Source organism: Leucopleurus acutus (assembly GCF_964270905.1).
Source record: "Leucopleurus acutus genome assembly, chromosome: 15".
NCBI classification, from domain to species: domain Eukaryota; kingdom Metazoa; phylum Chordata; class Mammalia; order Artiodactyla; family Delphinidae; genus Leucopleurus; species Leucopleurus acutus.
In genome coordinates this window covers 88,338,060-88,482,238 of record NC_139157.1, presented here as the reverse complement: position 1 = coordinate 88,482,238, position 144,179 = coordinate 88,338,060, and the positions used below count along the sequence as shown (strand labels likewise).

Below are 144,179 nucleotides of genomic sequence, written 5' to 3'. Positions count from 1 at the left end.
CACACGGAACCTGCCCTTTAATGTGTACTTTGTTTTTTTGTGCTTCTGGATTGTCCTTGATACTATTTAAACCAGATTTCATCTTCACTCGTAACTACGGATGGGCAAGTATTAGGCAGAGGAGAGATATGATGTGCTTTGTCTCAGGCACCATACCCCACCACCGAGAGCCATGCTTGTAGCCATGGCTTGTAGCATGCTGGTATCAGGCGGAGTGTACAGAGCCAGTCTGTACACTCCGCCTGATACCAGGTTCTTGGCCTTCCCCAGTCAATAGAAGCTGATCAGAGGCCAGACAAGAAATTCAGGCTAGGCTTTATTGGGGCCCCTGCTGCAGCAGAGGGGAGGGAGAACAAGCAACAGGTTCCCTTGCTGGGTCCCTGAGGGGGCGAGAGCTGCTTCCCTATATGGGGTGAGTATGAGGGTGGGTCCAGGGGTCGGGCTGGAGGCGTGGCTTAGGTGGTCTGCCCACCCCTTAGGTCGTGTAGTGTGCAGGGGGCATGGGCAGTACCCTGCTTTTTCTCCCGACACCCTGTATTTGCTTCTCGCTCTTCAGAAGTGGTAGTTGGGGTTTTCTGGGGGGTCTTTCTGCATCTTTTTGAAGTTGGTCCATAATTTACCCCAACTCACATGCACGCAGTTTTATTTATTTTTAATATTTTAATTTTATTGGAGTGTAATTGATTTACAATGTTGTGTTAGTTTCTGGTGTACAGCAAAGAGATTCAGTTACCCATATATTCATTTTTTTTTTAGATTCTTTTCTCACATAGGTTGTCACAGAATATTGAGTAGAGTTCCCTGTGCTATACAGTAAGTCCCTGTGGGTGCATACAGTTATCTTTAGTCCCTTATAGTTTCTTTGTATTTTGTTGCTCCAGGAGATGTTTGTCCAGGTGCAAGCACTGCAGCAAAGGGTCCCAGGTCCCAGGTCCCAGCCTGTCTCACACACACCCCTCTCTAGTCCTATTTGAAAACAGCTGAGAGTAATGAGTTTTATTTTGACAGAGATCCTTACAAACCCTAGCAGTCATTTTGCAGCCTATGTATACGATATTCCTACTTTATGGCACACATACTATAGACAAATCACAACATATACATAGAACTTTACAGTTAACAAACAAGTATAAATTAGAAATTTCATTTTTTCATTTGCTTCCAAATATTCTTACATTTTCAGAAATACTACATAATGAAATAATGAGAATAGCTCTTGGGACCATTTTTAGCTTCCTTTTTATTTTTTATTTTAAATTATAAAACACTTCATATGTATCAAAAGTATACAAGTAAAACGTCATCTGTAAAGTTAACATCTGACCACATCAGCACCCCTCCCTCCTCTCTTTCTCTCAAAATAAATTATGGGTGCAATTTAAAATTTATCCCCATGTTTCTTCCCTCCCTTCCCAGGTCTGCCATATGATACTGCACAGATTGTGTAAACATTGTAGTTTACATAAACGGTGCCTCAGAGGGTCGTGCAAAACAGGACACAATTATCCATACCAGCCCCAGAATTACTGTACTGAAATTAGTGGTTTTCATTGATTCTCAGTTTTACATTTTCACTACAAATAAGGATTATATATAAATGTTCCTCATATGCTGATCTTTACATTTTTACATAGATGCTATTGTAATATAATTATTGTGTAGTTTGCTTTTTTACTTACCCCATCCATGTTAATAAATGTGCATCTAAATAATTAATTATTCCTGCTCTATAGTATTCCTTTTTTTTAAAATAAACCACAGTTTATCCATTCTTCTATGAGAGTTAATTTTTCCCCATTGTTCTCTCTGTTAACATCATTGCTGCAATGAACATTCTTGAACAGTTATCCCTGTTCACATAACCGTGAGTTTCTTTAGGGATTAAATATACCTAGAAACAGAGTTGCTGGCAAATAGGGGATGTGAATATTATATATCGCCAAATGCATGTCTAGGGTAGACTGGGTTGCAGTAACAAACAGACCCCGAAATATAGCACTTCAATTCAATAGCAGTTTACTTTTCATTCACCTAAAAGCCCAGAACAGCATGTGCTCACACCTTCACAGTTACCTGAACAAACACTAGGTAACTTGCAGAGTTGGGTGAGTGAGACTGCCCCACGCAGCTACTCAGGTAATGATGCTGTCAGGGATTCTGCCATTTTTAACCTGTGGCTTCCACGTTTCCCTGAGCATCTATTTCATTCCTAGGTGGCCAGAAGGGAGTGTGCATTCAATCGCTCCCCACCGGTAACAGTTACAGGGCCACATCTAACCCCAAGAGAACCCGAGTTGCTGGTCTGGCTGTGTGTCCGGGAAGAGAACAGATCTGCTAAAGACTTAGCAGTCCATGCCTGCTCCATTTTCTCTCCAGGAATATGCAAGAATTTCTATTCATTCACACCTTACTAATACGTGATATTGTCAAACCTTTCCTTTTTCTTAACATAACAGGTATGTAATAGCCTAGCAAGTGCTTTTAATTTGCATTTCTTTGATCTAAGATTAACTGCCATCCATTTTTCCTCTTCTTTTTAAATCAATTGCGCCATCCGCCCCCTCCTCTAGCTTCTCCTTATTGATCTGGATATAAATTCTATTTACTTGTTATACCTATTTTGGCTATATGAATTGTAAGATTCTTCTAGTTTGTGCATGTCTTCTCACTTTGTTTACTGTACTTTTTGTCATACTAAGTTTCAAAGTTTATTGTAACCCAGTTGATCAGTTTTCCTTTATGGATTGTGCTGTTTGTGCCTTATTTAAGAATTCCTTCATTGCCAAGATGTAATGAAGCTATTTTACTCTGCTTACTTTTGAAAGTTTTATAATTTCATTTTCTGCCTTCATTATCTATTCCATCTGAATTTGGGGGCGGATAATAAAAATTTTTGGTCCCCATATGGAGAGCCAGTTGTGCCGGTATCATTTATCGAATAGTCTACTCTTTCCCCCCTGATTTGTAATACCACCTCTGTCGTAAATCAAAATCCATGTATGTGTGGGTCTGCTTCTAGAGTCACATCTCTTTTAAGTGGACTATTTGATTATCTATTTGATTGTAATAAGCACATGTTTTTATTAGTATAGATTTATTGTAAGACTTGATAACTGGTAAGAATAATCCTCCTTCTTCAAAATTCCTGGCTCTTCTTGGCACTTTCCATTTGCGTTTTAGAATGCGTTTTTCAGATTCCATGAAAATTCTGTTGGTAGTACAATAAGAATTGCAATACCTTCACAGGTTGATTTGGAAGAATTGTCATCTCTGTGATAAGAAGATCTTGGTATTGGTTTGAACATCTTTCTAATGACTTTATTGCATCTTTTTATCATGACATGGGGTTAAGAAGTTAAGCTACACATTTGCCAAAGTCCATAGAACTGTACAGAACAAAACATGGACTCTAATGTAAACCATGGACTTCAGGTAATAATAATGTATGAATATTTTTTCATCAGTTATAACAAACATACCACCCTAAGGCCAAGAGTTAATAAAAGCAGAAACTGTGATCCAGGCCATGAGGAGGTAAGTGGGAATTCTCTGTATTATCTGCTCAATTTTCTGTAAACCTAAAACTTCTGAAAAAGATAAAATCTATTATTTAAGGGAAAAAAGGAAACCTTAAGCTATGATATTCAACCCTTAGTAGTTGTGGGACTTTGGACAACGTTTTGTGTGGAATTTTTTTGTGTATGTGTTTTTTTGTTTGTTTTTCTTTTACTTATTTTCCTTGTCTGTATCATAGGAGTTATGATAGTACGTATGACAGTGCTTCACTGAAAGGGTTACTGTAAGGATTATATGATATGTGTAAAGTGCTTATCACAGCTGTTGGCAAATGAGAAGAGCTTAATAGTGGTAGCTACAATTATAATTTGGGTCCAATTATTCTTCTCTTCTGATAGACTAACACCCCAGCTTTAGATTTATCCTCTGATTTAGTCCTTAGCTGCCGAATTCATTCACTGGAAAATATTTATTCTGCCCCAAATATTGTGTTAGACACTATAAAGACATAAGTTTTCTTCCCTCAAATAATTTGTAGTCTAGTGGTGGAGAGAGAGAAGTAAACAGACAATTATGGTATGGTTCCATAGTGCCATGGAAAGCAATGCCTGACATTCCTTCCATGTTCAGTTTCCAGGATTTTCCTAACCTCTTAATCTACCTGGACTTGGGACCCAACCTTCCCTGGTTTATTCTGCCAAGCCACTGAATGAACCAATGTTCTGAAAGAACAGCGAGTTTCGAAAAGTCACAGGCCCCAGTTACTCTGTATAAACCCATCACTATGAGCTGTTGGTGTTCGTGGTTGACTGGCTGCTTTACTGTCAGGAAAAATACACCTGTTGTAGTAGCATGCATTAATACATTTCTCAGAAATTAACATCTTCCGCCATGACTTTTAGAAGCCAAGTCTTGCCAGACACACGGCTTCTGTTTCCCTAATCAGGACACTCATTTCACACAAATATGTTGCCACCAAACACCAAGCAATATTGCCCAGAATGACAAGCGCTCCACCTTTCAGAGTCACCGAAATCCTTTGTGCCAGCTCCTGCAGAAATGTAACCGAGCAGGACTTTATGGGGCCTTCCCAGAACAGAACCCTACTCCCCTTGTCCTCTGCCTGCCTCTTGTCTGTAGAAAAACCTTAGCCTCCTAGGCCTTCCCCGAGTTCCAAAGAGTAAATTTAATCAGAGAAGTGAGAAAATGCTGAAGGAAAGGAAAACAGGCAAGCAAGACAAAATAATAATAGTATAGCCACTAAACAAAGTCAAGGACCTTTAGTTCCTCCTCGAGGGCCGAAGATAATATTCTGAGCCATGTCCTTTGAACAGTTTTGCAGATACTGAAACCCCCAGCAAGTGGAAGAAGTTAACTGTATGCTGCCCACAAGCATGTAGATCCCAGACCATTTGGATCCAGAAGACTGATGATGTTGACTCCCCATTACCCCACCACCAATGAATCAGAAGAAGGTCCACGAGCTGATCACACACCACACACCCTCCTCCCTCACCCTGTCTTTAAAAACCTTTTGTTGAAAGCCTTCGGAGATTTCAGGTCTTTTTTTGCACTAGCTGCCTGGACTCCTTGCTTGGCGTCTGCAGTAAACTCTGCACTTTCCTTCACCACAACCAGGGTCAGTAGATTGGCTTTACCGTGTGCAGGCAACTGGATCCAAGTTTGGTTCAGTAACAGAATCCCCACAACTCCTCTTGCTCAGTTCCTACTCTGTCCATAACAATTCATGAGCTGGGAGCTCAGAAAACTTCTCCCAAAGACAGTGACTCCTCAAACAGGCCAAAGAATTCATCATAATGTCTGCCAAAAGATCTCTGGTTCCAGTGGTCCTCTGGAAAGTTTTGCTTTGTGGCTTTCATTCCCTTTTGGTATTACACCATACCATGACTTGTTTCTCATGAAGGAAAGATATTTTCCATTCTGACCATATCTGAGAAGAAAATTAAATGGGTTAGTGCCTTAGTGGCTGTTTATCCATAATCACACTCTGTCTTTTTATAAACTAAACTAAGCTTGTTTCCAAACTTAAATCATGGCTTGAGCAGATTCTGCCAGAGGCTTCTTTTTCCTTATAATAATATTATAGCTCAATAATTAGTGAATATTTTTTATACTAGAAATGTGGAAAACTCAGTAGATGATAAGTGTCTTGAAAGAAGCATCTTTGTTTTATTCATCTTATTATCTTTAGTGATATTCAGAGCCTTACACACAGTAGACCCACAGAAATGTGTGTTGAATTAATTTGAGAATCTTTTTCTACTGGTCCCCCTCAGAATGACAGGGAGCTTCACTGAGAGGTACTCTAAAACCCCAAGGATCGTGTTCCTGGAACCAGATAGACACAGTTTCTCAGATGGTAGTGAGGTTAGGAAAAGCCTTTATCTTGCTGCCACGATAACGAGCATGTGCACTAACTGGCTGACTAACTGTGGCACGTGTGCTACTTAGAGGAGCGCTTTGCAAGCCGTATACAGGGGACGTGTTATTCTCTATCAGCACTTCAGAATCTTAACCCACTGCCTAACTTTGAGAAATTTCCCACTTTCAGGGTCTTGGTGGAGGTTAGAGCCTGTATTCCTCTAGAAAGTTGGAAGAGGCCCAAACCTTCCTCCCCAGGCACCATGTAAGTAGAGGTATCTTTCCTGACTCTGACCTTGGAGCTGGTGGCACAAGAAGCGAGGAGAATGGAGCATCCTAGTTGGCTGCAGGGACAATTGTAACAAGTATTTAGCTTCTCTTCTTTCCTGGGTCCAAATTTTAAACCTAGTCTTGGAAAATCTGTCTTCAGAGGTATTAAGGAGGTCTCTGTTTGGTCCTTTCGTGTCTGGAATATACCTTCGAATAATGTTGATACAGTAAAGGCAGTTATACCTTCATGTTTAGAGGTTAGAAAAATTATTAGAAACTTGAGATTTCAACATTTTTGTGGGAATACCTGAAAACGAGCTCAATGTTTTTTTGAGTTGTGGCTCAAGGGTAAAGTATATTTTCCAAATATCCGTCCCTTAGCTGAGTTATTATTTGTGCTGCCAAGAATTAGTAACCATTTAAAATGCACTTATTTATTTGTTATGGTGTTGGTAGAAAAAGGCCATTGGAAAACTTCTTGGTGTTGGTAGAAAAAGGCCATTGGAAAACTTCTAACTCTAATTAGATGTGAAGAAAAGCTGAGATGAAAATAATTCAAAAAGTAAAGAAAAGGATAATTGAAGTAAGGCAGATTGGATGTAATCTTAAGGCCAATGCCCACAGTTATCCCAGGAATATCTAAAAGAATCTGAGTGATAAGCTCAACTTCAATTCATTAGACATTTTTGTTTTAATCTTAATAGCCATAATGTACTAAGTTCTCCTTACCTAATAAGTTAACTTTTATACTGCAATATAAGTTTACATTAAAAACTGATGAATTTGTAATAGAAATATGCTATAACTTTGTTATCACTTTAGACTTGATTTAACTTAATCATATAAAATATAGGCGTTATAAGGAGAAAATGTACTTCCCAACCCTAGAAGTGATCTCTTTTGTACTAAGGTAATGCCAAAGGTATTTAGATTGTTGAGATCATGACACCAGGTAGAACAACAATTCATTTACACATTTACTCATGTAAAACCTGACATTTGGTTTACTGTAGTGTCATGACTGTTAAGCAGAAGTTAATTACTCTAGAACACATTATGAGTTCTGAATGTCTTTTTTTTTTTTCTATAAAAACTGTTGCCATGTTTCCTGCTGCTTCTTGTTCACTGGGTTTCAGTATCACCCACAAATGTTCTCCTGGTTTCTTGCTAACATAAGAAGCAATCAATAACAACTATGTGCACATTCTGAAGAAATAAACTTGATTAAATAAAGCTAGTCTTTGCTTGTGTGTTAAGGAATTATTGGAAGCCTGCCGTAGAATTTGAAAATTGAATAAAATTTGAATAAAGATCAAAGCAAAGCATTTTCTAAGGTGCAACTGTTTCCAATATGTGCCTCTGTGTAAATATATATATATTTTTTTCAAATATGATTTTCTAAAGCTGGTAAGAATGTTTATTTATTTTGAACCCATGGAAGTTATTTGCCCAAAATATTGGTGTTTTTAAGTGCATGAAGCATAAAATGACTTTGACTTAACATTTATTAAGTTTTGTCTTACTGCATATGTAGTTCATTACTTTTAAAAATTGTAAATATTTCCCTGTGTTATCACCAAACTGAAATTCTAGAGTGATAAATGTAAGGGGAATTAGGTAAGAGAATTTTCCTTGTTGGAGTTTGAACAGCCATTAGCTGCTGTACAATATTACAGCATTTATTAGTTATCCTACACTAATTTATAAAACTTTTGTCTTATATAGCTTTCCACTTAAACTTCAACTGACATCACAGAGAATGAAAACAATGATGTAATAAATACAAAATGAAAGTATTTAATTAAGGGATTCTTTCCATTGTACTTTTTAGCATCTGGGAAACATTTTGTTACATTCTTAAAAAAAAAGAAAGAAAGTAGGAAGAAAAGGGAAAATAAAAGAAACCTGATATGGCACATTATTTCTAAGTAATAATATTAGAAAAATGAGTAAAACCTGAATCTAACCCCTTTGGAACTCGTCTACTAAGGGAGTGAGCTAAATCTTCACAATAAAAAGTGCTGAATGTGTTTTCTGCTGTCATGGTAACCATAGATTTGGAGCCCAACCTCCAGAGAAAATTCAGGAGAACACCCTTAACTTCTGACCTCCAAATTTTGGAATCTTTATTCCAGGTGAGCAGGGGGAAACACTTTGATAAGTCTCAGCAATGTTCTCAATTTCTAAGATGTAATGCTTTTGAACATTTAGTTTCCACTCAGTATTTTTCAATTGTATGCACACTTTCTAAAATCTTCTCATGTCCACTAAAACAGGTAGTAGATCTGAATGTAGTCAATATTTAAGTGTGTATTAAGATAATTAACAAAGACAAGTTTCTTTTTTTTTTTTTTTTTTTTTTTTTGTGGTACGCGGGCCTCTCACTGTTGTGGCCTCTCCCTTTGCGGAGCACAGGCTCCGGACGTGCAGGCTCAGCGGCCATGGCTCACAGGCCTAGCCGCTCCACGGCATGTGGGATCTTCCCGGACTGGGGCACGAACCCGTGTCCCCTGCATCGGCAGGCGGACTCTCAACCACTGTGCCACCAGGGAAGCCCAAGTTTCTTTTTTTTTTTAATTGAAGTATACTTGGTTCACAATATTGTGTTACTTCCAGTTGTATAGCATAGTGATTAGTTTTTGTTTGTTTGTTCTGCAGATTATATTCCATTATACAGTATTACAGATACTGAGTATAGTTCCCTGTGCAATACAGTAAATCCTTGTTTCTTATCTATTTTATGTATAGTAGCTGTATCTGTTAATTTCGAACTCTTAATTTGTCCCTCCCCACCTCTTTCCCCTTTGGTAACTATAAATTTGTTTTCTGTACCCATGAGTCTGTTTCTCATTTGTATACAGATTCATTTGTATTATATTTTAGATTCCACATATAAATGATATCATGTAGTGTTTGTCTTTGTCTGACTAAGCATAGTATTCTCTAGGTAGGTCCATCCATGTTGCTACAAATGGCATTATTTCATTCTTTTTTATGACTAATATTCCACTGTGTATATATATATATCACATTTTCTTCAGCCAGTTATCTGTTGATGGGCAATTGGGTTGTTTCCACGTCTTGGCTATCGTAAATTGTGCTGTTATTAACACTGGGGTGCATGTATCTTATTGAATTAGTGTTTTAATTTTTTCTGGATATATACCAGGAGTGGAATTGCTGGATCATATGGTAACTCTATTTTTAGTTTTTTAAGGAACTTACATACTGTTTTCCACAGTGGTTGTGCCGACTTACATTCCCACCAACAGTGTAAAGGATTTCCTTTTCTCCACACCCTCTCCAGAACTTATTATTTCTAGATTTGTTTGATGATAGCCATTCTTAACAGTGTGCGGTGATACCTTTTTGTAGTTTTGATTTGCATTTCTCTACTAATCAGCAATGTTGAACATCTTTTTATGTGCCATTGTCCACCTGTATGTCGTCTTTGGAAAAATATAAATTTAAGTCATCTGCCCATTTTTTATTTGGGTTGTTTGTTCTTTTGATATTGAGTTGTATGAGCTGTTTGTATATTTTGGATATTAACCCCTTGTCAGTCACATCATTTGCAAATATTTTCTCCTATTCCATAGGTTGTCTTTTCATTTTGATTATGGTTTCCTTTGCTGTGCAAAAGCTTGTAAGTTTGATTAAGTCCCATTTATTTACTTTTGTTTTTATTTATTTTGCTTTGGGAGACTGATCTAAAAAATATTGCTACAATTTATGAAAAGAATCTTTGCTTGTGTTCTCTTCTAGAGGTTTTATGGTATCACGTCTTATATTTAGGTCTTTAATCCATTTTGAGGTTATTTTTGTATATGATGTGAGAGAATGTTCTAGTTTCATTGACTTACATGTAGCTGTCCAGCTTTCCCAACACAACTTGTTGAAGAGACTATCTTTTCTCCGTTGTATATTCTTGCCTTCTTTGTCATAGATTAATTGGCTGTAGGTGTGTGGGTTTATTTCTGGGCTCTCTATCCTGTTCCATTGATCTATGTGTCTGGTTTTGTGCCAGTACCATGCTGTCTGTTTTGTACTATAGTCTGAAGTCTGGAAGAGATATATCAATACCTCCAGCTTTGTTCTTTTTTTTTCAGGGTTGCTTTGGCAATTCTGAGTCTTTATTGGTTTCATATAAATTTTAGGATTATTTGTTCTAGTTCTGTGAAAGATGTCCTGGGTATTTTGATAAGGATTGCATTAAATCTGTAGACTTCTTTGGGTAGTATGACCATTTTAGCAATATTAATTCTTCTGATACAAAAGCTTGGGATAGCTTTCATTTCTTTAAGTCACCTTCAATTTCCTTTATCAATGTTTTATAGTTTTCAGTGTATAGGTCTCTCACCTCCTTGGTTAAGTTTATTCCTAGGATTTTATTTTTTTGATGTGATTTTAAACAGGATTTCAAAAAAACTTTCTCTTTATGCTATTTCATTATTAGTATAAAGAAATGCAACATATTTCTGTATGTTAATCTTGTATCCTGCTACCTTGCTCAATTCATTTATTAGTTTTAATCGTTTTTGGGTGGAGACTTTAGGGTTTCTATGTAGAGTATCATGTCATCTGCAAATAATGACAGTTTTATCTCTTCCCTTCCAGTCTGAACACTTTTTATTTGTTTTCCTTGTCTGATTGCTGTGGTTAGTACTTCCAGTATTATGTTGAATAGAAATGGTGAGAATGGGCATCCCTGTCTTGTTCCTGAATTTAGCAGAAGGGCTTTCACCTTTTCACCATTGAGTATTATGTTGGCTGTGAGTTCTTCATAAATGGCCTTTATTATATTGAGATAAGTTCCCTCTATACCCACCTTGGTGAGAATTTTTATCATGAATGGATGTTGAATTTTGTCAAATGCTTTTTCTGCATCTATTGTGATGAACATGGGGTTTTTGTTTTTCCTTTCATTAATGTAGTGTATCACATGGATTGACTTGCATATGTTGAACCATCTTTGTGACCCTGGAATGAATCCAACTTCAACATGGTGTATGATTTTTTTCTGTATTGTTGAATTCTGTTTGTTAATATTTTGTTGAGGATTTTTGCATCTATATTCATCAAAGGTATTGGCCTTAATTTTCTTTTTCTTGTAGTGTCTTTCTTTCTTTGTGGTGTCTAGTTTTGGTATCAGGGTGATAGTGGCCTCAGAATAAATTTGGTAGTGTTCTCTCCTCTTCAACTTTTTGGAAGAATTTGAGAAGGATAGATGTTAGTTCTTCTTTATGTGTTTGGTAGGATTCCCCTTGAAGTTATCTGGTCCTGGACTTTTTTTGGTAGGGAGATTTTTAAATTACAGATTCTGTTTCACTTCTAGTGATGGGTCTGTTCAAATTATGTTTCTTCTTGACTCAGTCTTGGCAAGCTGTATGTTTCTAGAAACTTGTCTATTTCTTCTAGGTTGTCCAATTTTTTGTTATAACTGTTCTTAGTTTTGTCTTATGATTTTTTTGTATTCCTGTGGTATTGGTTGTTAATTGTGGCAAGTTTTTTTTAAGTCAAAGATTCTTTAATTGTTCCCTCTTTTGGTGTAATTATCCTAAGCTGACATTGCAAAATACTTTCTGTGACTATAACTTATCAAATCTCAAACAAGACATTGATGCAGTTAATTTGCACTATCTTTTGCAGAATTTCTCTTCTAAATATATGGCATGTACCTGATTTTAGACTCATGAGGACTTGCATTTAGAACCTTGCTCTATCACTAACAAACTGTTTGACCTAGAAGATTATTAACCACTGTGAATCTTAGTGTTCTCATCTGTAAAATAGGAATAATAGTAACTGCTTGTGCTTATTCTAGGACCTGAGTTATAGAAAGTACTGAATAAATTACTACAACTTCATGGTCCTTTCCTTAAGGCACATCCATAATTAAGTAGTCAAAGCAATGGTGTTTGTGCCTTGAGAACCTGGAAAGTGATTGGTAAAACAGAAATTATAATCCTTGTGCTACCTACTTAAAGTCAGGGTCTGGAATTTTATTTTATCCTTCCTACAAACTAACAAGTTAGTATGCTACTGTTTTGTGAATACTGGCCAAACACACACCACTGATGGGCAGAGACAAAGGACTTTATTACTCATAGCACAATAAGCAGCATGGCCCAGGTAAGGAGCAGTAAGAGCTTTGCATCTTTGACATACCTAGCAAGAATATGCAGGGATGTTCAGGGCCCATGGTGAATTGCCTCAACTCCTACCTACCTCATCAGTGACACTGGTACTGAATATAGAATGAAAAGTGCTTTTTGAGCTTTTTGGGAAAAATTAGTAAATGTGACAACTCCTAGAATTTAGCCTAATGCCTAACACTGTCAGGGTTTAATAAATGAGAAATATGCCAACAAACAATCTAATTAGTATGTTTATTAAGTTGTTTTTGTCATAATTTTATTTCAAAGTGAAATTATTGTATTTTATAAAACCAGGAGATAACCTGAGTCCCTAGTAGGAAATGTAGAGATACATGTCTGAGAGAGGTTAATAGAAATAAAGAAGAGGACTTGGGCATTGAAACAGGTAAGTATCCAGAATTGACAATACAAAAGTAAACACATCCATAATTATTGAATTTTCCTGTCTTCAACTATTCAAGTTGTAATTTAGAGAGAGGAGTAAATACAATGAGTAAGTGACTGACTGTGCTGTGTTTAACCTCAAGACCCACAGGACTACTCACTAATCAATGTTGCTCTGCAGAATTGCCTTATCCGGATCTGCTCTTTGGCCTTCACACAACACTACCTCCTTTTATCCTTTCAAAGCCAACTTTCTATATCATAAGGTAGCTGCTTGATTAACCTCAGTATATTCATTGGGCAATAATTTCTTAACACATACTGATCATTTTCAATTCTGCCTTCCTATCACGTGCAGAATGTGAAGGGTGTGCTCAAGAGCTGCCGTCACCCTAAGCAGAGCAGGGTGTGAATTAAGGAAGCCACACTGTCAGAGCAGACAATACCCTGCTCAGAATCCACTGTTACAATTTCCAAAATCCCCTGAAATATTGAACTGCCACTAATTACACCATAAAATATGAAAACTTTAACCACATTTGGAAGATAGAGAAAATTGAGCCTTAACAGAAAGAAAATCTTACAGATGAATGATCAAAACCCACAGAGAGAAGGTTTCCTACCACCGGACCACTCTGAGTTTTCTGCAGACAGGTCCTTTGTCTCCCTCTCTCTTCTTCTCCCTTAAGATCCTAGTATGCTTCTTCATCCACCTCTCCCCTCCCATCCTCTCCGCATACTTCCTTTTCCTCACTCTGTCTGAGCTTCTGAATCTGACTAACTGCCTGAACTAGAGGATGAGAGAGGAAGTGGGGACAGGAGGTTAGGGAGAAGACTGCAGGCTCTCAGGTTTACACATAAGGGAGGAGAAGAGAGGAAACTGATTACCCGATTCAGTCTCAAGGTCAAAACCACCAGGACAACAAACCTTTATTTTAATATTGAATGTAGTGTGTAATTTTGCTGAAGAGTATTATATATTTTTCTACATCTCCTTCTTTATCCTGGGTTGGGTGAGCTACATCCGCAGCAGAGTTGTGGGTAACTGTCCAGTCCCAGAAAAGTATTGGGGGGAAGTGCGGTCTCAACAAGAATACATGGTTACTTTTACATATTTTTGGTTCACTAGCAACATCACATAATATTTCCTTATCTCCTGAGCCCTATTTGTCAACCCCAGTGATAAGCCTACATCTTAGCTTGCTTCCTGCTTGTCATGGAGCACACCATACTAACAATTGCTAAATTGCTCTATTTTTATTACATCCCTTACTTTTGTTCTGTACCAAACTTTTATCATGTGACGGTACTTACCAAATTCTATCATATACAAAAATTATTTATATTTGCATCCATTATATTCTCTGCTAGACTGTAAACTATCTAAGAACAAGTTGCATTTCCAATTTTTTATAAGCTTAGCACTTAACACCTGATACATATTAAGGACATATAGATGCTCAATACATATGGGTTGAATAAGAGTATAAATAACTATTCTCTTCTGCAACTCTGTGATTTTGTTTGGCTCTGCTTTTGTTTGGCATCTTTAACTCTTTGGTAGTTTTACTACATAGCTCTCACTAAAATGTTTCCATCACATTTACTTTCTCAGGCCATTAGATATTGCCTCTCCACACTACTTCTATAGGTGTTGCGATATGGTGACACATTTTAATAGATTTGTAATGTGTTTTCGAATGTCATCTTTTATGAGTATGAGATGAACTCTATGCAGCTACATGGCAGATGAGGCACTTTCAACCAGAATGAGCTCAGACCACTTTCTCCATTTGGAGGCTATTCTCTGCAATCTTCCTAAGTATGAACATACTAATATCTAAAATTGAAAGGAAGCTATCTTTCAGCTAAGAGAATTTTATTAAGTGTGACTGAGTGGGAAGTTTGGGAGAAAGTGATAAGTTTATATTTTTAAAAATATTATGCACATATTAAATAAATTACTATAAAGTGTGGTTTAAAATGGAAAGTAAAATGAGAAGTACTCTGCTGCTCTGCCTTCAGTCTTTCTAGTAATTGCCTTCAGAGCTCTGGAGTTCTAAATAGCTTATATTTCTAGATTCATCAATTTTATTGAATATATACTACATATTGACCCCTAATACAAATTGTTTTTAATACTGCCTAATTTTTCATCCACACCTTCCTCCAATTAAATAGTTGTTTTTTATTTCCATTTGTGATCCACCATTACTAGGTATGTGAACTTGGGCAACTTACTTAACCCTCTGTGATTCGGTTTTTCTGTCTCTCAAATGGAGAAAATCTGAGTACTTCACAGGATTGTCGTGAAGGTTAAATGAGTTAATATATTTAAGGAACTGTGCCCAGCACATAGTAAATATTATGTAAGTGATGACTATTATTATTGTTGTTGTTCTCTTCAAATTTACATTTAAAAATTAACATTATATTCTTAAATTTAATTTCTCCTTCCATCAACTTAGAACATATATATTGGCTCCCTTCTGTTAAGCTACGCTTGCATTTTCCTTCATCTGTCCTTCCGATTTATGGAAATTAAATAATAATTTAATTTATTAATTTAATTCAATAATTAATTCAGTTTTGTAACCAAAATTAAAGTTTCTACAACGAGGACCTACTGTATAGCACAGGGAACTATACTCAATATTTTGTAATAACCTATAAGGGAAAAGAATCTGAAAAAGATTCAATTATACATATATAACTGAATCTAACTTTGCTGTACACCTGAAACTAACACAACATTGTAACTCAACTATAATTAAAAAAAAAGTTTCTGTGTTTTAAATAGAATAGTCTTGAAAATTAAAACTCCCCACCAAAAAGATAGCATTTACATTATGACAATGTAAATATTATTTGCTATACAGTGAAGATGATATGATTATTCTTCATTATATGTCTAACATCAAAAACTAATGTTTCAAACATTGATAAAAGCTTTTCTCACATTCAATCAACTATTCAAATCATTCCCTATTTTAGTTTGCTGTATTTAAATCATTGTTTCTTATAAAGCTTTTATTTTTCACAGGTATTTCTAATTACTTTTCTTTTGCCTTGCTGGTAAAAGAAGCATAGCCCTTTAAAATATGCTGAAGGTTACCTGTCTTGTACCTATTGATCTCTGCTGCAGTACTACTGCAGATTCCCCTGGTTTCCTGCTTCCATCTGGACAAAGTTGGTCCTGACTTTCCTCTGGCTCAGCTTCATTGTTTTCATACTTGATCCTCATTTTCCATTTTATTCCTTGTTTTGCTAAACTATATATTCAAATAATGTTCTCAGAAAAGATGATTGGGAGGCAAACTTTGTGAATTCTTGCATGTCTAAAAATGTATTTCTTTCCCTTCTGATTTCTTATAATTGCCTGATAATTTAACTGAACGTAAACTACTGAGTTGAAAATCATTTCCCTTAGAAGTTTATAAACATGTTTCATTATTTGCTCATATCCAGTGTTGCTAATTAGAAGACAGATGCCAGCTGTATTCTCATTACTGTGAAAGTGAAAATAGATTTTCTTTATGGAAGCTTTTAGGATTTTATCTTTATCCTTGGCAATTTGAAATATAATGAGGACATGTATACATGTAATATTTTATTATAATTTTTTATATAGCTTATTTGATTCTTCATAGGTATTTTTGGTTTAAAAACGTTATGTTTTCTCAGTCCCCCCAAATTTCTTTTCTCTAATAATTTCCTCTCCTCTAGTTCTTCAATTCTCTTTTCCTAAAATACATTGTTAGTCAAGTGTTGGCATTCCAGGACTGAGCCACTACATACTATCTGTCCATCTCTATCTTTTTCCTCTCCATTCTGGGAGACTTCCTTGCAACCCTATTGAGTTTTTTGTTTGTTTGTTTGGGGGGGTTTTTTTGTTTGTTTTTTGCGGTACGCGGGCCTCTCACTGTTGTGGCCTCTCCCGTTGCGGAGCACAGGCTCCGGACGCGCAGGCTCAGCGGCCATGGCTCACGGGTCCAGCTGCTCCGCGGCATGCGGGGTCCTCCCGGACCGGAGCACAAACCCGTGTCCCCTGCATCGGCAGGAGAACTCTCAACCACTGCGCCACCAGGGAAGCCCTGATTTTTTTTTAACAGTGACTTTTTTGTTTCCCTAACCTCTTCGTGTCTTCTGACTGTTTACTTTTCATAGTATCCAGCATAGTTTTATGAAAAAAAAAACCCTCCCCTCAAACAGCTTGCATTCTAGTTGCTGCTTGATTGGGACAGAAGTTAGACTAGTGCGTGGTGACTGGGTTCGGGAAAGCAAGTGGAACCCGATGATAAATGTCTATATATGTGTATAGAAATAGTGAGAAGGATACACATTACACGGAGTGAAATTTGGTGGTGATGGTGGGTATTAGGGGATTGAAGAATTTTTACTTTATAATTGCTATTGGGTTTTTAAAAAAATCAATGGACATGTGTTACTTTTATAAGAAAATTATTGGTCCTTTTTTTAAGCTTGTCTGTGAAGGGAAGGAGAGGGGACATAAGAGCATGATTACTTTCTGAAGAGAAAGGGTCAGAAGGCGTTAGGAGGGAAACAAGCCGGAGAGGAAAGGGAGCGACCAGTGAAGCAAGGTCTCTGTGCACCTGGGGAGGAGGGTGTGCAAACACACATGGAAATATTAGCACTGGGCAGGGGAAAGAGTCTCTCCTATGTTAAGACAAGAAGGAAAAAGAGAAGGTTGAATGGAGAAGATATGTCTGAATACAGTTTGAAGCAAGTTTGACCAAAGGAGAAAGTTTTAAGGAAAGAGCATAGCCTAGGAGGTAAAAGACCGAGGTCCAAATCCTCGCTCATGACTTCCTGGCTGGAACACAGGGCCAGTCACCTAATTTTTCGTCTCTTCCAAATGAGGCTAACAGTCGTGTGAGGCTGTTGAGGCAATTAAACGTGATAGAGTGTGGACAGTGTTTGGCAATCATTCTCAGCAAATGCTACTTGTTTTCTCTATTATCTCTCTGCCTGGCTGCCTGGACAGAACATTTGTAGGAGTAGAATTCCAGAGCTGTTATTTCACAGCCCAACATGGCCAGTCCTGCTGTTGCTTCAGCTCTGACCTTGGCCTCAGGCCCCAGTGCATGAGTCTGTCTAAACTTCCATTCCAAGTTGTTGGTGGGCTATCCCACACACCACCCCTCCCCAGGACCAGGGTCCAACCCACTCACCTGCCCTTCCAGTGACTGCTTCCCGCTTGGATCCTTGGTCCTACTGTGGCTGGAGTATGTGCCATTTCATCCATGATCATACTTCCTAATACTTGTTGCCAGAATTCCAAATTTCTGCCCTTATTGCCTTTTTGCCATCATGCAAATTGACTAAGGAATCTGTGGCCATGCTCCAAAATTCAGACACCTAGCCTTCATCTAATTGCGTGGGTCTGGCTGAGTTGCACATACTGATCTCATAAATACTTCAGAACATAACTGGGTTTACTGATGCCCCGGCATTGGAATTTGTTGGGTCACTCTAACCACACCACTTAAGAAAATTCATATTTTATAGTGAGAGGAGGTATTCTCAACTACCTACTTTATTGTAGATTCATCTCTTCTCTCCCAGTATAAGTTGCACAGGCTACACTGTCCTCCATTCCCCTTTGTAGTCCAGCCTCTGCCCTGGTTACGAGCTCATATATTCAGTTTTACTTTGGTTTTGGCCTTTTCTTTGGAAGCTCGAAGAGCTGAATACCTTTTTCAGAATCATTCTGGGCATCCCTGAACTTTGTATATGATCAGTGATTCTATGAGCACACAGATTATTATCATAAGCAATAAGTCTGACAACCTACTAAAAAAACTAAGCATGTCATTTGGATCTATTACTGATATCTGAATATGCACCTTAAAATATAGGTAAGCTTCCTAGAAGTAGAGTAAGCATGTCTTAATGTGCTTTATATTTTGAAGTTTATCAATTACTTGAAGTATAAATATACATTTTTATTATTACAAGAATAAACAATGCATTGTAAAAGCTGTTAATTTTATGTATTGAAACAATTTCTGAGAACTTTCAAATGATCAAATACATAAGGCAGTATATTTTATAATTAATATCAATGTTAAGAGAAATATTTGCTAGATAACTTTAAGAAGAACATTATATCCATCTTGAGCCAACAAATGTTTATAAAAATTTAAATAATAATAAAATAATAATAACAGATTAGATTTTATCATCATCATAGTTGCAATTTTTGTAAAACTTTCATAGAACTGTTTGGTGTACTAGAATTCATAGCAACAAACAAAATAATCTTTAAGAGGTATATTTCATTGTTAGCTATTTAATTTCATTTATATTTTAAAGTCTTTGAAGAAAAAAATTCCTTTCAGGATTGTTTTACTTCTGTGAGGAGGAATTATAAATAGAATATTAATTTCTTCAACTCAGATATTTGAGTTTCTTGCTCACATTCTTATACAAATTGTTCAAGAGAGGTAAGATATCTGCTATTACATATACCAAAGGCTGATAGAACAAAAGATAATAAACAAAGATAGAACAAAGTATAATAAAAGCCTTTTTATTATACTTTGAAGATTACAAAACTAGCATAATAGGATTTACTAATAACCAATATTTGCCTGTAAAAGAAGTTCATTTGCTGCTAAAGAAGTAAATCGATGTGCCTGGAGAAGGAAGTATTTCTCACATGACACCTGCCATAAAGTCCTTCCTGTCACTCACCTCCAAGGAAGATTTTGCTATTGGTATGCATGTAATGAAAACTGAGAAGAAGATGGGAATTCAGTGGTGATTTTATTTTCCTTAAAGCCAAATCCATGTTCCACTGTCACATTTTTAGATCTAAAGCTTAAGGAAGAGAATGTTTGTGTAAAGGAAGTAGTTCATGAAAATATATTAAAATAAATGTGTTTATTAAAAGCAAGAATTTTAAAAGTTCACTTTCTATTGTGAAAGTTTTCAAATCTATGCAAGAGACCCTCTTGTACCCATCACCTAGCACCTACAATTATCAGCATTCTATTATCTGGTCTCAATTCATTACTTTTAAATTTTATTTGTATTTTCTGGAGTCTTTTTAACTTAAATTCCAGATATAGTTCACCCATATGAATTTCCATATGTCTTATCTAAAAGATAAGGATTCTTTAAAAATAACATAATTAGTTTTAATCAGCTCATGGTTCCATAGTTACCAAGAGCCAGATCCAGGATTGAACTTAGGCTTCCTGGTTTCCAAGTTTGAGCTCTTAATCCCTCACATGTACTATGTATGATTCCTTCTAAATTTCCACTATAAACATTGGTTTTTAAAAATGCCTAACAGAGGAGCTGAGAGACAAGATGATGGGGTAGAAAGACTTGAGCTCACCTCCTCTCATAAAAACACCAAAAAAAAAACCCCCTAACTGCTGAACCGGCACTGACAAAAAAGGCTGGAACCTACCAAAAAATATATTCTACATCCAAAGACAAAGAAGAAGCCATAACGGGATGGTAGGAGAGGCGTATATGTGATACAATCAAATCCCATACCCACCAGGTGGGTGACCCACAAACTGGAAAATAATTATATTGCAGAGATTCTCCCACAGGAGTGAGAGTTCTGAGCCCCACATCAGGCTCCCCTGTCAGGGGGTCTGGCATCAGGAGGCGGAGCCCCAGAGCACTTGGCTTTGAAAGCCATCAGGGCTTGATCACAGGAACTCCACGGACTGGGGGAAACAGAAACTCCACTCTTGGAGGATGCACACAAGGTCTTGTGTGTACTGGGACCCAGGGAAATAACAGTGACTTCATAGGATCCTGGCCAGACCTACCTGTAGGTCTTGGAGGGTCACCTGGCAAGGCAGGGGGTGGCTGTGGCTCACTGTGGGGACCAGAACACTGGTGGCAGAGGTACTGGAGAATATGCATTGGTATGAGCTCTCCTGGAGACCACAATTTTGACACCAAGAGCTGGCACCACCCAAGAGCCTGTTGGCTTCAGTGCTGGGATGCCTCAGGACAAACAACCAAAAGGGCAGGAACATATCCCCATCCATCAGCAGACAGGCTGCCTAAAGCCTTCCTGAGCCCACAGCTGCCTCTAAACACACCCCTTGACACACCCCTGCCCACCAGAGGGACAAGACCCAGCTCTACCCATCAGGAAACCTGCACAAGCCTGTTAGACCATGGGTGTCACCCACCAGGGGGAAGACACCAGAAGCAAGAAGTACTACTATCCTGCAACCTGCACAACAGAAACCGCAAACAAAAAGAAAATGAGACTTTGGGACAACATTAAATGCACCAATATTCACATTATAGGATTCTCAGAAGGAGAAGAGACAGAGAAAGGGCCTGCAAAAATATTTGAAGAGATAATAGCTGGAAACTTCCCTACACCAGTCCAAGAAGTGTGGAGAGTGCCATACAGTATTAACCCACAGAGGAATACACCATGACACACTATAATCAAAATGATAAGAATTAAAGACGAAGAGAAAATATTAAAAGCAACAAGGGAAAAGCAACAAATAATATACAAGGGAATCCCCATAAGGTTATCAGCTGATTTTTCAGCAGAAACTGCAGGCCTCAAAGGAGTGGCATGATATATTTAAAGTAATGAAAGGAAAAAACCTACAACCAAGAATACTCTACCCAGCAAGGCTCTCATTCAGATCCAGTGGAGAAATCAAAAGCTTTACAGAAAAGTAAATGCTAAGAGAATTCAGCACCACCATATCAGTTTTACAACAAGTGCTAAAGGAACTTATCTAGGAGGAAAAGAAAAGGCCACAACTAGAAACGAGAAAATCACGAATGAGAAAGCTCACCAGTAAAAGCAAATAAACAGTATAGGTAGGAAATAATCCACACACAAATATGATATGAAAACTAGCAATCATGAGAAAAGGAGAGTACAAATACAGAATACTGGAAATGCATTTAAAATTAAGAGACCGGCAACTTGAAACAATCTTGTGTGTGTGTGTGTCCGTGTGTGTGTGTGTATATATGTATATATATATATATATATATATATATAGAGAGAGAGAGAGAGAGAGAGAGAGAGACTGCTGTAGCAAAACCTCATGGTAAGTGCAAACGAATATACACACAAAAAAGAAAAAGGAATCCAAACACAACACTAAAGAGAGTCATCAATCACATGAGAAGAGAAGAAAAAAGACTTAAAAAAACAAATCCAAAACAATTAACAAAATGGCAAAAAGGACGTACATATCTATAATTACCTTCAAAGTAAATGGATTAAATGCTCCAACCAAAAGATATAAACTGGCTAAATGGATAAGAAAACAAGACCCATCTATATGCTGTCTAAAAGAGACCCACTTCAGATCTAGGCACACATACAGACTAAAAGGGAGGGGATGGAAAAAGGTAGTCCATGCAAATGGAAACCAAAAGACAGCTGGAGTAGCAATACTCATATCAGACAAAATAGACTTTAAAATAAAAACTGTTACAAGAGACAAAGAAGAACACTACATAATGATCAATCCAAAAAGAGGGGATCAATCCAAGAAGAAGATTTAATCATTGTAAATATATATGCACCCAACATATGAGCACCTCAATATATAAGGCAAATGCTAACAGCCATAAAAGGAAAAATCAACAGTAACACAAAAATAATGGGAGATTTTAACACTCCACTTTCATCAATGGACAGATCATCCAGACAGAAAACCAATAAAGAAACACAGACTTTAAATGACACATTAGACCAGATGGACTTAATTGATATTTATAGAGCATTCCATCCAAAAGCAGCAGATTACACTTTCTTCTCAAGTCCGTATGGAACATTCTCCAGGATAGATCACATTTTGGGTCACAAATCAAGCCTCAGTAAATTTAAGAAAATTGAAATCATATCAAGCATCTTTTCCAACCACAGTGCTATGAGACTAGAAATCAATTACAGAAAAAAGAAGATGTAAAAAACACAAACACATGGAGACTAAACAATATGTTACTAAATAACCTATGGATCACTGAAGAAATCAAAAAGGAACTCAGAAAAATACCTAGAGACAAATGACAAGGAAAACACAATGATCTAAAAAAGCAGTTCTAAGGGGAAGTTTATAGCAATACAATCTTACGTCAGGAAACAAGAAAAATATAAAATAAACAAGCTAACCTTGCACCTAAGCAACTAGAGAAAGAAGAACAAACAAAACCCAAAGTTAGTAGAAAGAAAGAAATCATAAAGATCAGAGCAGAAATTAATGAAACAGAGACGAAGGAAACAGTAGCAAAGACCAATGAAACTGATAAACAAAATGATAAACCTTTAGCCAGACTCATCAAGAAAAGAAGGAGAGGACTTGAATCAATAAAATTAGAAATGAAAAAGGAGAAGTTACAATGGACACTACAGAAATATGAAGGATCATAAGAGACTACTACAAGCAACTATATGCCAATAAAATGGACAACCTAGAAGAAATGGACAAATTCTTAGAAAGGTACAACCCCCCATGACTGTACCAGGAAGAAACAGAAAACATGAACAGACCAATCACAAGTACTGAAATTGAAACTGTGATTAAAAAACTTCCAACAAACAAAAGTCCAGGACAAGAAGACTTCACAGGTGAATTCTATCAAATATTTACAGAAGAGTTAACACCTATCCTTCTGAAACTCTTCCAGAAAGTTGCAGAGGAAAACACACTCCCAGATTCATTCTATAAGGCCACCATTACCCTGATACCAAAACCAGAGAAAGATACACAAAAAAAGAAAATTACAGGCCAATATCACGGATAACATAGACACAAAAATCCTCAACAAAATACTAGCAAACTGAATCCAACAATACATTAAAAGGATCAAGTGGGATATATCCCAGGGATGCAAGTATTCTTCAATATCCACAAATCAATCAATGTGATACACCACATCAACAAATTGGAGAATAAAAACCCTATGATCATCTCAGTAGATGCAGAAAAAGCTTCTGACAAAATTCAACACCAATTTATGATAAAAACTCTCCAGAAAGTGGGCATAGAGGGAACATACTTCAACATAATATAGGCCATATATGACAAGCCTACTGCCAACCTCATATTCAGTGTTGAAAACTTGAAGCATTTCCCCTACAATCAGGAACAAGACAAGGATGTCCACTCTCGCCACTTTGATTCAACATAATTTTGGAAGTCCTAGTTATGGCAATCAGAGGAGAAAAAGAAATAAAAGGAATCCAAATTGGAAAATACAAAGTAAAATTATCACTGTTTGCAGATGACATGATATTATACATAGAAAATCCTAAAGATGCTACCAGAAAACTACTAGAGCTAATCAATGAATTTGGTAAAGTTGCAGGATACAAAATTAATACAGAGAAATCTGTTGCATTTCTGTACACTAACTAATTCAATACAATCCCTATCAAATTACCAATGGCATTTTTTGTAGATCTAGAACAAAAAATCTTTAAATTTGTATGAAAACATAAAAGACCCTGAATAGCCAAAGCAATCTTGAGAAAGAAAAATGGGGCAGGAGGAATCAACTTCCCTGACTTCAGACTATAATATAAAGCTATAGTAATCAAAACAGTATGGTAGTGGCACAAAGACAGACTTACATATCAATGAAACAGAATGGAATGCCCAGAAATAAACCCACGCACCTATGGTAAATTAATCTATGACAAAGGAGGTAAGAATATACAGTGGAGAAAAGACCGTCTCTTCTATAAGTGGTGCTAGGAAAACTGGATGGCCATATGTAAAAACATAAAATTAGAACATTCTCTAACACCATACACAAAAATAAACTCAAAATGCTTTAAAGTTCTTAATATAAGACCAGATACTCTAACACTTTTAGAGGAAAACATAGGCAGAACACCCTTTGACATAAATTGCAGCAATATCTTTTTGGATCCACCTCCTAGGGTAATGAAAATAAAAACACAAACAAACAAATGAGACCTAATTAAACTTAAAAGCTTCTGCACAGCAACGGAAACCATAAACAAAACGAAAAGACAACCCACAGAATGGGAGAAAATATTTGCAAATGAAGTGACCTACAAGGGATTAATTTCCAAGATATACAAACAGCTCATGCAACTCAATATCAAAAAAACAAACAACCCAATCAAAAATTGGCAGAAGATCAAAATAGACATTTCTCCAAAGAAGACATAAAAAGATGGCCAAAAAGCAGATAAAGAATGCTCAACATAGGGCTTCCCTGGTGGTGCAGTGGTTGAGAGTCCGCCTGCCGACGCAGGGGACACGGGTTCGTGCCCCGGTCCGGGAAGATTCCACATGCCGCGGAGCGGCTGGGCCCGTGAGCCATGGCCGCTGAGCCTGTGCATCCGGAGCCTGTGCTCCGCAACAGGAGAGGCCACAGCAGTGAGAGGCCCACGTACCGCAAAAAAGAAAAAAAATAAAGCTTAACATAGCGAATTATTAGAGAAATGCAAATCAAAACTCCAATGAAGTATCACCTCACACCAGTCAGAATGGCTATCATCAAAAAGTCTACAAAAAATAAATGCTGGAGAGGATGTGTAGAAAAGGGGAGTCTCCTACACTTTTGGTGGGAATATAAATTGGTACAACCACTATGGAGAACAGTACGGAGTTTCCTTAGAAATCTAAAAATAGAGGGCTTCCCCTGTGGCGCAGTGGTTGAGAATCCACCTGCCAAGGCAGGGGACATGGGTTTGAGCCCTGGTCCAGGAAGATCCCACATGCTGCAGAGCAACTAAGCCCATGTGCCACAACTACTGACCTGTACTCTGGAGCCTGCGAGCCACAACTACTGAGCCCACGTGCCACAACTACTGAAGCCCATGCATCTTGAGCCCGTGCTCCAGAACAAGAGAAGCCACCGCAAGGAGAAGCCCGTGCACCACAACGAAGAGTAGCCCCTGCTTGCTACAACTAGAGAAAGCCTGCACACAGTAAATAAGACCCAACGCAGCCAAAAATTTAAGAAATAAAAAATTAATTAATTAAAAATAGAGCTACCATATGATCCAGCAATCCCATTCCTAGGCATATATCTGGAGCAAACCATAGTCTGAAAAAGTACATGAACCCCAATGTTCATTGCAGTACTATTTACAATAGCCAAGATGTGGAAGCAACCTAAATGTCCATCAACAGATGAATAGATAGGGAAAATATGTTTCATATATATATGATGGAATATTGGTCATAAAAAAGAATGAAATAATGCCATTTGTGGATTATCATACTAAGTGAAGTAACTCTGACAGAGAAAGACAAATATCATATGATATCACCTATATGTGGAATCTAAATTAATGATACAAATGAACTTATTACAAAACAGAAACAGATTCAACAGACTTTGAAATCAAACTTATGGTTACCAAAAGGGAAAGATGGGAAGAAGGGGTAAATTAGGAGTTTGGAATTAACATATACACACTACTATATAAAAAATAATCAACATGGACCTATTGTATAGAACAGGGAACTCTACTCAATATTCTGTAATAATGTATATGGGAAAATAATCTGAAAAAGGATAGTTATATGTATAACAGAATCACTTTGCTGTACACCTGAAAATAACACAACATTGTAAATCAACTATACTCCAAGATAACATAAAAATGTTAAAAAAAAGAAAAAAATACCATTATCACAACCAAATTTTTTAAATGCCTTAAATACCTAGTCTATGTTCAATTTTCCCTGATTACTTTAAAAGCATTTTTATAGTTTAGTTATGTTTGTCCAGGTATTAGTTTGTTCAATTGATTATTAGTTTGTTCAAATAAGAATCCAAAGAAGATTCACACCTTGTATTTGTTTTGTGTGTTTTTAAAATTTCTTTTAATCAATATATTTCTTCCTTTTTAGTTCTTTTTTTATTAATTTTTGAATTTTATTTTATTTATTTTTTATACAGCAGGTCCTAATCAGTTATCTATTTTATACATATTAGTGTATACATGTCAATCCCAATCTCCCAATTCATCCCACCACCACCACCCCTGCCACTTTCCCCCCTTGGTGTCCATACGTTTGTTCTCTACATGTGTGTCTCATTTCTGCACTGCAAACTGGTTCATTTGCACCATTTTTAGTTTTTTTTAATGTTATTAATTTCTTGAAGAAACTCTGTAATTTGACTTGTAGAATTTTCCACATTTTTGATTTGCCTATTGTATCTTTGTAGTGAAGGGAACAACAATCTTCAGACTGCTTCTGAAAATAATCAGAAACATCTTTTTGAGTTAGCTCACAAAGCTTTATATCATAGGATGGTCTTAAAAATATGCACATATTGAAAGCATCAACCAAATCTTCAAGCCCAGAAGTAAAACAAAATCTTTTCTTTAGTCAGTTACTACTGGAGAGGAAGGAAAGCACAATCCCACCAGCAGCAGCATCAGAGTCAGCAGTACCTACTCTGACAGACCTGGCCATAAACGTATGTAGCTCCTCTAATGATCTCAGGTGAAAGTAAATTATCACAAAACCCCCGTTTGATACGTCGTCTCACAAATGCACATAGAGTGAACATAAGAGCAACATTGTGGATGTGGTTGAGTAATGATTTTTCCTGCACTGTAATATCAAACTGTTAAAATTGAACTAATAATAAACCTAATAACAATGAAAAGTTTTTAAATTTCAGATTAATTACTGTTTCATAGAAGTTTATTCTTTTATGGTATCATTTGGTTTGGCATCCAGTTTTGCTGAATATTAACTTTACCATTCAGCCATTTGCTGTTTGCCTAAAATGTTAATCTGTGCATGTCTAAATACTTCATTATAGCATGACAGCGATGCCCACTTCCTCCTATCCCAGCAGAAGCTGGAGCTGGGGTGCTCCAGCCCATCTTTAATGTACAGGTATTTGACCTCCTCATCCTCTAGGGAGTGATAACATATTTGAACCAAATATCCCTCCTGCCACCTTTAGTGGGAACAGGCTGGGGAGGCAAGAGTCTCACTATTCCATAACAAATGTCAATGGCTAAGGTTTTTGGTTTAAATGTATTTGACTCAATCTGACTAAGGTTTTTGGTTTAAATATATTTGACTCAATCTGTGAGCTCAGTCTTCTGCTATTATCTTGCCCCCACTTTCCTCACGTTCATTACCTACTAGGTCACTACTGTTGTATTTGGGGAGAGGGAGGTATTGCAACAATGGTGATGGCTGGACTAAGGTCACGTCTCTCAGAGCCTCCAAAACTGTGGACCCTTAAGTTACCAACAAAGCACCACATCCCCTGAAGTCTGGTAGTTGCTAAAGCCATCTGTGTTCTGCTCCAGAAATGGATGAAATGACTCCAACCCTTCTACACCACACTTGGTCTTCTGGTACCAATGGAGCTGAGCTTTGTACCTTCACATCTCTCAGATTCCTTTATTGAACACAGCTCCCTTGGCTTCTGTCTACAGAAGCATTGGGACAAAACTATACTGGGTCTGGCTCATGAGAGGTGTTCAGTCTCATGAGACTGGCTGTTCAGTCTCCACTCCCTTTGATGCCTGGTGCCTGGGGGGGTGCTGGGGTGGGTTGATTGGGGCATCAGTGGATAAGGACAGAGTAAAGGATGATGATGACACACAATAAATATCCTTTCATTGTTACATTAAATGGAAAGATATCCTGTGTTTGGGATTAGAAGCATTAATATTGTTAAAATGTCCATATTACTGAAAGCAATCTACATATTTAATGCAATCTCTATCAAAATACCCATGACATGTTTTGCAGAACTAGAACAAATAATCTTAAAATTTGTATGAAACCACAAAAAACCCCCAAATTTCCAAAGCAATCTTGAGGGAAAAAAAAAGAACAAAGCTGGAGATATCATGCTTCCTGCTTCTACAAAGCTATAGTACAAAGCTATAGTAATTAAAACAATATGGTGCTGGCAGAAAACCATAATCATAGATCAATGGAATAGAATAGAAAGCTCAGACATGTAACCATTAAGTAGCTAATCCCCAGTCTCCCGTTCCTGTCCTTATTCTTTTAATTGACCATCTCTCTGTTCCCCAGACAGTCTCATGCCATTTTTTTTTAACTGTGATAGTTATATTAGCTCTTCCATTCTCCTAGATTAATTTCAAAATTCTCTTGCCAAATTAAAAAAGGAATGGTAACACTTTCATGGGTGATTTTGGGGAGAATTGGCATCTTTATTATATTGTTTTTCTCTACCTACAACATAGTATATGTTTTCATTTATTTAAGTTTCCTTTTTAAAAAGTAACAGTTTTACTGAGACGAAATTTACATACCATATGTCACCCATTTAAAGTGTATAATTCAATTGTTTTTAGGAGATGCACAGAGAGGTGTGACCATTATGACAGTCAATTTTAGAACATTTTCATCGTCTTGAAATGAAACTCTAAACATTTAGCCATCACCCCTCTGTCACCCCTTCCCCTCCTAGTTCTAAGCAACCATTAATCTACTTTCTGACTCTATAGATTTACCTATTCTGACCTTTTCATAAAATAAATTTTGTATTTTGTGACTGGCTTCTTTCAGTTAGCATAATGTTTTCAAGGTTCATCCATGTTGTAGCACATATTGGTACTTTTTAAAATTACCATATCATATTCCATTGTCCATTGTATGGATGTACCACATTTTGTTTATTCATACATTTACCTTGTTTCCACCTTTTGATCTTATGAATAGCGCTGCTATGAACATTCATGTACAAGGTTTGGCATGGACATATATTTTCATATCTCTTGTGTATAAACCTAAGAATGGAATTACTGGGTCATATGGTAACTCTATGTTTAAGTTTAAGAACTGCAGACTGTTTTCCAAAGCAGCTGCACCATTTTACATTCCCACCAGCAGTGTACAAGTGTTCTGATTTTCCACATCCTCACCAATAATTGTTATTATCTATCTTTTTGATTATAGAAATCCTAGTGTGTGTGAAGTAGTATCTCACTGTTCTTTTTTTAATTGAAGGAGAGTTGATTTACAATATTATATTAGTTTCAGGTGTACAGCATAGTGATTCAGGAATTTTACAGATTATACTCCATTAAACGTTCTTACAAGATAATGGCTATATTCCCCTGCACTGTACAATATGTCCTTGTTGCTCATCTATTTTATGCATAGTAGTCTGTATCCCTTAATTCCTTATCCCTACTTTGTCCCTTCCCTTTCCCTCTTCCCTTTGGTAATCATTTGTTTGTTTTCTATATCTGTGAGTCTGTTTCTGTTTTGCATACATTTATTTGTATTATTTTTTAGATTCCACATATAAGTGATATCATACAGTATACTTATTTCACTAAGCATATTCTCTAGGTCCATCCTCACTGTGGTTTTGATTTACTGTTCCCTAAAGACTAATGTTGAGCATTTTTTCATATGTTTATTGGCTATTTTTATATCTCCTTGAGAAATGCATATATAGGTACTTTGTCCATTTTAAATTGGGTTATTTGCTTTTTATTGTTCAGTTGTAAGGGTTCTTTATATATTTTGGATACAAGTATCTCATAAGATTTATGATTTGCAAATATTTTCTCCCATTATAAGTTGTCTTTTCACTTTCTTGATAGTGTCCTTTGAATCACAGAAGTTTTTAATTTTGATGAAATCCAATTTATCTATTTTTGTTGTTGTTGTGGCTTGTGCTTTGGTGTCATATCTAGGAAACTATTACCAAATATGAGGTCATGAAGATTTACCATCATAATTTCTTCTAAGAGTTTTATAATTTTTGCCCTTCACTTAGGCCTTTGATCCATTTTGAGTTACTTTTTGTGTATGGCTTGAGGTAAGGGTGCAACTCCATTTTTTTGCACATGTCTATCTAGTTATTCCAGTACTATTTATTGAAAAGACTATTCTTTCCCATTGAATGATATTGAGATCTTTGTTCAAAATCACTTGACCATTACCCATGGGTTTATTTTTGGACTCTCAGTTCTATACTACTGATTAATATGTATATCCTATGTCAGTATCACACTATCTTGATTACCGTTGCTTCATAGCAAGTTTTAAAGTTGGGAAGTGTGCGTCTTCCCACTTTCTTCTTCTTTTTTTCAAAATAGTTTTGGCTACTCTGGGTCAAGTTTCCTTTTAAGTATAGTTTTTCTTTTTCTGCATACATGAAAAAAATGCACATTTTTTTCTTGTTAGGTTAAGTGTCATATATTTTTGTTGGAATTTATTTTCCCAATTGTATTATAATTGGCATTTGCTGTTAATGGGAAAGCTATTATTTTTTTTTTTTACTGATTTTTTAATAACTGTCCTAGTACTCAGGCAACTCCTTTTTGCTAGTAGTCATTTAATTGACTCTTTTTGGTAGGCAGTTATATCATATGCAGATAACTGTCATTGTGTCTTTTCTTTTCCTGTATCTATGTGTTCTTTCTTTTCTGGCCTTTTTGCATTGGCTAATATTGAATAACAGTGGTCATAGTAGGAGCCTTGCTCATCCCTGGCTTGAGTGAGGATGCTTCTAATGTTTCATCATTAAGTGTGATGGATTCAGACAATTATCATCGAACTGCATCTTAAAAGGATGAAGGAGCGATCTAGATAAAGTGGTGGGAGGAACTGTGGGGATGTTTGGGGTCAGTTGGGAGGAGGGCATTCTTGTCAGACGTAACAGCAGGAGCAAAGACTTCAGGTTGAGGGACAGTATGGGTGTATGTAGGAAACAGCAAGAAATCATAAATTATAAAAGTAGAGAATAGGGAGAGAGGAGGCTGAGGATCTGGTGAAGGACCAATCCTACAGGATCCTGATGGCCATGTTGAATTTTATTCTTTTTATTTCGGAGAACCATGAAAGATTTCAAGTAGGGAGGTGACATTGTCACTGAGGGACATTATCACATCTTCTTTGTTAAAAGAATTTTAATTATTTTCATGGCTACAATATGTCCAACCAGGTAATGAATCATTTGCAATTCCTGAAACGCAGCAGATTCGCTGGTACTTTCTTGCCCTGGAAGGCATCCCCTCTGTCAGAAATGCCCTCTGCCCACTCCGGGCCAGGTAGAGCACTAATACATGTCTCATGTGCCACCTGCTGTCAAAGCATTTACCAGGTTGCAGTGTAATTGTCCACTGGCCCATCTTTCTCACTCTTCTGAGTTCCTTGAGGCCAGGAAGAAAGGTTTTTATTTCTGAAACCCACTGGGGGTGCATAATGTAATGGATTAAAAAAAGGACCAAATAAATGTAATAGCTGTGGGTTGGCAGGGACAGTATTGTAGAGGCGTTGGGAGAGGTAAGTCATATGGATCGTTAAGGACACAACTGGTTAGAAAACTGGTGTCTCACGTCTCTCTTTGCTCCTTCCTTGTACCTTAGAGTTGCTGAAGTGTGCAAAGCTTCTTTTATACCTTGTGCAGTCCTGGTGCATGGAAAAGCTTTATGGTATTGTTTGACCCACGCTCTCTAGATCTCCCTGAACTCTGGTATGCTGTGCAAATTATTCACCCTGGGATGAGGCATGCAATTCCTCTTCACCCATTGTTTGCTGCTGAAAGCCTGAGTGGCTGGGAGCCATCTTTCTGAATAAAGCAGGCAGAGAAAGTGTGGGAAGGGAGCAAGCCCGTCAATCATGAGGTGCACAGCGTTCTGGATGAAGCCTCTAAATTCCATGATGATCTCAGTAAAATGAGTTCAGGATATTTTAACCCCACTGTTTTGATCCCATGTTTAGGAATAAAAACATTTACATCTCTCTTAAACTAACTTGAAAGTGTGTCTGGTGTATAGAAAGTATTTTCCAGAGAAAACCCCGTTAAATAAATTTAATATTTTTACTGATTTTCTGTTCATTGCAGTTAACTCTTTCAATTTTTCCCCATCTTTACTCTGATGATACTGTAGGGATCAGTGTTTTAGTGATGACAAGCACTTTTTATGCCAAAATTAACCTTCGTATCTGCATCATGAGCTGTCTTCCATGGCCACACTTTCTGCCAGGCTTAATTTTGCAAGATCCAAATTTTGTCAATTTTCATTCTTTCATTTCTTTATAGTCATTTATAAATGTACTGTCAGTTTTTGCTATTGCTAGTTGTCTTGTTTTCTATCATATTTAATTTTCCTAAGCTAATTTGTAGTTTTCAATATTACCAATACAATCTGATTTTTCAAAACGTCTTTTAACTAAAACAGCGTCATGCATTAAGTTAGAGCTGTTCCCAGTATTATTATGCTGGTCCTTTCTTTTAGTAACCTTTCTATGGATTGGGTAAAAGAGACATAGTTTGTGTTTACATCTGGATGCAAAAAGCAAGACAAATGTGAACCTGGGTCCTTGGCTCGTTCAAAATAACAGAGTTAAAACATCATGCTCTGTGGCAAGCTGGTTGGCTTTTTAAGGATAGAAATTTTTGTTTTGTAAATGTGACAGGCTTATGGTTCCTATATTTTTTACTTCCATTTTGTTTTTTCATAAATTTATGAAAATTTCTCTGACAAGATAAGTTTTCCCCCAGCTCCTCGAACGGGATTTTCCGTCTAATGATTTTCCATTCAAGCTCTACTGTATTGAATTCCTTTAGGGTGGAATTTTGTTTCTGACAATAATCTTACTCTTTTCTAATGACTTCTGCAAATTTCACATTGAGGTCCAGGAGAAGAGTAAAGATAAAGTTAGATTTAGTTTTGCAATTCATCCTAGACATTGCAAGTGAAAAAAACCCTTGACTATTCATTTGTATTCTCCTTTCTCAGAAAAACACTTTAAAAAAGATTGTAAAACAAGGTTCTGAGGGATTGATGAATCAAGACAGGGGATTGAATTCTAGGATTCCAGAATTAGGACAATCTAAACCTCCTTTGTGGAAGAGCATTTGGTTTGGAGAGTGCTTGAAATGCCACAAGACCGGAGAAAGTACAGAACAGATCTTCACCACATGCCTGTGAGCCATTATTCTACTTGGCACTGCGTCCTACAATGTGGCCTGCTGCTGGCTTGAGGCTTAAATCAACAAGTAAAGGTTTTAGAAGAGCACAGCAGGTGCTGGCTGGCTATCATTTTTTAGTGGGTACTGTCATGGTCCCTGCAGTTAGGAAACATGCCTGGTCCTTAAGGGGCTCGTCTTGGTCTGGGGAATGACTAGCCACAATTACCCGACAGTGCTTGTTAAGGGCTGAGATAGAGGTCCGCCCAAGCTGCTGTGGAGGCACATAACCTAAACCAGTGGTTTTCAAACTTTTTGGTCTCAGAACCCCTCTTCGCTCTTAAAAATTACTGAGGGACTTCCAAGAGTTTTTGTTTATATGGGTTAGTGATATGTATTCATATTTACCGTCTTAGAAATTAAACCTAAGAACAATAAAGAACATTAAAAAAATCGAAATTCATTGTTACCATAAATATTTTTTATGAAAAATACATTTACCAACAAAATTTAATGAAAGAGTGGCATTGTTTTAAATTTTTGCAAGTATCTGCATTGTCGGGCTTCACGGAGAATGGCTGGATTCTCCTTTCTGCTTCTGCCTTAAATCGGTTGCTACACGTTGTTTCGGTTGAGGGAGATGAAGAAAATTGGGCCTTATACACATGCCATTGCAAAAGAACTGGAGACCCTCTGAAAGGGCTTGGGGGCCCCTCCGGAGATTCTCTGGCCACACTTGGGAACTGCTGACTTAGATCGGGAACATTTCTTGGAGGAGGCAGCTTGAGTCCTGAACGCAGACCGGCTCGCTAACAGGGGAACGACGAGGGCGAGGCGATTCACGACGGGACTGCGGTGCAAAGCCCGCAGGGATTCGTGGGCAAGGGGCTCAGTCCGCGCCACCCTCGCCCGCCATTCTGGAACACACACTCAATTCGTAAAAAGCACCTAAGGGGGAGCAGATCTGCCCATCAATATCACATTAAGCAGGAAGCTTTAGCGGTTACTACAACCGAGAAAAAGCAACTGTGTGTAGCCATAGCCCTGGCCCGGGCGGTGCCGCGCCCTCGGAAGCCCGGGAGGCTCGCAGCGCGCAGGCGCGGCGCGGCCCCGGAACGGTAAACAGTGCGGTCACGTGACGCGACCCCGCTCCAGCCCCCGCGCCGTCGCCGCACGCCGATGGCTGCGGGGTCTTGCGCCGCCGCAAGGTCCCCACAAGGCGAGCGACCCTCGGGCCCTGGGCGGCGGCGGCTGCAACGAGGATAAGGAGGGCGGCGCGGAAAACGGGACGGCGTGGTCCGCAGTGGCCGCCCAGGCCGTGAGGAAGCAGAGGCTGTGGCAGCGACGCCTGCGTCCTGCGCGTACCCCCTCTCGGCGTAGCCGGCCCCCTCCTCCGCGGCGGCGCGGCCACCATCTTCCTCTCGCTGCCAGTGGTAGCGCTCGTCGGCGGAGCTGGTGAGTTGCGGCGCGGCCGCGGCCGGGCGACGGGCGGCCCTCCCCTCCCCCAACCCCAGCCCCGCGCCTCCGCGGCCTCCCGCCCTCCCGCGGCCGCACTCCGCGCCTTCCTCCCGCGCAGCGGGAAGCAGCGGGAAGGCGCCTCTCGGCTTCTTGCGCGCCGCCCTCGGCCCGCCCGCGCCGCCTCTGCCGCCCGGGACCGTTTGGGCCGCTGTGGCGGGGCCGCCGGGCGGAGGGTCGGGGCCTCGGCCTCCCCGCCGGCTCCGCGCCCGGGCCTCGGGGTGAGTGCGCCGCCGCGCGGGCGCGCAGGCCGGGCGGCACGGCGGGCGCTGCCGGGGAGGCCCAGCCCGCAGGCCCCGACCCGGCCCTTCGGCATCGAGCTTTGGGCCCCGGCCCGGCAGCCGGCTCTGGCCTTGGCCGCGAAGCCGAGCCGGGTGCCCGCTGGTGGGGACGAGGAGTCGGCGCTCCATCCACCCTCCTGCGACCGCGCGCTTTTGTGCTCAGGACCCAAACTGTCGACTCCTTTTGCATAGTTTGAAATGAGAAGCCAGGAATCTGGCCTTCGATAATACGTGTAATTTAATGAGCCACTTGTCGATACGTGGGTGTTCGTGGTGCTAAATAACTGATCACCTGACCCGGGGGGCGGGGAGGAGGGAGAAAGGGAGGGAATGTTGGTACCGCGCACAGTCCAGTGCCCCTTCTTTTCCCCAGCGGTGTATCGCCGGGTCCGATGACTTTTTCCCCATCTTTGAGTTTTTAAATGTTGTTTTTCGAAGACCGTGATTCGAAGTAATTTGAGTGTGTGCTTATTGGTGCTCAGGAATCGTTTGCAGAACATGATCATGAATAGTCATTAATGTAAGTGGCAACAACGACTTACTATCTTCCTAGTCTTGATCTTCATCACATGTAGAGATGCTTAATTTAAAATGAAACGTCGGTAGCTGATCCTTAGCAAATACGAACTTTAGCACGTTATTTTGGGATGGGGGGGTGGAGATACAGTCAGCTACTTAGGGAGTGCTTAGATAGTACATTGTTCTACTTAGTTACTGTTTTGGGTTCTAACTTGTCTTCGCTTTTCTAAACTGGTTGTTTGAGATCTTCCAAAACTGTGTCTCCATTACTCATTCATTACTTACCATTTTTTGATTATTGAATGAAGTGTTTGGGATTGTGAAAATGTTGGTAGATATGTTTCTCTGGTAGAGACACTAGTCAAAGAACCAGGAAATCTTTGCAGCATTCTTGTTTTTGAATTTGTCTCTTCATTCCAGAGCATAAAAGGTGTTGTGTTGTGAAGATTATTGTTTCAGATAGTGATTACTTAACCGTCATTACCACTTGGACCTTTCTTAATTATTATTTTTCCCCAGTTCTCTTTACTGGCCATATATTACGATAATGAATTTTCTCTCCATCAGCATCTTCATCATCACTATTTTAAAATATATACTCCATTTCCCCATGATAGTAACAGAATTTAAGGAAGTACTTTTAATAGCTATCATTGCGCTGATGAAGCCACACACAGTTCAGTCAGTTCCTTAGCAGCAGAAAGACAGACACTCAACTGAAGTGAGCCAGTTGTTAAGTATGCAGAACTACAGCCTTAGAGTTTAAGCTTTATTTGGTAGCTGTATGGGAGATTTGTGAGAAGGATAACACATGAGTTAGTGATGGGACAAGTTTTCCCCTGTTCCGTGCATGTTTTGTAGGTCCGTTTACTGAAGAGCTTGAAAATATAATTTATTATACTGCTTTTGCATACTTTGGGAGGATAGTGAACTTCTTTATCGATCACACTGAATTAGTTATGCATTCTGTGCTGTTGGGATAGACCTCAGATAACTGTCTAGCTTATCCTGTGATATACTCATCTGTTGCATGTTCAGATAAGTCAAATCTATGAGAAGTGGTTTGTGTAAATGTAGGTGAAAAATAGCTTTGGTCCGAAGCAACTTTCAGGATAGAGAAATGGAAAGGAAGTTGTCTTTATATTAATCATTTAAGACCATAATATTAAAATTTGAATTGTATTGAAATCAGGGAAGGTTGATAATTTTTGACATATAATAGCATGCTAATAAAACTTTTTGATAAAAGTTAGTTTTGGGTTACTAAAATATAGATAATGGTTATCTTCCTTGACATGGTAACTTGGTGCTTGCCTTTGTGATACATTTTGCTTTCTTTTTTTTTTTTTTTTTGCGGTACGTGGGCCTCTCACTGTTGTGGCCTCTCCCGTTGCGGAGCACAGTCTCCGGATGCGCAGGCTCAGCGGCCATGGCTCACGGGCCCAGCCACTCTGCGGCATGTGGGATCTTCCCGGACCGGGGCACGAACCCGTATCCCCTGCATGGGCAGGCGGACTCTCAACCACTGCGCCACCAGGGAAGGCCCAGTTTGCTTTCTTAAATGTGCTATTTTTATTATTTTTTTCTTTACACAGATTTCTCACGAAATCTTTTTTACTTAATAATTTTTGTCTGGAGTTAAGATCTTTATTATATTTAATGAAGAAATGAGGTTTATTGATTAGCATTTCAGGTTTGTGGCTTACCACCACACAGTGTCAGGGAGTGCAAAGTTCTTGGAGTGCTGATTTCTAAATATTTTTGTTCATCTACATCTCATCAATTCTTTTGGACACGTGGTTGCTGGATTTCTTTCCTGCAACAGTACAAACAACATTTTTGTTCATCTACATCTCATCAATTCTTTTGGACACGTGGTTGCTGGATTTCTTTCCTACAACAGTACATCTTTCCTGCAACAACAGTACAGCTCTATTTCTTTCTTCTTTGAGCACCCTCTGAGAATCCTGGAGTATCTTTTCAGAAGCATAGACAGTTTATTTTTTAACTACAAAAAATGACTTGGCAAGTAGTTACACATTTCTGATGCTGTTGCATTTTTAAGAACAGTAAAAAAACTTCTCAATGTTGCCCTTTGATTACACAGCGAATGATATTGACAGTATTGATTTGATTCAAAATATTTGAGACCCAGGTGCTGCTTGTACACTCAAGGAACATCATAATCTAGGTTGAGAAACCAGATTCAGACATGAGATGTTAAATCACTGTATTAAGAGTTAAAAGAGGAAGATATTTCAAGAGTTACAAAACACATTGTGTGAGGAATTGCCAAATGTATAGACTGGACAATTATGGCCATGCATCGTGTATTTAATATCGATCATTTTTTAATGGTCGGGATTAAAATTTTTATGATCGTTTGTATAATGGAGAGAGGATGGAGAGAAATAGTTAAGCAAAAACTTCAAAATAGTATCCTGAAGTTTTATCTTTTGGCACAGTCTAACTTTATTAGGAAAACTTTGAATGGCTTAGTAGATTGTACAGAAAAGCTAAAGTTTTAATTCACTCATAATTTGTATGAGATGGCCACATGAAACCATTCTAAAATTGTAGTTTTTGAAAATAAATTGTGAAGTTTGTGGTCGATCACTTCCAAACTGATGTTTGTTCTATATACACTGAGGACAGCCATTTTATTTTTTATATGTAGGGAGTGGCTAAGTGCATATTTCCCAATTTATTTTGGAAGTGGGCATGTCACTTTGTTTCCAGTATTTTGATATGTGTTATGAATGTAGACTGCATAAAGTATAGTAGTTTAGAAGTGCAGGCTCAGGAATCTCACTGCCTGGATTCCAGTTTGGGTATACGGGCATACCTCTTGTATTGTGCTTCGCAGATACTGCGTTTTTTACAAATTGAAGGTTTGTGGCAATCAAGCATGGAGCAAATCTATTGCCGCCGCCCATTTTTTAAACAGCGTTTGCTCACTTTGAGTCTTCTCTGTCACATTTTGGTAATTCTCATAATATTTCAAACTTTTGCATTATTACTATATTTGTTATGGTGTTTTGTGATCGGTGTTGATGTTACTATTGTCATTATTTTGGGCACCACAAATCACAACTCTGTAAGATGGTGAACTTAATTGTAAATGTGTGTGTGTTCTGACTGCTCCACCGACTGGCTGTTCCTCTCTCCCTCCCTCTCCTTGCGCCTCCCTATTCCTTGGGATGCAACAATATTGAAATTAGGCCAATTAATAACTCTACAATGGCCAGTAAGTGTCTAAGTGAAAGGAAGAGTCCGTGTCTCTCACTTTAAATCAAAAGTTAGAAATGATTAAGCTTAGTGAGGAAGGCATGTTGGAAGCCGAGATAGGCCAAAAGCTCGGCCTCTTGTGCCAAACAGCCAAGTTGTGGATGCAAATGAAAAGTTCTTGAAGGAAATTAAACGTGCTATTCCGGTGAACACATGAATGAAGAGAGTGAAACAGCCTTACTGCTGTTACGGAGAAAGTTTTAGTAGTCTGGAAAGAAGATCAAACCAGCCACAACATTCTCTTAACCCAGAGTCTAATCCAGAGCAAGGCCTTATTAACTCTCTTCAGTCTTGTGAAGGCTGAGAGAGGTGGGAAGATACAGAAAGAAAACTTGAAATTAGCAGAGGTTGGTTCATGAGGTCTAAGGAAAGAAGTCATTTCCGTAACATGGAAATGCAAGGTGAAGCAGCAAGTGCTGATGTAGAAGCTGCAGCAAGTTATCCAGAAGATCTGGCTAAGATAATTCATGAGGGTGGCTACCCTAAACAACAGGTTTTCAGTTTAGTCAAAACAGCCTTCTATTGGAAGAAGATGCCATCTAGGATGTTCATAGCTAGAGAGGAGAAGTCAGTGCCTGGTTTCAAAGGACAGGCTGGCTCTCCAGTTAGGGGCTGTTGCAGCTGGTGACTTCAAGTTGAAGCCTGTGCTCATTCACCATTCTGAAAATCCTAGGGCCCTTAAAAATTATGCTGAATCTACTCTGCCTGTGCTCTGTAAATGGAACAAGAAAGCCTGCATGACAGCACATCTCTTTACAACATGGTTTACTGAATATTTTAAGCTCACTGTTGACCTACTGTCAGAAAAAAAGATTCCTTTCAAAATATCACTGCTGACTGACAATGCACCTGGTCACCCAAGAGCCCTGATGGAGGTGGACAGTGGGATGAATGGTTTTCATGCCTGCTCACACAACATCCATTCTGCAGCCCATGGATCAAGGAGTCACTTCAACTTACAAGTTTTATTTTTTAAGAAATACATTTTGTAAGGCTATAGCTGCCATAGATACTGATTCCTCTGAGGGACCTGGGAAGAGTTAGTTGAAAACCTTCTGGAAAGGATTCACCATTCTAGATGCCATTAAGAACATCGTGATTCATGGGAAGAGGTCAGAATATCAAGATACACAGGAGTTTGGAAGAAGTTGATTCCAGTCCTTTGAAGGGTTCAAATCTTCAGTGGCGGAAGTAATTGTAGTTTTGGCAGTAGCAAGAGAACCAGAATTAGGAGTGGAGCCTGAAGATGGGACTGAACTGCTGCAATCTCATGATAAAACTTGAATGGATGAGGAGTTGCTTCTGATGGATGAGCAGAGAAAGTGGTTTCTTGAGAAGAAATCTACTCCTGGTGAAGATGCTGTGAAGATTGTTGAACTGACAGCAAAGGATTTAGATATTGCATAAACTTAATTGATAAAGCAGCTACAGGGTTTGAGAAGACTCCAATTTTGAAAGAAGTACTGCGGTGGGTAGCATGCTATCAGTGTGTCATGCTGTAGAGACATTGTGGAAGGAAGAGTCAGTCATTGCAGCAGACCTCATTGTCTTCTGGTTTCAAGAAATTGCCACAGCTGCGCCAACCTTGAGCAGCCACCACCCTGGTCAGTCAGCGCCACCAGCATCGAGGCAGGACCCTCCACCAGCAAGACGATTACAGCTTGCTGAAGGCTCAGATGATGGTTAGCATTTTTTAGCAATGAAGTATTTTTAACTAAGTTTTATACATTGTTGTTTTAGACATAATGCTATTGCATATTTAATAGACTACAGTATATTGTAAACAGAGCTTTTATATGCGCTGGGAAACCAAAAAATTGGTGTGACTTTCTTTATTGCGTGCAATATTCACTCTGTTGTGGTGGTCTGGAACCGACACTGCAGTATCTTTGAGGTACATCTGTCCTGGGTATGTGACCTACACAATGGTCTGGGCCTCAGTTTGCTCCTCTGCAAAATAGAAGTAATAATTGCACCTACCTCACAGGGTTGTTGTGAGAAACCAATGAGATTCTCATACAGTATAGTTAGCACAGAGCCTGGCACATAGTACATGCTCAGTACATGTTAGCTTGGTCTGTTATCACTTAGGCCATAGTGTTGATGACTTGTACTGTTTCTGTGGTTAATCCAAACTGCTAGAGCCTCTCATAATGACAATAGGGAATGGTTGTAAACTTGGAAGGTAATTTTCTTACTAATAGCTAAGTAATTCTGCTTTTGCCAGTCTCAACTTGTACTCGATAGTTCTTTTTCTAGGTTCTTAGGTCTGCTTTGGTCTTAGTATGGCAGTCATCTTGGATTCTTATGTATTCTTTTTACCTGATAAATTCAGAAACAAAGTTAACGATCCTTGTTTTTTCTTATGTAGTCTTGCTGGTAGATTCTAACCAATGAAACTGGACCAGAATTTGAAATGGGTGTGTAGAGCAGGTGATGAGGTTGCATTGCTTCTAGAATTGTACTTTTTAGAATTGTGTTACACCACATGTCTCAACCATTTAGTGATTTTCCTTGACTTTGTCTTGGAAGGATAACTTATTCATCTTTAACATTGTTATATCATGGTGGTGAAGAACTGACCTTTGTGTCAGTGGATTTGAGTTCTAGCTCTGTCATTTATTCTGTAATATTGGGTGTAACTTTGCTAAGCTTTAGCTTTTCTCTTATAAATTGAGAATAATAATAATAGCTGCTTAATTGTGTGGCTGTGAAGTTTAATGACATTATACATTTTAGTTAGCACGGTGCCTGGCACATAATAAATAGTGAATTTAACTGTGTGAGGAGATAATGCAGGGCGGTGGTAAGTGCATTGACTTTTTTTTTTTTTTTTTGCGGTACGCGGGCCTCTCACTGTTGTGGCCTCTCCCGTTGCGGAGCACAGGCTCCGGACGCGCAGGCTCAGCGACCATGGCTCACGGGCCCAGCCACTCCGCGGCATGTGGGATCTTCCCGGACCGGGGCAGGAACCCGCGTCCCCTGCATCGGCAGGCGGTCTCCCAACCACTACACCACCAGGGAAGCCCTGCATTGACTTCTGAATGAAAATTTTTGCGTTCAGATTTCAGCTCCACCACTTACTATAGCAAGTAATTTAACCTCTCTGATTCCAGTTTTATTTATTTTTGTATAATCAAGATTATAATATAGCATTGTTGTGAGGAATAAATAAATGTAGGGCAGAGTTTCTTAACCTCAGCACTGTTTTTTGGCTGGCTAATTCTTTGTGGTGGGGCTTTCCTAGTGCACTGTAGTATGTTTACTAGATGCCAGTAGCATGCCCTCCAGTTTTGATGACCAAAAATATCTCCATTTTCGAATTAAGCCAGATGTCCTCTGGAGAGGCTTAATCACCTCTGATGCTCTGATGGAGAACTAATGTAAAGCATGTCGACCGTTGCCTGTCCTGAAGTTAGAGCACATTAAGTTTTATATATTATCATTGTTTTAGTAGTGGTACCTTTTTTTTCCCTACTGCTCCTACTACTGCCTGTTAGAAATTTGCTAATCGTGAGCATGCCTGATGAATTGACAGCTTAATTTAATCTATGGTGTAGGGGTCGGAAGGCAACAAGCAGTTCCATTCTCAGTGCCTTTGCATTTAGGTCTTTGCCTGAATAGCTGTTCCCCATTTATGCGTGGATCACTCCCTCATTTCAGGTTTTGGCTCACATGTTGCCCTTATTAGCAAGGCCTTCATTTACTGTCTTTCATAGAATGCTCTCCTTCTCCCATCACTATTACAGTGTTTAATTATTCTTCATAGATTTTATAATCTCCTGATATATATTTGTCCCCCCACCAACATACTCATACACACGCGCACGTGCACCTTCGATAGCTTTAGTGACTTATTGGTAGGCTTATTCTGTGCAGTTTTTTTAAGGAAGATATGATAAAATGCATAGTTTTACTTTCAGGATGTTTTTGAGAAGTTGAGGTAGTCAGTTTTAGTTTGCTCTTAATTTAAAGGGGATTTTGGTAGAAGTGTAATTTTTTTCCCCTGTTGGTGTTTTCTAAATCTTTTTGCATTCTATTCATACACGAAACACTTAGAAAACAATATACCCTGGTTTTATCAGTGTAAATGAAATTTGGCTGCAGTATAATTCTCTGAGTGACAGATGAAGCAAGTGGGAAATACCTCTGGACTCAGATTAAATTTTATTCAGGGTGTTAGTACTGATACTTATTTTTAGTTGTATTCTGAGTCTTTCTAAATGGTCCATTAGGACCAAACTCTGGCATTCATAATTAGCACCTGCTGTTCTTTTGCCTGGAGTAGCCTCTGGACCTTTAGGACCAATCTCACATGTCACCTGCTTAGCCTTTCTTGGCCTCATGGATTTTACCTTCCTCTGTGGTACTGAGAGCCCTTCAGTATGACACTTTCATATTTTGTTGTGATGTTTATATGTTGTATTTGTTCATATGTCCATACTTGATTTTGGGTTATGAGTTCCTTTGTTTTAATTATTAAATTTGTAATGCCAAATGTAAGGACGCATTTAAGTAAAATTTCAGTGTAAAATTTCAGTAAAATATCAGGAATTTGTTTGTTTATTTATTTACTTATTTTTTGGCTGTTTTGCGTGGCCTGTGGGATCTTAGTTCCCCAACCAGGGATTGAACCTGGGCCCTCAGAAGTGAAAGCGCAGAGTCTTAACCACTGGACCGCCAGGAATTTGTTTAAATCAAGCAGTTTGTTTAACAGAGACACTGAATCGTCTCTTAAATTTCTCAATTAGATCGATTATCTTTGTCTGTCTACTTGGCTAGGTATTTCAGGACATTGTATTTTAGGTTAGTGTTCTTTTTTTTTTTTTAAGACCTTATTTTGGAGTAGTTTTAGATATATAGAAAAATTGCAAACATAGTATAGAATTCCCATATACCCTTTATCTAGGTTTCTTGATTGTTACATCTGACATAATACTAATGTCTTTATCAGAACTAGAGGTTAACATTAGTATTAACTAAACTCCAGACTTTATTCTGATTTCACCAGTTTTGTTTTTCCACTACTGTCCTTTTTCTGTTCCATGACCCAAATCAGGATACCACATTGCGTTTAGTAGATTAGTGTGTTCGTGTTAAAGTAAGGTTAATATTTCTACAATTGGCTAACATTTGTTTTACAATTTAGCATGGAGAGTTTTAATTTTATTTTTGATATATTGAGCACTTGATATCTAAAACTGATTTTTTTAAAATAAATGACTGTTTTATATTTCCATTCATTGCACTTTTAAGATAATCTTGCGATATGGCTGTATACTGTGATTTTGGGCATTCTTCCTTTGGAATTGGCTCCAGAGCCTGTTGGAACGACTTATGAAAATTCAGTCTTACCAATTTATAACAATTTCACAGAACAGTTCTGTAGAAATTGTTTTCTTTGGACCGATAAGTTTGGGGTGCTTTATACCATATTTTGTCTTGTAAGATCCCCAGTTGCATTGGCATATTAAAGGTGTCTTCCACAATGGTACCTGGTTAGTGAACACTTTCTGAATAAATTAAAGGTATTAAAGAAACGTAACTTTGTTATACCAGTCTTTCTCAACATTTGACTCTTTTATGCTAATCTGTTTATTTAATCCAGGGCAACACACTTTATATAAGTCATACTAGTTTTGGCGGAAAAAAACCCACCCCATACTGGAAAATTAGGTTCACCCATCTTATTTACAGTGTGCTTTACTTTTTTTTAAAAAAAATTGATCTTTAAAGACTAAATATTGTCTGCTATTGAGATTAAAAAATATGCCACAGGCTCTGAAGGCACGTTTTAGTAAAAGAGTTTAGTAAAATATTCACTAATAGTATCATTGAAAAAACAATATATTGCTCATTTAGATCACCCTTTAGAATGGGCTGGTTTTCGGTATAGCTAGGTGATTTTGAGCCGTGTTAACTGTACCTTCTGAATATTGTGAATGTCCCCACCACTTAAATGTACACAGGCAGAAGTTGGTGCAACAGAAAGACTAACCTCAGGTGAAGTTTGTAGAATTTCCCAGACTTGTGTTGCTATGGGAATGAGTGTGTTGTCAGTAGATTCAGCATATTGTTTTTATAAGGAAAGTCAACCATTTGTTTCTAGAGCTGGAATTGCCTTTTTTTCTTTGTTTCATCTGGGATGCAACTCTGAAGAGGAGGTTGTTTCGGCTTGTGGTAAACTTTGGATTCCAGCATATTCAGATAAACAAATTTGTTGATAGTTCTAGCTGATTAATTTTGTAATTAATATTTAGTGATGTTTTTGTAAGTTATTTTTAATTACCAGAAATTTATTATACTAAAATTTCTTTGGAACCTAAAAATGTATTAGTGGAAGTATTGGTGATATATGATAATTGAGCCTTTCTTAGGTACTGAGATCACATAGTTTCAGGGAATTAAAACTTTTCCTGACTTTTCATCACCATTGTAGCTCACAGTTTTCTCTAAATGTTATAAAGAATGCATGTAAGCTAATCAGCCAATCAAACAGTTAACATTTTATTTCGGTGCTTTATTAATATTTCAATATAAATAAGTTGCAAAATTTGAGAAGAGATACTGAAATCCTATATTTAGCAGAGGATTAACTTTTGTGAGAATGAGGAAATTTTCTTTCCTTTTCTTTAAATTTTAAATTGAGTTACAGTGAACTGCATCCATTTAAAATGAACGGATTGGTGAATTTTGGTGGGTATATACACTCGTAAAACCACTACCACAATCCAGATTTAGGACATTTTCATCATCTTGCAAAATATATTCCTGTTCCTTTGCAGTCAGTTCCCTCTCTTATCCAAGGTCCCAGGCAACTACTGATTTGTTGGAAAATGTTTTTAAAGAAGAACCTTTAATGAGTCAAATCTAGTCAATTTCTAGCTTTGTAGCTCAGTGTTTAAGGGTAGAGTTACCACCTTGGGCTATGTAGCCTTGAAACCTGGGTTTGAATCTTTGGCTCTGTTTTGTGACTTTGGGGAAGACTATTTAAATGCATTTTGTCTACAAAAACTATTTAAACTAAAAAACTATTTAAACTATTTAAATGCATTTTGTCTACAAAACAAGGATAGTAATAGAGTGTATTATTATCACTGGGCATAAATGAATTAAAAATGTAGGTAAAATGTTCAGCAGCTTATAATATATACCTGGTAAATCGTATAATATTTTTGAACTTCGTATTCTCTCATTTTTATAGGGGAAAGAATTCAAGGACAGTTTGAGGAAATTTTGGTAGATTTGGAGCTAAGAATTTTGGAATCCAAGAAGTTCTGGGTTAATTAGTGGAATTTTCTAGCTAACTGAATATTACTAGATTTTATTTAGTTGACTCTTGCCCACCACCCAAAATACATTGGTTCAGTATTCTCTGAAACCAGCTTTTGATAATCGAGGCTCTTCCGGAGCATGAAGTGACCTTTTCTGAGCAATGCCTGGAGTGTAGGTATAGTTCAAATAGGAGATCAGCTCCATATCTTTATAAACAGCACATAACTCACTAAAATAAATTTAAGTCTCTGATATATTGGTTTGTCATTTATCTCATTTTATCTTAAAAGGGGTTCCCCCCCACAATGTGTGTATGTGCACGTCTGTGCCTGCGTGTATGTAGTTTTTTGAGTTTTGATTTGTTGGGTTTAGTTAATAGTTTCTTTCCATTTTTTCTCTTTACTCCTACAAAAAAACCTTTTTGTCTTTCTTTAAATAATTTAAATGCATTGTAAATAAGACAAGGCTATTTTACACTTTTAATAGGTATGGGACAATAATTTAAATGATTTGGTTTTAGCTCTTTTATATGGATTTTTATTAATAAGCAGTGTCTGAGTCTTAATTTATGAAAAGATTATGGTTAAAAACATATGGTTTTTATGGTTTAAGCCATGTAATTCTTTCAAATGTGTCAAATTAATGGACTATATATACATAGTTTTTTTTTTCCCCTAAAAAAGTGAATTAAGTAAACATTTAATAGGATCTCTGGTAAAATGAAATTTTACATGCATGATGAAGAAACATTGTGTAGCAAAGATTCATACTACATGTCCAAATGTATATTCTAAAAGCAGTGAGGATTTTTTTTAAACCATTCAGAAATACCAAAGTGTGTTCTAGACTCAAAACTATTAAAATAATTTGGTTTTAGGTGATAATCAATTGATAGCTTTATTTCTTATGGTATTTTTTTTGTCTTTCTATAGGGCTGAAAGACACACAGAAGTCTTCATGGATATAGTTGATACATTTAATCATTTAATTCCTACTGAACACTTAGATGATGCCCTATTTCTAGGATCCAACCTGGAGAATGAAGTCTGTGAGGATTTTAGTACAAGTCAAAATGTCTTAGAGGACTCGCTGAAGAACATGCTCAGCGATAAGGATCCTATGCTAGGATCTGCAAGTAACCAGTTCTGTTTGCCTGTTTTGGATAGCAATGATCCCAATTTCCAGATGCCTTGTTCAACAGGTAATTCTTACTTTTTTTTTTTTTTTTTTTTAGTCTGCAATTTAAAGTAAAGATTTTTTTTTTTAGATGAGGGTAGTGCATTTAGGGTTCTTTTCTTTGAATTTAGAGCTCCTTTTCTAGGCATCACAATGAGAATTTAAAATTTAAATTTTCTTCTAAGGAATGTGGAATTATCTTCAAGGATATTGTGGATATAGATAGGGTTACCATATAATTTGTCATCTAGAATGGGATGCTTTTTTGAGAATCATAGGGGGTGCTGTTAATAATTACATCATGACAACAGGTCATGATTGGGACTCTCTAGCAAATAGGGATTGCCTTGCCAGTGGGGACATGATGTCATCCCAGGCCTATTGGAGTCAAGGGGAATGGCTGAATTGACCTTTTTCAGTGCCCCTCCCTGCCCTTCAAATTTAATACTTTGTGTGCTCCCCTTTCAGATCTTTTAGTATTTTGTATTTGTATTTCAAAACCAGAGAAAGAACTGTAGACCTTTGCTGTCCAGCATAGCAACCACTAGCCACTTATAACTGTTGGCCTAATTGGAGATGAAATGAGTCTGGTCCTAATTGGAGATGTGCTCTAAAATGCACATTTGATTTCATTGTGAAAAAGAGATTGTAAAATATTTCATCAAGTTTTAAAAATGTAGATTACACATTGAGGTGATATTTTTAATAGGTTAAATAAAATATTGTATTAAAATTAATTTCACCTGTTTTTACCCTTTTTTTTTAAAAGTGGCTCCTTGAACATTTAAAATTACTTATGTGGCTTGCATTATATTTCCATTGGACAGCACTGCTTTAGGATCTATAGTTGAAGTAACTGAAAGACAGTAGCTTTCAGAGGATAATAACTTTCTGTAGGGCTAATCAAATTCTTAATAAGAGATTACTTCAGAGATACATTAATATGTGGAAAAAATATGTAGGTGTTCCTTTATAAAGCAAAGAAAATATTACAACAAACTTTGGAGCAATTAGCTATTCTGTAAGCTAAAATTAGACGAAGGAAAATCAGCTTCACACGGAGAAGCTAGGCTTTTTTCCCCCCTCTCCGTTCCCTAGAGTAGTTCAGGTTTACGTGGTGGTGTTCAGTTTTTCAATAACTCTAGACTTTTTCTGCAGTACAGTTTTTCAGTATTTTTCATTTCCTTTTAATATTTTCTGCGTAATATTTTGATATAATAATAAAGTCTGGTTTAGGTGGCCTGCTATTCATCAGATTTGTCAGATTTCTCTGCCTGAAGACTCAACACTTTGGCTTCTAGGAATATTTTCATTTTAACAACTCCTTAATACTGAAGTCTTTTGAATTGTTTGTTAATAATGGTATATCGCTGAATTATATACATTGTGTTGTGTTATCTCATAGGTTTACATTGTTTTTGTTGTTGTATTCTTAAATGTTTTAAAGCTTTTAAAATTTTGTTTTATGTTTGCACTGTTCCTGTGTCAGTACAATATATCTAATTATTGTGAAGCACTTTTGACACTGGTTATATGCACAAAGTTTCACAGTTTAGTCTAAATTCAGGAAGAACGTTTATTGAATACATATGTGCTTATTACTAGAAATACAGTAACCGTTTCAGGGATGTTATATTGGGCCTGGAACTGGCAAATGTATCATCCTTTTAGACTTTGTTATAAAATTACAGCCCCTTACAAATACTGGTATTCTTACTTGCAGTCTTTTATTTTTAATTTCTGTCGATGTGAAAAGTTTTTTTTTCATATGAAAAGTCTCTTTGGTTGAACATATCTTTTGCTAATAGAAGACTTAGAACATCTTTATTGAAGTACTTAAATTTTTTTGAGGTCTGATTAATACTGTGTATGATTTCATTGTAAACTATTTTATTTAAGAATCTGTAAGTAGAAATATTTTCTCAATTTTCCTATTTTAAATTTGTTTGCTACAATTTATTTATTTTGGTTTTAAAATAGAACTATTTGTGTTAATATATATGATATATATCTATACGCTTTTAAGATATGTAAGGGAATATGTGGGGGGAACTTAAAATTGTAAAGCTCTTTATAGGATTGCTTAGATCTCATTGCGCCATCAGGCAGGGGATTTATTTTGATTGTTTCAAAGTTCCTTTTGCCCTTTGGGATATTTGGTTTGGTAAAAGGCCAGTATATTTTCTAATGATAGCAAACTGGAAAACATTAAAATTAAAAAAAAATTGTTTTGAAATAGAAATTCTGTTGTAAACTATTTAGTGAAAACCATACATGGACACCTTCTGTAAGTTTCAGCTATTCACAAACTGCTTCAACTTTTTGCTATAAAATAAAAATGACATAGTTCTTACCCAGATGTTTGTACCTGGTTCTATACGTTTTTACTACTTGTCTTGACTGAAGCATAGCAGGGAAATGGCTCTATCAGTATTCCTCAGGCCATTGAAAGCTATAGATTATGGTTATTTTGTAACCTTGGTCTTAACAGTGCGAAAGGTAGCAAACAATAACCGCTGTTTTGTTCTCTAGTCTTTTGATGTAGGTTGGTTTGCTGTAGTTGTTAAAGACCAGTTGTTGAATGTCTTGCATTATATTTCAGCTGTCTCCAGAAATCATAGAGAAGCTTTAACAATTATAAAAATAGGAAAGAAAATGATAGATCACTTCTAGTGCTCTGCAGGTGCACAAAAGTTAGGATGCTTACTTACTGTTTCATTTTGAGAGACAGTAAGTAGATTTCTGATCCTCTTTTTGAATGCTTTTGACTCCATAAAGTATTTTTTTATGTAAATGCAGTGTTTGCATATGGTTTTTAGATTTACCCAGCAATGCATTTTATTTTTTAAATTTGTTATTTATTTATTTTTTAAAATATCCTTATTGGAGTATAATGGCTTTACAATGTTGTGTTAGTTTCTGCTGAACAACAAAGTGAATCAGCTATATGTATACATATATCCCAATATCCCCTCCCTCTTGAGCCTCCCTCCCACCCTCCCTATCCCACCCCTCTAGGTCATCGTGAAGCATAGAGCTGATCTCCGTGTGCTATGCAACAGCTGCCCACTAGCCATCCATTTTACGTTTGGTACTGTATATATGTCAATGGTACTCTCTCACTTCAACCCAGCTTCCCCTTCCCCCACCGTGTCCTCAAGTCCGTTCTTTACGTCTGCATATTTATTCCTGTGCTGCCACTAGGTTCATCAGTACCGTTTTTTTTTAGATTCCATATATATGTGTTAGCATATAGTATTTGTTTTTCTCTTTCTGACTTACTTCACTCTGTATGACAGACTCTGGATCCATCCACCTCATTACAAATAACTCAATTTTGTTCCTTTTTATGGCTGAGTAATATTCCATTGTATATATGTGCCACATCTTCTTTATCCATTCATCTGTCGATGGACATTTAGGTCGCTTCCATGTCCTGGCTATTGTAAATAGAGCTGCAGTAAACACTGTGGTGCATGTCTCTTTTTGAATTATGATTTTGTCAGGGTATATGCCCAGTAGTGGGATTGCTGGGTCGTACGGTAGTACTATTTTTAGTTTTTTAAGGAATCTCTGTACTGTTCTCCATAGTGGCTGTATCAATTTACATTCGTACCAACAGTGCAGGAGGGTTCCCTTTTCTCCACACCGTCTCCAGCATTTATTGTTTGTAGATTTTTTGATGATGGCCATTGTGACCGGTGTGAGGTGATACCTCATTGTGGTTTTGATTTGCATTTCTCTAATGATTAGTGATGTTGAGCATCTTTTCATGTATTTGTTGACAGTCTGTATATCTCCTATGGAGAAATGTCTATATAGGTCTTCTGCCCATTTTTGGATTGAGTTGTTTGTTTTTTTTTTGATATTGACCTGCATGAGCTGCTTGTGTATTTTGGAGATTAATCCTTTGTCAGTTGCTTCATTTGCCAGTATTTTCACCCATTCTGAGTGTTGTCTTTTTGTCTTGTTTATGGTTTCCTTTGCTATGCAAAAGCTTTTAAGTTTCATTACGTCCCATTTGTGTATTTTTGATTTTATTTCCATTACTCTAGGAGGTGGGTCAGAAAGGATCTTGTTATTTATGTCACAGAGTGTTTTGCCTATGTTTTCCTCTATGAGTTTTATAGTGTCTGGCCTTACATTTAGGTCTTTAATCCATTTTTAGTTTATTTTTGTGTATGGTGTTAGGAAGTGTTATAATTTCACTCTTTTACATATAGCTGTCCAGTTTTCCCAGCACCACTTACTGAAGAGGCTGTCTTTTCTCCACTGTGTATTCTTGCCTCTTTTATCAAAGATAAGGTGACCATATGTGCTTGGGTTTATCTCTGGGCTTTCTATCCTGTTCCATTGATCTATATTTCTGTTTTTGTGCCACTACCCTACTGTCTTGATTATTGTAGTATAGTCTGAAGTCAGGGAGCCTGATTCCTCCAGCTCCGTTTTTCCTTTCTCAAGATTTCTTTAGCTATTCGGGATGTTTTGTTTTTCCATACAAGTTGTAAAATAGTTTTCTCTAGTTCTGTGAAAAATGCCATTGGTAATTTGATAGGGATTGCATTGAATATGTAGGTTGCTTTGGGTATAGTCATTTTCACAGTGTTGAGTCTTCCAGTCCAAAAACATGGTATATCTCTCCATCTGTTTGTATCATGTTTAATTTCTTTCATCAGTGTCTTACAGCTTTCTGCACACAGGTGTTTTGTCTCCTTAGGTAGGTTTATTCCTAGGTATTTTATTCTTTTTGTTGCAGTGGTAAATGGGAGTGTTTCCTTAATTTCTCTTTCAGATTTTTCATCATTAGTGTATAGGAATACAAGAGATTTCTGTGTATTAATTTAGTATCCTGCTACTTTACTAAATTCATTGATTAGCTCTAGCAGTTTTCTGGTGGCATCTTTAGGATTTTCTATGTATAGTATGTCATCTGCAAACAGTGACAGTTCTTCTTCTTTTCCGATTTGGATTCCTTTTATTTATTTTTCCTCTCTGATTGACGTGGCTAAAGCTTCCAAAACTATGTTGAATAATAGTGGTGAGAGTGGGCAACCTTGTCTTGTTTCTGATCTTAGAGGAAATGCTTTCAGTTTTCCACCATTGAGAATGAGGCTGTGGGTTGGTCACATGTGGCCTTTAGTATGTTGAGGTATGTTCTCTCTGTGCCCACTTTCTGGAGAGTTTTTATCATACATGTTACCCAGTAATACATTAAAAAAAAACAATTCCAGTAAGTGAGGAAATTCATTAAGTGTTTGGGCAGTGTTTGATCTTGATCAAACCAATTATTTGTATTCTTAAAAATTCCTGTTATCCTTAAAATAAAACTAATATTTTCCCAAGTAATAGGTTCAAGATACTGACTATATTGGTTATATACTATGTGAGGAATGTATTAAAAATCATTGAAGTGGTGTTTGAAAAACTGGCATTATCAGTGTCATAAAGAAATGTTAATTTTTTCTTACTTTACAAACAAATGTATGCCCCTTTTATGTAGACAGCTATGATTCATAAGTGTGAAACAAACCTTGTATTTATGAACCATTTCTTTACATGGTATATTGAGTAGAAATGTTCAGTGGCTGTAATTTGGTTTATTTCTTTAAGACCAGGAAGATGGGCACACTGTAGATAATATGGATATTCAGAGCAGCCTGTCATTTATGTAGTGCTTGTAGCTACTACATCCTTCAGTGAAACCAAGATGTCCTTTCCAGGCTATATCATGGCTTACAAAACCATCATTCACTAAATTAAAAAAAAAAAAATCCCTCCTGTAGCATGATTTTTGGAGATTAAAAACATCAGTCAGTGAATTCAGTATCTTACATATTTGTTAAGAGTTGATTCATATTGTGTATTTAAGTGTTTTTTCAGTTGTATAGAAATTCATATTGTTTAGTTTTCTCAATTGTAAATTTCTGCTAGCATGCATATGTGATAGTTATTTCCTATCAAGAATGCCATTGATAATATATAACATCAAGTAGCATTGTTTAATAAGAATTTAAGCTTGTGCTGCCTTTCTTCTAAGCAAAGTATTGTTAATACATGTTAAGACTGGTTTTACAAGTTTTTTAGCAGTAGCGTGATTTGGTCCTTTTTTTAGCACACAGATTTTTAACTTAATCATAGCTCTGTAGTTTGGGGCTTCTTCATCATTAGAGGCAGAATTCATCTGTGTAATATTTTAAAAATTATGGTACTTGTTCTGAAAAGATGATTGTTGTCCTTTTGCATCATTGAGATTTATTTAAAAGGTATTTATAAGTTTTCATGGCTTCGTGCTTCTCTTGGACAACATTTCAAATCAGAACATTGAACTAAACACGGTGGACCCCTGGTCCAATAAAATTCAGTTGTCAGATATTAATTATTGTTTTCCTTATTTGTACTTTATTTGTGGGGGCAGCAAACTCTTTGTGCAAATTTATTGCACCTGTCGATCCAAGTATACATATACATTTATTATGCATTTCCACTGGGGTCTTTTTTTCACTGTTTTTATTACTCTGAGTAGTATTTATGGATTTTTTTTAAACTTATGTGCCTAATGAACATCTTTTTGCCGTTGATCTTATTTTTGAGAGTTGCATTTGAACAAGAAGATACAGATTTAGTACATGTAAAGTAGTCATGCAAATGAGATGAACATATATTGGTTAAGATAAAGCATGTGCTCTTCAGTTGAATGTTAGTGGCGAGTAACTGATTAGCCTAGTAAGAACATTCATAGTCTTTAAGAATAGAACTTTATTTCTGTAAGATTGATCATTAATATTATATATTTTGAGTTATACTTAGAGGGGTTTTGGTGAAAGTGGGTGTGTATAGAAGAGAGCAACCAGAAAAGAGAGGCAAAAACACCTTGTAGAATTAGCAGAGAAGAGAAAATGCTGCGAAGTGGAAAGAGTAGGACATGACAGCAGCCATAGATCCTTGAAAGTTTGTCTCATTGATAAGAGATTTGACTTCTTTTATGGATAGTGGGAAAGAGGTAGATCCAGTAGGTTGCAGTTAGAGGAAGACAGAGTTTAATTGGCTAAAAGGAAGAACTTGGGGTTCCCTCAAATAGAGTAATAGGTTCCCAGGGGACGTGGCATTTACACTTTTGCTGGGTATGACCACCCTGACCAAGGTGTTGTATTTCATTGGGGATTCATGTCTCATGTAGTTTATGTTAGGTGACTTCTTATGGTCAGTGCCCTCCTAGAGTCCTCTGTCATTGCGTGTTCTAACGTAAAGTGTCTCTGTTTTCTTTGTTAGAAATTAGATTGTTTGCTTTAATTCTAAATCTCATTTGTAGGCTTAATGTATTTCAGTGCTTCTTTAAATTATTTGAAATATGACTTTAAAAGCATAGTAATAACTACATTTATGTAAGCAACTTTCATTGCTCTTAATTCACTCTGTTCCATCTTATTTCTTCTGCTCTCTCTATGTTCAATTTAGACATTTTAAATAGATGTCAATTTTTCTCAAACAGGTAGTTTTCATTAATCACTGCTACAAGTGGTCCTTACTACCAAAATAACAGAATTGAACTCAGAGATAAAACAAATAAGCCCTTTAATACCAACACTAAATATCACTTTCTAAATTCAGAAAATGCAGAGAGAGGGAATTTTTGGCTAGTTTTCCAGTTTATGGTTTTAGTTTGTATATTTTGTGGCCTTTCTCTGTTTTACCTCTATTTGATTCAGTTGACTTTTGCTTTCCTTAGCTTGATATAATATAAAGCAGAACACATTTTAATTTTACTTTGCATTGACTGAGCATTTAATTTTCTGTCTTTTAAATTAAAAATGTGGAATAAAATTAATCATGTCTTCATCACTATGCCCCTAATATTTTTCCGTTTCTTCCTTTCACCTGTTACTTACAGTTCACTCTGTATTACTATTTTTTAGCTTGCATTTCTGTGCTGTTGTATAGCAGGCCTCTTTATCCACAGTCTTGGGCATGCTTCTGGAGTTATTCAGTCTTCCTGCCTCCCAGCGCCCTCTGTCGCTGTCCTGTCCCTATCTGGGTTTGCTGTTCTCCAGGCCTGTCGTATGTCTGTCGTCCCTAATGTCGCTGCCCTCCTTGAGTGGAGCTGTTGTCTTCCTGGATTTCATCTCCCTCTCTTTCTCTATGCCCTCTTAATGACATTCTTAGTACCTTTCTAATATTATTACACTTGACTAATAATTTGCCTTTATAGAGAAAAGAATTGATTATCACCTTTTCTTAAAGTTTTGTGTCTGATATTGCTGATGGGTTGGTTGCCTGGGTTTGTATAAGGCTTGTTGCTTTGTCAGGTGGCCTTTTCTGCACCCCCACTTTAGGATCTTCTTATCTTTTGGTGTTTAGTCTTTGACTTATTGTTGCTGGCACTTGGTGGGCCTTTTCATTTTGGAGAGTGATCAGTTCTGGGAAATTTTCTGTGTTTTCTCTGCAAACTCCTAGGAGATGTTGGCCCTTCTGGATTAATTGCCCATGTTTCATGTCTCTTTCTTGCATCTTTACCATCATTTTGCTCAATGTCTTTTTAGAGATTCACTGCCATATTTTCCATCTCTTTGAATATTTAATTTTGAGAGTCACTATTTCTAAGAAGTCTTCTGTTCTCTTTATTCATACCATTTTAAAATAGTGTTCTGTGTCATAAATATATGTAAGAGTTTCTTTATAGTCTGAATTCATTTTCCTATTTGTTTATTTTGATGTTTCCCATAGTGTTGCAACCTTTCCCCAAATGATTATTTTTGGTTACTTGTTTAAAATGGGAGGAGATAGGAAGTTTTAAGTTTTGCCTTCACATACATGAGTACTCTTAAGATCAAGGCTCTAGAAAAATTAGGATAAGTTTTCTTTCTTTTTTGTAAGTTCTTTTAAAAGAACAAAGGAGATAGTAGGTATTCAGTAAATTTTTTAACTGAAAAAAAAAAGTAAAAGGAAAAGAATACAAGGAACAGAAAGAAGTAGGGTAGTGGGACCAAAGGTTAAGATAGTAAATAAAATGCTGTCTGCAGGTGGGGTACAATTTTGGCTCTCAGATTTCTAGCAGTTGTGGAAGAGGAAAACAGGTAAAAACAAATCTGGTGCCCAGGAAAAGGAAGACTATTTCTGATACTAAAACTAGTAAGACATTTTATCCACAGTTTTATTGTGATGTGATATAATAAAAGATAATCCTTAACTACATACTTTCAATGAACATAGGGCTTTTTCTTATGATATCTCTCATTATGTATCCCAGTATAAGCAGTATTACAGGAACTAATATAATGAATGGTCTGACCCAGTCCCCTGTTAGATATTAGGTTATTTTTCAAACAACTCGCCTTTGATATCATTTTTTAACACCAGATTTCTAAATATATTGAGAAATATAATGTTCTGTCTGAGAACTGTTGGGAATGCAATTATCGCCCCCCCCCCTTTTTTTTTGCCAGCTAAGTGCATAGACAAGCTTTATAAACAAACAGGGCTGTGGTGGGATATGAAAATTTAAAGGCACTGATGGGGGTATCTGGGTGAATAGGAGGGTGCTCTGCCCTCCCTGGGTAGAGCAAAGATTTTTCTCAGAAAATGATTTTGGGACCCTCTGTAATGCATGAATAGGCAGGAGAAGCCTAATTTCAGACATAAATGAAGATCATTCTGGCATAGGTAACTTTTGTTTTATAGCCGTGGTTAAAGTGGCAACTTGTTGAATAAAATTCATAGATTTCTATCCCCTTTAGTTCCAACTGATTATTCTTGCAGTTTTCTTCCAGTCATGGCAGGACTGCAGAATCCCTTGTTGCCATTTTCACCATAATCATTGCCTAGATTGTTTTAGAACTCTTTAGGCCTGTACTTCTACCCCTTGTACTTTTCTCTCTTCATATTTATTTTGTTTGCTTTAGTTGAGAATGTTCTGAAAAGATTTCTGAACTGGAGCTACTGTTGTTGGTACTGCCTTCTGTGGTCTCTACTTCCCTAAAATACCTTCTTTCTCTAATTTTGATCTTTTATTATAGACTTTTGATTATGTCTCTAAGTCCATCTTGAATGATAAATCAGTTACTCAATGTGTAATTACATAGCAAATAGGTAAATTGTCATGGGATGATTGATTAGAAGTTTACTAAAACAGAGGAATCCAAAATGATGACATTGTTCCAAACACAATTGATTTTATTCCTTTTGTCTGGTAAAGATATTTTCCTGTAACCAATTTAAGATTAGGATGAGAGCATTTTACTGCTTGGTTTGTACAACTCCAGTGAGTACCAATCAGAGAATACAGTGTGAATCATGCCCCCTTGAGTGGATACAGCCTAGGATAGTTTAAGGGAATGCACATTAATTTATTTTTACATATTTTAGATTTTTTAAAAAAAATTATTTATTTGGCTGTGTTGGGTCTTCGTTGCTGTGCGTGGGCTTTCTCTAGTTGCAGCGAGTGGGAGCTACTCTTCGTTGCGGTGTGCGGGCTTCTCATTCTGGTGTCTTCTCTTGTGAAGCATGGGCTCCAGGCGCGCGGGCTTAAGTAGTTGCAGCGCGTGGGCTCAGTAGTTGTGGCTTGTGGGCTTTAGAGCGCAGGCCCAGTAGTTGTGGCGCACGGGCTTAGTTGCTCCGCGGCATGTGGGATCTTCCTTGACTAGGGCTCGAACCTGTGTCCCCTGCATTGGCAGGCGGATTCTTAACCACTGCGCCACCAGGGAAGCCCCTATTTTTAGATATTTTAATTTAAAATGATGTCTGATAATTATTTGATTACATTGTGGTGATTTAAATAGTTTTAAGTTTTCTTAAATAGGAGAAATAGCACATCTGACAAATCTCACTGTAAGACCACTGGTTTGGAACCCTAGTCTAAAACTTGATTTCTCTCTGTGATTATTGGACTGCTACCTCCTGGTGATGGTGTACTCTAATTGCAAAAAAAGAGAAAACTGTCACCTGTGTTTTGAGTCAGAAAGGCAGGGTATTTTTTTCTCTTGTCAGAACAAAGTATAATCTGATAATTTTATTGCTTTTGTCACTGTCTGGAAATATTCTTTTTTTGTTATTTAAAAATGTAGAATTCATAAAATATGGCTGGTACAATATTTTGAAGAGAATACATGTCAGATTTTAAAGATATCTTAAATTGTATTAAAATACAATTTAAAATACAAGAACATAACAGACATGAGTCAGTTCTGAAGATGTATAAATTTGAATTTACTTTTCTCTTTAAAAAGGTTAGGAATGGGCATATTTTCAGATTAGCTTTTCACAAGCTTTTTAAACCCATAACTTTGTTGATTTAGAATAATAATACAGTGAGCCTGACCTGTGCATCCTGGTTTTGTGCAGAGGTATGAAAGAGAAGTGTTTTTAAACCCCTTGTCCTACACCATTTTGAAAACATGTGTTATGCTTGTTGTTGACCATCTTTTATTTTCTTTCTTTTCAGCTGAATTCCTTTCCACCTCATTCTTTATCTGCAAAATGTTTTTTTCCTCCAGAATTAACTGCTTATTCTGTCTATAATGAAAATTAATTTTTATACCTTGTCTGTGATCTTAGCTCAGAATTTAAGCAAGTAGGCTTATCACATTAGTATATAGCTAATTTAAACATGATTGTTAACTCTCTAACAGTTCCAGAACTATTTGCATTATTAAATGTTTTCTAATGCAAGTGATCTCGCAATTATTTGAGGTTTGTACATTTTAACATAGTGGAGTAAAAAAGTTTTATGGTACCATGTGTGGATAGTGGGTAGTATTCTTCAGGCAGAGAGGCTAATAGTCTATGATTTTGCAATTTGAAAGACTAGGGTTCTTAATTTCATAATTGTTTAATGTGGTACCAACTGATCAAATATACTTATTTCTCATAATCATAGAATATTGTTACATACTAGATGTGCAGAAGTTGGTTGAACAGTTGGTATTTATGAATGGTTTATGAACAGCTTTTTAATCTTTAAAGTAGTGAATTCTACTTTGTAATTTGAAAATAATTTTGATATAAAGAAAACTAAGGATCCTTGCTTTCTTGATCTTGATTTTCTATTCCTTTGTCTAATTAATCTCCATAATTTTTATTCTTACCATTTTTTTCCCCAATCAGGGAGAAAAATGAATAATAAAATCTCTAAACTCTGTACTTTGACATCTTTTGAGGATATTGACCAAAAAGGAATTCTGATAAAGGAGCTGCATCTGCAATCTTCTTATGAGATCTCGATGAGCCTGTTTGACTTAGTGGCCAAAGAGAGAGATTAGCTTGTTTTAGGGCCCTATCCCTGGCCCACCCTCCCTATCCTAGAGATGGGTGTACCTGGCAGCCAGAGGAGTTGAATTTCATAATTCCTTGGCAATGGAAGATCCCTGTTATTAGAGAATTAGGAAAGTCTGGTTACCTGGATTTTCCCAAATCATAGACCTAGGCATCCTCAGTCTCCTGGCTGATACCAGAAATCCTTTACCTATTCAAGGCTTCCTGTTCTTTTCTTAGTCTGTTGCTGTCATGGATTTGGTTCTCATGGATTGTGACTCACTGGGTCATCTTAATGAAAAAGTTTTGGCCTTTTGGCCTAGGATTAGGTTCAGCTGGGAGTGACGGAAAACTCCAAATAACAGTGGTATAAAGAAAGAAATGCTGCCAGCTGAGAACTCCCTTCAGAATTGCCTTGGTGGTAGCATTGCCTCACCCAAAATCACACCCTCTTCCCAGGGCAACCTGCATCCAGTGACTGGTTGCCATGGGGGTACAAAAGCCTGGTACCATCACCACAACTCAAGATGACTCTGAAGATTCACCCCAGCTTCCGAGCTCCCGAAGGGTTGGCCCAGTTGAGGCGTCTGTTGCCACTGCACCACATCCCAACCTTTTCCTCACTCCATCTCTGCTCCCTCCCTCACACAGATGTCCCTCCCAAGAGCACTCTAATAAATCTGCATGCGTTCTGATCCCACCTCCGTCTGGCATACTGGCATAGAGTTAAGCACTCCACATGTGTTTGGTAAGATAAATACATCTTCTGAAGTTTGAGAAAAAAAAAAAGTTACCACGTAATAGCTCAGAAGAAAGTGACTGAGAGCTGGTATGGGGCTCCACAATGTCAGGGACCTAAGTTCCCTCTTTGTTGCACTACCAAGTATGATCCCTATCTCCATATTCACCTCATAGTTTCAGATGGCTCTTCCAGCTATCAGGTTGGAGTCTAGCCAGTACAAGAGAAAAGGGAAGGGGAAGGTATGTCCTCTTTCTTTATGCTCATCTTCTGAGAGTTGCACGTACCATTCGTCCTTTAATTCTGGTGGTCGTTACTTAGACATTGGCCACATCTGGCCGTAAGGTAGATTGAAAAGTGTAGTCTTAATTTGGATGACCATGTGAAATAACAGGAATTCTGGTGAATGAGGAAGGATGGCTGAATGGACATTGGGCAGCTGCTAGCCAGCTGGCTCAGGCAGTTTTTTTAGTTCACTCTGTGGGGATGCTGAGATCAGGGCCTTTTTCTTGGTAGGCCTGTCCCAGCTCACAGGTCAACCTGGGTTTGAATACTTGGCCTGTTTTTAGAGGTGAGCCTGCTTCACTTGTCAAAGATTTTTCTAGGCTATTTTTCACTCCTAACTAATGGAACTTAGATCTTAGTTTGTAAAATTTAGGTCTTTGTTCATAGATCATGATCATCTGCTCTTATCAGAAATTTTACAGGGAGAATAAATTCTTGTGTTGTTTCACCCCAAAGAGGGGGTGGGTGTCAGAATTACTATTTGTATATCAGAGGCTTCATTTCATTGAGGGAATGGTGTCCAAACCTTTTGACTGTACGTGTTTATCAATAAGACATTTTCGAGTACTCATTCATACTTGGCATGTGTGTTTATATACTTGTCCTACTTTACTAATATATTAATTAATGTCCATTATATAACACATACAATAGATATTTTAAATGAGCTATAGATATCATAAACGATATTTCTACTTTAAAATTATTAGAATTATCAGTTGTACAAGAACTTTTTTGGAGTGCAGTATGATTGAATATATTTTTGAGAATTTCACTTTGTCATTCTGATAAAATCTTTTATACATCAGATTCTAAGTTGAGTTTATTAAAGTGTCCAGATAAAAATTTTCATAGGTGCCACATTTCGTTTTTAGTCACAAATTATATAATGATGGAAACATTTTTAAACGGGCATTTGCTTAGCCAAAGTTTCTTTTAGAGAAGCAATTTTTCTTACTCATTACTAAAATGTCACTTTTATCTAGAAGGGACAGACTAAGGTGCTTATTTTTTCATATGACTTATTTACAGCTGCTTTATAATAAAAAAGGCAGTATATTTGTAGCACTTGTCTCATTTGTAAAGTATTTGTCTCACTTTTTGTGAAAGAAAGATGTATAACTCAATCTTAGGTAAAACAGTTTTTCAGGACTTTGCTGTGAGTTAATGGAGAACCTGTGTGGTATAAAGATTTTAGGGCTTCCCTGGTGGCGCAGTGATTGAGAGAGTCCGCCTGCCGATGCAGGGCACACGGGTTCATGCCCCGGTCCGGGAAGATCCTACATGCCGCGGAGCAGCTAGGCCCATGAGCCATGGCCGCTGAGCCTGCGCGTCTGGAGCCTGTGCTCTGCAAAGGGAGAGGCCACAACAGTGAGAGGCCCGCGTACCGCAAAAAAAAAAAAAAAGATTTTTAGTCATTTCCCATTTCATTAAAATTACTGTAAGCAATCTACTGTTTATAAAGTTTTTTAAAAAATATAAATAAAAAGCTACATTGATGACATCCTGAAACACTGTAAAATGTTGAAGGCAAACAAATGCCATTAAAGGTGTCAACTCCTCCATTTTATGAAATTCTCACTCTTCTCTCAGCTCTTTCTCTTTAGATAATTGTGGCTAACATGAATACAGCAAAGATTACTAGTGTCAGTTTGATTAACTGTTGGTAAAGTTTAATTTCTTTTTAGTTTTTAGGTAACATTTAACATACATAGTAATTTCTTCCTGGACACAGATTGATTGTGTATGCATCCCTTTAGGTATATTCACTTCCTTAGGAGACCACTGGCTTAATGTATACTTGAAGTCTAATGAAAGCTGCTATGCGGGTGTCTGTTGAAATGGTAAAGTATTTTATTTAGAGGCAGTACTTTTTAAATATATAATGACTGTTTTTTCCCCTGAAGCGTTTTGCTAAATGCCTGACAAACTTTGACTTTTAAGCTTCATTAGAATCAGGGAACTCGTAGTAAAATGTAAATATTTGTAACTCATTCTGGGTACTGACATCATCCTTGACTTCTCCTTAGTTTCTTACCTGTATTTTTCTTTTGCTTTTTCTTCCTTTTTTTCTTTTAAAATATTACCTTATATTGTGTATCTTTTTATTTTATTTTATTTTATTTTTTGGTTTGAAAGTAAATATTTAGAATGAAAAAAGAAATAAAACACAAATTTTAAGAAGCTTTCAAATACCACAACCATTACAAAATCCAGAAAAATAATAAAATTATTTTTGTTAATTGCCTGACACATCTCTATACTGCTTTTTTCGGGGGCGGGGGAGGGTACATCCTCTTGATTACCTCTTCATATTACATTTTGTATAATCATTTTTCTATACAGAGAAGAGAGAATATTCAATCTTGTCTTTAGCATGGTAAATTGACATTTTTTCACTGAAATTTTCTTTTATTAGACTTAATATACTCATGACAAGAAATTATTAAAAAACATAATATACATTACAGTACAAAAAGGACAAAAGTAATGGATTAATATTTTTAGTAACATTACTATATTCTTTAACATGTGGAAAAAACACATGAAACATTGGTTCCAGTGGGTAAACTCTGCAAAGATGAGAGATTGATTTGCACTAAGAATAACAGCATTGAAGTAAGTAATTCAAGTTGTTTCTTCAGTTTTACAATCACTGTGCTGTCACTGCTTATTTAAGAGCTACTGTTTAAATGCAGGGTATATATTATCACAGAGGTTAAAGACATATGTGTTTGAAGCAAACTGAAGTTATTCTGAACCATTATGATGAACCTACTCTCAAAAAGACATGTGTGGCTGCATCAGTGTGTGTCTGAGGGTAACTGTATAACTGGGAGTTTATCACACATAACTCCCATGTGGAATATAATGCTCATTAAAGGATGAGTAATTAAAAATGGACTAATTTAACCTTTATACAACTTTTGTGTTATAAAATCTCAATAGTAAAGGTAGCCATGGCTTTGAACTTAGACCAACAGAAGACTTTTGAAAGAGGATTTTTTTTTTTCCTTTGGTACGTGGACCTCTCACTGTTGTGGCCTTTCCCGTTGCAGAGCACAGGCTCTGGACGCACAGTCTCAGTGGCCATGGCTCAGGGGCCCAGCCGCTCCGCGGCATGTGGGATCTTCCCAGACCGGGGCACAAACCCGTGTCCCCTGCATCAACAGGCGGACTCTCAACCACTGCGCCACCAGGGAAGCCCAGGATTTTTTTTTTTTTAATCACTAACAATGTTAAGAGTTACAGGAACATGGCAGTATTAAAATCTGGATTTTTGTTGATGGTTCAGAAAGCTTCTTGCAGCTGTACAGTTCACTGTTGAAACATGATATAAATGTTTAAGATTGTTATCAAATCTAGGAAAACCTTTATCAAGTTTTTTTATATGAGTTATAAGATTCCAGGCCTTTCAAGTTTCCTGTAATTCTCAGTTAGTGTATTAGTGACCCATCTTAAATGCTCTTCCAATTGACAGTTCTCATTAACCATTTTGCTATTAATGTTCCTGTGGTAGTTATGTATTCAGTTTGGTTTTTTTAATTTAATTTATTCTTTTATACAGCAGTTTCTTATTAGTTATCTATTTTATACATATTAGTGTATATATGTCAATCCCAGTCTACCAGTTCATCCCCCCACCGCCGCTGCTTTCCCCCCTTTGGTGTCCATACGTTTGTTCTCTACATCTGTGTCTCTATTTCTGCCCTGCAAACTGGTTCATCTGTACCATTTTTCTAGGTTCTACATATATGCGTTAATATATGATACGTGTTTTTCTCTTTCTGATTCACTTCACTCTGTATGATAGTCTCTAGATCCATCACAAATGACCCAATTTCTTTCCTTTTTATGGCTGAGCAATATTCCATTGTATATATGTGCCACATGTTCTTTATCCATTCGTCTGTCGATGGGCATTTAGGTTGCTTCCATGACCTGGCTATTGTAAATAGAGCTGCAGTGAACATTGGGGTACCTGTGTCTTTTTGAATTATGTTTTTCTCTGGGTATATGCCCAGTAGTGGGATTGCTGGATCCTATGGTAGTTCTATTTTTAATTTTTTAAGGAACGTCCATACTGCTCTCCATAGTGGCTGTGTCAATTTACATTCCCACCAACAGTGCAAGAGGGTTCCCTTTTCTCCACACCCTCTGCAGCATTTGTTTGTAGATTTTCTGATGATGCCCATTCTAACTGGTGTGAGGTGATACCTCATTGTAGTTTTGATTTGCATTTCTCTAATAATTAGTGATCTTGAGCAGCTTTTCATATGCTTCTTGGCCATCTGTATGTCTTCTTTGGAGAAATGTCTATTTAGGTCTTCTGCCTATTTTTGGATTGGGTTGTTTGTTTTTTTAATACTGAGCTGCATGAGCTGTTTATATATTTTGGAGATTAATCCTTTGTCCATTGATTCATTTGCAAATATTTTCTCCCATTAGGGGGGTTGTCTTTTCGTCTTTGTAGTTTCCTTTGGTTTGCGAAAGGTTTTAAGTTTCATTAGGTCCCATCTTTTTATTTTTGCTTTTATTTCCATTACTCTAAGAGGTGAATCAATAAAGATCTTTCTGTGATTTATGTCAAAGAGTGCTCTTCCTATGTTTTCCTCTAACAGTTTTATAGTGTCTGGTCTTACATTTAGGTCTCTAATCCATTTTGAGTTTATTTTTGTTTATTCTTGTGTATGGTGTTAAGGAGTGTTCTAATTTCATTCTTTCACATGTAGCTGTCCAGTTTTCCCAGCACCACTTATTGAAGAGACTGTCTTTTCTCCATTATATATCCTTGTCTCCTTTGTCCTAGATTAGTTGACCATAGGTGCATGGGTTTATCTCTGGGCTTTCTGTCCTGTTCCATTGATCTATATTTGTTTTTGTGCGAGTACCATATTGTCTTGATTGCTGTAGCTTTGTAGTATAGTCTGAAGTCAGGGAGTCTGATTCCTCCAGTTTTTTTCCTTCAAGACTGCTTTGGCTCTTTGGGGTCTCTTGTGTCGCCATACAAATTTTAAGATTTTTTGTTCTAGTTCTGTAAAGAATGCCATTGGTAATTTAACAGGGATTGCATTGAATCTGTAGATTGCTTTGGGTAGTATAGTCATTTTCACAATATTGATTCTTCAAATCCAAGAATATGGTATATCTCTCTATCTGTATCATCTTTAATTTCTTTCATCAGTGTTTTATAGTTTTCTGCATACAGGTCTTTAGTCTCCCTAGGTAGGTTTATTCCTAGGTATTTTATTCTTTTTGTTGCAATGGTAAATGGGAGTGTTTCCCTAATTTCTCTTTCAGATTTTTCATCATTTGTGTCTAGGAATGCAAGAGATTTCTGTGCATTAATTTTGTATCCTGCCACTTTGCCAAATTCATTGATTAGCTGTAGTAGTTTTCTGGTGGCACCTTTAAGATTCTCTATGTATAATATCATGTCATCTGCAAACAGTGACAGCTTTACTTCTTCTTTTCCGATTTGGATTCCTTTTATTTGTTTTTTCTCTCTGATTGCTGTGGCTAAAACTTCCAAAACTATGTTGAATAATAGTGGTGAGAATGGGCAACCTTGTCTTGTTCCTGATCTTAGTGGAAATGGTTTCAGTTTTTCACCATTGAGAACGATGTTGGCTGTGGGTTTGTCATATATGGCCTTTATTATGTTGAGGTAAGTTCCTTCTATGCCTATTTCTGGAGGGTTTTAATCATAAATGGGTGTTGAATTTTGTTGAAAGCTCTTTCTGCATCGATTGAGATGATCATATGGTTTTTCTCCTTCAATTTGTTAATATGGTGTATCACATTGATTGATTTGCATATATTGAAGATTCCTTGCATTCCTGGGCCAAACCCCACTTGATCATGGTGTATGATCCTTTTAATGTGTTGTTGGATTCTGTTTGCTCGTATTTTGTTGAAGATTTTTGCATCTGTATTCATCAGTGATAGTGGTCTGTAGTTTTCTTTTTTTGTAGTATCTTTGTCTGGTTTTGGTATCAGGGTGATGGTGGCCTCATAGAATGAGTTTGGGAGTGTTCCTTCCTCTGCAGTTTTTTGGAAGAGTTTGAGAAGGATGGATGTTAGCTCTTCTCTAAATGTTTGGTATAATTTACCTGTGATGCCATCTGGTCCTGGGCTTTTGTTTGTTGGAAGATTTTTCATCACAGTTTCAGTTTCATTACTTGTGATTGGTCTGTTTGTATTTTCTATTTCTTCCTGGTTCAGTCTTGGAAGCTTATACTTTTCTAAGAATTTGTCCATTTCTTCCAGGTTGTCCATTTTATTGGCATAGAGTTGCTTGTAGTAGTCTCTTAGGATGCTTTGCATTTCTGTGGTGTCTGTTGTAACTTCTTTATCATTTCTAATTTTACTGATTTGAGTCATCTCCCTCTTTTTCTTGATGAGTGTGGCTAATGGTTTATTAATTTTGTTTATCTTCTCAGAGAATCAGCTTTTAGTTTTATTGATCTTTGCTATTGTTTTCTTTGTTTCTGTTTCATTTATTTGTACTCTGATCTTTATGATTTCTTTCCTTCTCCTAACTTTGGGTTTTGTTTGTTTTTCTTTCTCTAGTTTCTTAAGGTGTAAGGTTAGATTGTTTATTTGAGATTTTTCTTGTTTCTTGTGGTAGGATTGTATTGCTGTAAACTTCCCTCTTAGAACTGCTTTTGCTGCATCCCATAGGTTTTGGATCATTTTGTTTTCATTGTCATTTGTCTGTAGCTATTTTTTGATTTCCTCTTTGATTTCTTCAGTGATTTCTTGGTTATTTAGTAACGTATTGTTTAGCCTCCATGTGTTAGTGTTTCTTACGTTTTTTTCCCCCTGTAATTGATTTCTAACCTCATAGCGTTGTGGTTAGAAAAGATGCTTGGTATGATTTCAATTTTCTTAAATTTACTGAGGCTTGATTTGTGACCCAAGATGTGATCTATCCTGGAGAATGTTCCGTACGCACTTGAGAAGAAAGTGTAATCTGCTGTTTTTGGATGGAATGTCCTATAAGTATCAATTAAATCTATCTGGTCCATTGTGTCATTTAAAGCTTGTGTTTACTTATTAATTTTCTGTTTGGATGATCTGTCCATTGGTGTAAGTGAGGTGTTAAAGTCCCCCACTATTGTGTTCTTGTTGATTTCCTCTTTTATAGCTGTTAGCAGTTGCCTTATGTATTGAGGTGTTCCTATGTTGGGTCCGTATATATTTATAATTGTTATATCTTCTTGGATTGATCCCTTGATCATATGTAGTGTCCTTCCTTGTCTCTTGTAACATTCTTTATTTTAAAGTCTTATATGAATATTGCTACTCCACCTTTGTTTTGATTTCCATTTGCATGGAATGTTTTTCCATTCCCTCATTTTCAATCTGTATGTGTCCCTAGGTCTGAAGTGGGTCTCTTGTAGACAGCATATATATGGTCTATCTTGCCTATTTTCATCTTGTCTGTCTTTCTTTGAATGTGGTTTTTGTTCTACAGGCTGCACGATTGTAGTTCTTGCTTCTGCTGTCTGCCCTCTGGTGGATGAGGCTATCTAAGAGGCTTGTGCAAGTTTCCTGATGGGAGGGACTGGTGGTGGGTAGAGCAGGGTGTTGCTCTGGTGGGCAGAGCTCAGTAAAACTTTAATCCACTTGACTGCTGATGGGTGGGGCTGGGTTTCCTCCCTGTTGTTTGGCCTGAGGCGACCCAACACTGGAGCCTACACAGGCTTTTTGGTGGGGCTCATGGCAGACTTTGGGAGGGCTCACACCAAGGAGTACTACCCAGAACTTCTGCTGCCAGTGTCCGTGTCCCCACGGTGAGACACAGCCACCCCCTGTCTCTGCAGGAGAGCCTCCAACACTAGCAGGTAGGTCTGGTTCAGTCTCCTATGGGGTCACTGCTCCTTCCCCGGGTCCCGGTGTGCACACTACTTTGTGTGTGCCCTCCAAGAGTGGAGTCTCTGTTTCCCCCAGTCCTGTCAAAGTCCTGCAATCAAATCCCTCTAGGCTTCAAAGTCTGATTCTCTAGGAATTCCTCCTCCTGTTGCTGGAACTCCAGGTTGGGAAGCCTGACGTGGGGCTCAGAACCTTCATTCCAGTGGGTGGACTTCTGTGGTATAAGTGTTCTCCAGTTAGTGAGTCATCCACCCAGAAGTTATGGGATTTGATTTTATTGTGATTGCACCCCTCCTACTGTCTCATTGTGGCTTCTCCTTTGTCTTTGAATGTGGGGTATTTTTTTTGGTGAGTTCCAGTGTCTTCCTGTTGATGATTTTCAGCAGTTAGTTGTGATATCGGTGCTCTCACAAGAGGGAGTGAGAGCACGTCCTTCTTCTCCACCATCTTGAACCAATCTGTATATCTTTTTTTTCTTTTAATAATTTATTTATTTATTTTTGACCGTGTCGGGTCTTCGTTTCTGTGCGAGGGCTTTCTCTAGTTGTGGCAAGCGGGGGCCTCTCACTATCGCGCCCTTTCTTGTTGGGAGCACAGGCTCCAGACGTGCAGGCTCAGTAGTTGTGGCTCACGGGCCTAGTTGCTCCGCGGCATGTGGGATCTTCCCAGACCAGGGCTAGAACCTATGTCCCCTGCATTGGCAGGCAGATTCTCAACCACTGTGCCACCAGGGAAGCCCTGTATATCTTTTTAAAGGCCACTTTAAATCTGTTTTGGAATAAAACAGATTGTAAATCACTTATATTATATGCTGTTTAGATACCTGGTTAAGGATATACTTCTATCTTGGCCTTTTTTTCCCGCTAAAAATTTAATTTTGTATTTTGATAACTTAAAACATACTGGAACAAAGAAGGGTAGAGTATACACACATTCACCCATCACCAAGATTCACCTGTTAATGTTTTGCTGTATTTGCTGCATCCATTTATCAGTTTGCCAGTTCTTCTACCCAATTAGTTTAACTTCATCATACATCTCCAAACAAAGGATTTCTACATAGCAATGCCATAATCACACCTAACAAATAGTTTCTTAAAATCTAATACCTGTCCATATTCAAATTTGCCATTTGTCCCCAAAATATCATTTTCATTTGATTTTTTCAAGTCAAGATGCAATCAAGGACCTTGTATTGTCTTTAGTTATATTGCTGAGGCCTCCCACACCCTTTCCCAATGATACTGACCTTTTGAAGAGATAAAACCAAATGTCTCTTAGGATTGTCCCAAGTTTTGGATTTTAATTTTTTTGTGTGTTTGGTGTCCGTTGGCTTATTCCTCTATTTCTTTAATTTCCTGTAAATTGGAAGTTAGGTTTAAAATAAGCTTGATTAGATTCGGGTTAAACATATTTTGGCAAGACTCCATGGGTGAAGCTGTGTAGCTAATGTTATATCATGTTAGAAGTCTTACACTGGTTTTGATGTTAGATTTGATTGCTGGATTAAGGTGACAGCAGCCAAAGCTGTCCTTCCTAAATACTTGAGTTATTAGTAGGTAATTTGTAGGGGTATAACTGCAACATGGGAATATTTTGTTCCTCATTAGCCTTTAATGGTTTTGTGCATCCCTTGATGATACTTGGTGGAATCAGTTGTAACAACTAGATGGTCCCATCTGGGGGTGATGGGAGAGAGTGATACCCAAAGTGTGTTGCATATGTCCAGTCTACTCTGTAAGATGCAGCTTAATAGGGTTTTGATATGAGTCTGCAAGCAGTTGATTTATTATGGTCTCTGTGCAGTCAAACCTCTTTGCTAATGATAATCTGTATTTGCAGCTGCTCCCCAGCACTAGCAGCTCCACCTCAGATCATCAGGCATTAGACTTTCATAAGAAGCGCACAACCTAGATCCTTCGCATGTGCAGTTTACAGTAGGGTTCACGCTCCTATGAGAGTCTAATGCCACTGCTGATCTCACAGGAGGTGGAGGTCAGGTGGTAATGAGAGCAATGGAGCACGGCTGTAAATACAGATGAAGCTTCACTTGCTCGCTGCTCAACTCTTGCTGTGCAGACCGGTTCCGAACAGGGGGGTTGGGGACCCCTGCTCTAAACTATAGTTCCTACTGAAGAGGCAGCTTAAAGGGAAGGAATTAACATTTGGTTATGAGTTTCCAGAGTAAGAGTTGGTAAAATGATCACATTAATTGCCTGAAGTGGCAAATTATTTTTTTCTTTTTAGGTTGTCATAATGAGTTCTTGGATTTTGAAAATCTTTTGTTACACTCCTTTTTATTTTTCATCCCAGATACAATGAATGTGTGTTGATGTCCAACTGTGTAAGTTCTAATAGGGAGAATTATGTACACTACCATTGTTGCAGAGGCAGAGTGCTTCTTAAAGTACTTATTGCTTTTTTTCTCCTCATTCTTAGATTAAATATTTTAATTTTGGCTTCAGAACCATAATTTCCTATTTTATGTGTATAATTACAGTTGACTCTTGAACAACGCGGGTTTGAAGTATGGGGGTCCATTTACAAATGGATTTTTTTTTCCATAGTAAATACTGTAGTGCTACACGACTCGCTCATGCAGAATGGTGGGTGGCTGACCATAAGTTATGCATGGATTTTCGACTGCATGGAAGGCCGCCACCCCTAACTCCCGAGTTGTTCAAGGGTCACCTGTACAGTTTCTTTATGAAAGATTTCCTGATATGCAACTTCACAAAAAGTACATCTGATGTCAGTTTGGTAGCTGATCTGTTGATTGGTTTGGTAGAAAATTTTTTTCTGGGTTTAAGGTTTAATATTGATAGAAGTGCTTTAAGTCAAGTGTGATAACACACTGGTCACAGGAAAATTGTCAAACAAATGACCTTGACTAATGGACAAGCAGTGTTGTCTTTAATATGGAAATATTCATGTGATATTTTAGGAAAATAGTTATTTCATATAAAAAAATTTTCCAAGGAACACATAGTTTTAAAACCATTTTTTAACCATTTTGGATGGGTCATTTTCTAAAATATATTAATTTAGAAAGCTCTTCCTTTTTAAAAACAATATAATGAACATAATTTAACTTTTAACTGTTAATGAATTATCTTAGGAAATAAATTATTATTCATTATTAGTGATATCCTTAGGTACTGTTTTAGTATTAGTATTAGTATTTGGTCCCTACATTAATTGGACCTGAGACAAATACACTTGGAAAATTTTTTTTAAATGGTTTCTTTCTCTTTTTAATAATAATATCTTTAGACCTAATAGTATATCTTTCTCAAACATCTGATATAATTCCATCCATCTAATTGAGAGGCCAGGAAACTGAGATAATTAGAAAAACGTGAAATAAAATTAACGTTGTGCATGCTTTTGAATTATGGTGTGTGCATGTGTAACACATGGCGGAAATGAATTTTATTAAATTAGTTTTTCTCTGAGGGCTGCTATTTACTTGATTTTCGTTAGAAAGGGCTCTAGAATTAAAATGTTAACTAAAATGAACTTGGTAAGGGATCACCTGGTCCATTACTGCTCATAGGAACCCAGAGAGACTATTAAAGATAACAGAAAATATTTACTGACTTCTAAGCCTACATTGTGAAATGGAACAAGATACATTTTGCTATATATGGTTGATAAAGGCTAAATACATAAAATATTAATTCATTTTTTACTCATTAAGGCTCTTACCTAGGTATATTCAAAGTTTATACAGTATGTTTGTTTATTAGAATTCTCTTCTTGTATTCTCCAAGTTCTTACAATTCTCTTATGTGTTCTAAATTTATTGCAGAGTTGATGCTTTTTCTATCAATTTTTAAAAATTTTCAGTTTTGCATTATAAGTGACATATAAAGTTATACGATATTTAAAGTATATATCATGGTGATTTGATATACATTGTGAATGGATTCCCCCCATCTAGTTAATTAATATATCCCTCATCTCATATATTTATCTTTGTGTATGTGTGTAGTAAGAACGTTTAAGTTCTATTCTTGTTGCAAATTTCAGTTATACAGTACAGTGGTGTCAACTATAGTCACCATGTTTTTACATTAGCTCCTCAGACCTTATTCATTTTATAGCTGCAAGTTTGTAAGCTTTTACCAACCTCAACCTCTCCTTATTTCCCCCTGGAAACTACCTTTTTACTCTCTTTTTCTCTAAGTTTGACTTTTTTTTTAGATTCCACATATAAGTGATAGCCGTGTAGTATTTGTTTCTTTCTTTGTCTGGATTATTTCACTTACCATAATGCCCTCAGGTTCCATCCATGTAATCCCAAATGGCAGGATTTTTTCTTTCTCATGACAGTAGTATTCCATTTATATATACTGCATCTTTATCTGGTCAGCCAGTGATGGACTAGGTTGTTTCCTTATCTTGACTGTTGTAACTAATGCTGCAGTGAACATGGGAGTGCAGGTATCTTTCCAATATCCTGTTTTCATCTCCTTTGGATATACACCCAGGAGTGAAATTGCTGGATTGTATGGTAGTTCTATTTCTAATATTTTGAGGAACTTCCATACTGTTTTCCATACCGATTACAGCAATTTACATTCCTTCCAGCAGTGTGCAAGGGATCTCTTTCTCCACATCCTTGCCAGCACTTGTTTCTCTTGTTTTTTTGAAGATAACCATTCTGACAGGCACGAGGTGATATTTCATTGTGGTTTTGATTTGCATTTCTGGATGATTAGGGATAGTTGAGCACCTTTTCATATACTTGTTGGCCATTTATTTGTATGTCTTCTTTGGAAAAATGTCTGTTCGATTCCTCACCCATTTTTTAATTGGATTGTTTGTTTTCTTGCTGTTGAGTTGTGTGAGTTTTTATATATTTTCTATATTAACCTCATATCAGCTACATAATATGCAAATATTTCCTCCAGTTCTGTAGGTTGCCTTTTAATTTTGTTGATCGTTTCCTTTGTTGTGCAGAAGCTTTTTAGTTTGAGGTAGTCACACTTGTTTATTTTTGCTTTTGTTGCCTTTGCTTTTGGTGTCAAATCCAAAAAATTATTGCCAAAACCAATATCAAGGAGCTTACTCTTTATGTTTTCTTCTAGGAGTTTTATGGTTTCATGTCTTATGTTCATGTCTTTAATTCATTTTGTGTTGATTTTTGTGTATGGTGTAAGATGGTGGTCTAGTTTCATTTTTTTTTCTTTTAATTAATTAATTAATTTTTGGCTGTGTTGGGTCTTCATTGCTGTGTGTGGGCTCTCTCCAGTTGAGGTGAGCAGTGGCCACTCCTTGCTGCAGTGTGCGGGCCTCTCATTGCGGTGGCCTCTGCCACTGTGGAGCACAGGCTCTAGGCGTGCGGGTCTCAGCAGCTGTGCCACGTGGACTCAGCAGTTGTGGCGTGCGGGCTCCAGAGCGCAGGCTCAGCAGTTGTGGCACATGGGCCCAGTTGCTCTGCGGCATGTGGGATCTTCTCAGACCAGGGCTCAAGCCTGTGTCCCCTGAATTATTGGCAGGTGGACTCTCAAACACTGTTAGTTTCATTCTTTTACATGTAGCTATCCAGTTTTCCCAACACCATTTATTAAAGAGACTACCCTGATTGTATATTCTTGGCTCTGTTGTCATAAATTAATGACCATATATGTGTGGATTTGTCTCTGGGCTTTCTATTCTGTTCCTTTGGTCAATGTGTCTGTTTTGATGGTTATCGCTTTGTAGTATAGTTTGAAATCAGGGAGTGTGATGCCTCCAGCTTTGTTCTTCTTTCTTAAGATTGCTTTGGCTATTCAGGGTCTTTTGCAGTTCCATACAAATTTCAGGATTGTTTGTTCTATTTCTGTGAAAAATCTATTGGAATTTTGTTAGGGACTGCATTGAATCTGCAGGTTGCTTTGGGTATGTTAGATATTTTAACAACGTTAATTCTTCCAATCCATGAACATGGAATATCTTCCAGCTACTTGTGTCTTCAGTTTCTTTCATCAATGTCTTAAAGTTTTCATTGTACAGATCATTCACCTCCTTTGTTAAATTTATTGCTAGGTATTTTATTCTTTTTGATACAATTAAGGTTATGTTTTCAATCTCTATTTAATGTACTTGATCAAAGTTCCTTTTAGGTAGAGACTTCTATCTGTTGTAAAGAGGCTTTAGTTCTGACACATTACTAATTGTATCTTTCTGAGCGGGTAGCTTTTCTGTTTGGTTGTTTCATGTTGGGATATTTCCTTCTAATCTGTGGTTTTTAAAAACTATTAGCATTCTTACTCTGAGTTCTGCAAGGGATCACTCAACACTACTGTGATATGGAGTAGAGGTTTGTTATTCTGTTTCTTTTGTTTACTAATGGTAACTTCCTGATTGGAGTCCAATTTAACAGTGTGGTTCTAATCTCTTGAGATAAAAATTTGGGAACCTTGAATTTTTGTATACATCCACGCATTTTCATCCAAGCTGTGCGTAGGACTGAACACTCACCGTATGTTCCAGCTGCTGTTATAGGAGTTACAGATATATCAGAAAGCAATGAAAAATTCCTGCCCTCGTGGAGTTTATATTCTTTTTAATGTTGTGTATAATATCATTAAAAGTCTTGTCCTGGGCTTAAGATTAAGATTGTTAATTGTTTCAGTCTTACCTACTGAAAAATATGTAATCCTCTAAGAACTTTTTGCTTGGCCTTGTTTGGGTAAAAGCAAACAAATGTTATGAAACAAAGTGCCTAGTTGGGATCTGGTTCATTGCAATGTGAAACTCAATAAATAATGGTAAGATCCATATTGTAAGAAGGTTAGTCACATTTTTTTCAACCAATTCCTGTTTTATGGTAACATTCTCATTAAATAGCATTGCAGGCATCAGCAGCTTACCGCATGATTCCACAGTTGTGAGGTATAATGATTTGCTTTGGTGAAAAGTGGTTGGTAGTGTTTGTTCATTTAACAAACATTTGTTGTGTACCCATCATATGCCAATGCTGGAGGATACAGTTGTGTTTGAGACAAAGTCCCTGTCCTCCTGGAGCTTCCAAGTAGAATGTAAGGGGATAAAGACTGTCTTGTTGGTTGTTTGGTGGCCAAGACCGTCTACTTGAGTTGGTCTGGTCAGGGCAAGTCTGTGTGGAGGTGACACAAGAGTAGCAACATGTTTAGACCCATGTAGTGGCCAGCCCTTTGAAGATCCTGGATTCCTGGGTAAGGGAAGTACACTCCCAGTAGAGAAATAGCAAATGAAAAGTATACATTAATTTAAGTGTTGATTAGTCAGTCCTTTTGTCAGATTAAATTAATCCGGTGTTAATAAATACAGTTGACCCTTGAACAGTGTGGAGTTAGGGATGCCGGCCCTCAGCGCAGTCAAAAATCTGAGTATAATCTACAGTCTGCCTTCCATATCAGAGGTTCCTTCCTGTCCACAGTTCCACCATATCTGCCGTTTCACGTCCACAGATTCAGCCAACAATGGATCATGTGATGCTGAGTATTAACTATGGGAAAAAATCTGTGTGTAAGTGAACCCCCACAGTTCAAACGCATGTTATTCAAGGGTCAACTGTAGTATCACCTCGGGTTGTATTTATAGGAATACATTCATGTTCAGTTTTTCACCCAAGTTGAGTCTGTAGTTGGTAGACTGTGTAAATGAACTGTAAGACAACGATTTCCCCATATACTATCCCACCAGAAGAGAAGAAACCCTAAGAGATAAAAAAAGGATTTAAACAACCAAGAAGCAAATCCTTAAGCAACTAAATAATCCACAGTACCCCCTGAACACTCAAGTTTTCATTAATGGTGTTTACCTGGTCACTGTAAGTTTTCCAGAATTGGCTGGTGGATGGCCAAGTGCCTCCTCTCTCTGCTTGTTTTTAGAAATATGGAGCGGAGCTAATTCAACTGAAAATTTGTCATGTACATTTTGATATTTTCCTTAATTTCATAATAAATATTGCCTGGTAATTAAAAAAAAACTTAGGTACATTTTTTGACCTTATATCCTATATTTAGGTACATATTGAGATATTTATGAAATCAGATATTTAGATATTTATGAAATTAGATTTTCATGTTTTCTGATTAGGTTTCTATTCTCTGTTTTTCATGGATATGGTTTGTAGTTACCATGATGTGATATCTACTTTTTTCTGTGCTTGATAGAATTGAAAAGAAGTCTGAAAGAGTCTCTGTCAAAGTCCTTACAGTTGAATTTCAGTGTTAACCACACATCATCTTTTATATTTATTCATCAGTGTATTTGTCTTGCCCTGCTCTTTTTACTCTGTTTACAGAAAACTCCTGGAAGAAATTTTAATGCTCTGTATCCCCAATATCTCTCCTCCAAATTCTGAGTTTGCTCTCACCAGCTGCACTGGGTTGCAGGCAGTGTCACTCTGCCAGGTTCGACCTTTGGTTTGCCACTTGCGGTTATTCTCTCACCTTGCCGTCTTCTTCCTCTCAGTTTCTTCTGATTCTCCTCTTCATCTTCCTGACCTCTAGGTACTGGAGTATCTCAGGGTTCAGATTTTAGGCATCTTCTCTATTTCTACTCACTTTTATGGTGATATTATACAATTTTATCACTTAAAAAATGCTTTATAATTCAGCTCCCAAATATATATACTCCAGACCCCTGCGTTTACTTCTTTGGATGTCTCTTGGGCATCTTAAGCTTAAAGTCTAACACTGAATTTTTATTTTTTTTTATTTTTTAAAGCAACTATACTTCAATAAAATTTAAAAAAATATAAAAGGGACACCGGTGCTGTGTCAGTGTCCTGGGGCCACCCTAACAAATCACCCCAGCTTAACAACAGAAATGTGTTGTCTCACAGTCCGGAGGCCAGAGTCCAAGTTCACAGTGTCGGCAGGTTTGGTTCCTTCTAAAAGCTGTGGGGAACAGTGTGCTCCAGGCCTCTCTCCTAGCTTCTCGTGACCTCAGGTGTCCTGGGCTTGTAGATGTAACACTGAATTCTTGGTACCCCACCTCCAAGCCCCCCTTGTACCACTTGCGCCTGCAGTCTCCCTCATCTCTAGAAATGGCACCTTCTTTCGAGTTGCTCAGCAGAGAACTTTGAAGTCATTCTTTACATACTCTCTTTCACGTTCTGTATTCAGTTGATTGGCAGATCCTGTTGGTATTTTCAGAATACATCCAGAATCTGGCAACTTGTACGTCTCACTTTCTCCACTGCCACTGTGGTTTTAGTGGTTACCATTTCTCACCTGGATTATTGCGTTAGTTTGGAAGTGGCTTCCCTGCTTCTGCCCCTGAAGATTCTCTCCCATCTATTCTAAAAAGAGCACCAAGAGTAATCTTGTTAAAAGTTAGATTTTATCACCCTTGTGTTCACAGCACTCTGGTAACTTTCCATTTCACACAAAGGAAAAAGCTGAAGTCCTCATGGCCTGCAAGGATGACTTTAGCTTGCTGCCTTACCTCTCTCTTTTTATCTGCCCTTCTCCCCCTTTTCCCTAATCTGGCCTCACAGACCTGACTCCATTCTGTTCTTCCATCATCCTAGGCATACTCCTCCCTCAGAGTCTAGGTACTTGATGTGCCTTCTAGCTAGAAAGCTACTCCCCCAACTTGTTCAGCTTTGGCTGAGAAGTCACCTCAGCGCTGTCATCCCCAGACTCCTTTGAGCCTGCACAGCGAGCTCCTTTCTTTTGGCCTGGGAGCTCTTGTGCAGGAGACAGCTGGAACCAGTACTCCTGGCTTTCCCTGGCCATTTGGTTTAAAATTACAGACCACCCTGTGTTCCCTTCCTTGTACTCCCTGTTACTCTTTCCTTTTGTTCATATGGCTTATCAGCCAACATGCCGTGTATCTTATGTATTTGTCTCACCCTCGTTAAAATGAAGCTTCATGGGAACAGTTTTAAAAAATTTTTCTATTTTATGGAAAACAAACAAAGCAGCGAGACTTCTATAATGACCCTCATCTGCCTGTTACTCATACAGTTAATAGTTGGTCTTTTTTCATTTATACCCCACTCACTTCTCCTTACCTCCCCCCAACCAAGATTATTATCAAGCATAGCCCAGAAATCTTATTATTTATCTGTAAATATTTCAGCATGTATCTCTAAAATATAAGAAGTCTTTATTTTAAAAAAAGTAATAACACTAATATTATCCTGCCTAAAACAATTAAAGATAGTTTTTAATATTTCCATATATGCAGTCAGCGTTCAGTTATTTACCCAGTTCCCACTCATTGTTTTCTTTTTACAGTTTGAATTGGAATTGAAATAGGTCAATCTGTTCATTTGGTTGCTGTGTAACTTTACTATATTTCAGTCTGTGTAAATGCCACCCTCTTACTGTGTGTGTATGTGTGTGTGTGTATGTGTGTGTGTATATATATATATAAAAGAAACCAGGTCATTTGTCTTCAGAATTCTGTATCACTGGTATATGGAATAATCTAGGCCAGTGTGCGACACATAGTAGGAGCTCAATAAATATTTTTTAAGGAATTACCTTAAAGGTACATAACTTATGGTATTTTAGAATGGAATTAAAATGTTAAAAATTTAGGGAATGATTATCATCTCACTTTTATAGTAGCCTGATAGTCATGTTGGCAATAAGCGAAATTATTTTGACAATTGGGAAGGGGTAAATGAAGGACACTTAGGGCTATAGAAAATTGTTTGAAAAAAATCTGCCAGGATGTAATAATGGCTGCAATCTTATTGTTTGCATGTCATGCACTGTGTAGGAAACTGCAATAGTTTATTCAGTTTTCACAGAAACCTTTCAGCAAAGGGTGGTAATGTCTACATTTTCCCAGTGAAGTAATTGAGGTTCAGTGGGGGAAGTGGAGGGCGATGTGCGTGCTGAGCATTAATGTTTTTCTTAATAAACCTTATAGAACCAGGCACAACCTTTGTTTTGGCAGTGTGCTCTAATTTTTTTTATTACCTTTTTTTTAACATCTTTATTAGAGTATAATTGCTTTACAATGTTGTGTTAGTTTCTGCTGTATAACGAAGTGAATCAGCTATATGTATACATATGTTCCCATATCCCCTCCCTCTTGCATCTCCCTCCCACCCTCCCTATCCCACCCCTCTAGGTGGTCACAAAGCACCAAGGTGATCTCCCTGTGCTATGCGGCTGCTTCCCACTAGCTATCTATTTTACATTGGGTAGTGTATATGTGTCCATGCCACTCTCTCACTTTGTCCCAGCTTCCCCTTCCCCCTCCCCGTGTCCTCAAGTCCATTCTCTATGTCTGTGTCTTTATTCCTGTCCTGTCCCTAGGTTCTTCATTTTTTTTTTTTTAGATTCCATATATATATGTGTTAGCAGACGGTATTTGTTTTTCTCTTTCTGACTTCACTCTGTATGACAGACTCTAGATCCATCCACCTCAGTACAGGTAACTCAGTTTCGTTCCTTTTTATGGCTGAATAATATTCCATTATATATATGTGCCACATCTTCTTTATCCATTCATCTGTTGATGGACACTTAGGTTGCTTCCGTGTCCTGGCTATCGTAAATAGTGCTGCAGTAAACATTGTGGTACACGTTTTTTTTTTTTTTTTTTTTTTGCGGTACACGGGCCTCTCACTGTTACGGCCTCTCCCGTTGCGGAGCACAGGCTCTGGACACGCAGGCTCAGCGGCCATGGCTCACGGACCCAGCCACTCCGTGGCGTGTGGGATCTTCCCGGACTGGGGCACGAACCCGTGTCCCCTGCATCGGCAGGCGGACTCTCAACCACAGTGCCACCAGGGAAGCCCGGTACACGTCTCTTTTTGAACTATGGTTTTCTCAGGGTATATGCCCAGTAGTGGGATTGCTGGGTCGTGTGGTAGTTCTATTTTTAGTTTTCTAAGGAACCTCCATACTGTTCTCTATAGTGGCTATATCAATGTACATTCCCACCAACAGTGCAAGAGGGTTCCCTTTTCTCCACACCCTCTGCAGGATTTATTGTTTGTAGATGTTTTGATGATGGCCATTCTGACTGGTGTGAGGTGATACCTCATTGTAGTTTTGATTTACATTTCTCTAATGATTAGTGATGTTGAGCATTCTTTCATGTGTTTGTTGGCAATCTGTATGTCTTCTCTGGAGAAATGTCTATTTAGGTCTTCTGCCCATTTTTGGATTGGGTTGTTTGTTTTTTTGATATTGAGCTGCATGAGCTGCTTGTAAATTTTGGAGATTAATCCTTTGTCTGTTGCTTCATTTGCCAGTATTTTCTCCCATTCTGAGGGTTGTCTTTTTGAGAACCAGACACAACTCTTTAAAACCATGTGCATGTATAACTTAAAAAGGAAAGCTTTAAAAAGTGGCACCAATAGATACTACTTCCTTCCGCATGGAAAACCTTTCCAGCTTCTTTTTCTAGGCATTCACGCATGTATTACACATTTTGGGGGAAAATTCTTTTTGACAAAATATTTTTAATGTGAGATGAATTAGAAAGTGTGAATAAGAAGAAGGGAAAAATCCTTTCTGAAATAACCATCATTAGCATTTTGGTGTATGTTTTATTGGTGTGTGTGTGAGAATATAAGGCTTGGGAAACAGTTTCATCATGTGCAGTTTTTTTTCCTCATAAAATGCCTTTATTTAGCATATTGAAGGCTCTGTAGATCTGCAGTGAAGAAACTGTTTTAACTCCGTTTAACCCAGTGTCTTTCTTTTAGATTTGTTTGATAGAAAACCCCTTTCTGTGAAATACTAATCAGTTTTTTCCCAAAGTATGAATTGAGTTTGACAAAAGTTGAAATGTTTGTGCATGTTTAAATATAAGACTTTAGAATGTGTTAAATTTCAGCAGAAAGGATGGATAATTTAATAGTGTTGGAGTAACTGAAGGCAGCATTCTGAAGAAAAAAATTGACACCAGATAATACTAAAATAAGGTAAGAGAGGGAAAATACTTGCATCAAATAGATAACACAGATATTACATGAAGAGTTCATATAAATTATTGAGAGAGAAACACACTTATTAAGACCAGAGTAGGAGAGTAGGCGAGTAGGCAAAGCTAAAGAAATACAGAAAGGTGGTATATATGTCAAGCTTTTTTAGTCACCGTGTTTCTTTTAAAAATCTGAAACTCAGTGCTAGTAAGTTCTTAATTGAGACTTAATGTGAAGCTTTTTGCACTGTAAATTGTTTATACTCTTTACTGAAAGCCATGTGATGAGATTAAAAATGGTAAAATCTATAAATTTGCCTTCTTTGACTCAGTAAACCTGTGTTTTAAAGTTTATTGTAAAGAAGAAATTTAAGAGGGAAAAAAGGTAACATTATTTGTGGTGTTCAACTTAGAAACATAATATCTAAAATGATAAATTCACCCACAAATGACTAATTATATATAACACAACTTGATGGTGTGTATCTGACGTGGCCTCTTTTTGGAAGGATGTATAAATCATCCATAAAGGAAAGAGCGCTCACTGAAGGGAGGCCGAGGAGGGGCTGGGTGGTGGTCTCCTGCGGCGTTCGAGGCGGAAGCTGTGGGGACTCTGTTGCAAGGATGTGTCTGTGTGACTTCTTACTCTCCTTCAAGTCCAGGCCCTGTAAAGTACACACCTAACCTTTATTGTCCTGACACTCGAAAGAGATCATGCTCTTTAGTTTTTTCTCAAGTCTGACATTTAGTGCCAAGTTTCATAATAGAGGAGATAAGTGTCCTAGAAGTGGTTGAGTTTGGCCTCTGCGCTGCCAGCGTGAGTTAAGGCATGTCAAATGTGAAGAGTCCCTGCTGTACTATGGTTCTCCCTTTTGTATGGTATAAGGTGATGTAAACTAATCCCAGTTTTGAGAAATTCAATAAATTTAGCTTTAAATATTTCAGTTTTATTCTTTCTATCTCATTTACCTCCTCTCTTCAAGAAGAGATGTGAATTAAATAGTCTGGATTTGAATAAAGTAGTATTTGTGTCAGGAGGGCTTCACATAGGCCTGACTCAGCAGATTTAAGGAGGGCCATTTGTAGGTGAGGATGGGAGTTTTAATGTGATCTAAATTCAGGCTCAAGGAGATTCTGAGTATGATTACAGATTTTGTGCCAGAATTTCAAAATGGGAATGACACCTAATTCTGAAATGTGGGAGGGAGGAAAAACATATTGTTTTCCCACATTATCACGCTTGCCTCCTACATAATTCAGGCCGTTGCTTTTTTTTTTCTTTTTTGATAACCCCAAATTCCCTTTTTAGTGGATGTGTTGAGTAGGACTGGCCACTTTTTTAAAAACTGGAAATCAAATACTGAATCTTAGTTTGCCTGTAGCAGTGGGAGGGGCAGATGTGGGAGGTCCCTGAGAATAAGCAGTGTTTTGAAAAGACCACAGATTCTCCTTCACTTCTTTCTGTTCATTTTCTTAGTGGAAGCTACGAAAGTTAAGTGAAGTGGAAGTTGAACGATTTAAAACGTAAATACCTAATTGGGAGGGTTTTGCCAGAGATAATTCATTCTGTACTCTGAATTACTTTAATCAAATAAATGGATTAGAAGAAAGAAATTTCAGGTAGTTTTTTTAATGGTTGATTTGTTCTGGGAGGAGTTGAGGGAAAAAAGTAAGGGAAAAAGAATACATAAATGTTGATGGTGGGGTCCATGATGGGGGAGACTGAACAGAAGTCAGCATTTTCTAAGTGCCAGGTTCTGTTCCAAGCCCTTCACACACACTGATTTAATCATCGCAGCGCCCCTCTGACTGCTAGTGTGATCTCCATTTTATAGAAGAATTTGAGGCACAGCTAGGTTAAGTAGTTGCTTTGGTTGTTGGGGGCCTACTTCTGCTTGAGAGCCCTGGAAATGTTGGAGACAGTATTAGAGCTTGATTTAATGTCAGGGTGACTTTCTGAGATGAAGGAAACATATTGCCAGGAGCTGCAGGAGTACAAAGAAGATGCCATTCTCGGAAACCTCACTTCTGAGAAGCATCTCACATGCAGTCTTAAGTGTTCTAATTGTAGGTTGTTGACTTAATAGGTTTTGAGCTACTGAGGCCTCAGGCATCCCTCAGCTCCCAGAGTTATTTCCAGCAGTGGAAGATGCTCAGATCTCTTGCTTTTTCCCTCCTCCGTTCTCACTGTCCTCTTCCCTCTTTGCCCATTCTCTCGCCCTTCTCCTTCCCTCACTCCCTCTTTTGTGTGGAGGGGACTCTATACCACCTCCCCTCCCCCGCCCCCCCATTTCTTTTACTTACACAGAAAAATCATCTTTCATCCCTTTAACTTCCTTCAGCCGATGGTCTTCATTTTCTTTTACCCTTAAATTTCTTGAAAATAAATGAAAGAGAAACTGCCATTGTCATTCTTCACTTACTCACTTTTTACCCTCTTGTCATCTGGTCCTCTGCTTCTGTGTTTCACGTTAGTGGATTTTTCTCCTTCCTTTGTTCTCTCTGTAGCAGTTAACCTTGCCGATCCCTGAAATTCTCCTTACCCTTCTTTTGTGATGGTGTGTTAACTTTGATACTTCTTTTGCCTGCTCTTTTTTTTCATGTCACTAACATTCAGAAAGTTAAGTCATTACCTTACTTTCAAATTTATTCTTTCTAACTTCTCTCTTTCAGTTAATTGAAACATTTCTCTCTCGATCATCAAAGTTTAAATTTTCCAGGTCCCTTGTTTCCGCTAATTCTTTTATTTAGCAAGTGTTTCTGGAGTAGCCACTATGACTCTGGGTTCTGGAGTTTCAGTGGTGAATAAGAGACAAAGTCCCTGGATTGTAGAGATTACATTCTAGTGGAAAATTACATGTTCTATTGGATAGTGAAACACATTTTAAAGGATAAAATATGCTAAGGGTCAGGAGGCAGTGGTGGGAGAATGCTGTTTTGGATAAGATCCTCAGGAAAGGTTTCTGTGAGAAGGTCGATTTTGAGTGAAACCTGAACAAAGCGGGAGAGTGAGCCATGTGGCTGTCTGGGAGGAGAGCGCTCCAGGCAGAGGACGATCAAGTGAAATGACCCTGAGGTGTTCCGGAGAGACCAGTGTGACTGGAGCACAGTGAGTCAGTGGTAGGAGAGAAGTCAGGGAATTTGGTGGGGGAAGCCCTTCTTAGGACCCTGGAGACCCTGGCTAGGATTTTAACATACATCTGAGTGTGTTCGTAAGGGTCTGGAGGGTCTTGTCAGAAGAATGGTAACGTGATACAACTTTATATTTTAGAAGACTCTAAAATATAGTTATGACTGTGTGGAGAATAAACTGTGTGTGTGCATGTGTGTATAGGAGGTGGCCATAGAGGAACGTGGGACACTAGGAGACTTAAAGTAGTTTTGGTGGGAGAAGATGGTGATGTGGAGTAGAATGTGAGCTGTGGAGGTGATCAGTGGTGATCAGGCGGGTGGTGTGCTCTGTAGATAGAACTAGCAGCTTGAGCAGACCTCTTGGATGTGGGATATGAGGAGAGAGGAGCTGGTTGAATGGAGTTTCCATTACTGGGGCTCTCTTAGGACAGTTTTACTGAGGGGAGGGGGAATGGGTGGAATCAGTGTTTATTTTCTATTTGTTAACCTTGAGATGCCTGGTAGACAACCTAGTGGACAGGTCAAATTACACTCTTCCAGAGGTCCAGTGTGAGCTTGGGGCTGCGGAAGTTTAACTGCGGGGAGTCACGCTTGTATAGATTGACTGGGTGGGATCATTTAGGGAGGGTGGAGTGCGTATAAAGGGTAGGTGGGAGTACGGAGCCCTCAGGTCCTGTCCTGTGTGATCGCTGCAGGAAGAGCTCCATAAAGGGTGTTGAGCAGAAGTAGCTCGTGAGGGAGGAGCGTGTGATTTCAGAGGTTAAGTGAGGAGAAGGGATTCAGGAAAGGGTGAGGGGTCAGCTGTGTCAGCTGCTGCCAGGAAGTGGAATAAGATAAAATCTAACAATTGACCTTTGGATTTGGCTTTGCTGAATCCTGTTGATTCTGCTTTGCAATATAGCCCTAAAATTCGTAGCACACCTTTTTACTCCCTGCCAACGAACACTGTCAATCAGATTTTAATTACCTTTCTCCTGGACTGTTTTTTGAATTATTACTTTCTCTCCTGATTACAATACAAAACTCATGTTTATTGTAGAAAATGTGGAAAACACAGAGACAGTATAACAGTGATTAAAAAAAACCCCAATTCTTTACCCCACCTAACCACTAGATGGTCATTGATAACACTGTGGTGCCTTTCCCCATCCATTTCTGTCTCTGCATACTTGTAATGCATATAATGCATAACTTTCGCTTTTTAAAATGAACGTGGTGGAACTATTAATCTAATGTTAAAAATTCTTTGAGAATGTGTGTGAATGTGTGGCAGCATAAGTATTCCATCGGAGTAGCCGTCTAACCGAACGCCCCACCTGTTTCCCCTAATTATATCTTAAATGAGTCCTGATGAATTTTCCTAAGATACATTCTTCTTCTCTAAGCTTTTAGTGCCTATAGCGTAGTGATTAAAAGCATGGACTCTGTTTTTGAGTGTAATTCCATGCATATAGCAGGAAATATGCAAGATAGGAAAAAAGAATACTTATCTTTTATAGAATAGCTATTGTTAAAATTTTCATCTGTTTCCTGCTAATCATTTTTGTCTAAATGTACCTATACAACATTTCATTTGTCTGTTACTAACAAGGATCACACTGTTTTCTAGCCAGAAAATTTTTTTTCATAATTTATTCTCTCATCTATACTTTATAATATATTGGTCAAAGTATATAAGCAGTTTTGTGATTGTTGTCAAATTGCTCTTCGAAAAGATTGTACCATTTGAAAGTATATTTATAAAGAATTTTGTTCTCTTTAAATTTTAGGATAGACCACTATCTTGTTGAACTCTTAAATGAAGTTCTACTTGGATACAAAGATGAGGACTAGATAACTTCTTGAGGTTCCTCCTAACCCCTAGGATGAAGATAATAACTAACATTTGTGTAGTGCTCTAAAGTTTACAAAGTGAGTTCTCATACATCATCTCACTTGATCCTCACAACAGCCCTGTGAGGTAGGTAGGACAGGTATTGTTATTCTCATTTAAGAGATAAACTAGAGAGGTTAAGGGACTTAGTCAGGTTTTATTTAAATGTTTTAGCAGAGACTTGAAACAAGGACGTATGATCTAAATAATCACATTCTTTTTACAAGATTTCATACAACTGCACATTTAGAATTGCTGTATGTCAGCTAGTTAAGTGACATCTGTTAGATACAGAAATAAGCCTGTTGATAATATAAATATAGTGTTCCCCAGTCCTTTTCCATGCCCCCTCCCCTGCTGTTAAATGAATGACTCTATCTCTCTTTTGACTAGGGGAAGGTAATTTAATTGTATAGTTCTATTTAAACACCTATTTTCCCTAGCATTTGGGGGAGGGGAAGTTATATTATGTTTTTCATTTCTGTGTGTGTGCGTGTGTGTGTGCTTGCTACAACTTAAGAGTATATCTCCGTTACTCTCACACATGTAGCATAAAGTCTTCAAGGAATAGATTACAGTTAGAACTAGAATCTTTTGGTTCTAGCATGAACCTAGAATCATAAGCTTTTCAGGGTATTTACTCTTTTTTGTACTACTTTAACCAATTGGGATAATTAAGTATCCAGGTATAGCTGCTTATGATGTTCACAAAGGTACAGTGAATGATAAATGACAGTGAGTGATAGTGGAGGTCAAATCAAGAAGAATTACAACTAATCTTCTCTTTGACTAGCTGCCTCATACGGTAGAAGTTTGTAAAACTGAACTGCGTGCTTGGTAGTGGCAGTATCACATTTTAGGAGTAGACCTAGATTTTCAGGACTACTTGGTATTACATTAAACTGTTTCACAGTGTTTTCTGTACTGCCTTTAAATACTTAACATCACCAATATTTTCAAAAAATTTTGTTTTTTTGTTTTTCTTTCTAGTTGTTGGTCTTGACGATATTATGGATGAAGGAGTTGTAAAAGAAAGTGGCAATGATACCATTGATGAAGAAGAACTGATTTTACCTAACAGGAATTTGAGGGACAAAGTAGAAGAAAATTCAGTGAGATCACCAAGAAAATCACCTCGTTTAATGGCACAAGGTAATCCTTCCAGAGAGGACTAGCTAGAAAATCAAGTGTAGGGACAGGTGTGATAGGTTGTAAAGTTGCTGAGCAGTGATAGTAGTTTCTTGGTGTTTGCTAATCTGAGCATTTTGATAATCAATTTTGAGATTGTATCAATTTGTTGGTATGATTTTTAAAAATTTTTATTGAAATTACACATTCACATGATTTAAAGAGTTGACTAGTTCTATGAGTTTCCAATACTTGCCATCCTACTACTTATTTCCCTTTCCCCAGAGGAAACTACTATTACCGCTTTCATCTGGTTTTGTTAATTTTTTGGTATTTACTTCCATGTCTCTAAGTAACATATGTATCTTGCTACTGCTTGATTATTCTGATGATTTCATTGTTCATTGATTTCCCATTCTGGATGGTGAAGTTAGCATTCTTTCCTCCTCTTGTTCCCCCATCACACAAAAGAACACTTTCTCATCTTTCTGATATATAATTTTGTAAGATCAGTAGTAATTACTTACGTTATTGTGACTCAATATGCTGCTAGTGGTGACCCATTTAGTGAACTATAGTCGCTTTTCCTATACAACTTTTTGTCTTTCTGATTTAATAATTGATTTTATTGTTCATTTGCTTAGAGTTTTATGCATTCGCACACACAGTTTTCAGTGTATGTATCAGTAATTCCACCCCAACTACTCTGCCAGTTGTCTGAATCTTTCTTAAAGATATTTGTGCATGTCAGGTGTTCTGTCATTTTCATCTTATTGAGGAAGTGTCTCTGGGGCCCTTCTGATCTGCTTCCGTGTGCACTGTTGTGTTAGTTCTGTATAAGTCAGATGCATGGCTGTTGTCCAGAGAGCTCTTACTATTCTTCTGAAGATTGTGTTCTGTATTGCAGTTTCTGTTTACTTTTCTTTGAAGTAGCTCCTTCGTTTGGTGACATACCTCTTCTAGTACTTTTATGAGAAAAAGGAATATGGATATATAGTTTTGAAACCTTGTATGTTTGCAAATGTATTTAGTATGGTCTCACATTGGAATTATGGTCTGATTGAACATGAAATTCAAGGTTGGAAATTGTTTTTCCTCAGAAATTTGAAAGTGATGCTCCATTTTCAGTTCTGGGAATATCTCTTGAATTATTTCATTGATTATTTTCCTCTTTATTTTGTCAACTCTTGCTTCCTGGAACTCCTGTTATTCAAGTATTAGATAGCAGGGACTGGCACTTCCATTTTCTTCATCTTTCCACCTCTTGTGTTCTTCCTCTACTTGTTGAAATTTTCTCATGTTTATCCTTCAACTTTTTCATCAAATTCTGAATGTTCTTTTTTTGTTCTGGGAATAGTCCTTTTTGTAGCATTTTGGTCTTGTTTCATGCATGCAGTATCTTATGTTGTCTTTCATAAGATACTTACAGTGTTTTAAAGGTTTCTTAGTCTTTTTTTTCTTTTTTTGGTTCTATCTTTCATGCTCAGAGACTTTGCTAAATGTCTGATCATTGATAGCTTGCTCAGTGTTTAACGTTTTGTCAACTATGAGCATCACTCTATGGTAATCTGGCTGTATTACTCTTTGGAGGAATTCCTGTTGTTAGACTTTAGGCTTGTTAGATTGTTAGCATATCATTGGAGCCCTTGAGGGAAGCTGATGGGGGCATCTCATCTTTCAGTATATACAAATACACATAATCTGACAGATTTCAGTGTACTTTACTGCTGCTCTTATCTATGCTGGATGTTCCTTAGTCTAGAAACTCTGTTTTTACACTCCCCAAAGAGTAAACCTCCAGTCTTCGATTAGAACCAACCTGGGAAGGGCAGTTGCCCAACGGATGGAGTAGCGGAGAGGGAGCTTGGGGTCTGACTGCTTTTTAAACAGCTTTCGACTCATCCTGATTTTAACTGCCTGCCTTCCTCCCTACTTTAGAATTATCTGGGATCACCAGTTCCTAAGCCTGTTGAGGTGTTAATGGTATTGGTTCGGCCAGCAGTGCCAGATGACTGTTTATCTTTTTTTGGATGTCCTGCATCAGTTACTTCTTGATCATCTTTTGTTTGGCTTCCAAAATTGTCAGTGTTTTCTCTTCTCCTGCCCTTTCTTTCCTTTATTTTACTTTTTAAATTAAAAAAAAATTTAATGTCTTTATTGGAGTATAATTGCTTTACAATGGTGTGTTAGTCTCTGCTGTATAACAAAGTGAATCAGCTATACATATACATATGTCCTCATATGTCCTCCCTTTTGTGTCTCCTTCCCACCCTCCCTATCCCACCCCTCCAGGTGGTCACAAAGAACCGAGCTGATCTCCCTGTGCTATGTGGCGGCTTCCCACTAGCTATCTATGTTGCATTTGGTAGTGTGTATAAGTTCATGCCACTCTCTCAGTTCCTCGCAGCTTACCCTTCCCCCTCCCCATGTCCTCAAGTCCGTTCTCTACGTCTGCATTTTTATTCCTGTCCTGAATCTAGGTTCTTCATTTTTTCTTTTTTTTTTTTTAGATTCCATATATATGTGTTAGCATACAGTATTGTTTTTCTCTTTCTGACTCACTTCACTCTGTATGACAAATTCTAGATCCATCCACCTCACTACAACTAACCCAATTTCGTTTCTTTTTATGGCTGAGTAATATTCCAGCTTCTTTATCTATTCACCTGTCGAACACTTAGGTTGCTTCCATGTCCTGGCTATTGTAAATAATGCTGCAGTGAACATTGTGGTACGTGGCTCTTTTTGAATTATGGTTTTCTCAGGGTATATGCTTAGTAGTGGGATTGCTGGGTCATATGGTAGTTCTATTTTTAGTTTTTTAAGGAACCTCCATACTGTTCTCCATAGTGGCTGTACCAATTTACATTCCCACCAGGAGTGCAAGAGGGTTCCCTTTTCTCCAAACCCTCTTCAGCATTTATTGTAGATGTTTTGATGATGGCCATTCTGACTGGTGTGAGGTGATACCTCACTGTAGTTTTGATTTGCATTCCTGTAGTGATTAGTGATGTTGAGCATCCTTTCATGTGTTTGTTGGCAATCTGTATGTCTTCTTTGGAGAAATGTCTGTTTAGGTCTTCTGCCCATTTTTGGATTGGGTTGTTTGTTTATTTGATATTGAGCTGCATGAGCTGCTTGTGAATTTTGGAGATTAATCCTTTGTCTGTTGCTTCATTAGCTAATATTTTCTCCTATTCTGAGGGTTGTCTTTTGATCTCGTTTATGGTTTCCTTTGCTGTGCAAAAGCTTTTAAGTTTCATTAGGTCCCATTTGTTTATTTTTGTTTTTATTTCCATTTCTCTAGGAGGTGGGTCAAAAAGGATCTTGCTGTTATTTATGTCACAGAATGTTCTGCCTACATTTTGCTCTAAGAGTTTGATAGTGTCTGGCCTTTACATTTAGGTCTTTAATCCACTTTGAGTTTATTTTTGTGTATGGTGTTAGGGAGTGTTCTAATTTCATTCTTTTACATGTAGCTGTTCAGTTTTCCCAGCACCACTTATTGAAGAGGCTGTCTTTTCTCTGTTGTATATTCTTTCTTCCTTTATCAAAGATAAGGTGACCATATGTGCATGGGTTTATCTCTGGGTTTTCCATCCTGTTCCATTGATCTGTATTTCTGTTTTTGTGCCAGTACCATTCTGTCTTGATTACTGTGCCTTTTTAGTATAGTCTGAAGTCAGGGAGCCTGATTCCTCCGGCTCTGTTTTTCTTTCTCAAGATTGCTTTGGCTATTTGGGGTCTTTTGTGTTTCCATACAAATTGTGAATTTTTTTGTTCTAGTTCTGTGGAAAATGCCATTGGTAGTTTGATAGGGATTGCGTTGAATCTGTAGATTGCTTTGGGTAGTAGAGTCATTTTCACAATGTTGAATCTTCCAATCCAAGAACATGGTATATCTCTCTATCTGTATCATCTTTAATTTCTTTCATCAGTGCCTTATAGTTTTCGGCATACAGGTCTTTTGTCTCCTTAGGTAAGTTTATTCCTAGGTATTTTATTCCTTTTGTTGCAGTGGTAAATGGGAGTGTTTCCTTAACTTCTCTTTCAGATTTCTCATCTTTAGTGTATAGGAATGCAAGAGATTTCTGTGCATTCATTTTGTATCCTGATACTTTACGAAATTCATTGATTAGCTTTAGTAGTTTTCTGGTAGCATCTTTGGGATACTTTATGTATACTATCATGTCATCTGCAAACAGTGACCGTTTTACATCTTATTTTTCAATTTGGATTCCTTTAATTTCTTTTTCTTCTCTCAATGGTGTGGCTAAAGCTTCCAAAACTATGTTGAACAATAGTGGTGAGAGTGGGCAACCTTGTCTTGTTCCTGATGTTAGCGGAAATGGTTTCAGTTTTTCACCATTGAGAACGATGTTGGCTGTGGGTTTGTCATATATGGCCTTTATTATGTTGAGGTAAGTTCCCTCTATGCCTACCTACTGGAGGGTGTTAATCATAAATGGGTGTTGAATTTTGTTGAACGCTCTTTCTGCATCTATTGAGATGATCATATGGTTTTTATTCTTCAGTTTGTTAATATGGTGTTTCACATTGATTGATTTAGGTATATTGAAGAATCCTTGCACTCCTGGGATAAACCCCACTTGATCCTGGTGTCTGATCCTCTTAACGTGCCTATTTCCTCTTCATTTGTTTGGTCTGGTTGGTTTTTACCTTGCTCCTTCGTCTGCAGTGGGTTTCTCTGTCTTGTCATTTTGCTTAACTTACTGTGTTTGGGGTCTTGTTTTCACTGGCTGCAGGTTCGTCGTTCCCGTTGTTTTTGGTGTCTGTCCCCAGTGGCTAAGGTTGGTTCAGTGGGTTTTCTAGGCTTCCTGGTGGAGGGTACTCTTGCCTGTGTTCTGGTGGATGAGGCTAGATCTTGTCTTTCTGTTGGGCAGGACTGCGTCTGGTGGTGTGTTTTGGGGTGTCTGTGAACTTCATATGATTTTAGGCAGCCTCTCTGCTAATGGGTGGGGTTGTGTTCCTGTCTTGCTAGTTGTTTGGCGTAGGGTGTCCAGCACTGTAGCTTGCTGGTTGTTGAGTGGAGCTGGGTTTTAGCGTTGAGATGGAGATCTCTGGGAGAGCTTTCCCTGTTTGATATTACATGGAGTCGGGAGGTCTCTGGTGGACCAGTGTTCTGAACTTGGCTCTCCCACCTTAGAGGCACAGGCCTGACACCCGGCCGGAGCACCGAGATCCTGTCAGCCACACGGCAAAAAAATGAACGGCAGTTCCACTGAAAGGTGCCTTATTAATAGCAAGAATGGAAGCCGGAAAACAGTTGATTGTTATTTGTCACGTGCTGAGGGGAAATAACTGTCACAGTAGAAACTAATGTCCCCCAAACTTTCAGATAAGTGGTTTATTACCAAGATATTAAAGCACAGGAGCCAACAGCCAGATGAAGAGATTCATAGGGTGAGGTCAAGAACAAAGAAACTTCAGTCCAGCAAGCACTGTGGCGCGTGGAGGCGTTCTACTTCACCATTCAGAAGCTCTCTGAAACCCTCCTTTTGGATTTTAATGGTGCCTTCATTACACAGGCATGGTTCGTTAAATTCTTAGGGCATTGGTCCTTTCTTTCCTTTTAGGTTCATAGCTTTTGCATAGCTCTAATGTGCGGTTTTGAGAAGTGGATTATTAGCTCAGATGCATATATTTACTTCATCATCTTTTCCTCAGTTTTTAAAAAAATCGGTTATTTGGTATATATTTGTGACTTTGAGAAACAAAAAGAGTAGAATGAACATTATAGACAAATAATAGTAACGTTTGGCCTATTCCGCCCGGCTTCAAACTAAGGCAGTTTATAGTTAGAGGAGAAAGAGTTACTTTATCCTTTGTCAGTTAATCAATTACTATTGGAAAACAATTTTTAATCTGAATACCTTCACAGTTGAATGTGCTGTTCATTTATCAACCACTTACGTAATGGGTGTTAAAAGTTCTTCATTTATTTTATTTCAGGGCATATAAGTATAGTAGAGCTATAAATTATTACAGGCTGTCTTCAGAGCTTTAAAAATTATCTAAATATTAATAACAAACCATTAAAATTTTAGTTATTTTAAAATGTTATATATCTGAGCATGAGTGGTTCATAATCCAGTAAGTAAGTTTTTTTTTTTTTTCGGTATGCGGGCCTCTCACTGTTGTGGCCTCTCCCGTTGCGGAGCACAGGCTCCAGACACGCAGGCTCAGCGGCCGTGGCTCACGGGCCCAGCCGCTCCGCGGCATAAACCCGCGTCCCCTTCATTGGCAGGCGGACGAACTCTCAACCACTGCGCCACCAGGGAAGAGCCCCCTTTTTAAAAAAAAAAAAAAAATTTATTTTTTATTTTTGGCTGCATTGGGTCTTCATTGCTGCGTGTGGGCTTTCTCTAGTTGTGGCGAGCAGGGGCTACTCTTCATTGCGGTGTGAGGGCTTCTCATCACAGTGTCTTGTTGAAGAACACGGGCTCTATTAGTGCAGGCTTCAGTAGTTGCAGCACATGGGCTCAGTAGTTGTGGCTCGTGGGCTCTAGAGTGCAGGCTCAGTAGTTGTGGCGCACGGGCTTAGTTGCTCCGCGGCATGTGGGATCTTCCTGGACCAGGGCTCAAACCTGTGTCCCCTGCATTGGCAGGCAGATTCTTAACCCCTGCACCACCAGGGAAGCCCCCACTAAGTAAGTTTTTGAAGTTGTTGGGTACTTACCTGATGACCAAATATTGTGCCAAGTCCTGGGGAATTAGAAAGGGTCTCCAAGATAGGATGACCGTATAATTTATTGTCCAGATGGGGACACTTTTGAGTGTCATGACTACAAGCATCAACTAGGACTGTTAGAGACAAATGAGGAGGACCTGTGACACCTTCTGTAAGAGTTTCACAGGTTCAGTGATATGTGACAAATTAGGAAAATGTTCTAAATGCTGGTGCATAGTAGCGTTTTGCATTAAAAAGGAAGGAGACTTTTTAAAAATTTGTGATGTTCAGTTTTCATACAGAGTTGATTCAGAGGTATTGGATATGCATAGGCTTGCATATAGCTTCTTATTTTGTATTTCAGTTTTTGGGTTGTTTTTTTACTTAGTGAATTATTATTATTTTTTTTTCTTAGTGAATTATTTAGCTTTCTTTCCAATTTCTTTTCACTTTGTGTTTCTTTTTCCCTTGGAGGATGTATCTAGATAAGGAAAGGAGGAAAGTCTCAGTTAGTGGATTCTTTGTTAGGAGCATTGTTACAAGTGGGAAGCTTTATTAAATTATTTTCATACTTTCCGCATTTTCCCTTATGATACATTTTCTTGGTTTAAATCTCTTTAATTATAATTTCTCTTTTTGTTGATCTGTGTCTAGTACTCTAGTGTATATTTCATTTCTTAAAATATTCAAGCTATTCAAGGAATAGCTTGAATGCTAAAATGGATATAAGGGAAGCACATTCATAAAGACGTTAGAGTTCTTTTGAGGCTGTGCTTTGAAACTTACATAGATCCTGTTTGTGATAGGTGGTTTAGTTCAGATTTTATTGGCACCTGAATTTGTTTGGTTTTATATACTTAAAGGTATTTAATGTTTACACCTGTATGACAGCCTTGCTTTAAGATGGGTAGTAATATCAAGGAACCTCATTGATTTTACCCCCGGCTTACTTGCATAGAAAAGAAGCTTGATGAAAATATTTTTTATTGTAAAGTATAACATCAGTCTGAATTTTATACAGGTTATTTTCTGCCCCAGAATTATAGAACTTTGATAAGTATATAAAAAATGTAACCATCATCATGAATAGATGTCAGTACATTTTCTTTGAAATGGGAAAATAAATTTTATAGCTCAGAATAAAGAAGTGATGTATTCTAAATTGCGTTGAAATAAAAACACATGGCAAAATAACTAAGTTTTTTTTTATTTATTTTTTTCCCTTGTGATAGAACAAATAAGAAGTTTGCGACAAAGCACTATTGCCAAGCGTTCAAATGCAGCACCTTTAAATAGCACAAAAAAGGCATCAGGGAAGACTGTGTCCACCCCTAAAGCAGGGGTGAAACAACAAGAAAGGTGTCAGATGAAAGAAGAAATTGGTACGTCACCGAAACCCGAGCACCAGAAAGAGAGCAGGAGGGGCCGCCGACACAGTGGACAGATCGAAGCAGCCGTTGCATCTTGTCTGGAAATGAAGGGTGAAGCTGGGTTGGATTCTGAGCAGAAGTGTAATAATCAGGGAGAAGACAATGTGCCATCTCATGAGTTAAACTGTCCACTCCTTTCAGAGACTTGTGTTAGTATTGAAGAAAAGAAAAATGAAACTCTGATGGAGTGTAAAGCCAAGACTGTTAGCCCATTGTTTAAGTTTTCAGGTAAAGAAGAACACGAACGGAACGATTCCATTTCAGGTAAAGTGGATGGGACTGTTGTTGAAGAAATGAAGGTAGAAGGAGAAGTTGAACAAGAATCAAAGGAGACAATGAAATTACCCCACGAAGATGACAGTGTCAATGAGGAACCCGCATCTTCCATTGCTTTCTCTGGCAATGCTGCTTGTACAAACCCAAATGAGAAAGAAAAGAACCTTGTCAGTTTGTCTGGTTCTGTGGATGAAGTAAATGAATGTAGTTTGGAATCGAAAGATAGCGTGGAAGTTGCTGATAAAGCTGAGAACTCCCTTCAGAGAAGTGAAATGGAAGTGGCTTACTGTAAAGACACAGAGTCTGATGATAAGCAGTTGGAGGGCACCAGATTTAATAAATCAAACTTAGAGGTGGTTAATACTAGTGCTTTTGAACCAGAAAGTAGTATTTTAGAAAATGCTATTTGTGATGCATCTGACCAAAATTCAAAGCAGTTGAATATTGTTGAAAGTATTAAAATGGAGTCTCATGAAACAGCAAACCTTCAAGATGACAAAGACAGCCAGTCAAATAGTGTTTCTTGCTTAGAATCAAAAAACATAAAACCCAAACATACAAAGCCTGTAATTCATTCTAAGCAAACCATGACCACAGATACTCGGAAAAAAGTTGTTGGAGCAAAGCATGAATTAATGCATAGCGTAACTAAAGTTAATGTCAAAAGTGTGAAGCGAAATGCTGATGAATCAGAATCTAAGCAAAATTTTCATAGGCCAGTCAAAGTGAGAAAGAAACAAGTTGATAAGGATTCAAAGATTCAGAGTTGCAATTCTGGGGTTAAATCTGTGAAAAATCAGGCTCATTCTGTATTCAGAAAGATATCACAAGATCAAAATTTAGTACAGATTTCCAAACCCTTAACTCATTCTTTGAGTGAAAAGCCTCACGGTCACCCTGGTTGCTCAAAAGAACCTCATCATCCTGCACAAACTGGACATTTGTTGCATTCCAGCCAGAAACAGTGCCATAAGCCCCAGCAGCCGGCTCCAGCAGTGAGAACCAATAGTCATGTGAAGGAAGAGCTTGAGCACACAGGTGGTGTAGAACATTTTAAGGAAGAGGATAAATTGAAATTAAAAAAACCTGAGAAGAACCTACAACCCCGTCAAAGAAGAAGCAGCAAAAGTTTTTCTTTGGATGAGCCACCGTTGTTCATTCCAGATAATATAGCTACTGTAAAACGGGAAGGCTCAGATCATAGCTCTTCATTTGAAAGCAAATATATCTGGACTCCCAGCAAGCAGTGTGGGTTTTGCAAAAAACCACATGGCAACAGGTGTGTGTGTGTGTGTGTGTGTGTGTGTGTGTGTGTATGTATATGTGATATGTACATTAAAGAGAAATTGCTTTTTTTTTAGGGTGGGATTAGTATGAGAATTTTTTATAGAAAGAGATTATTTAACATACAAAGACTTTTGCACAAACAGAAACCCCTCATCAATCCCGGATATATGATAGTAAGATGGAGCCACTGAATTTGCAAATATGCCACCCTAGAAACTTTAAAACACATAGTCTGACCAAAAGCTGGTGTATATGGAAATGTTTTATCATTGTGACCAGTTAGTGTAATTTAGTCATTGCATCTTAAAAAAAAAAAATCAGAAAATTGTTATAGTGCTTTGGGTCTGTAGGTTATATATTACTTTGTTTGGCTTGAGAAGAACTGGTAATAAATTGTGAAGGGCATAATGGAAATTCTACATATATACTTTCAAATGAAGCACACTTACTATGACTTAATACCACTGCTTCATAACTATCAAACTTGACCTTAGAATGAAATTTGATAGCTAAAACAACTGTTAAATGGCGCAAGGGAATTTTGTATGTAACATGGAATGGAGTGAAACATGTATTTTGAATGTTCTAGTGATTTAGGTTTCCTGTGAATTCTAATGTTTTAGGAAGTGATTTTATAGCACTGCCGTTGTCATTCTTTCCTTAGGATTCAGTATTCTATAGTTTTATGACACTGCCACCCTCCCCGCCCATGTATTTTTTATTTGCTAGCTTTTTGAGAAAAAGAGAACAAGAGGTGAAGTGGAGTTTCCAGCTACAAGATTATCCTGTTCAAGTTTTGAGATTGCTGTTGGAACTTCTATCAACATTGATATGATAAAAGAACACTGTAACTTGCACATTGTAATATTATCTTTACTCATGAAAGTAAATGTTAGAACGATTTCCCAGCACAATTAGATTACATGAAAATGAAACTCCTTAGGGAGGGACAGTTTAGTGCAGTGCGGTGTAACACATTATTTTGGTATGGAGGGTGTGGTTGGGAGTTCTTGGGTCTATTCTGTAAAAGATAACTTTCATGTCAAGGGGTTTTTTCATTTGTGATTCAGCCCATGGCCTATTTTTAGTGTCAGTGGTTGCTTTATAACAGCATATTCCAGTTTTTAAAACTTGTGACTTGTTTGAATATAGTGCTACATTTGCCCTCACTTTTGTGCTGTTTATTATGCTTTTTTGTTTAAAACACCTTATTCAAATATTCTCAAGTGGGCCTAAGAGAATTAAGGGCTGGATGGTCCTTGTAAGTGCTCTTTTAAGTTAGCCCTTTTTTCTTTGCCAGCATCTTCTAAAAACCATCATACTGACATGTTGTCAGAGTATGAAATAGGAGCCTTAAACTGAGTGAGTTTCTGAAATGAAACTTTGGCCTAGAGTTGGAAGACATATTATAATGTAACTTTTTTGGAGATAAACTTCTGTTATGATGGCGTGATCCTCAGGAGTTTGCCCAGGCTTTTGAATGATGACTGTCACTTCCCCAATATCAGTTATTTTCCTAAAATGAAGATTCTTAAGTCCCATTGTTTTTTACCTAAGGCTGCCTTTTGGATCTAACCTATAAAACCTAGAGTTTCTTTGCCCCAGGCTGGAAAATGACATAGAATATTAGATGTGTAGGGATTTTGAGTTTACCCTATGTAATCGACATGAATAATATGTAATAATACTGGAAACTATCAATTTTGGAAGCAGCATTTCACATTCAATTTTGTGAATAAAGAAGCCTAAGTAATTGATTGTTTTTTTCTTTACATATTAACTAGCCTTCACTACTTCTTTGATGCACTCTGCTTGTATATATTGAGGTTACTCAAAAAATGCACCTGTCACGCAGCATGTAGTTTTCCTAGTTTAATCCATGTGTGAGAATATGAATTTATTAGGAAGGACATATGTGGAAATAACTTTCATCCATATCTTTGATCTCATGCGCCAGCTACATTCATTGAAAGCTATTTGTTAATACATTTTTTTAGCACTTGTGACAAATTTACTTCTGTAAAGATGATTTTATAACTCTTCAGCATTTTACATGTGTTGCAACTGAGGTTAGCTTCCTGTATGTGCTTCCAGTTGGAAATTATATTTTTAAATACGGATTCATTCATGGCATGGCCAAATGTAATATTCGACCATAAGCAACTTCTGTATGTATCCTAAAGACAGTAGGCATTGACTGCCTCACAGTTTACACTTCATGCTGTTGTTTTGGCTTCCATTTATTTTCCTGATTCAGCCTTGTAGCTAAGGTATATTCATTACTTTAAAAGCCATACTATTTAATACTTTTTAAAAATACTTATCTTTGAACGTCTTTTAAACATAAGCCAGTTGACGTTTTGGAAGGAAGAAGTCTTAGTCTTTTCATAATACCTACCTTGTAGTTTCTAGTATTTCCCTGCCTCTCCAGATGACATTTGTATCTTCAGTTTGTATTATACTTTCTTGCCCAGTTGTAGAAGATTAGTTCATTGGATGAAATTTAGAAACAAAAAAATATCCTTAGTGTAATGGAGTCATAGCTTTATACTCAAACAAGAAACCTTTTTCTGAGAAGGAAATTTTCTCTTAGAGAAAGTGATTCTGGTTTTTCTCAGGAGTTTAAGAGTTTGATAGAAAAGTACTTTTCTCTGCAGACTAGACTGTTAGTGACAAAAACAATGATTTAATGTTTCTGTGGAATAAAATCATTTTACCCTAGAAAAGAGTGAGTACATATACATTCACAGTAATACAGTCTTAGTTGCTACTTAAAGGAACCACTTATCAGAACTTAACGGCTCATCTTGTAACAGCTCCATTGTTAGTGAATTTGTGACATGACTTTTTAAGAACAGGAATTCTCAATGTTGCTTTTGTGGTTTACTTTGAAGAAACTTGAAAATTTTCTAAGAATATATTTTGGTTTGTGCCAAGAAGATTAGAATTAAGATTACATTTTAAATTAGGTTTAAATTATAGTAGGATTTAAAATTTTGTGAATGAATGTATAACAGTAGGAGAACAAAACATAAATATTTCTGAACTTTTCCATTTAACTGATTTCATGCTGACTTGGTCCAGTTAATTCAGAGTTAATCTTTTACCACACATTAATTTTTTTTAGTGAAATATTTAACACCTGGGTTATAGTCTTATCTTTGAGTGATTTTGCCTTTTGGTAATCAGAACTTCAAGGACAGAGCAGAAAATGGGAGGGTAATTATGTTAGCTATTTCGTCCATACTCCCTCTCCCTTTTTAAGCCATGAGATGTAATATGAAAAGGGAAGACAGTGTATCTTCTCTTTTAGTGATAGGCCACTTAATAAAGTTCATAGTACTGGTAATATTTCCTTTTCTGAAATTTTCCAGTTTCACTTTCAAGTGAATCAATTACATTTTCCCCTAGGACATGTAATTATTTTTATCAATGTCATTTTTTGTTTTGATTTCTCAAAATTTTAACTGCATTATTTTTTATATAAAATCTTATTATTAAGGTACGTCTGGATGGCACTGTAGTTTTGAGGTTTGTTTTTCAGAGCTTCTCAAGTTTGAGGAGACATTTCCATAAATAAACTGGGGGCATGGTGATATAATGAATACATTCCACATCATAAAATGACTCTATGCTGGTTGAATAAAGATTTGAAGTTTCCTAATGGGTTTGTTAGATTTGGATTTGGGGCAAAAGCATAGCCATGGTCATAGTATGTGTCCTATTGAAACTATTCCAGGCTTGCTTTGAAGAAATTATTAATATAGCTGAGATGGGAAATCACATTAGCTTTCCTTCAATAATTCAAAAAAATTCAGCCTAGATAGTTGCTTTCAAGAAATAGGAGTTCTTACAACTTTGCAATCTGAAATAGAAGAACTTTTAAGTATCTGTATTTTTCAAACGTCATATTTTTCTGTTGGCTGTATGATCTGTATCACTGAAACATGCATGGACCCATCTAAAGTCTCCCAAACCTAGAGAAATCATTTCTGTCTTGTAGACAAATACCACATTGTTGGAAAGTTTTCTCACTAGGGCTATGAATCCAAAATATTCTGTGTTTTTATTTATTTTTACTTAAGGCATGAGGTTTTTTTTTTTTTAATGAATTTGTTTTAAGTTTTAAAATGAACCATTGAGGAAATGACTTATCTGAAAAAGGTAGCACAGGCATCGCCAGTTAGGGTAAAGAATGGTGAATTGTAGACATGAAGAAGTCAAGTTTCCTTGGTGCACGGCAGTGGTTGATGCACAGTGGAAAGGCACATGAGAGAGGAAGAAGAATAGAGTGGTCTACAATTGAGGGGGTGGGTATTTGGCGTGACTTTTTCAAGATATCCTGTAAGGTTTGAAACTCAGTGTTCTGATTCTTACAGTTTCTACGTTAAAACAGGACCACTGGTATATTTAGAGAGGGTTGGCCGTATCACCCAGTATATTAATTACCTTTAACATCTTCCTGTTGGATAGGTTTTTAAAAGGACTTTGGTCACTGTTGCTGGTGCCACTGTTCTTATCGAAATCAGCACAAAGTCTTTAGATCATTAAAGAATATACTTAAATTCTCCTAAATCTTTCAAACATACCATGAATTACTAACCTGAGGAAGAAAAAAGGAAAATGTTAAACGTGATTAAGTGAGCTTTGTCATTTTCTTAATAATGGGTTGAAAAGTATGTGAAAAAGGTAATTTCACCCTCAAATTGCTGTTTATATATCTGTTTTGCTATTTTATTCTAAAATAATTCCAGATATTCTTTCTAAGTTAAACAAACTCTTTAGAGTCATAAATCTGTCCTTGGACTTTTTCATTGGTTAGTGAAATTATTTCTTAGATAAAATGCAGTAAAGGGAAAATATAAGGAGATCGTTTGGAAATTTAAAAAAAAATTCACCCTGAATAGTAATATCTTCATGTTGATATAATTTGGTCATTATTTGGCAAAACAAGTTTATTATCTAAAGTACAAGGTCAAGTAGTACGGAAGCCCATCCTCAGAAGTACATAAAAGATCCTTCAGCTAAATCATTGTGACACTATGAACCAGAATATTTTGAGCTCAAAGAATAGTTATATATATATATAGTTAAGGTGGTTAATAAGGAACAATTTGTGAGGCTCCACTTAGTTAGTTTTGAGTTGCATTTTTGTTGCATCTGGTTTTTCTCTTTGTTATTTAAAAAGATTAGTTGGATAAGTGACTCCAGTTTTATGTATGATTTCAAGTCTATGTGGTAAATGTAGTTGTAACTTGGATGGATTGTCTGTGATCAGATTATCACAGTTTATCACCCTTCTCAGTGGAGAAATACTATTATTCTATACATTGTTATTCTATACAGTATGCTGACAAAGGTCAGTTGCCCTATATTTTTATCCTTATGTGTCCCCCTCCCCGCCCCCCCCCAGTATTTTCTCACTCATATTAGAGGGGAAATGTTTGACTTCTTAAAAGTTCCATTTTCATAGAATGTTCTTTGAAAACTCCATGTTGAACTGATAGAATGGGTAAAGACAGAAAACATGCAAAATACTGGAAAAATATTAAAAATTCAGTTTAGGCTCACTCAGCATTGGCTTTTAAGAAAATGTATCGAATCAAAGTGTTCTTTTTTTTTTTCTCTCCAGGTTTATGGTTGGCTGTGGGAGATGTGATGACTGGTTTCATGGTGATTGTGTTGGGTTAAGTCTTTCTCAAGCACAGCAAATGGGAGAGGAAGACAAAGAATATGTGTGTGTGAAATGTTGTGCCGAAGAAGATAAAAAGACTGAAATAGTAGATCCAGATATTTTGGGAAACCAGGCTAAAGTTGAAGTCCATAGTGAAGATAAAGCAATGGAATATGAAAAGCTTTGGTTATCAAAGCACACTACAACAAATGACAAAACCAAATATATAGATGATACAGTGAAGCACAAGGTCAAAATTTTGAAACGGGTGAGCCTCTCATTAATGCATTATTTTTATTTAAGAACTTCGGGCTGACTTGCGAATTTGAAATTTCTCTTTAGATTTCACTGTTGTGTACATTTTCACATTTATTTTTCAGTAAAAATGGGTTTTTACTTAAAATGTTTTGTCAGGCTTGGTGAAACCAGGTAGTGACATCTTCAAAATACGCAGATCTTATTTCTTACAGTCTTTTGTGCTATTTCTAGTCTCTAGTTTGGTACTTGCATTTTCTGTGGTAGAATGTGTGTGAGATTTTGTGGTGGTAGGTATAAATTGTGCTTGCTGAGAAGTTTTTCTAAAAAGCTTTTCAGTCCGTAAATATCTATGAATCCATAAAACCACATTTGGCATTATTATTTTCAAGTGAAAGAGTTCTCTGTAAGGAAAAGTAATCTTAGTTCTTTTGATTTTTGTTCCAGTATTTGCTTGGAACCCGTATCTCATAATGTTTCTCTTAAAATGTGGCCTTTTAAAAAGTTGTCAGTTTTCCCTCATCTTACATTTTCAACTACCTTGTTAAAGTATTTTCTAAATAGAAATTTCAAGATATTAGTCGATTACAGGAGAAATGTACAAAGGACACAGCACTTTATCTGATTAAATTTTATTTTCATTGTCTACTTTTTTATTTCCTGTGATTTTTCTAATCATTGATTTGTTATTCTTGTAGGTAGTGCTAGGGAGGAAACACTGAAACAAATATATGTGGATGGTCAAGTATAATATTCCAAAACACAACGAACATAAATTAGGAACCTTGGAAATATTTTAATTCGACCATTCAGATTGAAGAACATAAGCATGTTTTTTCTAAAGCCATTTCCATTATTTACAAACTCAGTTCTTGGGACACTCCTTATGTGATAAATCTGGATTAAGTTCCAGTTTGCCAGATCCTTGTGCCATCCAACGTTTCCTGTCTGCCAAGACTTGCTGAGAATCAGATTATGTTCTTCTGATATTTACTATTACTTTTTCTGTTGATTTGATTAGCACCAAAGTAATTGATAATATAGAACTGAGAGCGCCATTGAAAACAGTTTATAGCAAGCCTTTGGAAAGGTTCTGTTAACTTCTGATCATCATTTCTTGGGTACAATTTCTTGGCCATTCAGAAATACAGCTCATTGTTTAGTCATTCAGTTGAGTTATCTCCATCTTGTCTAAAAAGACATTATAAAACATTAACATGGTGAATGTTTTGAGAAACCCCTCTATCCAGTCTCTGTATCAGAAAAGGAACTGAGGTTAGTCTGATATTGTAAATAAATACATGAACCAAGTGATTACTGCTTTTCTTTTCTTTTCTTTTTGATACTGAACTGTTGAATCTTATTTGACTACTCTGATTTTAGTTGATGGAATCTGCTTTTTAAATATCACTTCTTATCCCTAGATTTTATGTTGAACCATTTATTGAGTTCCTATTGTGTGCCAAGCATGGTACCAGATTTGAGTATGTATGACTGATTGAAAAATGTTCCTGCTCTCAAGTAAGTCTAGTTGGAGAGGTAGAAAATAAACAAGTAAATTAAAAAATTATAGGATTCCCAGTCTAGAGAAAATCGATTTTTTGTATATACTCTATCTTCTTAAAAACTATCATTATATTTCTATACACAAGTATTCTTCTCACTGGTATGATGTGATTTTTTGTTTTTATAAATTTATTTATTTTATTTATTTTTTGACTGAGTTGGGTCTTTGTTGCTGTGCACGGGCTTTTCTCTAGTTTGGGCGAGCGGGGGCTACTCTTCATTGCGGTGCATGGGCTTCTCATTGCGGTGGCTTCTCTTGTTGTGGGGCACAGGCTCTAGGCTCACGGGCTTCAGTAGTTGTGGCGCACGGGCTTAGTTGCTCCGCGGCATGTGGGATCTTCCCAGACCAGAGCTCAAACCCGTGTCCCCTGCATATTGGCAGGCGATTTTCAACCATTTCCCCACCAGTGGAGACTGGTATGATGTGATTAATTAACTCCCAAGGGTCTCACAATTCTGGTTTCATTTGTAGTTCTTTGTGGGTTATAATTAGGACAAAAATAGTAGATGTCCTGATGGTTTGTTCTACCTTATAGGAGTTAAAATTGCCAATAGGTACACTGAGAATTTGATACATTTATAGGTAAATGTGACTTCATTTGTTCTAGAAAGTAGTAAAAAATACAGATAATTGATTTCTCCACAATCCCCCCCTCTTTTTTTCATATCTGCAGCCGACGAAGAGGACCCTTACTATCTTATACCTAATTTTCTTTCTAATGCCATTATTTCTCAATGTTTTTTAGTTCCCCATTACAGACTGTTATGTGTTCTGCAGAAAATAGGTGCTTAACAAATGGATTTTGGATGAAACGGTGAAGGTCCTTTTTGCAGTTAATTGAGTTTTATATATCTTCAAAAAACAGTTATTGGGCTAAAGAGTGGAATATGTTTGATATCTTAATAGCTTGTCATACTAATTTTTTCAATCCACATGCTCAGGAGGCTTGCGTTGTATTTAAAGATAGTTTAGTAGTTTTCATTCTAATTAATTAAATACTATTTTTCCTAGGAGTCTGGTGAAGGCAAAAACTCATCAGACTGTAGGGATAGTGAAATAAAAAAATGGCAGCTAGCTCCTCTTCGAAAGATGGGACAACCAGTTTTACCTCGGAGATCCTCAGAAGAAAAAAGTGAAAAAATAACAAAAGAGTCTACAGCTGTTACTTGCACAGGAGAAAAAGCTTCAAAACCAGGTAGTAAGAATAATAGAAATTACTATATACTAATGTATTTATATTTTATTTCATATACTTTCAGTTAGTATATTTAGGGAAATTTAAAAACTTTTACATTTTAAAGGCAAGAAAAACAGTTTAGGTGATTGACCCTACTTGAAATAAGAATTATTGGTCCAAATTCTGAGAAAGTACTAATGAACTTAGTAAGATAAGGCCCCTGCCCTCATGGCACTTAAATACCAATGGGAAATGACAGATAACAGGTAGACAGATAAAATGGTGTGCTATTTTTAGAGAATTTAGGCACTATAAAGAAAAAGTTGAGTAATGGGATAGAGAGTCAAGGTCAAGGAGAGTGGGAGGGAGTTTGTTTCAGAGAGAATGGAGGTGGTAATGTGCTGTGGGATCTTAAGGGATGCAGAGTTGTTTGGGAGGAAGGAATCCATAGAGGGCACAGCCAAGCTGAAGGCTTTGAGGTGGAGATAGCCTCTGCATTTGAGGAGCAAGAAAATCCCTGTGGAATGATTAGAATGTAATACATGAGGGATAGAATGGTGGTGGAAGGTGAGTTTAGACAAAATTATGTAGGAACTTTGAGGCCATGACAGGAGTTTACTTTTTTTTGTTCTCAATATAATGGGGAACCTTTAGAGGAATTTGTACAAGAGAGTGATGGCTCACTGTGGTTTTCTGTGGAGCCTGGACTGTAGGAGGATAGGAGAGAAGGAGAGTAGACTGGTTAGGAGTCTTTAGCCGTATCCTAGGAAAGAAAGAGTGGTAGCTTGGAACAGAGGTACAGTGAGGGAGGTGGTCAGATTCATATATATTTTATAGTAGACTTGGCAGAACTTGCTGTTGGATTAGGTGTAGGTAGGTGAAGGAAAGAAGAGTCTTCACCTAGAAGACTAGGTGATTAGTCTTCTTTCTAATCACCTAGGAGGTGATTAGATCAGTGTTGGTGCTGTTTGCAGAGATGAGAAAGAGATTGGGGAGGAAAATTGAAAAATATGGGTATTTTAACTTTGAGATGGGTATTAGAGATCCAAGTGGAGATATTTTGAGTAAATTTTTGGCAGATGAGTCTGGACTTTGGGCAATGGTATATAAATTTGGGATCTGTCAGTGCATAGGTGTTATTTTAAATCAAGCACTTAGATATAAAGAGCTACAGAGAGAGTTTGGTAATGAAGGGGCAGAAGCAGAGGCCTTGGGGTACGTCAGCAATTAGAACTTGGGAGGAAGAGAGGATCCAGCAAAGGAGACGAAGAGATGGCCTTTGAGGTAAGAGAACTAAGAGACCATGGTGGCCTGGAAGTCAGGTGAAGTTCCAAGAAGGAGGTGATGATCAATTGTGTCAGGTGCTGTCTAGACAGTTGTTTTGGTGGAGCAGTGGGGACAAAAGCCAGTTACAGTGGTGTGTGGAAGGATGGAGGGTGAGGAACTGGAGATAGTGATTATGAATAACTCTGAAGGAATTTTGCTGTTAAAGGGAACAGAAATGGTGTAGTGGCTAGAGGTGGATATGAGGTCAGGATTTCTCTTTAAAGAGATATTATAGCGTGTTTGTAAGACTAATGGGAATGATCCAATAGCGAGAGAATTTGATGATGTGGGCGACAGAGAGAGGCGATAGTTGAGGTTCAAAATCCATGAAGAGATCAGAGGGGAATAGGATTCTCCTGGAGGGGTTGGTCATAGGAAAGGACGGCTGATGCATTGTAACAGTGGGGAAAGCTGCATGTGGAAGGAGCGGGGACACATGAGGTATGTTAGTAGGTTTGGTGATGGGAAAATAGCTGACACTGCTTTGCTTCCTCAGTGAAATATGAAGTGAGAAAATCAAATGAGGTCCAAGTTGGAGGTATCATTGGTTTGAGAAGAAAGGAGAAAAAGCATAAACTACATTTTTGGAAAGTGGGAGAGCAAATTTACTCAGACAGTTTAATAGGGTTAGGGTGGCAGATTGAGCTCTCTACTTGAGATTTGTGGTTGTAAATTTAAAGTGAGATCTGTCAGCACCAGTGCTTACTTTCTCCAGTTACCTTCAGCTGTTTGTTGGCTATTTGGGTGAAGGATAAAAGTTAGCTTTCACCAGGTTGTGGTTTTTGCCAATGCTGATGTTAAAAGGAGAGAGAATTAAGATGTTCAGGCTGCAACGGAATGGCAGGTGTTGGGCTACCTGGCCAAAGTTGGTTGTGTGGGAAAGTGAGGACATGAATGGTAAAAATATGATCGATTTAAGAATTGTTGGAATGAGGAGTTTGTAGGACACTGAGATTCTGAAGATGTGCATAAATTAGTAATGATGGAATGAAAAATCATTTGAAAAGCTTAACATTCAAATTAACACAATTGTTTTAAAACCAGAGGAGATTCATCAATTTTGTGGTATTAGTAAGGACATTACATTATCTGCACACCTAATAAGTTCAGATCAATTTTTCTAAAGTTTTTTACAGGTGTATATATTTCATATATATATATATATATATATATGAAAAGTAGCTCTAAAAACCATTATCTAATATGGGAAAGGGGTATATACATTTTATAGCATTAGGACCACTTTTTACTCACTTAATTTCTAATTAAAATTCATTTAGAACTTTTTTTTCTTATTGAGGTATAATTGACATATAATATTAGTTTCAGTTGTACAATGTAATGATTTGATATATGTATATATTGCACAGTGACCCACTACAATAAGTTTAGTTATCATCTGTCATCATACATAGATTAGAATTTCAATGTCAGGAATATTTCAGTGTGGAATATGGAGTCTGATCTTATGATTTTAAAATAGTGATTTTTAATCAGTCCACTTACATTGTGCATTAAAAAGGAAAATATCTTTTTAAAAGCAATTTAGTGAGTTTTGGTATTTATTTAAATTAGGTGCTCATGAGAAGCAAGAGACAAAGAAGAAGAAAACCGAAAAGGGCCCCCCTGGTGCACATCCTCCGGCGGCTCTTGCCTCCAAGCCTTCCACAGACCAGATCCGACAGAGCGTCCGGCATTCTCTCAAAGATATTCTTATGAAAAGGTAACACGCGTTGCTATTGTAGAAGATTGAATAATATACGCTTCATGTATTTGGAAAATAATTGAATTATTCTAATTTTAAGACTTACAGACTCAAATTTGAAGGTACCAGAGGAAAAGGCAGCAAAAGTTGCCACAAAAATTGAAAAAGAGCTTTTCTCTTTTTTTCGGGACACAGATGCTAAATATAAGAACAAATATAGAAGTTTGATGTTCAATCTGAAAGATCCTAAAAACAATGTAAGTATGTTTTGTTCGTGTCTGGATCTTTATGCTTCCAACTTTCCTAATACGTAGAGATTTATGATTTTCATACAATAGATCTATAATTTATTTCTTGAAGCGAGACCTAGTCTTTTGCTACTGAACTGAGTTATGAATTCTGAACAGTGGTGACTAGTGTTATGCAATGTCTGTTAAAATATAAAATACTAAATCTATCTTAACCCGATTGATGTGAATTTTCTTTCCTTTATGTCCCTTGTTTAATCCAGTTTATTAAAAAATTCATTCATATGTATTCTTCAAAAACACTGTTAAACCAAAATTTGTAACACTATGTATTTAATACTTCTGATGTAAATTTGAAAATAGAGTTACACTGCTTAAGAAAATAATTTACATTTTGATAAAAAAGAAAGCTGTTTTAAAATATTGTTATTAATTTAAATATGACTAGTTCTAAGAATCTTAGCAGTGGAGTAAACTTTAATTGAATCCTTAATCTTTTCCTGGGACTTAGAGGAAATCTGAAAGCTGTGGGTGTAGATGCAAACTCCTTACACATTTGTTTAAGTTTTACAACGTTTTCACACGAGTGATATCAGTTTGTCAGTTTGTGTAATGGTATTTGCCGTAGTGTGCAATATGAGGTATTTTCTTGAAGTATGCTAACAGCTACGTAAGAAAAATCTACATTGTACAATCTGCCATCATGGTGCAGGGGATCAGATACTTTTTGAATTACGTAATCTGAAAGCTTTTCTTCAAGTAAATATTTACTTCCTTCAGGCTTTTTCTTAACAGTTGGTTCTTTTGCTCTGGAGTCCCCTGTAAGCCTGTTAGGATTTAAACATATGAAATCTTAAAAATATGAAAGACATCCCATTCAGTAAAGTTCTTTTATGCAGTATCTTTCATATAGTCATGGGTTGGCTATTGTGACGGTGTCTGTCCCTGGGAAGACTTAATACAACTTTGCAAAGATGTTGTAATGACTTCACCATACATGCTTCTCCATTGTGTCTTGGTTTTTATACAAAATGTGTATTTAGCTACCTTAGATGGTAAGTTTCTAGAACACAAGGCTGTCATTTATTCTCTTTGCAGGAGGTAATACGTGAATCATTAAACATTTGTAAATTAGGTTTCAAAATTTCATCTTCATTTATTACAAGTTTCTATACAGCAGCTCCTCGTTCTTTTAAAAATGTTTTTCTCTCCTTTCCTTCCCATTTTTAAATACCTCCAGATATTATTTAAAAAAGTGCTAAAAGGAGAAGTAACCCCTGATCACCTTATAAGAATGAGTCCAGAAGAACTAGCTTCTAAAGAGTTAGCTGCTTGGAGACGAAGAGAAAATAGACATGTAAGATTATCTGTAAATATGTGTTTGTCTCTATCAAAATATCTACAAATATGTATTTGTCTATATCAAAACATATTTTTTAGCCATAGAGAAAAACGCTATACACAGATATAGTAATTCACCTCAGAGTGCACAGCAACAGACTTTCTGTTCTGTGTTTTTTTGTTACTGATCCTCCATTAGCCTATTCTTAAAGTTTTTGTTGTTGATTTTTCCTGATCTCTTATGCTTTTTTCTCATTTCCTCCAGTTATCAACTTACATAATTACCTTATATTTTGTAAATCAGAAGGATGGGAAAATAAGTGTATCTTTTCTTACATTTGCACGTTTCAAAAGCATAGTTTGAAGGTTTTATGAATATTGGTAATTTGTGGAGCCAGGTTAAGTCAGAATGAAAATTTTATAAGTTTATAGTCCTTTAATATTCATTTTCAAATGCCAAAAGATTTCAAGAACAAGGGTATTTTTCGTTAACAATTTATTGATAAAATGTGACCCTGAAGTATCACGTATGAATGTTTATATACACAGAAATACCTTGTGTATAGTTAAGTAGTGCTGTCCCAGACCTAACTGATGTGTTATATAATGTATGTAGTACGTGCACTGTATCGCATTTTTTTTAAACATCTTTATTGGAGTATAATTGCTTTACAATGGTGTGTTAGTTTCTGCTGTATAACAAAGTGAATCAGCTATACATACATATATGTCCCCATATGTCCTCCCTCTTGCGTCTCCCTCCCACCCTCCCTATCCCATCCATCTAGGTGGTCACAGAGCACCGAGCGATCTCCTTTTGCGATGTGGCTGCTTCCCACTAGCTATCTGTTTTACATTTGCTAGTGTATATATGTCCATGACACTCTCTCACTTCGTCCCAGCTTCCCCTTCCCCTTCCCTGTGTCCTCAAGTCCATTCTCTACATCTGCATCTTTATTCCATTCCTGTCGTGCCCCTAGGTTCTTCAGAACCTTTTTTTTTTTTAGATTCCATATATATGTGTTAGCGTATGGTATTTATGTTTTTCTTGTTCTGACTTACTTCACTCTGTATGACAGACTCTAGGTCCATCCACCTCACTGCAAATAACTCTATTTCATTTCTTTTTATGGCTGAGTAATATTTCATTGTATATATGTGCCACATCTTCTTTTTCCATTCATCTGTCTTTGGACACTTAGGTTGCTTCCATGTTCTGGCTATTGTAAATAGAGCTGCAGTGAACATTGTGGTATGTGACTCTTTTTAAATTACGGTTTTCTCAGGGTATATGCCCAGTAGTGGGATTGCTGGGTCGTATGGTATTTCTATTTTTAGTTTTTTCAGGAACCTCCATACTGTTCTCCATAGTGGCTGTATCAATTTACATTCCCACCAACAGTGCAAGAGGGTTCCCTTTTCCCCATACCTTCTCCAGCATTTATCGTTTGTAGATTTTTTTGATGATGGCCATTCTGACAGGTGTGGAATGATACCTCATTGTAGTTTTGATTTGCATTTCTCTAATGATTAGTGATGTTGAGCATTCTTTCATGTGCTTGTTGGTGTTCTGTATATCTTCTTTGGAGAAATGTCAGTTTAGGTCTTTGGTCCATTTTTGGATTGGGTTGTTTGTTTTTTTGATATTGACCTGCATGAGCTGTTTGTATATTTTGGAGATTAATTCTTTGTCAGTTGCTTCGTTTGTAAATATTTTCTCCCATTCTGAGGGTTGTCTTTTCATCTTGTTTATGGTTTCCTTTGCTGTGCAAAAGCTTTTAAGTTTCATTACATCCCATTTGTTTATTTTTGTTTTTCCATTTCTCTAGGAGGTGGGTCACAAAGGATTTTGCTGTGATGTATGTCAAAGAGTGTTCTGCCTATGTTTTCCTCTAAGAGTTTGATAGTTTCTGGCCTTACATTTAGGTCTTTAATCCATTTTGAGTTTATTTTTGTGTACGGTGTTAGGAAGTGTTCTAATTTTACTCTTTAACATATAGCTGTCTGGTTTTCCCAGCACCACTTATTGAAGAGGCTGTCTTTTCTCTGTTGTATATTCTTGCCTCCTTTATCAAAGATAAGGTGACCATATGTGCGTGGGTTTATCTCTGGGCTTTCTATCCTGTTCCATTGATCTATATTTCTGTTTTAGTGCCAGTACCATTTTGTCTTGATTACTTTGTAGTATAGTCTGAAGTCAGGGAGCCTGATTCCTCCAGTTCAATTTTCCGTTTTCAAGATTGCTTTGGCTATTCGGGGTCTTTTGTGTTTCCATACAAATTGTGAAATTTTTGTTTTTAGTTCTGTGAAAAATGCCATTGGTAGTTTGATAGGGATTGCATTGAAACTGTAGATTGTTTTGGTAGTATAGTCATTTTCACAGTGTTGATTCTTCCAATCCAAGAACATGGTATATCTCTCCATCTGTTTGTATCATCTTTAATTTCTTTCATCAGTGTCTTATAGTTTTCTGCATACAGGTCTTTTGTCTCCTTAGGGTGGTTTGTTCCTAGGTATTATTCCTTTTGTTGCAGTGGTACATGGGAGTGTTTCCTTAATTTCTCTTTCAGATTTTTCATCATTAGTGTACAGGAATGCAAGAGATTTCTGTGCATTAATTTTGTATCCTGCTACTTTACCAGATTCATTGATTGGCTCTCATAGTTTTCTGGTAGCATCTTTGGGATTGTCTATGTATAGTATCATGCCATCTGCAAACAGTGACAGTTTTACATCTTCTTTTCCATTTGGATTCCTTTTATTTCTTTTGCTTCTCTGATTGGTGTGGCTAAAACTTCCAAAACCATGTTGACTGATAGTGGTGAGAGTGGGCAGCCTTGTCTTGTTCCTGATCTTAGTGGAAATGGTTTCAGTTTTTCACCATTGAGGATGATGTTGGCTGTGGGTTAGTCATATATGGCCCTTATTACATAGAGGTAAGTTCCCTCTATGCCTACTTTCTAGAGGGTTTTAATCATAAATGGGTGTTGAATTTTGTCGAAAGCTTTCCCTGCATCTATTGAGATGATCATATGGTTTTTCTTCAGTTTGTCAATATGGTGTATCACATTGATTGATTTGCATATATTGAAGAATCTTTGCATTCCTGTGATAAAACCCATTTGATCATGGTGGCTGATCTTTTTAATGTGCTGCTGGATTCTGTTAGCTAGTATTTTGTTGAGGACTTTTGCATCTATGTTCATCAGTGATATTGGTCTGTAAGTTTCTCTTTTTGCGACATCTTTGTCTGGTTTTGGTATCAGGGTGATGGTGGCCTCGTAGAATGAGTTTGGCAGTGTTCCTTCCTCTGCTGTATTTTGGAAGAGTTTGAGAAGGATAGGTGATAGCTCTTCTGTAAATGTTTGATGGAATTTGCCTGTGAATCCATCTGGTCCTGGGCCTTTGTTGGAAGATATTTAATCACAGTTTCAATTTCAGTGCTTGTGATTGGTCTGGTTCTGTTTTCTATTTCTTCCTGGTTCAGTCTTGGATGGTTGTGCTTTTCTAAGAATTGGTCCATTTCTTACAGGTTATCCATTTTATTGGTATATAGTTGCTTGTAGTAATCTCTCATGATCCTTTGTATTTTTGCTGTGTCAGTTGTTACTTCTCCTTTTTCATTTCTAATTCTGTTGATGTGAGTCTTCTCCGTTTTTTTCTTGATGAGTCTGGCTAGTGGTTTATCAGTTTTGTTTATCTTCTCAAAGAACCAGCTTTTAGTTTTATTGATCTTTGCCATTGTTTCCTTCATTTCTTGTTCATTTATATCTGATCTGATTATGATTTCTTTCCTTCTGCTAACTTTGGGGTTTTTTTCGTCGTATTTCTCTGATTGCTTTAGGTGTAAGGTTAGGTTGTTTATTTGAGTTGTTTCTTGTTTCTTGAGGTAGGACTGTATTGCTATAAACTTCCCTCTTAGAACTGCTTTTGCTGCATCCTGTAGGTTTTGGGTCATCGTGTTTTCATTTTCATTTGTTTCTAGGTATTTTTTGATTTCCTCTGAGTTCTTAAGTGATCTCTTGGTTGTTAAGTAGTGTATTGTTTAGCCTCCATGTGTTTGTATTTTTCACAGATTTTTTTCCTGTAATTGATATCTAGTCACATAGCGTTGTGGTCGAATTGGATACCTGATACGATTTCAATTTTCTTAAATTTACCAAGGCTTGATTTGTGACCCAAGATATGATCTATCCTGGAGAATGTTCCATGATCACTTGAGAAGAAAGTGTATTCTGTTGTTTTTGGATGGAGTGTCCTATAAATACCAATTAAGTCCATCTTGTTTAATGTATTATTTAAAGCTTGTGTTTCCTTTTTTTATTTCCATTTTGGATGATCTGTCCATTGATGAAAGTGGGGTGTTAAAGTCCCCTACTATGATTGTGTTACTGTCAGTTTCCCATTTTATTGTTGTTAGCATTTGCCTTATGTATTGAGGTGTTCCTATGTTGGGTGCATAAATATGGACAATTGTTATATCTTCTTGGATTGATCACTTGATTATTATGTAGTGTCCTTCTTTGTCTCTTGTAATAGTCTTTATTTTAAGGTTTATTTTGTCTGATATGAGAATTGCTACTGCAGCTTTCTTTTGATTTCCATTTGCATGGAATACTGTTTTCCATGCCCTCACTTTCAGTCTGAATGTGCCTGTGGGTCTGAAGTGGGTCTCTTGTAGACAGTGTATATACAGGTCTCATTTTTGTATCCATTCAGGCAGTGTATGTCTTTTAGTTGGAGTATTTAATCCATTTACATTTAAGGTAGTTATTGATATGTGTGTTCCTATTAACCATTTTTTAAATAGTTTTGGGTTTGTTATTGTAGGTGTTTTCCTTCTCTTGTGTTTTCTGCCTAGAGAAGTTCCTTTAGCATTTATTATAAAGCTGGTTTGGTGGTGCTGAATTCTCTTAGCTTTTGCTTGTCTGTAAAGGTTTTAATTTCTCCATTGAATCTGAATGAGATCCTTGCTGGGTAGAGTAATCTTTGGTTGTGGGTTTTTCTCTTTCATCACTTTAAATATGTCCTGCCATTCTCTTCTGGTTTTCAGAGTTTCTGCTGAAAAATCACCTGTTAACCTTATGTGGATTCTCCTGTATGTTATTTGTTGCTTTTCCCTTGCTCCTCTTAATATTTTTTCCTTATATTTAATTTTTGATAGTTTGATTAATATGTGTCTTGGTGTGTTTCTCCTTGGATTTATCCTGTATGGGACTCTCTGCACTTTCTGATCTTGATTATTTTCTTTCCCATATAAGGGAAGTTTTCAACTGTAATCTGTTCAGGTATTTTCTTGGTCCCTGTTTTTTTTCTCTTCTTCTTCTGGAACCTCTGTAAGTTGAATGTTTGTGCGTTTAATGTTGTCCCAGAGGTCTCAGAGTGTCCTCAATTCTTTTCATTCTTTTTTCTTTATTCTGCTCTGTAGTAGTTATTTACACTATTTTATCTTTCAGGTCACTTATCTGTTCTTCTGCCTCAGTTATTCTGCTGTTGATTCCTTCTAGAGGATTTTTTATTTCATTTATTGTGGTGTTCATTGTTTGTTTACTCTTTAGTTCTTCTAAGTCCTTGTTAAACGTTTCTTGTATTTTCTCCATTCTATTTCCAAGATTTTGGATCAGCTTTACTATCATTATTCTGAATTGTTTTTCAGGTAGACTGCCTATTTCCTCTTCATTTGTTAGGTCTGGTGGGTTTTTATCTTGCTCCTTCATCTGCTGTGTGTTTCTCTGTCTTCTCATTTTGCTTAGCTTACTGTGTTTGGGGTATCCTTTTTGCGGACTGCAGGTTCGTAGCTCCCGTTGTTTTTGGTGTCTGTCCCCAGTGGTTAAGGTTGGTTCTGTGGCTTGTGTAGGCTTCCTGGTGGAGGGTATCAGTGTGTATGTTCTGGTGGGTGGGGCTGGACCTTGTCTTTCTCGTGGGCCGGACTGCATCTGGTGGTGTGTTTTGGGGTGTCTGTGAACTTCATATGATTTTAGGCAGCCTCTCTGCTAATGGGTGGGGTTTTCTTCCTGTCTTGCTAGTTGTTTGGCATAGGGTGTCCAGCACTGTAGCTTGCTGGTCATTGAGTGCAGCTGGGTCTTAGCGTTGATTTGGAGATCTCTAGGAGACCTTTCACTGTTCGATATTACCTGGGGCTGGGAGGTCTGTGGTGGACCAGTATCCTGAACTCAGCTCTCCCACCTCCGAGGCACAAGCCTGACACCCAGCTGGAGCACCAAGAACCTGTCAGCCACACGGCTCAGTAGAAAAGGGAGAAAAAGAAAGAAACAAAGAAAAATAAAGTAATTAAAGTAAAAAATATATTATTAAAGATAAAAAAATAATAAAGTGAAAAACGAAAGAAAGAGAGAGCAACCATATGTTAAAACAAATCCATCAATGATAACAAGCATTAAGAACTTTATTAAAAAAAAAAAAGGACAGACAGAACCCTAGGACAAATGGTAAAAGCGAAGGTATATAGACAAAATCACACAAAGAAGCACACACATAGACCCTCACAAAGGAGAAAAGGGAAAAATACATATATAAAAAAAGAAAGGAAGAGAGCAACCACATCAATAAATCTACCAATGAGAATAAGCTCTACATAGTAAACTAAGGTAAACATAAAAGTAGTAACACATTAGATGCAGAAAGCCAACCCCAAGTCTACAGTTGCTCCCAAAGTCCACCGCCTCAATTTTGGGGTGATGCGTTGTCTAATCAGGTACTCCACCGATGCAGGGTACATCAAGTTGACTGTGGGGATTTAATCTGCTGCTCCTGAGGCTGCTGGGAGAGATTTCCCTTTCTCTTCTTTGTTTGCACACCTCCCGGGGTTCAGCTTTGGATCTGGCCCCTCCTCTGTGTGTAGGTCACCTGAGGGCGTCTGTTCTTCACTCAGACAGGAGGGGGTTAAATTAACAGCTGATTAGGGGGCTCTGGCTCACTCAGGATGCGGGGAGGGAGGGGTACGGATGTGGGGCGAGCCTGCGGCGGCAGAGGCCAGCATGACGTTGCACCAGCCTGAGGTGCGCCGTGCGTTCCCCTGGGGTAGTTGTCCCTGGATCATAGGACCCTGGCAGTGGCGGGCTGCACAGGCTCCCGGAAGGGAGGTGTGGATAGTGTCCTGTGCGAGCACACAGGCTTCTTGGTGGCAGCAGCAGCAGCCTTAGCATCTCATGCCCGTCTCTAGGGTCTGCACTGTTAGCTGCGGCCTGCGCCCGTCTATGAAGCTTGTTTAGGTGGTGCTCTGTATCCCCTCTCCTCGTGCACCCCAAAATAATGGTCTCTGGCCTCTTAGGCAGGTCCATACCTTTTCCCAAAGCTGGAGCCTCAGCTCCCAGCCCCGCCCACCCCGGCGGGTGAGCACACAAGCCTCACGGGCTGGTGAGTGCCAGTCGGCACTGATCCTCTGTGTGGGAATCTCTCCGCTTTTCCCTCTGCACCCCTGTTGCTGTGCTCTCCTCCGCGGCTCTGAAGCTTCCCCCTCTGCCACCCGCAGTCTCCGCCCATGAAGGGGCTTCCTAGTGTGTGGAAACTTTCCTGCTTCACAGCTCCCTCCCACTGGTGCAGGTCCTGTCCCTATTCTTTTGTCTCTGATTTTTCTTTTTCCTTTTGCCCTGCACAGGTACGTGGGGAGTTTCTTGCCTTTTGGGAGGTCTGAGGTCTTCTGCTAGCGTTCAGTAGGTGTTCTGTAGGGTTTGTTCCACGTTTAGATGTATTTCTGATGTATTTGTGAGGAGGAAGGTGATCTCCACTTCTTACTCCTGCATCATCTTGAAGCTGTCTCCTGTATTGCATTTTTTTTTTCCCCCTGGGAGGTGATCTTCCCCTTTGTAATTAGTGTGAGTCTCAACACTGGCCTTTTTTTTTACATCTTTATTGGAGTATAATTGCTTTACAATGGTGTGTTAGTTTCTGTTTTATAATAAAGTGAATCAATTATACATATATATTTGTTCCCATATCTCCTCCCTCTTGCTTCTCCCTCCCTCCCACCCTCCCTATCCCACCCATCCAGGTGGTCACAAAGCACCCAGTTGATCTTCCTCTGCTATGCGGCTGCTTCCCACTAGCTATCTATTTTACGTTTAGTCGTGTATATATGTCCATGCCACTCTCTCGCTTTGTCACAGCTTAACCTTTCCCTTACCCATATCCTCAAGTCCATTCTCCAGTAGGTCTGTGTCTTTATTCCCATCTTACCCCTAGTTTCTTCATATTTTTTTTCTTAGATTCCATATAGATGTGTTAGCATATGGTATTTGTCTTTCTCTTTCTGACTTACTTCTCTCTGTATGACAGACTCTGGGTCCAACCACCTCACTACAAATAACTCGATTTCGTTTCTTTTTACGGCTGAGTAATATTCCATTGTATATATGTGCCACATCTTCTTTATCCATTCCTCCGATGATGGACACTTAAGTTGTTTCCATCTCTGGGCTATTGTAAATAGATCTGCAATGAACATTTTGGAACATGACGCTTTTTGAATTATGGTTTTCTCAGGGCATATGCCCAGTAGTGGGATTGCTGGGTCATATGGTAGTTCTATTTGTAGTTTTTTCAGGAACCTCCATACTGTTCTGCATAGTAGCTGTACCAATTTACATTCCCAGCAGCAGTGCAAGAGTGTTCCCTTTTCTCCACACCCTCTCCAGCATTTATTGTTTCCAGATTTTTTTTTTTTTGCGGTACACGGGCCTCTCACTGCTGCGGCCTCTCCTGTTGCAGAGCACAGGCTCCGGACACACAGGCTCAGCGGCGATGGCTCACAGGCCCAGCCGCTCCGCGGCATGTGGGATCCTCCCAGACCGGGGCACGAACCTGTGTCCCCTGCATCAGCAGGCGGACTCTCAACCACTGTGCCACCAGGGAAGCCCTGTTTATAAATTTTTTGATGATAGCCATTCTGACTGGTATGAGATGATATCTCATTGTAGTTTTGATTTGCATTTCTCTAATGATTAATGATGTTGAGCATTCTTTCATGTGTTTGTTGGCAATCTGTATATCTTCTTTGGAGAAATGTCTATTTAGGTCTTCTGCCCATTTTTGGATTGGGTTGTTTGTTTTTTTGTTATTGAGCTTCATGACCTGCTTATAAATTTTGGAGATTAATCCTTTGTCAGTTGCTTCATTTGCAAATATTTTTCCCATTCTGAGCATTGTCTTTTGGTCTTGTTTATGGTTTCCTTTGCTGTGCAAAAGCTTTAAGTTTCATTAGGTCCCATTTGTTTATTTTTATTTCCATTTCTCTAGGAGGTGGGTCACAAAGGACCTTGCTGTGGTTTATGTCATAGAGTGTTCTGCCTGTGTTTTCCTCTAAGAGTTTGATAGTTTCTGGGCTTACATTTAGGTATTTAATCCATTTTGAGCTTATTTTTGTGTATGATGTTAGGGAGTGATCTAATCTCATACTTTTACATGTACCTGTCCAGTTTTCCCAACACCACTTATTGAAGAGGCTGTCCTTCCTCCACTGTACATTCCTGCCTCCTTTATCAAAGATAAGGTGATGCTATGTGCGTGGGTTTATCTCTGGGCTTTTTATCCTGTTCCATTGATATATATTTCTGTTTTTGTGTCAGTACCATACTGTCTTGGTTAGTGTAGCTTTGTAATATATTCTGAAGTCAGGGAGCCTGATTCCTCCAGCTCCGTTTTTCGTTCTCAAGATTGCTTTGGCTATTTGGGGTCTTTTGTGTTTCCATACATATTGTGAAATTTTTTTTCTAGTTCTGTGGAAAATGCCAGTGGTAGTTTGATAGGGATTGCATTGAATGTGTAGATTGCTTTGGGTAGTAGAGTCATTTTCACAATGTTGATTCTTCCAATCCAAGAAAATGGTATATCTCTCCATCTATTTGTATCATCTTTAATTTTCTTCATCAGTGTCTTAATTTTCTGCATACACATCTTTTGTCTCCTTAGGTTGGTTTATTTCTAGATATTTTATTCTTCTTGTTGCAATGGTAAATGGGAGTGTTTTCTTGATTTCACTTTCACATTTTTCATCATTAGTGTATAGGAATGCCAGAGATTTCTGTGCATTAATTGTGTATCCTGCAACTTTGCCAGATTCATTGATTAGCTCTAGTAGTTTTCTGGTAGCATCTTTAGGATTCTCTATGTATAGTATCATGTCATCTGCAAACAGTGACAGCTTTGCTCCTTCTTTTCCGATTTGGATTCCTTTTATTTCCTTTTCTTCTCTGATTGCTGTGGCTAAAAATTCCAAAGCTATGTTGAGTAAGAGTGGTGAGAGTGGGCAACCTTGTCTTGTTCCTGATCTTAGTGGAAATGCTTTCAGTTTTTCACCATTGAGGACGATGTTGGCTGTGGGTTAGTCATATATGGCCTTTATTATGTTGAGGAAAGTTCCCTCCATGCCTAATTTCTGCACAGTTTTTATCATAAATGGGTGTTGAATTTTGTTGAAAGCTTTCTCTGCATCTATTGAGATGATCATATGGTTTTTCTCCTTCAGTTTGTTAATATGGTGTATCACGTTGATTGATTTGCATATATTGAAGAATCCTTGCATTCCTGGAGTAAACCCCACTTGATCATGGTGTATGATCCTTTTAATGTGCTGTTGTATTATGTTTGCTAGTATTTTGCTGAGGATTTTTGCATCTATGTTCGTCAGTGATACTGGCCTGTAGTTTTCTTTCTTTGTGACATCCTTTTCTGATTTTGGTATCAGGGTGATGGTGGCCTCCTAGAATGAGTTTGGGAGTGTTTCTCCCACTGCTATATTTTGGAAGAGTTTGAGAAGGATAGGTGTTAGCTGCTTTCTAAGTGTTTGATAAAATTCGCCTGTGAAGCCATCTGGTCCTGGGCTTTTTTTTGTTGGAAGATTTTTAATCACAGTTTCAATTTCAGTGTTTGTGATTGGTCTGTTCATATTTTCTATTTCTTCCTGCTTCAGTCTTGCCAGGTTGTGCATTTCTAAGAATTTGTCCATTTCTTCCAGGTTGTCCATTTTATTAGCATAGAGTTGCTTGTAGTAATCTCTCATCCTCTCTTCTATTTCTGCAGTGTCAGTTGTTACTTCTTTTTCATTTCTAATTCTATTGATTTGAGTCTTCTCCCTTTTTTTTTGATGAGTCTGGCTAATGCTTTATCAATTTTGTTTATCTTCTCAAAGAACCAGCCTTTAGTTTTATTGATCTTTGCTATCGTTTCCTTCATTTCTTTTTCATTTATTTCTGATCTGATTTTTATGATTTCTTTCCTTCTGCTAACTTTGGGGTTTTGTTCTTCTTTCTCTAATTGCTTTAGGTGCAAGGTTAGGTTGTTTATTCGAGAGGTTTCCTGTTTCTTAAGGTAGGATTGTATTGCTATAAACTTCCTCATAGAACTGCTTTTGCTGCATCCCATAGGTTTTGGGTCATCAGGTCTCCATTGTCATTTGTTTCTAGGTATTTTTTGATTTCCTCTTTGATTTCTTTAGTGATCACTTCGTTATTAACTAGTGTATTGTTTAGCCTCCATGTATTTGTTTTTTTTACAGATTTCTTCCTGTAATTGATATCTAGTATCATAGCATTGTGGTCGGAAAAGATACTTGATACAATTTCAATTTTCTTAAATTTACCAATGCTTGACTTGTCACCCAAGATATGATCTATCCTGGAGAGTGTTCCATGAGCACTTGAGAAAAATGTGTATTCTGTTGTTTTTGGGTGGAATGTATTCTAAATATCAATTAAGTCCATCTTGTTTAATGTATCAATTAAAGCTTGTGTTTCCTTATTTAATTTCATTTTGGATGATCTGTCCATTGGTGAAAGTGGGGTGTTAAAGTCCCCTACTATGAATGTGTTACTGTCGATTTCCCCTTTTATTGCGGTTAGTATTTGCCTTATGTATTGAGGTGCTCCTATGTTGGGTGCATAAATATTTACAATTGTTATATCTTCTTCTTGGATCAATCCCTTGATCATTATGTAGTGTCCTTCTTTGTCTCTTGTAATAGTCTTTATTTTAAAGTCTATTTTGTCTGATATGAGAATTGCTATTCCAGCTTTCTTTTGGTTTCCATTTGCATGGAATATCTTTTTCCATCTCCTTACTTTCAGTCTGTGTGTTCTCTAGGTCTGAAGTGGGTCTCTTATAGACAGCATATATAAGGGTCTTGTTTTTGTATCCATTCAGCCAGTCTGTGTCTTTTGGTGGGAGCATTTAATCCATTTACATTTAAGGTAATTATCAATATGTACGTTCCTATTACCATTTTCTTAATTGTTTTGGGTTTTTTATTGTGGGTCTTTTCCTTCTCTTGTGTTTCTTGCCTAGATGTGTTCCTTTAGTATTTGTTGTAAAGCTGGTTTGGTGGTGCTGAACTCTCTCAGCTTTTGCTTGTCTGTAAACATTTTAATCTCTCCATCAAATCTGAATGAGATCCTTGCTGGGTAGAGTAATCTTGGTTGTAGGATTTTCCTCTTCATCACTTTAAATATGTCCTGCCAGTGCCTTCTGGCTTGCAGAGTTTCTGCTGAAAGATCAGCTGTTAACCTTATGGAGATTCCCTTTTGTGTTATTTGTTGTTTTTCCCTTGCTGCTTTTAATATGTTTTCTTTGTATTTAATTTTTGATAGTTTGATTAATATGTGTCTTGGCGTGTTTCACCTTGGATTTATCCTGTATGGGACTCTCTGTGCTTCCTGGACTTGATTAACTATTTCCTTTCTCTTATTAGGGAAGTCAACTGTAATCTCTTCAAATGTTTTCTCAGTCCCTTTCTTTTTCTCTTCTTCTTCTGGGACCCCTATAATTCGAATGTTGGTGCGTTTAATGTCCCAGAGGTCTCTGAGACTGTCCTCAGTTCTTTTCATTCTTTTTTCTTTATTCTGCTCTGCAGTAGTTATTTCCACTATTTTATCTTCCAGGTCACTTATCCGTTCTTCTGCCTCAGTTATTCTGCTATTGATCCCATCTAGATTATTTTTAATTTTATTTATTGTTTTGTTCACTGTTGCTTGTTTCATCTTTAGTTCTTCTAGGTCCTTGTTAAATGTTTCTTGCATTTTCTCTATTCCATTTCCAAGGTTTTGGGTCATCTTTACTATCATTATTCTGAATTCTTTTTCAGGTAGACTGCCTATTTCCTCTTCATTTGTTACGTCTGGTGGGTTTTTATCTTGCTCCTTCATCTGCGGTGTGTTTTTCTGTCTTCTCATTTTGCTTATCTTACTGTGTTTGGGGTCTCCTTTTTGCAGGCTGCAGGTTCATAGTTCCCTTTTTTTTTGGTGTCTGTCCCCAGTGGCTAAGGTTGGTTCAGTGGGTTGTGTGGGCTTCCTGGTGTAGGGGACTAGTGCCTGTGTTCTGGTGGATGAGGCTGGATCTTGTCTTTCTGGTGGGCAGGTCCACATCTGGTGGTGTGTTTTGGGGTGTCTGTGGACTTACTATGATTTTAAGCAGCCTCTCTGCTAATGGGTGGGCTTGTGTTCCTGTCTTGCTAGTTGTTTGGCATAGGATGTCCAGCACTGTAGCTTGCTGGTCGTTGAGTGAAGCTGGGTGCTGGTGTTGAGATGGAGATCTCTGGGAGATTTTCACCATTTTATATTATGTGGAGCTGGGAGGTCTCTTGTGGACCAGTGTCCTGAAGTTGGCTCTCCCACCTCAGAGGCACAGCACTGACTCCTGGCTGCAGCACCAAGAGCCTTTCTTCCACACGGCTCAGAATTAAAAGGGAGAAAAGGTAAAAATAAAGGAAGAAAGAAAAGAAGAGGATAAAATAAAATAAAATGAAGTAAGGTAAAATAAAATAAGGTTATTAAAATAAAAAATAATTATTAAGAAAAAAAAATTTTTTTTAAGAAAAAATAAACGGCCAGATAGAACCCTAGGACAAATGGTGAAAGCAAAGCTATACAGACAGAAATCTCACACAGAAGCATACACATACACACTCACAAAAAGGAAAAGGGTAAAAAATAATAAATCTTGCTCTCAAAGTCCACCTCCTCAATTTGGGATGATGCGTTGTCTATTCAGGTATTCCACAGATGCAGGTACATCATTTGATTGTGGAGCTTTAATCTGCTGCTTCTGAGGCTGCTGGGAGAGATTTCCCTTTCTCTTCTTTGTTCGCACAGCTCCCGGGGTTCAGCTTTGGATCTGGCCCCGCCTCTGTGTGTAGGTCGCTGGAGGGCGTCTGTTTTTTGCTCAGACAGGAGGGGGTTAAAGGAGCCGCTGATTCGGGGGCTCTGGCTCACTCAGGCTGGGGGGCGGGAGGGGCACGGAGTGCGGGGCGAGCTTGCGGCGGCAGAGGTGGGCGTGACTTTGCACCATCCTGAGGCATGCCATGCGTTCTTCCGGGGAAGTTGTCCCTGGATCCCAGGACCCTGGCAGTGGCGGGCTGCACAGGCTCCCGTAAGGGAGGTGTGGATAGTGTCCTGTGCTCGCACACAGGCTTGTTGGTGGCGGCAGCACCAGCCTTAGCGTCTCATGCCCGTCTCTGGGGTTCGCGCTTTTAGCCGCGGCTCGCGCCCGTCTCTGGAGCTACTTTAAGCAGCGCTCTACATCCGCTCTCCTCGCGCACCAGGAAACAAAGAGGGAAGAAAAAGTCTCTTCCCTTTTCGGCAGGTCCAGACTTTTCCCCGCACTCCCTCCCAGCTAGCCGTGGCGCACTAACCCCCTTCAGGCTGTGTTCACGCCGCCAACCCCAGTCCTCTCCCTGCGCTCCGACGGAAGCCCGAACCTCAGCTACCAGCCCCGCCCACCCCGGCGGGTGAGTAGACAAGCCTCTCGGGCTGGTGATTGCCAGTCGGCACCGATCCTCTGTGCGGGAATCTCCCCGCTTTGCCCTCCGCACCCCTGTTGCTGCGCTCTCCTCCACAGCATCCCCACTCCGCCACCCGTGGTCTCCACTCGCGAAGGGGCTCCTAGTGTGTGGAAAACTTGCCTCCTTCGTAGCTCCCTCCCACTGGTGCAGGTCCTGTCCCTATTCTTTTGTCTCTGTTTATTCTTTTTTCTTTTGCCCTACCCAGGCACGTGGGGAGTTTCTTGCCTTTTGGGAGGTCTGAGGTCTTCTGCCAGCGTTCAGTAGGTGTTCTGTAGGAGTTGTTCCACGTGTAGATGTATTTCTGGTGTATCTGTGGGGAGGAAGGTGATCTCCGTGTCTTACTCTTCCGCCATCTTCCCCCTCTCTCTGTGTATTGCATACTTAAAACTAAAAAATTCTGAAAGTTACTAATGCTGAGAGTTTTCATTGGGGGTTTGTGAACTTGAAATATCTTTGAAGGTGAGGTGAATATGTGACTTCAAATTATTGTGACCACAAGATAGCCACATTATCCACTGTTTTTATTACAATGGCCTTAGAGTATTAGCTCTTTATTCTGGAAAATAGTGGTTTCTTATATATGAACTCTACATGATTTACCAAATCTTAGCATTAATCCTCCATGTTGATCTTCTACCAAATTTAGTTTGTTGTGCAAGACGTCTTAATTTGATACATTACACTAAGTCACATATTTCTTTAATTTCCCCTTGTATAATTTCTCATATTTTCCAAATATTATCACCATCTCTTTTTTCGCTTCGTATCCCAAATGTGCATGTGCCTCTCTTCTTTGAAACTGTGGCTGCAGGTGTCATCTGCATGGGAGACCAGCTGTTTCTTTCTTTGGGCTGTGTATCTGATTTCTTTCTTTAAAGGAAGATTTGCACTTAACAGTGACAAGACAAATGACCGGATCCGTCTTTACCTTCCTTAACCCATTCCACTCTCAGCTACCTTTTACTAGTTCTGTCTGCTCTTGCTTATTTATTATGCTTTGTTGCTGAGCTTGTTCCCTGTCACAGAGTATGCTCCGTCAGGAGCCTTCTGATGGGGGATTTCCCGTTTCTGTGGTTCGACTAAATTTCTGCTGCTGTGGGAGATGTTAGAACATCAAGTTAGTAATCTAAGAGGAACTTGATTGTTATTTCTCTGTGGCACCTGCTGAAATACTAGATCAGAAAGCAGATTTTAAATGTAAATATCATGTTTCATCACTTTGCAAATTAGATTACACTTCAGCTGCCTCCAGTTACTGTACATGTAAACTTCCCCAGGCTGACGTATGAGGTCTAATTCTTAAAACGCCAGCACTTAAAACTGACGTTTGCAAGTACTCAGTATATGTTTGTTGCTTGAGAGACTACCTAAAGGTTAAAAATCATCTGTGATTAACTGTGAAGTTTTCTTTAAAATATGTCCTATTAGACCATAGAGATGATTGAGAAAGAACAGAGAGAAGTGGAAAGACGACCAATCACCAAGATAACTCATAAAGGTGAGATAGAAATTGAGAGTGATGCTCCAATGAAAGAACAGGAAGCAGCCATGGAGATTCAGGTAAATTATGATAATAAAAATAACATGTTTTATAGGGCTCAAAACATGAAGATTCAGAAAAGATTTATTTGACCATTTTTGATAGAAGGGAAAATGTTTATATTTAACCATTTTCTTCTGTTAATACTTATGGTAATATCAAACTGAGCCTCACTCACATTAAATGATTCACTTGGAATATAAAAACAAAGGGGGGCCGACTTCCCTGGTGGCACAGTGGTTAAGAATCCGCCTGCCAGTGCAGGGTACATGGGTTTGAACCCTGGTCCGGGAAGATCCCACATGCCACAGAGCAGCTAAGCCTGTGCACCACAACTACTGAGCCTGCACTCTAGCCTGCGAGCCACAAGTGCTGAGCCTGCGCTCTAGAGCCCACGAGCCACAACTACTGAAGCCCACGCACCTAGAGCCTGTGCTCCGCAACAAGAGAAGCCACTGCTTCTCTTGTTCTTAAAGTAGAAAAAAGAATTTTTTTAACTGTGTATTTATTAGAGTTGTCTATATTATTGGTTTAATGTTGTTTTGAGAGTGTTTAAAGCATTGTTTTTCTGTACGTAGTGTGCAGACCACCTGCATCACAGGCCTTGAAATATGCAGGTGCTTCTTAAGACAGACTAGTTTGAGAGCAGGTGTAGCTTTTCTTACTTTCAGATATCAATGAGAAAATAATAGATCTTGTTAGAGGCCTTGAAGAATGAGAAATGTTTGAGTTTTTGCTCTGTTTTATGTCATAATTAACATCTAGCATTTATTTTTTAAAGAAATCGTGAAAAACAACCTATGAATGGAGCAGTTTGATTTTGGAAAAATATCAGTATGAAATAACAGATGGTTTAAATAATTGAGGCCAAAGTTTTTCTGTTAACCTATTTTTACTCTCACTGCTGTTAGGAACCTACAGCTAATAAGGCAATGGAGAAGACAGAAGGATCTGACAAACAGAAAGAAGAGATTGACTCCTTATCTAAAGATACCACTAATCAACACAGACAACATCTTTTTGATCTTAACTGCAAAATTTGCATAGGTAATTTGAAGTATTTCTTCCTAAATGTTGCTTTCATTTTGAAAGGGGAATACTTGTAAATTATAATTGAAATAGGTTTTTGTTTTCCCAGTACTGGTGCAGAGTCAGATTGTGACTTAGTAGTAGTAGTGAAATCAATTTAGTAAGTAGTTCACTAGCATTTCAAAAACAAATGAAAACAGAATAGAAAATATCACGGTGAATTGCACTGTTAAAGATAAGTATGATTTTGAGAGACTTTAGTTCCAGTTATTTATGTATAACAAAAAGACCCACACATGCATACACAGACATGTGCACAGACACACAGGGGTATGTGGAGTGTGCGTGTATGTAAGTAATGGATCATGATATAAAATGTTACTTTGCAGATTATGATAAAAATTGCTGAAAACCTGCTTTGGTAGGCCATATGAAACATTTTAGTCTTCTATCTAAGAGCAGTGGGTAGTGATTGAAGGGATTTGAGCAGGGGAATGATATGATCAGCTTGGAATTTGATGACGATTTCTCTGACTTTGAGTAGAGATGATGATGAAAGAAGCCAAGAGAAGAAGGAGCGAGGCTAGGTGGCAGGCGTTTGTGCACTAGTGCAAGAGGGAGATGCAGGTGCTTTTAATTAAAGGGAGGCTTTGAGATACTCAGGTTAGGTAATATTGACAGATGTTAGAGACTGGATTTAGGGCATAAGAAATGGGGATGTGTTGAGCAAGAGTTTAAGTTTATATTCAGTTTATTGGTAAAGGTGGAGGACGAGAGTTTTTTAAACTCTAGAGATGTAGCTCTGGAGTTTTATTTTTTTACTGTGGTATGCTAAAGGACTGATACATACTTTGTTCAGTAAGATGAAAAATTTTTCAGGTTAGTTAACATGCTGCCCTCCATCATTGTTTTAGAGACTGGGCAGCTTTCTTATAATAAAAATGACATATCTTCTCAAAATTGTGTGTTCACAGTTGGTACAATGGTAAAGACTTACAGGTCAGGGTGTTTTTAGACATTGTTATCCCTGAAGAAAGCTATCCATGGTTTACTAGTATTTTTAGTATACTCATTAGGTTTTTGTCTGGGAAAAATCTTAATAATTTTTTTGTTAATTCTATTAATTTCTACTAATTTTCATGATTAAAGTTATATTTATAATTAATATAATATTTAATATAATATTTCAATAAATTTAATGGTAGCACACAAAATATTTGTTAAATACAACTGTACTTGACCTATTTTCATAAAGTTTGAGTTTTCCTTCTTGATTCTATAGAGAAAATCAATGTCATTTTCTAAACTTTTACTAGTGTTTTTTCATGCTTAGTAACTAAGTAGCATTGTAGTATGCATATGTCACGGACTGCTGCTATATGTAACACGAAGTAGGTATACAGATTTTTTTTACTTAGTTCCTCATGTTACCTCTCAAGACTGTTGGAATTTGTTATAGTTTAGTTTAAAAAATGTTTGATAGGGAATCAGGAAACCATTTTTAGGTTCTGGTTGTAATGTTTCCTTTTCAAAAGCTTGTCTGAGTTGTTTAACATTCTCTTTTTTTTTTAATTTTTCACATCAGTAAGGGAGGTGTTCTAGAACTCATTGTGAGAAATGATGATAGTTACAAATTACCCCAGTAAATGTATGGTTATGCAACAGTGCAGTCAGGGAAACTGAATAACTTTAGAAGTGAAAATGGATGAAGTTACAGAAATTTCAGTTTACAAAAGTGGTATAATTGGTGTTTTCTGGCTTCAGGTCGAATGGCACCGCCTGTAGATGATCTTTCTCCAAAAAAAGTGAAAGTTGTTGTTGGAGTATCTCGTAAACATTCAGACAATGAAGCAGAAAGTATAGCAGATGCTTTGTCTTCAACCTCAAATATTTTGGCCTCTGAATTCTTTGAAGAGGAGAAACAAGAGTCTCCGAAATCAACATTCTCTTCTGCTCCACGGTAATTTTCTGTTAGTTATAATTTCTATTCTTTATAGCTCTTTGCCATATTATACTTGGAAGTCTTCAAAAACTTTAGAAAAGTGACATGTTTCTTAAGAAAGAAACCTTTCTTTTGAGACAGTAACTGTACCTTCCTGTACCCTAATTGAGATTTTTAAAAAGACTCTAAAAGTTAATTTAGAGACTTGAGTGTGTGGGGACTTGACTTTAAAACTCTCCTTAACTGCATTAGCTCCAAGAGGCAGGAGATAAGTCATTAAAGAAAAATTGCTTGCATTTCTCTGGACCATATTAGTCCACAAGACAGCCTAGAAGAAAGACTTTGTAAAAACATGGCTGTGTAAATATAAGTACATTAAAGTGAAAATATAAACTCTTTAAGCATAGCCTTTACATATTTTGGTTTTCTTGCCATGCTAAAATAGAAATGATTGATGAGTAAATAGAAAATGCATTTATTCATGAGCAGATCTTTAGGCTGAAAACTTCTTAATGTCATTTTTTAGTCCAGAGATGCCTGGAACTGTTGAAGTTGAGTCTACCTTCCTGGCTCGATTGAACTTCATCTGGAAAGGTTTTATCAACATGCCATCTGTAGCAAAATTTGTTACCAAAGCCTACCCAGTGTCTGGTTCCCCTGAGTACTTGACAGAGGTACTGTGAACTTTTCTACCCTTCTATGCCTGGGTTGACATATATGTTTCTGAAGCCACAAGGCAAAGAAACAACATAATAAAATTAAAATATTTAATTTTCATTCATGATAAAAATATTTATTGACAGTGATCCTTAAACCATTCAGTTAATGGAATTATGAGTCCACGAATGGAGTTTTAGAACTGTAGAAAATTGTGCCCTGATGTATTAAATCCACATGTCTTGTACTCTTCCCAAGATGTATTCTCTGTCAGAGTTAAAGATTAATGAGTGTCTGCGTGGATATCTGAGTTTTTCTTTAAGTACAGACTTACGTAAAAGATGGACATATTTATGGCCCACAGTGTTAGCTTGTCAGGGAGAGTTTTTCATTGTTATCAAGTCTTACAATTACCCTACTGCTTAAATTTCCCCAGCTTCATGACTGTGGTCCTTTACCTGCCCATTTCTGTGAATATAGATACACACCCAGTTGACCCTTGAGCAACACAGTTTTGAACTGCATGGTCCACTTATACACGGATTTCTTCAATAGTGAAAACCACAGTACCACATGACCCGCAGTTGGTTGAATCCTCAGGTGTGGAACTGTGTATACGGAGGGACAACTGTAGGTTATACTCGGATTATCAGCTGCGCAGAGGGTGGGCACCCTTAATTAACCCGCATGTTGTTCAAGGGTGAGCTGTCTAGTTGAGACTCGCCAGTTAGTTGACAGTCCTGAGAGCAATGACCTTGGTTGCTGCAGTGGTGCCCTTGGTTGGTTTTATACCTGAGGGAATAGGAAGGGACTACTATGCAGTGTTCATGAGAAACAAGCAGCTGTAGTATTATAGTATTAGGATAAGTGAGAAAGTACAATGTTTTCTGAACTCTTTTGAATAAAGTTTGTATTTCTCTGTGTTTCTGCGGAAGGAAAATAAATCAGTATATGTGTACTGTATTTTTGTTGAGATTATATTTTGCTATTATGTTCATATCTATCATTTTTTCCATTCATTCTCAGTCTGCTGACCATAAAGGCAAAAGTTTTTAAAAAAATGGTTTTCAGTATTTTATAAAACATAAATCATATATATGCGTGTTCTTTTTTAAGACTAATATAAACTTTTCTTTGTATTAGGATGAAATTAGTTTGACTCAATGTAATGTTGCTTATCTAATCTCCATCAGCTTATTTGTCTAGTTGTGTTTTTGATTAATAAACGACTTAATTATTTTACATACAGTTTGGTTGGCAAGTAATATTTTAGATACATTGATTTTATAAGAAAAAAATTCAGTGCTTTTCTTTTTGAACAAATCTGTTTAGAAATTTAGTCTTTGATCAGTCCATGGTGAAGATAACTCTTCTTTTAAATGGATAACTAAGTCCTAAACTACGGGACCCTTTTGATTTTAAACAAAACTATTATTCTCTTTTCTGAGCCAGTTTCTGTGTGATTGCTTTCCAGAACTCCACCTCTGCTTTCTACTTATTTTTAGTTTGATTTGGACTAAAATCCCAAATAAAATAAAGCAATTAATCATTTAAATTTAATTGAATTTATATCGATTAATTATGTTTTTTATGATTTTTTCTCTCTTCATAAAAACAAATATACTGATTAAAGTTTGAAATATTCTTAATTGTACAGCTCTTGATTGATTTTATGCATAGTCATCTGTTCTCAGAAAGATTATGCCTTTAAAAAATAATGAACCTTGCATTATTGCAATGTTATTCTTTTCTGTGCAAAAATATACTCTATAATTAAGCTTGATAACTTCTGAAATCCAGCTGTTAGTGATAAAGGCATACCCCAACTCACTACCACCAAAAAAAAGGGAGGGGAGGTGGAAGGGGAAAAACAGTGTCCCCTAATATTTTGGAATCTGTTGTACTCTTCCTGGATTGTCAAAGTGGGATGCTTGCACTGCTTCTTTTTCTTGACCTCAGATTCTTTCTTAACTGTATTTTGGGCATCCATCTCAGTCATTTGGAGTTGACATTTGAGGTAAAGCCTAATTGCTCTTCCTGTACTTTATTATGTTCTCTGATGCATTTTATAATCTTACTTACTTGTTTTTTTTAATCACTATTTCAGATTAGTCTTAGAGCTAAGTTTGTATCAAGTATATACATTATAATAAATATAATCTGTATACATTGATCACCTTCATGTCGTTACCACAGGATCTACCAGATAGTATTCAAGTCGGTGGTAGAATATCACCTCAGACAGTTTGGGATTATGTGGAAAAAATTAAAGCCTCAGGAACCAAGGTGAGGAGAACTTTTTTTCACTCTACCAATGTGAGACAGTATTTGAAAAGTAAACCACTGAGAGTTCTTGTGCAGGGTCCCCAGGGGAGGGAGCCAGTACAAGTACTAAATGTACATAATATGCCTGACAAAGCTGAACTATGGCCATTTGCTAGAGCTCAAAGCACAGCATTCCTTTCGTGGTATGCTCTCTCAGTGATTTCTGTCACTGTTTTGAAAGAACTGTTTTAGAGTAAGTATTGAGATTTCATCCTGGAATTTTGCCTTGCTTTGATTGTAGACATTTGTTTTAGTTGGGGCATAGGCTAAGCCGTTGGGACAAAGAGACCCTAAAGTTGTTCATTTTCCTGCTATGTTAGGTGGGTCAGTAGTTCAGGGCTTCAGGCCATTCGATTAAGCGGGGATGAGGCTCCTCTGTCTTGTTATTTTGCTGTTTGCAAGACTGTTGTCCTTATCATTCAAGCAGGGTCAGAGCTGACTTAGCAGCACCAAGTGGGAAAAAAAGAATGTCCAGTTGTTTTAGAAGCAAGACCTAGAACTTGCTGTTATCTTTTCACTTCTTCTAACTTCCATTGGCAAGAGCTTACTCATAAACTTCATATGGCTGCTAAGGAGGCTGGGAAGTGTGATCTCTATTGGATGGCCATGTGCCCAACTAAAAGTTAAGGGTTCTCTTTGTAATAGGAGGAAATGAGGAGGATGGATACTGGGAGATAATTAGTAGCCTCTATAGCAATATCTCTCTTTTTCTTTTCTCTCTCTATATCTTCTATCATTTCTTTAACTCAAAGAACATAACTACACAGGAATATTTAATCATTAGAAGAAATCATTTTTCCCTCCAAGGATGGTAATACCCAGCATATTATAGACATTCAAAAAATAAATTTTGAATAAACGAACATTAACTTTTTTATCTTTTATGATCAGAAGTCTTTAGTAAGATTAGTAGTGATCCATAATGGATAATCTTCAGCTGAAAATAATATTTTTTCCAATATAGATTTTAGAATTTAAACTGATACTGTATTAGAATACAAATAAAACTTCGAAGCAGTACAAAAAAGTTACTACATTTACTTGCTTTCATTTTCTCATGATAGCAAAAGTCATAGGAAAGTATTGGGAGGTATTCCTCTTGGTTGTTTGGGGAATGCTCTTGATCTGCCCCTCTGGTACTGCCCAGTGTGCTTCCATCTGGACTTGTCGGCCCCAAAGGAGGACACTCGGGATGACAGACCTCTTAGAAGAGGTAGAGCCATAGTTCAGCTCATTCATGTGTCTTCTCTGGGATCTTGCATCAGTTTAGGCTTTGCAGTAGATCTGGCTCTCCCCATTTCATTTTTCATGAAGAAGCATCCGTTTTTCACACTACCAAATTAACACCAAATTGGGACTGTCTTTTCTATCTGAAGCAAAGCCAAGAGCCCAGAGGCAAGCAAATAAGTTCCTCAGTAAGCCGAATGATTTGACAGGATTTATGCTGTGTGTATTTGAGGTCTTTCACCAGCCCCCTTTATTCCTCGATTCAGTCCCTCTAACTTGGATTATCTGTGGATTTGTGCGTTTCTGTGTGTGTGTGTGTGTATGTGGTGGGGCACTGGTGGTGGCTGCCATTAATTTGCAGTGTGCTGAGAATATAGGCAGCCCTCTGTAGAAGTTACAACTTTGGAAATGAGGACACAGTATAGATATCAGGAGACGTGGCTTTAAATATCTTCTCTGCCACTGACAGGTGTGTCACCTTGCACAAATTAATTACCTTGGGGCTCAGTTTCTATGGGACAGTTTCAGATAAAACAGATCCACCAGTGGACCAGCCAGGACCTTTTCCTAAGAGTTGTTTCCTTTTAGTATTCATATCTGCATTTAAGTAGTAAGCCACGTTACTTGGTAACAGTCGTAAAATTCAACAGATTATTATTAATTGAGAATGGTATTTAAAACCAGGCTGTTGTTTAGGTTATTGTTTTAAACAACCATTTGTTATTTGCTTGAATAGGAAATTTGTGTGGTTCGCTTCACACCTGTGACTGAAGAAGATCAAATTTCTTACACTTTGCTGTTTGCATACTTCAGCAGCAGGAAGCGCTACGGAGTGGCCGCTAACAACATGAAGCAGGTTAAAGACATGTACCTAATCCCTCTGGGTGCCGCGGATAAAATCCCACACCCTCTTGTGCCCTTTGACGGACCTGGTAGGTATTCGTTTAAGAATAGAATATGAATAAAGTGAGGTGAGAGGCAGGGCCGGAGCAGGAGAGCGGACTCTGCTTTCCTTCTTGGGGCCCAGCCCTTTAGATCTGCCGTGACAGGGACAGGCACCCATTGAGGAGGCTGTAATAAACTAGATGCAAAATTTTACTCTTTATTGTAATGATTGAGAATGACTATTAATTGATGTTTTTGATTTTGTACAGGCCTTGAACTGCACAGACCTAATCTATTGTTGGGCTTAATTATTCGTCAAAAACTGAAACGACAGCACGGTGCCACTGCTGGTGCCGGTCACACAGCTGAGATGCCTGAAAGTGTACCAGTAACATTGCCGCCTGATAAAAAAAGTAAGGTAGAAGTTTCCACAGAGGAAGCAGCAGAAGAAGAAAATGACTTTTTTAATTCTTTTACAACTGTGTTGCACAAGCAAAGAAATAAGCCTCAGCAGACTCTTCAGGAAGACCCTCCAACGGTCATTGAACCTTTAGTGGAAGTCACCAAACAGGAGCCACCAAAACCTTTAAGATTCCTTCCTGGGGTCTTGATTGGCTGGGAAAATCAACCTTCTACTCTGGAATTGGCAAATAAACCTCTTCCTGTAGATGATATCCTTCAGAGCCTTTTGGGCACTACTGCTCAAGCATATGAACAGGCTCAGTCAGGGACAGAACAAAACACTCTTAAAGAAATTCCATTTATAAATGAGCAAGCCGACCTGAAAGCAGAGAAGATAGATACAGTGGAAGCAACTGATGGTGAAGCCAAGGAAGTGAAGGTTAAAGGAGATAAGCCTTCAGAGTCGGCAGGTAGTTCAGTAGGAGAAGAGGCGTCCGGAATGGGGGCCTCTTCTGTTTCTGCTGGGCCTTTGACAAGCCTTAGTCTCAGAGGTAAACCACCAGATGTTTCTACAGAAGCATTCCTAACAAATTTATCGATGCAGTCAAAACAAGAGGAGACTGTGGAGAGTAAAGAGAGAGCACTAAAAAGACAGCTGCTACAAGATCAAGAGAATAACTTGCAAGATAATTGGACTTCAAATACTAGTTCTCCCTGCAGGTCTAATGTAGGAAAAGGAAACGTAGATGGTAACGTGAGTTGCAGTGAAAACCTTGCTGCTAATACGACACGGGCCCCGCAATTTATCAACCTGAAAAGGGACCCTAGGCAGGCAGCAGGGCGGAGTCAGCAGGCGTCCGCTCCAGAAAGCAGGGACGGAGATAGCTGCCGGCATGGAGAGAAGCAGCCCCCGCCCGGCCTATCGCACAGGGAGCAGTTAACCGAACAAAGCAGTGTTGAGGACAAGTTGCCTTCTGTAGAGAGAAACTCATGTATTCAGCAGAGTGATGATTCTGGGGCTGTACAGAACTCGCCATCAGCAGAAAACATACGCACCTCTCCAACGGAACAAGCAAAACCCTTACAGGAGGAGATTCTAATGCAAAATATTGAAACCGTGCAGCCATTTCGAAGAGGATCCGTGGCAGCAGCGTCGCATTTTGAGGCTGGAAACACACGTCGATCTGAACTTCCTGCTAAGAGCGTCAGCTTCCCCTCCAGAAGCGCCAGCCCCAGAGCAAGTGCAAACTGTTCACCCGTAAGGCCACAGCAGCCCAGCCTTCAGCATCTCAAGTGTAGCCCGCCTGGATTTCCATTTCCGGGGCCTCCACATTTCCCCCCACAAAGCATGTTTGCATTCCCGCCACATCTGCCACCCCCGTTGCTTCCCCCTCCGGGCTTTGGCTTTGCTCAGAACCCCATGGTTCCCTGGCCACCTGTCGTGCATCTGACAGGCCAACCGCAACGTATGATGGGTCCCCTCTCGCAAGCGTCACGGTATCTAGGCCCGCAAAATTTTTACCAGATTAAAGACGTTCGGAGGCCAGAAAGGCGCCATAGTGACCCTTGGGGTAGGCAAGACCAACAGCAACTGGATAGACCGTTTAACAGGGGTAAGGGGGATCGTCAGAGATTTTACAGTGATTCGCACCACCTGAAAAGAGAGCGCCATGAGAAGGGGTGGGAGCAGGAATCCGAAAGGCACAGGCGCAGAGACAGAGCCCAGGACAAGGACAGAGACAGGAAGAGCAGGGAGGAAGGGCACAAGGGTCAGGAGAGGGCACGGCCGCCGCACGGGGAGCGAGGAGTGGACGGAAGAGCGAGCAGAGACAGCAGGGCTGTAGACAGGAAGGCAGACACGCCCAAGGGTGAAGACCAGGAGAAGGACAGAGAGCGGGAGAAGAGTAAGCATAGAGAAGGCGAGAAGGACCGAGACAGGCACCACAGAGACAGGGACCACGGCGACAGAGCCAAAGGCAAAAGGTGAAGCCGGCAGGCTGCCGCAGGGGTACATTGAAATAGCTGTTAAACGTTGTGTCTTTAAACCTTTGTATGATTGCCTGCTAGGGTCGTGCCCCCTTTTGCATTTTTAATATTGGTGGTTTGCAGGACAGTAAATTCTGTGTGTTGGTGCAGAGCGCCCCGGGCCACTGCTCTTCATCCCTTCTTCACGCCAACCACCCCCCCTAGTTCTAGGAATTTAATGTTTTTAAAAGTTTTACATTGCTGTATATTCAAAGATTTGTTTTATTAATATGCAATAAAGGCTTAGAAATTTTAGTTTTATTCCTTAATTGGTAAATATGGTTAATCATGGAATATATTTACTGCCTCTAGTGAATGTCCTTTATATAATGACTAATTTGAGAGTAACGTGTACTCTGTAAGTTTGTTTTAAATTGCACTGTTTTTAAAGAAACTGTAGAGGAGCAACAAAAAGCCAAGCAACTTGGTAATTGGATTATATTAATCATTTAGTTGAGCAGTTTTTGACCAAGAATCAGAAACCCAAGGAGTATATTTATTGCTTTAGTCTGCACTCATTGAAGGCGTTTGTTACCGTACTACAGCTTTGTGGTAGTCCATTGTTTTCCTTTTCCTTTTTGGCTCTTCAGAAACTTGAATACTTAAGCTTGTACATGATCTTGTGTTTTGCTATCCTTTTTACTGTACAATGTAAATATTTTAAGGGATATTTTGATTCTAAATATGATAAAAGAATTTCTCACCTATTTTGTGTGTGTGATTTGAAATTCAGTAGTAAAAGAATTTCTTCTTTGAGGCTTTACATACCTTCAGACATTGTTCTTCTCTTACTCAGCCAAGAGCATATAGGCTAAGATGAGGAGAAAAACGATTTCTTTATCTTCGATTATAGGCTATTGAGATAAATCGTGTAGTTCTGAAGAGGCTAGAATTTGAAACTGCCACTGGAAAACTGTGCAGCTATAACCCACTTTGTAGGTATGTTTCTGAAAACTGGTACACCGTCAAAGTTTGGTACACTGACTAATCATTGTAAGACCACAAATTTTATTTAAGAGAAACGTATTGTGAATCTTTCTGTAAAACGTGTAATTAACTGTAATTTGTTTGGGGGGTAAATAACTACAGTGTCATATGCTCGTTTTTCTTGAAAGCACAGGGAGGCTGTTGCTAATCCAAACCTAAATTTATTTACACCCTTAACTACATATACTGCATTGATTGCTATAATTTAAAGCAGTGGCTACCAAATGATACTAACACTTGAGACCAAAAGGAGGGAAAGAAAAGCCAGTATTTTAATTTACCTGTATTAATGAAGAAAAATATACATGACTTCACAAAATTAAGAAGATAAAGTTTGTTTTCCTAAAAAGTCTACAGATTAGAGTTAAAAATGGGTTTTGAAACTGATTCAGCCTTGCTGTTTTTACTGGAGAGAAAATGAGTGGAAATTCAAAACCAAACCATTTTGTCTAACTTGCAGCAACTTGAGACCCCCCCCTTTTTTTTTGTCATCCATATCCTCTGAAATTTATCATCATATATGTTCTAAAACAGAGGACTTGTATTCAAATAAAGTTTTTTAAAAAATTTGCTCTACTTTTCTTTTGCGAGCTGACTTGTTAGAAAACAAGTCAGTCTGCCAACAAAAAAACCTTAGGTCAGTCAGCTTTTGCACCATTATGAAGAAATTGTTCTCAAGGTTTTACCAAAAAAAGTCCCCAAACCAAAATAAAAATCAGCTTTTTTATTTTCAAATGCAGTAATCCCTTGGTATCCTTTGGGGGACTGGTTCCAGGAACTCCCCACCTGGACCAAAATCCGCAGATGCTCAAGTCCCTTATATAAAAGGGCGTAGTATTTGCATATAGCCTACACACATTCTCTTGTATGCTTTAAATCATCTCTAGATTACTTGCAATTTTATAAACCTAATACAATGTAAATGAGATGTAAATAGTTGTAAATGTGATGCAAATGATATGTAAATAGTTGCCGGTGCACAGTAAATTCAAGTTTTGCTTTTTGGAACTTTCTGAAATTTTTTTCTCCTATCTGGTGGTTGAATTCAAGGATGTAGAACCCACAGACACGGAGGGTCAACTGTATGTATGTCAGTAAATCTGCTTTCATTGATCTATCTGGTCGAGGATTGATGAGACACCAGATTTCTTTTGCAAGGTACAAGAAGAATGGATTAACCAACTGAAGAAAGCCTTTAAGTCAGTTTTTGATTACCTCTTAGCCAATAGTTTTTTATACATATTGTTGGGAAGTTTAAAATTCTTTCTTCATATCTCGTAGAATCACGGTAGATCCCATACAGCCCTCTGTTAGTAATGACCATCTGGTACTACAAGGCTGCTAAATGCTGGAACCAGGCTTCCTAACCGCTGGGACTGAAATATTGTGGAGAGTACGTATGGACATATTGAGTATTTTGAGGCTTTTAACTTGTGAGGAAAGAAAGAGAAAAGTTCTCAGATGAGTAGTAGTAGCTCCAAAGCCATTCTCATTCTTTCAGTTTCACCTACCAACCATCCTTACACAAACTAATAGTTATATGAAGGTCATCTTTTAACTTCTCCTGTTTTAAGAAAAGATTGCTCTTTAAAAACAGTTTGATGTTTTCAAATATTTAGAACCATCTTAAGACAGTTTATACACACCTGTTAAGTAGAATGTACCAGGGTGTCTCAGTACTTACCAAGTCCGCCCCTTGTAATCCTTTTGTCGGTAAGAAAGCCTCCATGAACACTCCGTATGTCAGACCTCATGTTGAGCGCTTTATGTGAACCTCGGTCAGCCTGCAAGGTGATGACTCACCTTAGAGCTGAGGCAACTGGGACTTAGAAAAGTTGGAAAACTCATCCAAGGTTAGACTGCTGTTCTCAGAGCTGGAATCCTAGCTCAGTTCTACTTTTCTCCAAAGTCTGCATGTGCGGTGGTTGTGCTCTGAGAATGGAGAATGGGAGAGGGACAGAAGCCTGATGATTACACACACCTTTCACAGCCCTTTTTCTCTCACCATCACACCAACCTGTCTGAAACGCCACTGGGCCACCCGTTCCTCAGAGTGAGCAAAAAGACATAACCAAAAGTCTGGGTTCTCCTGTACAGATTTGCAAAGTTTATATTCATTTCAAATCCTAATTCTCCAGTCCTCTTTTATTAGTTTTCTATTGCTGCTGTAACAAATTATTACAAATTTAGTGGCTTGAAATCACACAGATTTATTTTACGCTTCTGTGGATCAAAGTCTGATGGGGATCTCAGTGTTGTCGGAGGGTGCGTTCCTTTTCTGGAGGCTCTGGGAAGAACCCATTTCTGGGCGTTTTCCATCTTCTGGAGGCCACCCACCTTCCATGCCTCATGGCCCCTTCCTCCATCTTCAGAGTCAGCAACATGGGGCTGAGTCTTTCTGCCGTCTCTGACCCTCCCTTCTGATTTCCTCTTCCACTTCTAAGGACCCTTGTGAGCACGGTGGACCCACAGAGATAATCCAGGATAAACTTTTTTTTTTTTTTTTTTGCGGTACGCGGGCCTCTCACTGTTGTGGCCCCTCCTGTTGCGGAGCACAGGCTCCAGACGCGCAGGCTCAGCGGCCATGGCTCACGGGCCCAGCCACTCCGCGGTGTGTGGGGTCTTCCCGGACTGGGGCACGAACCCGTGTCTCAACCACTGCGCCACCAGGGAAGCCCAGGATAAACTTATTTTAAGGTCCACTGATTAGCAACCTAAATTCCATCTGTGACCTTAATTCCCCTTTTCCTGTGTAACCTAGCATATTTACAGTTTCCAGGGATTGAGATGTACAACCTTGAGGGTCATTATTTACCATATCTCTTAACTTGCTAATTGTAGCTTAAGTTGTAGGTGAACCAAATCCTAGTTACAAGTTTTTTGGAGTTATGAAACATCTAAGGCCATAGTAAATGTTTAAAAGTTAAGAAACATAATACCAACAATAGGAAAGTGGAGTGACAAGTTAAGCCACTTGGATATTATTAACGTGTTTATGTATGTGTGATAACAAAACCACTTGTCAGCTGGTGAATTTGCATACAGCTGTTCTCAGTTTTTTTTAATAGCGGCTGTGTATAAATCAAGTTTAAGTGCATTGTGAGAGCTTGCTGGTGAACAGGATCTTATTAAAGCAAATAGTTTAAATGTTTGAACATACCGGTTGCATTATTCCCATCTGCTCAGATCCCTGTAAAACAATGGTCAGGTTGCCACTTAGTAATGACCACAAAAGGCAGTTCACATAGTCAACACTTGACTTTTGTCTCCCAAGGCAAATCATAAATAAAATTGGTTACTGCTCTTATGAAGGTGCCAAACACCCTGATTCTTTGGCTTCTGTTTCATAAAGAATTTTAATTCATGTATAGAGCAGGAGAGTACATGAATGGGTGAGTTGAAACACAAATATTAGGTCAATAGCTAGAAGTGTCTTAAGAAAATGAGTTCACTGTTTTATAGGTAAATATTTCTATCTCTTGGCTAAGGTATTTCAGCTTACTTTAAAAAATGTTCTCATGTTTACATTCAACACTTTGTTTGAGAAGCATCATGACGTTATAGTAAAATGATCTGAAAGGTTTTTAGCAATTTTTATTTTGTGATGGAAAAGCATATCACATAGGAAATCTTCAACGCCATCATCACTAGGATAGCAAAAACAAATAATGTTGATAACTTACCACATGAAATTTTGGATTTTAAGGCGAAAAAATATTTTAACCAAGTCATTCTGACTTACAGGAGAATCTCTAGGTAGCAGTGTTCACTTCTTCTTTTGTGCCTATTCTTCAGGCATTTGCTAGGTTTAGAATTCAGTGGTGAGCAATACCCTAACCCTCCAGCCTCTTGGAGCTTGCAGTGTGGTGTAGAAAGGCCAGTGGTCACATCTGAATGTAAGACTACAGCTGTGAGAAGCAGCTTTAAAGCAACACTTCTCAGACTTCTGGTTTCAAGACCCCTTTACACTGTTAACAGTTAGAGACCTCTAAAGAGCTTTTGTTTTTCTGGATTGTATCCTTATTTAGCGTATTAGAAATTACGATTTTTTAAATTGTAAAAATACTTGACAGTAATCCCATTATATGGTAATAACATTTTATGTAAAATAACTTCCAAGCTAAGTCAGTTTAGTTAAGAGACAGGTCTTTTTCATGTTTGTACGTCTCCAGTGTGTCTGACTTAAGACATAGCTGGATTCTCTTATCTGCTTCTGCATTTAATGTTCGGCAATATGTCATTTTGTTTGAAATACATGAAGATCTGGCTTCACACAGAATTGTCGTTGGGAAAGGAAGAATCTGGATCCCCTGAAAATATCTAGGGGCCCTCGGGTCCTTCGACTCTACTTTGGGAAGTGCTGCTTTAAAGAAAGGCACACTGTATTATGAGAAGATGTGGCCAAATGTGATGGGTGTGTGGTGTAGGCAAAGTTGCCTTGAAGCTTTTGTAGCCTTCCTAAAACAGCTTTCTTGCCTTTTTGCATAAAATGTGTATCTTTGAAAGTCAACTATCAAAAGGAATTTTTTTAGAACATTATGATCTCAACTCCAAAGTTAAATGGAATGGTATGGACCAAAGCAAATTTAGGTCACAGTTTTTCAGCATAGGTTGGATGGAGTTGTCTTGTGTAGTTTCTGTTAAAAAACAAAACTTTTGAATTGATGCATAGACATTCTGCAGTTCTACCTTATATTATATTTTGCTCACACACTTTCTAATGTTGATAGGAATAGTATGTCTGGGGACACTTTGTGTCCCATCGAATAATGCCAAAGTTCCTAACTTTGGTTTTGGGGCTTTGCAAGACTGTTTTTAGCTTTCTGATTGCAATGGAGTGGCAAAAATAACAAGTCAAAAAAAAAAAATCTGTAAAGTTCTGCAATGATAAACTGTTCATCTAGCTGCTTTGTATAGACTGGAATCTGTACAGGCAGATTTTGATTATTAATAGCATTGGCAAGTTAAACTGTGCATCAATCCTATGTGTAAAGTCTTTTCTCCATTTAATAGATAATTATAGATTTTTCCTTTTCAACTTTACATGCTCCTATTACCAAGATTTTTTTCCTCCACACGGTCCTGTTCTACCTGTTAGCGCTTTATGTCGGTCATGTGTTGTCAGTTGCTTTCCTGGTGGCAAAATTGTCATAAATACCAAACTCTGAAAATGTTAAGTAACAACAGCAGCAATGACTGTCTCCCAGTCTGAACGGTGGGAGGGTGAAAATGCTCTTCACAGTTACACCAGTAACTGGTGTCTGGGCAAAATGTACTTTCTCAAGTTATGCTTTTAATGGAACAGATATTATCAGGAAAATAATTTTCAATAACATTATTCAGAACCTGTTTTATGCTCACTTTGGAGACCTGTAGCCTTGAATGGTTAAATATAAATGCAGTTTAATTTTAAAATTTGATCAGTTATATAAGTACGTGGTTTAAAAAGTCAAGAAATTCTACAACATTTATAAACAAAACCCAACAGTGTCTGCAGTGCTCTCTGGAGATAACCGCGTCCAATTCTTTTAGACATTTCTTAGGATATTTGTGAGTGACATGTATATGCTATC

The 144,179-nt window shown here is 37.8% G+C and overlaps 1 protein-coding gene across 4 annotated transcripts; it reads left to right on the top strand.

Moving 5' to 3' along the window:
* The first annotated feature begins 34,754 nt into the window (after nt 1-34,754).
* On the top strand, nt 34,755-139,935 carry PHF3 (PHD finger protein 3). 4 transcript variants are annotated; one of them, XM_082855470.1, is made up of 16 exons: nt 34,755-35,069; nt 47,425-47,693; nt 87,685-87,846; nt 95,746-97,498; nt 103,139-103,448; nt 106,014-106,197; nt 109,081-109,228; nt 109,311-109,467; nt 110,699-110,815; nt 127,016-127,147; nt 128,039-128,174; nt 129,921-130,116; nt 130,625-130,772; nt 132,952-133,041; nt 135,044-135,239; nt 135,462-139,935. In XM_082855470.1, the coding sequence occupies exons 2-16, from the start codon at nt 47,450-47,452 to the stop codon at nt 137,579-137,581; spliced, it is 6,093 nt and encodes a 2,030-aa protein (XP_082711596.1). In that variant the 5' UTR covers nt 34,755-35,069; nt 47,425-47,449; the 3' UTR covers nt 137,582-139,935. The 4 variants fall into 4 exon arrangements, with proteins under 4 accessions (XP_082711596.1, XP_082711597.1, XP_082711595.1 ...); XM_082855471.1 differs by lacking the exon at nt 47,425-47,693 and having other exon boundaries at nt 34,965-35,069; XM_082855469.1 differs by lacking the exon at nt 34,755-35,069 and having other exon boundaries at nt 47,007-47,693.
* The last annotated feature ends 4,244 nt before the right edge of the window (nt 139,936-144,179 follow it).

Bases quoted from the DNA above. Each gene is read 5' to 3' on its own strand.
- PHF3 (XM_082855469.1), top strand. From the start codon at position 47,399: ATGGTATTTTTTTTGTCTTTCTATAGGGCTGAAAGACACACAGAAGTC. The intron at 87,847-95,745 runs GTAATCCTTCCA...CCCTTGTGATAG, and splicing joins ACCTCGTTTAATGGCACAAG to AACAAATAAGAAGTTTGCGA. The intron at 127,148-128,038 runs GTAAATTATGAT...CACTGCTGTTAG, and splicing joins AAGCAGCCATGGAGATTCAG to GAACCTACAGCTAATAAGGC.